A 144,179-nucleotide genomic window follows, 5' to 3' on the forward strand; every position below is an offset into this window, starting at 1 on the left:
TGTTATCTATGGATGTTAGAATTCTGGATGCTTTTATTTTCTTTTTTATATATTTTTATATTCCATGTTTTCCATAATATTCATATAATCATTTTATAATAAAAATATTACCTTTAAAATAAGTGTTTAATGAAAATACTAATTTAAAAGATCTTATAAATACTATAAACATTATAAGTATCAAATGCTTAATATATAGTATGGATAACCAAGAGGAAATTTTTGCCTAAATATTGACATGGCTATAGAAAAGATTTTAGAAGAAGTCAGCTAATCCAGAGAAAAGGGAGTAAAGGAGAGCTTAGCAAATAATTAATTTTCTTTCATAATGCTCTCAATTCAGCTTTGATATCATCTACCACAAGCCTTTGCCTTCTCCTCATATAGCATAATTATGAGGGAATAGAGGTTATTCTGCTGCACCAGAGTAAGTCAAAGCAGCCTCTTAAAATTTACCCAGAAAAATCCAGGGTGCAGCAGGGATTAGTCAAACAACTGCAGTCTTTGTTATTTGTGCACTATTCTGATGGGCACTGAGGGATGGCAAGGAGAGTCTGACCTTGACAGCAGCAACAGGCAGGCTTTAAAAGCAAGTGGCAGTGCCCTGCTGCTCCCAACTCTGGAATGCATGAAAAATCTTCATTAACCTCTTGAAATAATACCACCCTTTGGAGACACTGCTGCTTTTCTAAAACTACTTTCATTCCCCAAGTATTGCCTGCAGACACAGCACAAACTTAATGACTCTGAATCAATTCACCTTTGAAGAAAGTTCTGGTTCCGTGAGATCCCACAAATTTCCCAAGAAAAGGAGGGACACCTTATAGAAAGTTGCAGATTCTGAATCATTAAAGGTGGGCAGGATCCACTCACAGCACCTTGGATCCAGGGATTCCTCTTCTCATTTACATCTGCATTTTCCTAGCTACCATCACTAGCCAGATAGATGTGGAAGAGATGGGAGCAATACCACTGACCTCAAGGTAACTAAAAGGCCAATTGGAATTTTGAAGACCTGGAATGTTTTTCTCTTTTGAACAAACACCCATGTTAAAAGTTAGCCTTCCAACCTCAGTTTGTCTTGTCACTTCTAAAATGGGAAAAAATTGTATACCTCAAAGTGTTGGGAATTAGGAAATCAATATCTGCTCCTCCCTCACTTTCACTCCTCACAGATCTAGCCTAGCTCACAAAGTTTACCAGCCAAATGGCAAGCTTCTTTAACAGCTAATATTTAACCTCCTTTCAAAATGTCAAATAAAAACAGAGCTCTAAAGTCAAGGCTGTACTTCCTTCTTGTAGCTTCTCTTTGAAATGCAGACAGGAAGACCTGCAGTCAAGGTCACCTTGATAAATGGCATTAGGTACTGGTAAAGAAGCTGGTCCTGATGGCGAATCTGCTGAAGAGGAGCTTCTGTTCAGTCACATTCCTTACAGGGAAAGGCCCCTTTTCTCTTCTTACAGATTTGTAAGACAAGCAGAGAGTAGAGGCAGATTCTACCCGTTGCGCTGTACTTGGCTCAGTAGATTTATACTCACCAATCAGGAGACTGAGCAAAATGTGGTCAGTGAGACAAGAACTACCAAGATCTGAGATGGTCCTACAAATGACTGAGTTGGACACAAATCTTAAAGGCCTCGGCTTACTACAAAGCCCAAAGAAAACATTTTCAGCAAATGTTAGTAGAGAACATCAAGCTGGGGAGATTATAAGGGAGGCAGGATTCTCAACTCTCCTCAGTTTCTGATGGGAGATGGGCTCAGGCTGGTGACGACAGAGAGATCCTGCCAGGTTGCCAGAAGGCCTGTCACTGTGAAATCTAAATAATTGCTCTATGTAGTTGTAAAAACTAACATTGGTTAGCCAAATTGGCTGGCTCTAGCATCCAGTTCTAACTGCTCTGATCTATAACCCTATGGGTGCCATCTTGCTTTATTGTCTAGAGACATTACAATAATAGATGGGCGGTAACCTGATGGTTATGACATGACCAGTCCACGTGATGGCCCAGGTATCTCTGAAGCCTGAGAAAAGTTGAGCTTAGTAGACCTAGCTCCTTTTCTATCATTCCCATTTCACAGAAGATGAAATCAAGGCAGAGAGTGGTTATAAAATCACCCAACATCTCAGCTAGTATGTTGTAGAGACAAAAATTGAATCCCCTGACAGAATTCAAAAGTTCCTATTGACCATTGCACTGTGCTATATTGTGAAACTACTGTACATGTTTCTGAGGAAAAATACCCTGTGCAGATCAAAACAAAGAGTGATCTTGGCTCTGATTAAAAGAAAAAAAAATTCTCCTCCACTCATATTGTTACCTAAAGCTACAGACTTAGAATTAACAAGAGGCTGAGCCATCATCTTGTCCAATCTCTAGTTCAGAGCATAAATCCTTTCTATAACCACCCCCCGCCCCAACAGATCATACATTTCCTAGTACTGCCACAAATACCGCAGCTAGTAAGAGATTGTATTTATGGAGCATATACCCTATGCATGACTCTCCTTCATTTAAGATATCACATTTAGTCCCTATCAGGTAAGAACCATGGCATTCCCTTTTTCAGACTTAAAAAAAAATTAAGGCTTGAAGGGTCACACATCTTGGACTAGGAAAGTTAAGGCTGTCACCTATTAGAAAGAGGTCTGAAGGTAGAAATCGGAATGGAAGTCTTTGCCAGGGAGGGGACAGCTGTCACCTGAGCCCTGTGTTGTGGCAATTGTGCTCAGCAGGGTTGCTGCTGATATTCTCTGGACCTTCAGTTCATTCTTTGTGTGAGCTGCCTTTTCTCCTCCTTTCTTTATTTAATCTGATTGTTTTATCTTTTATTTATTTAACAGATATTTAATGAATGCCCACTGTGGGCCAGAAACTAATACAGGCACTAAGGATAGAGCAGTAAGCAAAATAGAATTCTTTTGTTCATTAAGCCTCCATTCTGTCTGAGGCAAGAGCAGAAATACATGAGAAAAACAGAGGGGCAGGGGTGTGAAGAGAAATAGAGAGAAAAAGACCGACATCTAAGTATTTCTATCCATCCATCCACGGATCGATCCAAGGATAGGTAAATAGGCACACAGGTAGAGAGAACCAGAAAAGGAGAAGGGGAGGGGAAAAGTTTTGGTGATGAGTGCTATGATGAGAAAACAAAGCAGACTAAGAGGAATTTAGAGTGATGGAGTATAAGGAGGGGTGTAGAATTCAAAATCACATGGTAAGAAAAGTCTATGCTAATAGAGTCACTAGGAAGCAGAGACTTTAAGTGGATGTTTCATGTACTTTTGGGTCCCTATATCAGGGAGAAGATGGCATCAATATATCTCATCTTAATATTCTCAGAGAAGTCTCTACATATCCCCATTCATTGATTTTGGAGTATTTTAGTAGTTTCATTACCCTAGAATTGGCAGGAGATACAAAGATGAAGAACAAAAATTAGCTGTCTTGAGTCAGGTTTTCTGGGAACCTGACTCCAAGACTGAGATGTGTGTGCAGGAAGAAGCTGCTTTCCCCTGAGCAACTTCTGGGGAGCAACGTTGTAAGAGAGTGAGCAGAGGAACATGTCAACTGGTCCAACAGGGAGTTCTGGAGTTGGGCTGGCTCTATAGAGACCAGGACAGAACTTTGAATCCCTTCCTGTATCACTCAGTTATTGCATGCAGCCTACCCCCCAGGACAGAGAGAACCTGGCTAGGCTGCTCCTTTCAGCAAAGGGCAATTGAAGGCAACGGACTCCAATAACAATAGTAGCCAACACTCCCAGCATCTGTGGAAATGAGTGAATGAATGCCTTGGCACCAGAAGGAGGTTTCGGCAGTACACCACAGCATCTACCTCACTGACTTTGCCCAGTGCTTTCCCAGTAGGGAGTGTTACATGAGGGTTAAGAACATCTTGAGTTGGAAAGCCTGGGTAAAACTTGTCTTCACCATTTAACAGTCATATGGCTGTGGGCAAGTCATCTAATTTGCCTGTGCCAACATTCCCTTGTCTATAAAATTAAGGTAATAATGGCACGCATTTTCTAGGGCTATTCTTAAGATTAGCTGAACGGGTAAATGTAAAATGCTTACAAAAGCACCTTGGAGAGCATCAAACAAATAATAGGGTATGTTTTCTCTTACTCTCTGAACATTCCCTGTACCTATTACTACTTCCATTTTAATAAACAAGTTTAGATAACTCACTAAAGGGGCCTATGTGTATTTGCCTACTCAGCATTTCTTCCCCTTTGCTGCTTTGTAATGTATGTGGTTTGTAATAGGACTGGCCCCACCCCTCAATCTCCAAATTGGGACGTGACTTGGGTCTGGCCAATCAGAGCAGTGCATCCCTGGTCACAGGTCCTGGAATCAGCATCCAACCTGAACTGTGAAATGAAGAAACTCTCTCCTAGGCTTCTAAACTTGTATGAAAGCTTGGTCTTTTTCCCTGAAAATCTTACCTATGAGGATCATGTAAAGATCCTAGAAATTCTCTTTACTAATTTTGGAGAGAGCTGGCCTAAGAAATGAAGCCAACCCAAAACAAACGATGCCTAATGTCTGTGATTGAGTTCCTGGATCCTGCCACACCTGAAACCAGTATTCTGGGTTTTGTAAGAACAGGAATTAATAAATTCCTTTTTTGAGTTGGATTTGAATTGGGATGTCTCACTGGCAACACTTAGCTAGGTCAGCAGAGCTGAGAGCAAAAACCCAAGAGAAAAATCAGGAGTCCTTTCCCTGTCCCTTTCCACTCTCCCTCAGGCTGTGTTCAGTTCAGTTCCTAACCCTGAGGAAGAGTATCCTTAGTGTCCCTTTCAAACTTCCTTCAGCCATATGATAATGTCAGTGTTTTGAAAGGAGTTAACCTGAACAGATTTCTCTCCCTAACCTACTTCTTTAAGTTCCCCAAACTTACCCACACATTACTTTGTAGTTCTTAAACTTGAACATGCATCAAGATCACCTGAAGGACTAATTAAAACACAGATCACTGATTCCCACATGCAGTGTTTCCAATTCAGATGGTCTGTGTCAGGGCATGAGAACTTAATTTCTAACAAGCTCCCAGGGCATTACTTGTGAGGCAGGATAGTAAGAAGCTAGGAAAATTCCTGGGCACATGGAAATGGGGAAATTGAGACAAGATAATTAAACAAGGCCAAACAATTTGAACAACTTACAGACAGCTAGTAAATTGCAAGACTTTGTCATCCCTAACCAAGGACACTTGAGAACAAATGGTTTATACCTCTCCTCCCTAACTGGAGAATAAATAGCTTAAATCACCCCGGTCACAGACATAGAAAACAGAGACCCAATTAATGCCCTTCATGCCAGCCAAACCTAAGGACAGATGAAATCAGAGGAACAAATAACAAAAACCTGACTACAGCCAGACAAACCCAAAATAAAAGTAAAGCTGTGAAGCTGACTGGAGAATGATCCCAAACTCCCCCAGATGCTCATTTTGATCAATCAATATACTGAAGGACACACCTGGAAAACTAATGAATATTCTGTTAAGACACGCCCCGCCTCCTCCCTTAGGACTCCTACATACAGAAGAGAGATAAAAATCTTCAAGACAAAGGATGCCAGTGCAGGCATGCTCTAGAGCACACCCATGCCTGTTCTCAGGCATGAACTTTTCACTTCCCTTCTCCTAAACTCTTAGGGTCCCCAGCAGACTTGCAACCAGGAGAGAAGCAGGGAGCTGCAGCTCAATCAGCTTCCCTGCCCCCCATGCTGTCTCCAAGGCCCCCTTTTCTTCTGACTTCCCTGCCTAACAGCCGACCTCTGCCTTGGCTCCCTTCTGTCCTATAACGTTTCTGGGGAGCCAAAGCAGAGCACCGCCTAGGCCACAGGTGGCAAACACAAGGCCCGCCACCTTATTTTATCCAGCCCAGCACCTTGTCTCTACCCAGCAGCAGTGTGGAACCCCTTGCCCCTAGTTAAGGAGTACTTACTTACATTTATTTGTACAGTCCTAAAACTATATCCGTCCTTTGAAGGCAACTGCGAGGCTGAGGTGGCCCCCAGTGAAAATGAGTCTGACACCCCCGGCTAGGCTCTCCCCTGTTGCTTCTTCTACCCTAAGTCCTTCCTTTGTTTCACTGTCCCCAACCTTAATAAATGCTCCCCCATGGTCACTTGGACTCATGTTGTGAAATCTTTCCTGCATGAAGTCAAGAACCCACAAACTACAGGCCGGCCTGAGGCAAACCCATTCCAGGTCTGGTCAGCAACACTTGGATGCTGCTGGTCCTTGGCCCAATGTAAGAAACAACTGCATTACTTGACCAGAGCTTCTTTATCCCACACTGAAGTAAAGAAATCAATAAACTCAAACCCATTTTTCATCTTTATAAAGATTATCTCCCACATGACCCCAATGTGTATTTGATGACTCACAGCTGCCTGCCTGTTTGACACATATTGAGACAGAAAGCCAGCTGGATGCTTGTTGTGAAAAGCTTGGTTGCCATGGGATTGTATGAGCTGTCACCCTGAGAAGCCCAGGCTAGGCTCTTCACTACTTTAGGAATCAAGCCAGCAATTCTATAGGGGCAGGGAGAGAGAGGTGAGATTTTGATTTTAAAGAAAATTCTTGAATTAAAATCCTTTCCCAAACATTATCATGTTACTACATGAAAAACAATAATGACTTTGCAAATGCTTTTCAAAAATCATTAAACATACAAAATACTATTCTGCTTTTAACATACATGATTGTCTGCCAATGTGAAAGCCAGAGGCCACAGGTTCCCTTCCTTTGGGAACTGGGGACATTGTGCAAAGTCGATTTTCTCAGTTTCTCTATTTACAGGCCAGTTGCTAACTTCAAGATAGCTCTCATAACCGATATTTGTTAGTACCCTATTCCTCCATCTTTATCTTCTAGATCTTCCCCACTAAATCCAGAAAATCATTGCTCCTCTTGCTTCCTCTGTTTCAATTCTTAGAAAAGAAATGGCCAAATTTGCTAAATAAACACTAGTATAGGTCTATTCAATCAGAAGGAAGCTACCCATTTTGATCGACTTAGATACAAGGATTAGTGCCACCAGCATCTCAGATTCTTGGAGTCCTGCAAGCATGACAAAAGTCTTTTTCTTCTTCATGTTTGTCTAACACTGCATCTACTCAAACGTCTTAATGATAACTAAAAGTATATTTCTGTAGAACTTTTAATCATCTTTATAATTTTAATACTTTTAACAGTATTCTTTTTACTCATTTAAATTATGAATTCTATTATTTAATTACATCATGGGTTTAAGAAATTTTGGAAGGTTTATCTGAAAACCTATTTATGATTTATAATTTTGTAAATAAAGGACATGCATTTTTGCCTTAAAAAGGTCTACAAGCCAATTCATTTCTTGCTCAAGGACCAACTACATCCCTATTCTCCCTTCAGCCTGTAACGTGTATTTAACAACAGAGGCCCTTCAACTTGGTCAACTCATAGACTGCCAAGATGAACTGTGTGGTTATTTACTTTACGAAAAGATTTTTTTGCTTTTCAAAAGAATCAACCATAGTTTCATTTAACTAGTTACTTGTGAAAGCATATTTTGACTCACACACATTTTCATGCACACAGCTGTCGCTAAAAGTAAATGTAAAAATGAAATAGAAATGAAGTATCATCACTCTTATTTTGGGCCTGTAGATATTGCCTCATTAGATCAACTCCCATTTCCTAACAGAAAGTCTCAAAACATGAGCCTTGCCGTGTGAATGTGAGACTGAGCATTAACACACATTGCTACAATGAGTAACCAGGGGACATCGGGAGCTACAGATGCTTGGTGATGTCTTATACATAGGGTTATCAAGAGTAAGAATTAAAATGTCTAAACAGCAAGCTATTTGTTTCCAACCATCTCCTCTGTAGCTCATCCTCAGAGGCAATAGTTCTGTCTCAGGACACTCTATACCAGTAGAAAACTATTTTAAAATCAGGATCCATGCCTGCCCCATTTCTCAGCTAGGCTTCCTGATTCTTATCCTAATTCAGGATATGAAGATGGGGACTATAAATGGACTTTTAACATTCTCTCTATTGTATGCCTTAAATGCTCTTATCTTTTGATATGTCCTAACTACCCTTTATAAACATAATCCAGCCTTACTTCTAGAAAATGACCAGGTTGGTATTTGTCTCTTAAAGGTGTGTGTTCCCATGCTCAGGCAGCCTGTCTCTGTGGAAATAAGTGAGGAATTTCATAACTCACTCACTATCTGGGAAGACTGCTGGCCATATATATCATCCTCATCCAGGTGCCACTGTGTCTGAAAATGTGCCTGAAATTGCACCCTCAGTGCTGGATTGAATGTGTGTTTATCTGTGTAGGTGTGTGCTAGGCTAGTGGTATGAAGATGACCAATTTGGTCACCATCTTCAAGGTACTCAGTGTCTGTTCTTTCTCTGTAACCCTGAAGGGTTTTTTTTTTTTTTTAGATTTTATTTATTTTTTTTAGAGAGAGGGAGATAGAGAGGGAAAGTAGCATCAAAATCAAACTGGCTACCTCTCCATTTGCAGGACACCACTCCACCCACTGGGCCACACCAGTCAGGGCCTCAATAGCCCTGTTACTATGCAACTGTTCATGGTGTAGTTTACAGCACAGCATGCTACAACTTTATCAGCTCTTTCCTCCTGACGTCTTTGGGGAAGGCAAGTTTTAAAGAACACAATTTTCACAAACCTCTGGTAATAAATATAATGACCCACAGCCGCCAGTGCGAGAACACCACCCTGATCACATTTAAGACAATTTGCTAACCAAGAGCTTTCCCTCACCATTATTTCAAAGAAACGCTAGATGGCACCAGAAAACTGCCGCATGAGAGTAACCGAAGAGGCATCCTTGGCACATGGCTCCTTTCTCATCAAATCAGCATTTCACAGATAGAGACTCAAATTTGCCCTCATACTTACCATATTCTCAGAAAAGAGCAAAAGAAACAAAAATAAACTGACATTCTAACAAAAGAAGCACCTACCATTATCATTCTCAACTGCCTGATTTAATGCAGGGAACCACCAATGTGGCTTTGAGGCAACTTCTTGATTTTCTAAATGATTTCTCATTTCCTTCTACACTAGAGTCAGAATTTCATCTAGCTTCCCTGAGAGGAGTGTGTGAGAACCAAACATCGTAATGGATTGCAAAACCATTTGTAAATTGCAATGAGTTATTCATTAATTACCATTAGCACACATTTTCCCCTGAGATCAGACCTTGTCCTCAGGCAACACAGACTGAGGAGAGCAAAGCAGTGTCTCTGCGGAAGGCAGGAGGTGCTCTGCCCAGGAATGCAGTGTTTCCACTGAGCTCAGCCAACACGCTCTCAATGGCATACAGTGAAGGAACAGAAGTGTTATTCAGTTTCTGGACACCAGGGATTTGCTCTCCATGCTCTCTGGTTCAGTTATCACCCCTGACTTAATTCCAGTCTCAGGCAGAAGCCCTGGCACACTCACTCCCAGTCCCCTCAGCAAACTACAAGTGAAACTGAAGGCTAAGCAAAATGGTGAAATGAAGAGTCTTGAAAGACCCACTCTTCTTCCATATCCCAATTTTAATTTTTCCTCCCTGGATAATCCTATGCTATCACTTTTATGCAGGCTGCCCCAGTCACATAGGAAAATGAGTGGGAAAAGGAATAAATGGCTTAATGTGTTACTCATTCCAGAAACATCTATATTTTAAATGAGAATGGTAACAAAAGGATAGCAATTCATCCAAACAAATAAATCTCTAATGGTTAAAAATGTGAGGCACTGTGGGAGAGAGACTTTTTTACCAACTCTTTGTACCAGAAAAGTCATCTCTCTTAGCTTTTAATAGAAGGCCAGCCACATTTTCCTCCTCTTTTCTTCTTGTCTGTGCAAATGACCATGTTCTGAAATGTAGCTACTATTCTCTTTCTTTTGCTCTATGCCCCTCACCAACCACACCGGTAAATTTAAAGGATCTTTCTATCGGACCCTAAATTCAGTGTTGAGGTTATCTTCCCTCCACCCACCCCCAACCCTTACACACATACTCAACAGAAATCAAACTAGCCACCATATAAGCACCAGAACTTAGCAATAATACTTTAAATCTTTGTACAAGTTTACAATAAGCAAGTGTTTCCACCTAACAGGTAAAAGGAGGAAAATGAGATACAGTAACTTGCCTGTGGTCACAAGGTTAACTGGCAGAGGGACTCAGACCTAAAGGTAGAACCCTGACTCCTGGCAGCCCAGAAAGCTATGGAAGAGGAGCCTGAGGAACAGAATGATACTGCACCACACTCACACCTCCAAGCCCACAGGCTTCCTGTGGGACCAAAGGCGGATCATGCGGATCATATCTACAGCCAGCACTGGTGACTTCGCTATTATTAGAGGGAGAGAGCAAAGATAGAAGTACGGTTAGCACCTGACTCAGCACCTTACCACAGTTATAACTCTCTGAGTCCCTTAAGTGTTTAAGACAATTGCTACCCTGAGCTGAAGAAGACCCAGAGTACCATTCCCATATCCAGATTCAACCTGGGAGCTTGATTACCTTGGGAAACTGTGAGCTAGGACAGAAAAGAAGAGTTGTATAAAGAAACTGGGGCAGTAAAACCATGTTCTTGATTCCAGATTTTTCAATTCTCCCTGAGGACGGTCAGTGTGGAAAGTGTTCTCTAGGCTGTTGTAAAAGAGGGGAACCCCCACAAACTTTCTGCATTTTTCCTAAAACCCCGGAGTTTGACTTCACGGTACACTCACCAACACCGTTTCCTCCCTGACTGTTCCTACTGGGGCTTCCTCTTTGGTTAACTGCAGAGCTGCACTGCCCCTCCTTTGCGAGAGCCAGCATCCTCCCTCACTGGGGAGATCCCAAGGCCTGGGAAGAGACTCCCCTCCAAAAAATTAGGAGCAAACCATCCAAAACACTTTTCAGTCCTGAGTGTTTCAACACGGAGAACAAGGCAGATGGGGATTGAGAAGAATCCAAGAGAACTGTTGAAAAGAGCCACCCATCTTCTGAGGCGGCATCCCTGTCAGGGGCCCCTCTAGGAACTCTTCGATATCCACAGGAAATGCTTCCATCTGAGAGCTGGGAAAGTGGCCATGGCTCCCCAGGCACATCCTGCCTGTGCTACCCTCTGTGATCTATCTCCTACTGAGAGGTGAAGGCACAGAAGGCATCCAAGGGCAGAAACAAAGGAGGCCGGAAGCTCAGTAGATTATCTTCTCACCCTTGTCAGTGCAAGGGTGAGACTGTGGGTGCTGCCACCCTGGGACTTAGCAACAACTGTGGTTGAGTGGATTCTTGGCAGAACCTAGTGGGCCTCGCACACCTTCGCTTCCGAAGGCCCATTGGATATCAGATATATGTATTTGTGTATATGTGTATACATATATTTTTACAGCTGAACCTCAGACAAGAAGGGTTTGAACTGCCTGGGTCCACTTATATGGTGGTGTTTTTTCAATAAACACCATCTACCCTTCCTGTCCCCAGGTTTTGCCTCCTCAGATTCAATCAACATGGAATCAAAAACAGTATTTTCAAATTCCCAACTGCAGATTCCCAACTGTGGATTAAAAGTACTGTTTCCCATTCCAAGTTGGTTGTATTCATTGATACAAAGGACCAGCTGTAAAGACATCAGAAGTTATACGTGATTTTTGACCTCGAAGAGTCAGAGCCCCTAACTCCTGAAATTATTCAAGTCCCATGGTAAATGTTTCTGTGCATATTATGTGCATATATACATATATATGTGTATACATATATACATATATACATATACAGTCCTTCATGAGTGTGGCTAAATGGGGCTACAAAGGAAAAATTTATATTCTACACTTACATAAAATGTTCTACCTTTATCAAAAACTTTTGCATCTATTACTATATTGTTTCATTCCTAAGATATGAGGTAGATTGGGCAGATACTATTATTAGTCCTATTTGACAAATGAGAAATTAAACTTCCAATACATTGTGCTGGTTTGAATCAAGAGTAGACTCCAGGTTTGATGACATATCCGTATCACCCTGCACCTAACAGATATTTCTTAATAACTGTGAAATGTATATGGTGTGCAGTTTGGGATATAAACTTTCAATGGTTTATAAATGTAAGAATTATTTCTGCTGACCTCCCAGGTTGCCTTTTGTCTCTATAATTAAAATCAAAGTAGAAATGAGCAAAAATTATTTTGATGCTACTTATCTTAAGATAGCTATTTGATCTATTATTCTCTCTCTCTCTCTCTCTCTCTCTCTCTCTCTCTCTCTCTTTAATTGTTGGTTATTCTCAATCCTACCTGCATATTAGGAATCAACTATCTTTTTAAAAATATCAATGTCTGGTCTTCACTCTGATCAACCAAAGGGACTGTCTTGGAATGGACAGGAAAAAGTAATTTTTTAAAAGCTCTCTGTAGGACTTTAACATGCAACCATGGGCTTGGTATGGAAATACACAATGTTATCCAATGTACCACCTGATGCCAAATAATTTTGCACATTTTGTGTGTGCACATACTCATTTCTTTTTTTTTATTTTAATCATTGTTCAAATACAGTTTTCTCCTTTTTACTCCCAATCCAGTCCCCCCCACCCCTCCCCATTCCTTCCCATTACCACCCTCCCCTTAGATACTCAGTTTTTTAACCCAAATGTCCCTAAGCTTACCAGCTTAGGCATCATTATTCAGGCATCATGTTTTTCACTAATGTTCAAATGAAATGACTCAAGCTACCATCTAAAGTATGGTGAGAAATCCAACTACTTCCCAATATTTTTGAGGAGTCCAGGAAGCATGCTCTCCTGGTTCATCTCACTCCAAATTCCTACTGTTGCTGGCTTCTCAGCCCTACTCACCATATCACTTTTTGCAGATGCTCACCTGTTTCTTCATCCCAACTTCTCACCTTTGGCCATTACCTTCCCACCTCCTTTCAATACCCAAAGCAATTCTATCACCACTACTTCAGGGAACAAACTTTTACTAAAAGCTTAGGTTTAATATAGGAAGACTGCAGCTCTGAAGAAAAACTTATCATTGGGTATTAAGCATCGTTGTTCTGGCAGTTTCTCAGTCCTCCATAGAAGATTCCTGCTAGCTGTTTTTATTTTTTTCCTTAGTCCTCAACAATTTCCTATGTTGCTGTATCCTACTACATTTTTCTACCATCCCCCCTTCTCACATTGTGCCAAGAGTCCTCACTACCTTTCCACCAACATACAACCCAAGAAAACTCACATTCCCTCAACTTTATCACACAAAGCAATTTAGCAGTTTACACCCCATCTTCTCCTCTAAATCATTCCAAGAGGCATAACTTTTATTTTTTATGAAAATTGCTCATTTATGATTTTCCTAAATAAAATATCATTCTTAGGATCTACGGGAAGTTTTGAAGATACTGGTTTTCTTTGACTTGGTACAGAGTGAGTTTGTAGAACATGATGTCTTTCTTTAACACCTTACTTATATGTATATTTATTTATGTATTAATATATGTATATATACATTTGTATATTGGCATGTATGTGTGCACATATGTATATTAATGTAAGTATATACACACACTCCTGGGGAAGCTGTGAAGTGCCAGACACTTAACTGGGTACTTTTATCATAACAAGCATTTGAGACAGAAGGTGAAAGAATTCTTTGGGCAACATGCCTTCCAGACGTTGCATTCATCCTCAAAGTGCAGAATCTTTCTCATCAGTTTTTGGTGGAAAAAGGAAGACAGCCTTCTACTCATGACCTACAGGGTGTTACTGAACAAACCTGTCAATTTTGGACTGTATATATTAGTATTCATTACACTGTTTGGTAGAGCACACAACCAAATCAAATGGTTTCAGGAACAGGGTATTTGCCATGAGGGATGATCTAAAATTTTGGAGCTGCAAGAGAACTCAAGAAGTCATCTAATTCACCTTTCATTAATTTTCATTGATTTTTCATCAATTAAATTTCATTGATTTGCATATATCTTTTTTAAATTAAATGTGTTGGGGATGACATTAATAACACTATATAGGTTTCAAGTATAGATTTCTATAACACATGACCTGCATATTTCATTGTGTGCCCACTACCCAAAGTCAAATCATCTTCTGTCATCATATTCTGGCTCCCTTTACCCTTTATTACCCTCACCACCAACCCTCTTCCCTCTGGTTGCCACCCTGCTGTTGTCTGTGTCTATGAGTTTCAGTTTTATATCACACATATGAGTGAAATCATATGGTTCTTAGCTTTTTCTGACTGACTTACTTCACTTAGCAAAGTGATTCACCTCTTCATGAAACTGATAAACCCAGGTCCAAGGGATCAATATTACTTGTAGGATGATCTTGGCTTCCTAATGGCACAACTGAGGCTACTTGGTCTCCTGGCTCCTTGTCGAAAGAACTTTTGTAAACACACAACCTATCATAAAATGTACCCTTAATTAACCTTTATTTTCCCTATTAGAAGAAACCTTAAGGTGTGAAATGGACTATATTTCAATAACAAGATCATGATGGAGAAGGAATAGGTTTCCTGACAAATGTACCATTTCCTCTCTGGCTACATTACCCACTTCTCTCTTTCTTTTCAATAGCACACCCATCCACCCAACTCCACCATCACCCAGCATTGTCACTTTGCCCAAAGACAGAGCATCTCTTCATTCAACTGCCCATGAAAAATGCCTAGACAAAGGCAATGTTTCAATCTACCTCATAATGAATTAACAACAACATTCAGAGTTCTGAATAAAATAGATCCTTAATTCCATTGACTTAAGAGATTTTATCCCAGTGTATTTTAAAAACTTCATTTATAACTTCTATATCCGCTACTTGCTCTGCTAAAGAGGTGAAATTCATGCCAACTTTGCCTTTTAACTATGAAATTGAAGAAGTCCCAGAATTTTGCTAAAATCAGGCAACCCTCAAAGGAAGTCTATCTCAACTACAAAAAACAAACAAACAAACAAACAAAAAACATGGGCTTTCCAAGATGGGTCATAGTGAACAGAAAAGTGAATTGAGTGGAAGTCAGGAGGTCTACACATAAGGCCAGCTCTTCCACTGACTGATATAAGACACACCCCCTGGGCATCACTTTCCTTACCTGACATTGAGAACTTTGGACTTTGGACTAATAATCCCTAAGGGTCCTCCATCCACAAGTTTCTTTGATTCCATGTAATCACCTTCTGTGATATCCTGTGACTTAGATTGGGTCATCCAGAGGATAGACTTGCTTTAATGGGCAAACTTGGCAAAGCATCTTAAGAAAGCAAAAGTTGCTAGGAAAGATTAATGTTGAAAGAAATAAGGTCACCCTACTTGGAATTTTCCCAAGAACATGCTTGCCTTGGAAGAAAAGCCTCAGAAGCCCAGTGGCCATGGCTCTTTATTGAGGTTGTGGTGTTATTTTTTCCCCACAGCCCAATGTTTCCTTGCCCAGCACAACAGAGGCCTCTCCTGATGCCGGCTCAGAGGTCACTCACCTCCTCCAACACCCCACAATCCGTTCTCTTTGGAACTTTCTTTATAAATGCTTAACTACAGGTGACCCCTGCTTACCTTAAATTGAATGTAGTAGACGTGACTCTTCCTGGAACAGAGTCAGAAAAATAAAGGAATAAAGAAAAACAAAGGAAGGTCAGCTCTCTTATGCTTTTCTCTTTCTCCCTTTCATCACAAAACTTAAGCATACCAAATACTATGGACTGAATGTTTGTGTCTCCCCAAAATTTACATGTTGAAGCCCTGATCCCCAATGTGGTATTATTTAGAGAGATAATTAGGTTTAGGTGAGGTGCTGAGGGTAAGACTCTCATGATGGAATTAATGCCTTTATAAAAAAGACAAGAGATCTCTCAAAGAAGAGGTCATATGAGATGACAGTAACCTACAAAGAGAAGAAGCCTCAGAACAAAGCCTTGCCAGCACCTTGATCTTGAACTTCCTGGCCTCTACAACAGTGAGGAATATAAATTTTTATTTTTTGAGCCATCCAGCCTACAGTGTTTTGCTATGGCAGCCCAAGTTGACTAATACACCAAAACTCAGAACTCACAGTCCTTCAGTTAAGTTTTTACTAAGGCCTTAGGTGAGTGATATAGTGCATGGGATGTCTTGTAGCATGAGTTTAATCAACAATGCAAAGCAAGTCAACAATCCCAAGGGTCTTTGGTTACTGAGTAGAGTTTTCCAAATAAACAGACCTCTGAAGCCTCCTCATTCCTCGCTCCAAATTCCAACATGGAGATTTCTCCACAGACCGCAGGGCAGGCCTGAGCTCCTCTGACTGAGCTGACCATTTGGCTTTGCTCCTGTGATCTGCAGCACAGTCTACCACTGAGATACATGTCATAAAGGACCTTGCATGTTTTTGTTTTTTAAATTTGCTTCTCTTTGAAGATCAATTTTAAGCACCTTATGTACAGAGACCCTTTTGTCATTTGTTTTCAGCCTCCACAAAGCCTGGTACAATACTCAGCATATAATAGGGAATTAATATGTATTTGATTTATTGGTCAAATAAAAAGCAACCATTCTGTGGTTAGATGAGCAACAATTTATTACAGCTCCCAGCTGTGTTAAGGAAAGGTGGGCCATCTTTTATGAACAGGATAAAGAGCTATGGTCTCACTCAGCATTACACCCAATAACAATAATCGCTCCTATCTGTTTAGCACTGTGTACCATACCCTCAAAAAATTACTCCTGTAGGTTTCTTCCCATGGATCTGGCCAGCATGATCCTCAGATGGAAGCCTCTCAGCATGGGTAGAATCAAAAAGCCCACCTCACCAAATATCACCTACCTCTCTTCAATCCTCTCAAACATGATGTGTTTGAGACCACAAACCTAGCAAAATTTCAATGGTTAAAGTGAAAAGATGCTGTTTTAAAAGTTCTATTTACTCCCAGGTGGAGTCATAAGGAAGAATCTCTATATATGACTTAGACAAACAAAATAATTTTTTTAACTTTATTTATTTATTTTTTAGAGACACGGGAAAGTAGGGAGAAAGAAAGGGAGAGAAGCATCAGTGCTAACGAGAAATATCAAGTGGTTGTCCTCTGTACACTCCCTGACTGAGACAGAACCTGAAACCCAGGCCTGTGGCTCAGTTGGGAATTGAATGGGTGACACTTTGGTTTGCAGGACAACACCCAATCAACTGAGCCATGCGAGCCATGGCAAAGAAAATAATTTTAAAAAGCAGACATAATCAAGTTTCTCCTATTTAAAACTCCCCTTGAGTGAGGACTGGTTCCTGGGGTGTGACCCTACACACAAGTTAGAGTGAAAGGCTTTTGAGAATAGGTAAATAGATTTACCTATTTCTTTTATGAACACTAGAAACAGACAGTCTTTATGTGAAAAATAAGTCATAAAAGGGTAACATCTCAGCTTTAGCCAGAGGGGCATAAGCAAAAAAGAAAACAGGTTGTCAAATTTCTGTCCAGAGCTACAAACAAATCTTTTTTTAATTGAACAAATAGTACATATTACTTCAATAGAACAACAGAGCAGTTCACACTTAGTAAATATAAGAATTGTTTTATGAAACTTTTGAAATTTATATATAAAACTATACTAGGTCTCCTTGTTACATGTGTTTCTTACTATAGCAATAGACAGAAGAGTTGGAAAGTTTTGCCCTGGCCATAGCAAGGGTGCTAGTGGAGTAGTACCTCCTCCTCTTCTGGTATCAGCACAGTGAAAGAATAGCATTGTTTGTTTCCTGACAGCAGCAACCAGACAGGGTGGCATAAGCCCTGGATTCTGGCTTTTGAGTCATGGCTGCATCATTTCTGAGTCGATGGTCCTAGGGCAAGTTCCTTAACCTCTCAGAGTCTTGGTTTCTTCATTACTCTATAGGGTTACTACCTACTTCATCCAGGAATCCTGAGGACTAAGAACACAGTCATGTCCAAAAGAAGTCACAGAATCGAAATGAGGTGAGTGTAAAATTTACTCAACTTTTCAGAAACACATATCTCAAAGAATATCTGAAACAGAAGAAGGACTGTTATTTCTCTTGGCTGGCAGAGTACAGGCCTAAGAAAAATGCTTTGTTAGGTAAATGGTTTTCACACATTCAGGGTCTCTGAAAAACACTGGCTTCGGATTTTAAGACATAAAAAGCAACTTCTGTATCACCTTCACCTTACTCCTCATTCTGTGTCATCAGAGAGTTTCCACAGCATTCAGAAAGGACTCTCAATAAATATTAATTAAGAAAAAAGAAAACCATGAAAAATCTTATCCTTATCCTTTTCTGGTTTTCCCATTTAACTCTAAAATGTCAGAGGCCTTTGTGTTTCATATGTTCCTGTGGACACCCACCCAGTGAGGACTGGCCCCTAATCCTGACTCTGTCAGGGTTAAACTTTTCTACCTATGAAAGAGCAACACTCCCAAATTCCAGTACCCCGAGGGAAGGTGAGTACACCTGAGTTAGGTGGCACCCTGATGTGTCACCTACCCTGGTAGAGTTTGTGCAGGGACATTCCCACTCTGAATATCCTAGTTCCTCCTCAGCTACAAGTCTTGCTTTGTCTTTCTCTTTCTCCATATCAGTTCTTTCCTGAAACTTTCCCCATGTTTCTTGTAAGAATATTTCTGTTTTTGTGTTACCTGCCAGCTTGTTTATACCTTTCCTGATGCATGTAGCAATTACTTGACAAGATGCTCATCCTCCCCATAGATGGTGAGCACCTGAGAGCATGTACACATCTGTCCCTCACTGACCTTCATCTGTTACAAGATACCTGGCCCATCACGAACATTCAACATAGGTTCTTGAATTGTCTTGATCAGAGCACTCCTTAGGACTTTAGTTGTTCATTTGTGCCTAAAACCAAGTCCCAAGGACTTCCTTATTTGCTATAATATCAAATGAGAATATTTCAATAGACAAGAAAGAAACAGAGGAGAAAGGAAGTTAGAGAGAAGACTGAAAAGCTTTCTCTGAACCAGTCAGAACAGTACATCTGCCCACATGCGCACCCACCTGCTTGCCTAGAGTTGCACCACCTGGTCACGGTTGGCTGGGGGACTGGTTTTACCTGAAAAGCAGCTAACTCACCCTGGAGCTTTAGAAAGCTTTCTGGGTCTCTCATGAGAATGACACTGCATTGCAATTTAAAATCCTTTTTACCATAATCTCAAAACATTTTCTACCTAAAGAATTTATCTTTATTGAATCATAGGTTCAGTTGCCTCCCACCCATAATTCCTGCTGCCTAGGTCTTTGGAGGCAGGCTGAGCTGAGACCCTGGAGAAGGAGAGGTTGTTCTGCACAGACACAATGGCTCACATAGCTGTCTCTACACATCCACCCTTCCTCTGGTCCCTCACAGGCTGGACCAGTGGCTGCTACTGTCACCAGTTTAACGCACAATTCCCCAGGAAGCACTGCTGAGAGCCCTTCTGCAATGGCTGGAACAACATTTCTGATGTGTTCCCACAGCCATCACAATGACAAGGCTCCTGTCAATTCTTTTTCTCCAACGAAGTTTGGAGAATGCTCTTTCTGAGGCCTGCCTGAGTCACAGATGGACACAGGGCTTTGGGCTGCCTGCCCCCTTAAGTACTCACCACGAGGATGCCTCAGGCATTTGCATACACATACAGTGAATCCTTCTGCCAGACTCTTTACAAAAGCAAAAGAGAGGCCTTAGTCCCTTTGGAACTGACAATGGCTGGAACCATTAGAACATGTTCCACTAACATGAACGCAATGAGAGAAGATTGGACAGAAAGACCAGTTTCCCTGACAGTGATTCTAGTTTTAGTGGTTTTTTGAACAGGCTCTGTAGCCAAGGTATTTGTTGGATGCTTCTGAACTCTACCCAGTGCTCTGTACGTCTCAGCATCAGGAGGAACTAAGCCTATAAACTGGTTATAGACCATTACAGAGACCCCACCCTCACTGGAGCAACTAAAAACTGTGTGGGATTGTCATTCCTATTCAGGTTCTCCTCATTCAATATATCTGGAAAATTACACAGTACATCTCAGACTCCCACATACATGTCCTCAAAAACAAAGGCATGGGGATATGCTTATTCACCCATCCTAGTGTGTAGCCTGCTATGTCCCCAGCTGCTTAAATAGAAGCCCAGAAGTCATTCTGGCTGCTTCACTTCCCCTGTAACCCATACCCATACCTAAATGGCTTCCTCTCCCCTTGCCTCTATCCTGCCACAGCTGATTGTATTAGGTTCACTGATGTCTCATTGCTTCTCCCTGAGCCCCTTTCCACAAAGCTGTCAGAGTGATCTTTCTAACATTCAGGTCTGATCTTATTGCTCCCTTCCTCAAAATTTTTCCACAGTGCCCTACTCATCTCAGAGATAAAAACTGACTCCAGGTGGCTTTCAGATTTAGTCCTTCACTCCCTGTCCTTTGTATGCTATCTTCTCCCTGGATGCAGCGATCCTATATGGCTTTGGGCTCAGCAAACCATCCAAGCTCCTGCATGCCTCCAAAGGTGTTCCTTTCTCTAGAATGCATCTATATCCTGGTTTGCTCTCAGTTTTCAAGACCACCAAATATTCAATTGACTTGTCTAATTTCATTGTGATTCCCATGCCCAAACCAGGACACATGTTAGTCTATCCTTGGCTATGTCCTCTGTCTTGAATAAGACAAGATCAGTAGAAGTTTGAGCAGTTTATTTTCCCCACTTCACCATCCCTAAGCAAGAAAACCTTCAGGAGTGTCCCACAGGATGGGATCTGATAGTGAAGATGACCAAGTAGCAGTAAAAACAAAGAGGTAGACAGGAACTGGGTTTTCAGTAACTTGGAGTGATTGAGTCTAGCCTGTCTGGAGCCTACTCTGTATCTAGACTTTTCAGTTTTATCAGCCAAAACATGCCTTGTATTGTTTAAATCTGTTTGAATCAGGTTTTCCATCTCTTGCTACAGAGAACCTTATCTGATGCAGCTGAAATTAATAGTGTTCTCTCTGAAAGTAGCAGCTTTGCTTAGAATAAATGATATAATAGTTTTAAAAAACAAAAGGGTTCAGTAAATGCAACACTGAATAGAATCAAGAAGCTTGAATTCTAAATGAAAATTTGCCTGTAACTTGTTGGGACACTAGTTTCTCATGCTTTATTTTTCTGTCTATGCATTAAATCTATTTCTACCAACTCCTTTCCTAATTCATAGCACAGTTGATAATAATAAAGATGTACTCTGTTTGCGCTGCTATAACAAAATACCGTAGACTGAGTGGCATATAAACAAACACATTAATCTCTCACAGTTCTAGAGACTAGACTTCTAAGGTGAAGGTGCCAGAACAATCGTGTCTTGGTGAGAGCCCTCTCCCAGGTTTCAGAGTGCTGACTTCTCCCTGTGTCTTCTCCTGGGGGAAGTGGAAATCAAGCTGTCCAGGGTCACTTTTATAAGGGTACTGACTTTAGTCATGAGGGCAGAGCTCTCAAAGGCCCCACTCCTAATACCAACACCTTGGGCATTAGGTTTCCAACGTATGAAATTCAACACATGAATTCAGACCACGACAAGAGAAGAGTTCTGCTCTTCCTTCATAATGCATTCAGTTCGTTTTTTAAAAAAATGTATTGAGCACTCACTGTGTGCTTGACAGTGAGTGTCATTTACATAGAAAAAACCTGAGACAACTTCTAGGCTAGAGTTTGGAAAACTATAGCTCACAGACCAAGTCTGGCCCCTTCCCCACTTTTGTAAATAAAGTTTTATTGAAATACAGCTGCACATATTTGTTTACATACTGTCTGTGGCTGTTCTCACAGTACCACAACAGAGCTGAGTAGTTGCCACAAAGACCACATGGCCTGCAAAGCCTAAAATATTTACTATCTGGCACTTTATAGAAAAAGTGTGCCACCCTCTGCTCTAGGCTATTCACCACATCTGAAAGTTCTGGTTGCAATAAACCTCTCTTCCCCAAAAAGCTGTGGTAAAGTATACTTCACCAACTTTTGTGGAATACAGCCCCAAATATCAAATTATACTCTCAAAAATAAGAAAGAAAAAATAATTTTAAACATACGCTAAATTTAATACATTTTGTGTTTCCAGAATTAACTGGTACCAAAAATGAGATGCAGGCCCTGTGAATCATCCTTAGGATCCTCCTTGGGAGATGGGAAAAATCCACATCAGCAAACTCAATGAAAACCCAAGTGCAGACAATATGATTCATTAACAAAGAAGAAAGGTTTATTTTTTGTCTCCTCCATTCTTTCCCCAGGTGCACTTTACTTCTCAGAACACTGATCTGATTTTAAGAAACTATATACTACAACTTGAAGAGAAAAATAAACATAGACTCATTTCTAAATATTAATGCAAAGCTGAAAACTAAAAATTAGGTCCCTGGTGTAATTTTTTCTACATTGGTTTCTGGTGACTCATATTTCCATTATGCAACTCGAGGCTTTCTCTAAGCTCTTTTTAGGTACTAGAGGAACTAACACCATACTCACTCATGTTACTGTACAGTGGAAGAGAAGTGGCACAGACTGCTAAATCTGACAGATACTAATGGGAATTTGTTTTACCATTTAAAATGTACACAATATAGAACATATTTGTCATCTCTAAACCATGATTTCTTCAACAGGATGCTGAATGCTAACTCCTATTTTCTAATTGTTAGAGACTATTGAATAAGGTCACATGTGAAAGCATCTCGCACTGTTGCAGGCACAGAGCATTCTTTCCTTCTCCCTTCATCCTTCTATACCTGAGAAGATGACAAGTACACTCTAGTCTGAACAAGAGAATCACTACCTCCTACAATTTTTAGTCTTTCCTACATTAAAGGAAAGACAAAAGTTGAGAGATACAAAGAGATTTAATTGTGTTCTGGAGCTTTCTCCTCCCCCTTACCTCAACTCCCAACCCCAAGATTAAAGAGGAGACTAGGTTTCTATTGTACATGAACAGAACCCTGCAGGCATCAATCAGTAGTAACCACTAATGGAAACTTGGCCACTAGTATCCTCTCTGAGGCTGTCTGACACATTTGGATCTAATTGGCAGTCTGCTTTAGAGCAGCCAAAAACTACAGTGTCATACACATTCCAGATCAAAGCGAAGGCAAACTTGCCTGTGGCCCTGGGACTTTGTCAAAATCAAATGGGCAGATCTGTGGGATTTGTTTAGAAACAGGTAAATGCTCACATGCTTATTTAAAGAAAACCTGTAGAAGACACTGATTTAGCTAGTTTGGACCCAAAACATGAAGGACCAAGAAAGAGCATTCAGGAGAACTAGCAGCCTGGGTGGTCAGAAGAGACCAGCTTATTTTTATCCTGCCTCCAAATTTGATGGAAATTAATTCATATTCTCTTCTGGGCTTTGATATAATGAGTAACATAGGTTTTTCAATAGGAAATAGGCCCCAGCCCTAAGCTCATAAATGTCAACTATACCTAAAAACACTCTTAAACCCATTATTTGTGGGAGAAACAAAATTTTTCCTTTTAATAAAAAACTACAGAAAGAATGCTTGTTTCTAATTCTAACACCATCCACCAGAATTTAAATGATAAATGTTCCATTGAATACTGTTCATCTTTTTAGTGTCATAGGCCCCTGAAAATTATGAAAACCTCTTTCCACAAAAATGCACATGACAAAACTTGGCATAAAATTTCAGTGTTGACAACTTTCCTGAGGACCTCCTAGGGAATCGCTTGGGCTTTATATTTCCTAGGTTAAAGGTTCCTGAATTGAATCTATTAAATGGAAGGACAAATCCTTTACTAAGTAATGGTTTACTTCTTTAGGTCTGTCATCATGTACATCTAATGTATATCAGTCACAGCTAGTTGCCCATCCTACAAGGACCTCCAGCTCACCAGTCCAAGATTATTAACACCTTCCAGTCAAAGTCATCTAATATCTTCCAACCCTCTGAACCCCTTGGAATATCTGCTATACAGAACTAAAGCTCCTAATTCATCTTTATATGAAATGATAAGATAATGGAAAGCATTCAGATATGGGATGTATTCATTCACCCCATACCTGTGAAAGACTATTTCAAGGCAGTAGGGGTACCAAATGAACTAGACAGCTATGGTATCTACCTTTACAGAGCTTATACCCAGGTTCAAAACTTGGTCTATATTTACCATATTAAGTTATCTGAACTCTGTAAGACTTAGTTCTTTTATTTATAATAATTATTATTTATATCTTGTAAGTAGTAGCAAATACTGTTTTAAATGGTAATGCTAAAGTACCTAGTACATAGTGGACATTCAATATTATCAATTTTAATTTTTATCATCACTCCTATGGGAAAAAAGATTATGTGGCAAGTATTAATTCTTTAGATTGCCTATCACTGCTGAAAGTTCTTTCAATGTCCCTACTGTCCCTGGATTCATATATATTACCAGAGAATTCCACAAGTATTGGAAAGAATGCTAAAGAGAAAGTTTAAACCAATTCTACAGTTCTGGACCCTCCCCTGCCAGCCTTCATTGGGTTACTGTTTCTAGAATGTGCTTTCATTATTACCATTGATCATTGATGAATTGCTCCTTGGTTATAATGGTTCTTTCAGCATAAACACCACTCTGTTTCTTCTCTAAAACTGTCATGTTTCCCCTTCTAAGACATCAATAGCTTAGCACCTGCATTTGTTAAAGAAAATCCCTTTAACTGAGTTGTAAACTGCAGATTCTCCACTTCCATCTCTCTACCATTAATATAACTAGAAGTATGGACATCAAAGATCAGAGCAGAAATAAATGAAATATAGACTAACAAAACAAGAGAAAAGATGATAAAATTAAGAGCTACTTTTTAAAAAACATAAACACACTGGGCAAACTTTTAGCTACACTTATCAGGAAACAAAGAAAGAGAACACTAACAAATAAAATTAGAAATGAAAGTGGAAACACTATAATTAATAGCACACAAATACAAAGAATCATGAAAGACAATTATAATTACACACCAAAAAATGGACAACCTAGAAGAAATGCATACATTTCTAGAAACATATATCTACTAGGACTGAGTCATGAAGAAGTACAAAATCTGAATAGATCAATAATAAGAAAGGAGATTGAGTCAGTAATCAAAAACCTTCCAAAAAACAGGAGTCCAGATCAAATGACTTCACTGGTGAATGCTACCAAACATTTAAAGAAGAATTAATATCAATCCTTCTCAAACTCTCCCAAAAAAAAATCAGAGAATAGGGAAAACTTCCAAACTCATTTTATGTGACCAGTGTTCCCTAGATACCAACAACAAACAAGGACAGTATAAGAAAAAAACTTACAGTCCAATATGACTAATGAACGTAGATGTAAAAATCCTTAACAATATTTTAGTAAATTGAATACAGCAATACATTAAAAAGATCATACACTATGATCTAATGAGATTTATTCCAAGGATGCAAGGATAGTTCAACATCCATAAATCAATCAATGTTCTACACCATGTTAACAAAATGAAGGACAAAAATTGTATGATCAATCATCTTGACAGACACAGAGAAAGCATTTGACAAAATCCAACATGCATTCGTGATAACAAAAATCTCTCAACCAAGTGGGTAAGAAGAGAAGATACCTCAACATAATAAAGACCATATATGACACACCCACAGCTGGCATTATAGTCAATGGTTAAAAACTGAAAGCTCTTCCTCTAAGATCAGAAATAAGACAACATATGACTGGGAGTCCTAACCAGAGCAATTAGGCAAGAAAAAGAAATAAAAGGCATCCAAACTGGAAAGAAAAGAGTAAAACTGTCTCTATTTGCAAATGTCATATTATTTATTTAAAAAAAAAAAACCTTACGAATTCCAACAAAAACACTGAGAACTAGTCGACATATTCTGTAAAGTTGCATGATACAAAATCAACATACAGAAATTGGTTGTGTTTTAGACTAACAATAAAATATCTAAAAAAAATAAAACAATCCCATTAACAATATCATAAAAAACAGAATAAATACCTAAGAATCAATTTAACCAAGGAGGTGAAAGATCCGTACACTGAAATCTGTAAGACAAATTGAAAAAGAAAAATAAATGGAAAGATATTCCATGTCCACAGATTGTAAAAATTAATGTTGTTAAAATACCCAAAGCAACGTACAAATCCATGTAATCCCTATTAAAATTCTAATGGTGCTTTAAATAGAGATAAAGAAAAAAATCTAAAATTTGTATGGGACCACAAAAGTCTCCAGAAAAGAAAAAACAATCTTGAGAAAGAAAAACAAAGGTGGAGAAATTACACTTTGTGATCATATTATACATAGCTATAATAATGAAAATAGTATATTGGCATAAAAACAGACACATAGATCAATGGAACAGAATAGCAAGCCCAGGAATAAATCCATGTACAATATACACTTTAAAATTTTATAATTTTATTCATCAATTATACCTGTATAAAGCTGAAAATAAATAAACACATACATACATAAAATTTGTACCCTTCAGAGAAAATACTCATTTTTGGAATATCTCCTAATTTTCTTTCCACAAAAAAATTGCTCAGGAAATTCCAAAAAGTAGAAATTGACCCCCAATGCAAAAACAAACAAACCTAGAAATAAGTTATATTTTTAAAAAACAAAATACAACTGAAAATTTAAGCCTATCTAAACACAGTCATTTAGTGAAGGTAAAAAAACAATACGGTGGTTATTTTGTAGAAAAACTAACATTGACAACACTATTTATCAAAGTTCTTTGGATGCTATCAAAGTTATATTGAAAAGTGAGTTTTAAATGCTCTTACAATTAAAACAGAGAATAAAAATCAGTGAAGCACTCAACCCAAGTAAAAAAGGAAAATTTTAAAGATAATAAGCAAAGCAGAATGAAAAATTAATATTTTTAAATTAATGAATTAGAAAATGAAATAAGATTAGTAAATCCAAGAGATTATTGTTTTAAAAGACTAAGAAAACAGACAAATATCTGGCTATTAAGAATCAACTGAAGGACTTGCAGCCCAGATGGAGACATAGGTAGACAGACTGTGCCTCCTCGCACAACCAAAAAAGGACAATTTAAAAACAAAAAAACAACCAGTACCGACAGAAAATTGAACTGTATGTAAGTCCAACAACCAACGAGTTAAAGTAGACACATTCATCCAGACCAGTAAGGGGGTGGGGGGAGTTGGGGAGCCTGGACAGAGAGGGCTCATGGCAGGGAAGCTGGTGACCCGGCTGGCAACCCAGGCTCACAGGGTGGCAGCTGGCAGACAAAGTGAGGCGACAGATTGTGGAAGGGCATGGAGCGTTGAGTCCCACATTTGCACACAGGTAAACCAGGCAAAACTGGGGAAAGAGACAGACTTTGAAACCCAGGGTCCCAGTGTGGGGAAATAAAGCCTCAAAACACCCACTGAAAATACCTGTGGGGGTTGAGGTACCGCAAGAAAACTCCCAGCCTCACAGGAGAGTTTGTTGGAGAGACCCACAGGGTCCCAGCATGTCCACAAGCCCACCCACATGGAAATCAGCACCATAAGGGTCCAATTTGCTTGTGGGAGCAGGGGAAGTGACTGAAATCCAGCAGAGAGCAGAGCAAGTGCCATTGTTCCTTGAGGACTGTTCCCCACAGACAGCATCACAACCCAGAGACTGGGTTGCCCCGCCTTGGTGAACACCTAAGGCTCCATCCCTTACTACATAACAGGCATGACCAGACCCCCACCCCCAAAAAATGGCTCAAACAGAAGAACAAATCAAAGCCCCAAAGCCAATACTTTTAAGCAACCAAGAGATATCTAACCTATCAAATGCATAGTTCAAAACACTGGTGATCAGGATGCTCACAGAATTGGTTGAGTATGCTCACAAATTAGATGAAAAAATGAAGGATATGCTAAGTGAAATAAAGGAAAATGTACAGGGAACCAACAATGAGGGGAAGAAAACCAGGACTCAAATCAACAGTGTGGACCAAAAGGAAGAAAGAAAAGTTCAACCAAAACAGAATGAAGAAACAAGAATTCAAAAAATTGAGGAGAGGCTTAGGAACCTCCAGGACATCTTTAAACATTCCAACATCTGAATTATAGGGGTACCAGAAGGAGAAGAGGAAGAGCAACAAGTGGAAAAGTTATTTGAACAAATAATAAAGGAGAAATTCTCCAATCTACCAAAGAAAATAGACTTCCAGGAAGATCAGGGAGCTCAGAAAGTCTCAAAGAAGTTGGACCCAAGGAGGAACACACCAAGGCACATCATAATTACATTACCCAAGATTAAAGAGAAGGAGAAAATCTTAAAAGCAGCAAGACAAAATGATAGAGTTAGCTACAAAGGAGTTCCCATCAGACTGTCAGCTGCTTTCTCAAAAGAGACCTTACAGGCAAGAAGGGGCTGGAAAGAAGTATTCCAAGTCATGAAAGACAAGGACCTACATCCCAGATTGCTCTATCCAGCAAAGTACTTCCCAGATAAGGTCAAGTTAAAAGAGTTCATCATCACCAACCCATTATTATATGAAATGTTAAAGGGACTTATCTAGGAAAAAGAAGATTAAAAACATGTACAGTAAAATGACAGCAAACTCACAATAATTAACAACCATGCCTAAAACAAAAACAAAGAAAACAACTAGAACAGGAACAGAACCATAGAAATGGAGATCACATGGAGGGTTATCAACAGGGGAGTGGGAGGAGGAGAGAGGGGGAAAGGTATGGAGAATAAGTAGCATAGATTGTAGGTAGAAAATAGACAGGGGAGGGCAAGAATAGTAGGGGAAATGTAGAAGCCAAGAACTTATGACACATGGACATGAACTAAAGCGGGGGGATGTGGGTGGGAGTGGGTGTGCAGGGTGGAGTTAAGTGAAGTGGGGAAAATGAGACAACTGTAATAGCATAATCAATAAAATATATATATTTTTTTTTAAAAGAATCAACTGAAGACCATGGCCAGGTGGATTAGTTAGTTGGACTATCATTCTATACGCCAAAATATTGCAGGTCTGATCTCCAGTTGGGGTGCCTATTAGAGGCCACTGATCAATATTTCTCTTTCTCTCCCTCTCTCCCTCCCCTATCTTTCTAAAATCAATAAACATATCCTCAGGGTAGATTTTAATAAAAGGAACAACTGAGGAAAAATCAGATAAAAGCATCCTTCTGAGAATCAGAGATCATTTTTAATTATAAAAGACTTCTCTATATGACTCAATTATTCACCCTCTCAGTACAACGAAGGCATCAATAGAATCAATAGAGAAATATTTGCATATGCCAATATCTATGGGAGAACTTAGGAAACTCTCCAAACTTTTCTCCAAGTTTCACTTTTCCTTCCTGAGTATCAATTGATTAGTGTGCAAAAGCTATGGGGGTGCTGAGCTGTCCTTCCACTATTTGTTAGAGGGATGGGCCTTCTTGGTTTCTGATCATTACATGTAGCAATTCCTTTTTTTCTTCTAAAGTAATGGGCATTGATTAATGAAAGGCCGAATTGCCCAGAATTCAGTATTCAGACTCGTCCCTGCTCTCTGCGTTCAGCTGTATTAAGCAGGCCTTCTACAGCTACTGTGCCAGACTTACTGAGAGCAAATGGTTTCCGTGGGCAAAGGGCAAAAGAAAATTCTAATGAGAATAGGCTAATCATCAATTATAACATAGAATCACTGAGTTAAGTAGTATCACTACAATCTTTACTTCTTCATATACAAAAGAGAAGTATAATTTACTTACTCATATGCAAAACGGAAGTATGTAACATAGGATTACATCAGTTTATCTTATTAGCAAACAGAATGGCAGCTAAGTAAGGGGAAAGACACACCTTGTTTCACTTTCAAAGGGATTTTCTTTCCAAAGTAAATGAAAACAACATGGTCAATTAACTTCCTCAAAGCACTTTCAGAACTCAGCTTCATTTCCAGTCTTTGTTAAGTTGGTTATGTACTTCAGTGCTCCTGGCTCTCCCCCAGAAAAGAAGTTAGTTGGATTGAAAGCATTTTTATAAACACTAATGAATTCATTAATATAAGACACTCTCCTGTGCCCTCTACTTTCATAAAAATTAACTAACATTATAAAACCAGGTAGAAATACATCCCCCACACAGTTTTTCTGCATTCAATCTGGCTCTTTTAACATGGCCTATGAGTAATTTTGTTTATTCTCTGCTTTGTTCCAGAAATGATTCAAAGGTAAGACCTATGAGTAAGCCTCACAGTAACAAAACATTTTCTAACCTGGTTCTGGGTAAAAACTAATAGCAACTGTAGAGTAATATGTTTAAATAAGAAAATAATTGTATAATGGAATACTTTTTAGGAAGCACTTATTCTGTAGGTGACATAACTACCAAAAGCCTTGTAATTTACATACATGAGGTATGTAGTTTTTCATTTGCTCCCCGCCCCCCACCCCCACTACTGCCACCACCTTTCTCTGCAGATGCTACTCTAGACCAGGCCTTCATTAAAAATGCACTAGTCCCCTAACTGGTCATGCTACTTCCAGCTTTCTCCCTTCCAATGCAATCAACATGCTGTGGTCAGATTAAACTCCCAAAACGTACCTTTGTACATATGTCCTCTCAAGCTCAGAACCCTTAAATGGCTCCCTACCAGCTCCTGAGCCTGGCAGTCATGGGTCTCTCTTTCCTTTACCTTTTCTGGTTCTTCTATGCCCTGCAAATCCTTCATTTCAGCTTAACTAAGCTATTCATCAACCCACAAGCCACCTTGATCTCATCATGTCCCCCTCTGTAATGCCTTTGTTCCCTTCTTTGTAATTACAAACATAACTGTGTTTCAAAGCCCTGATTTGGTACCATCTCTTCAAATCCCTAACCAAAAAGTTCCAGCCTTATCTATCCCCATCTACATCCCACTGGGGAAGCATTTATCAAACATGACATGGTATCATTACAGTAGAATGAGAAGCCAGAGGGGAAATAAAGGCAGGGCCCTTACCATCACAATCTAACAAAGAACTTAATACAGGAGACTAAAAGCAAAGGAAGATGTGTCTCACCCATTGACCAAATAGTTCTGAGCCTGGCTCTATAAGGCTGCCAGGCATTCCAAACAACAAGATAATGAAGGAGACAGTGGGGGGGGGGGGCCTTGAAAGTCTGTGTGTATCATCTCCACTAGTTGGGAAAAGGAAAACCTTGGGACTGTGTATTTGTCCCAAGGCCCGAAAGGGAGGTGGGGAAGGGACTACAGTACCCAGAAAAAAAGCCCATAAAGCAACTTTGGTTAATTGCCTGCCCCCATCACATATGCAAAATGAACAAATAGACTCTGGAGCAAGATAAGGATTCGAGCTAACAGACCCCCACCCATACCTACATTGCACAGTCATGTCTCCCTGGGAAAGCTGGCAACCACCTTTACCCATCAATCAATATGTAACTCCCTCACCCCCATACCACTAATTATGTAAGTCCTCAGAGCAAAGGACTCTCTTTCTTGGCTAGTGGGCCTTTCTTACCACACTGGGGTGGGGCCCCTGGTCACTCAGCCCTGGCCACCCCGGCTCTAGCCACCCTTGCTTTTGCTCTCCCATTAGAACTTAGCACTAAGGACTTCTGACCAAGATGGAGGCATCAGTAAACACACTGTACCTCCTTGCACAACCAAAAGAAGGACAACAACAAATTTAAAAACAAAACAACCAGAAGTGACAGAAAATCAAACTGTATGGAAGTCTGACAACTAAGGAGTTAAAGAAGAAACAGTCATGCAGACTGGTAGGAGGAGCAGAGACTGACAGCCAGGGTGGAGAGGACTCGAGGCAAGGCAGTGGCTGGAGGACCAGGCAGTCCCACATTCAAGTGTAGACAAACTGGGAGGAACAACTGGGGAACCAGACAGACCACACAACCCAGAGTTCCGGTGTGGGGAAATAAAGCCTCAAACTTCTCATTGAAAACATCTGTGGGGGTTGGGGCAGCAATGGGAGAAACTCCCAGCCTCAGAGGAGAGTTCATTGGAGAGATCCACAGGGTCCTAAAATGTACACAAGCATACCCACCAGGGAATCAGCACCAAAAGGGCCCAAAATGACTGTGGGTAGCAGGGGAAGTGACTGAAAATCAGCAGAGAGCTGAGCAAGCAGCACTGTTCCCTCTCCGACCCCTCCTCCACATACAGCATCACAACACAGCAACATGCATTGTACTACCCTGGTGAACACCTAAGGCTCTGCCCCTTACAATGTAACAGGCTTGAGGAGACCACCCCTGCCAAAAAAAAAAAAAATAGCCCAAATGAAAGAACAGATCAAAGCTCCAGAAAAAATACAACTAAGCAATGAAGAGATAGCCAACCTATCAAATGCATAGTTCAAAACACTGGTGATCAGGATGCTCACAGAATTGGTTGAGTATGCTCACAAATTAGTTGAAAAAATGAAGGCTATGCTAAGTGAAATAAAGGAAAATGTACAGGGAACCAACAATGAGGGGAAGAAAACCAGGACTCAAATCAACAGTGTGGACCAAAAGGAAGAAAGAAAAGTTCAACCAAAACAGAATGAAGAAACAAGAATTCAAAAAATTGAGGAGAGGCTTAGGAACCTCCAGGACATCTTTAAATGTTCCAACATCTGAACTATAGGGCAACCAGAAGGAGAAGAGGACGAGCAACAAGTGGAAAAGTTATTTGAACAAATAATAAAGGAAAACTTCCCCAATCTGCCAAAGAAAATAGACTTCCAGGAAGATCAGGGAGCTCAGAGAGTCTCAAAGAAGTTGGACCCAAAGAGGAACACACCAAGGTACATTATAGTTATATTACCCAAGATTAAAGAGGAGAAAATCTTAAAAGCAGCAAGACAAAATGAGAGAGTTACCTACAAAGGAGTTCCCATCAGACTGTCAGCTGATTTCTCAAAAGAGACCTTACAGGCAAGAAGGGGCTGGAAAGAAGTATTCCAAGTCATGAAAGGCAAGGACCTACATCCAAGATTGCTCTATCCAGCAAAGCTTTCATTTAGAATGAAAGGGCAGATAAAGTACTTCCCAGGTAAGGTCAAGTTAAAAGAGTTCATTATCACTAACCCCTTATATGAAATGTTAAAGGAACTTATCTAAGAAAAAGAAGATAAAAATATGAACAGTAAAATGACAACAAACTCATAGTTATTAACAACTGAACCCAAAACAAAAACCAAAACTAAGCAAACAACTAGAACAGGAACAGAATCACAGAAATGGAGATAACATGGAGGGTTATCAGTGGGCAAGTGGGTGGGGAGAGAGGGGGAAAAGGTACAGAGAATAAGTAGCATGAATGGTAAGTAGAAGATAGATAGGGGGAGATTAAGAATAGTATGGGAAATGTAGAAGCCAAAGAACTTATATATATATAGTTCATATTTATATATTTAGTTCATATATATATATGAACTAAAGGGGGGGAATGTGGGTGGGAGGGATTGTGCATGACAGAGGGAAGTGAAGGGGGGGAAATGGGACAATTGTAATAGGGTAATAAAATATTTTTTTTAAAAAAAGAACTTAGCACTAATAAACATTGCTTGCACGCTATTAGGCTCGCTGATCTGTAATTCTTTACTATGTCAGCAATAAGAACCAGGGTTTCTCTTGTTACCAGAGAAACACGATTATGGCTAGTTATCTTTCCAGACCTCAGTGTCTTTTCTTCTAAACCCCATTAAGCCACTTTAGGCAACTCATTGCTGCTCGTTTGTTTATATGAAGAGGGCACTGAACACATGCTTGGTATTGAGAATTGTAACCTAGTAGACCCGCCTTCTTCAGCGTGTTCAGCTACAAGTGCATGCCTCTCAAACAGGTGCAGGAGCACCCCAGGGATGCACTATGGGTACTAGAGGAAACAAGATGAAGATGAAGCTTCTTTAAGATGGAGCTTCTTTAGGATGTTAATTTTCCTTATGTAATTTACAATGTTATCTTTAAAGCAAAATCAATATAATATAGAGATTAAAATTTTTAGATAAATTTTAAAGACAAAATTGGAAAATAAAACAGGAGAGATCAAGTCAGTTTCTAGTCCTCAGCAGTTTACTTCCAGCAATGCCTCCAAGCCATCTTCTCCTCCTTCCCAGGTGAATCTGTGTTCCTACACCAGTTGAGGGCACTTATGTGGAAACATTTGTAGAAATGCTGTGAACGGGTAATAGGGAAATACAATCATTTCCTTTTTTCATCATTTCCATTTTAAGATGCAATCAATATACATTTTTGTTTTTATTAAAATGGGTAATAGAAATTAAGCCCAAAGATATTTTTCAAGTCTTTGTTTTACTTCCTTGGTTATGATTTGTGATGTCAGACAGAAATACTAAAAATGTGTTTTAGTATGACCACTCAAAACTAAATGTTTCTTTCCTCAAATGTTAAAAGCCCTAAGTAGAAACATTTTGTCACAAGTGGGAGCATTATCTGTATGAACAGCTTATTGTGGGCTTCAAATAATACATGGTAACCATATGTACCATCTTTTAACACATATACATAGTTGAATCACCTTAACTATTCCTTAACTTTATTTCAGAGAGAAAAAATAATAACAAGTAACTGAATGTTAAAAAGTCTCCTTAGACTGACATACTCAGAGTAATCCACTGTGTGGCTGAAACAAACATGGATACAAAGATTCTGATGTTTTTAATCTAAGTACTGGAGAAAACATGTCCCTGGAAATTCCCTCAGCAACTTTTGTTGTAAATCTTTTTCAGCTACCAAGAACTGTAAACAAACCATGGAGTTCAACTATTGTTCATTGAATTTGTTTATTTTAAATAAACTGCTAATATATTTCACATGCTTCTGGAATTATCCATAATTTAGCAAATGGAAGCTTCTTCTGGCAATTACCAATTGCTTGCCTAATAAGAATTTCCCTTGTGCTAACTACTCTTGTATATTGGAGTGCATTGTGGGAGCTGGTGATCTTTCCCAACTCACACAAAAGGTTAGATTTGAATTGGAACAAGAAAACATTCACTTCCAATTTTCTAGATGAGAAAACTGAAACAAAGATAAATTGTCCGAAGCCACAGGGGACCATCACACAACCTTGACTTTTGGTGCAGGTCCCTTATAACAGGAAGAAACTGGTTCACTCCAGTCCATTGCTTTATTAGTCTGACTTGGGTGGAAACACCATCCTGTACTTGAAACCAGCTCTTAAAAGGAGCTGCCCTTCTGGAATCCAATATGAGATTCAATCCACGCCCAAATCTTCTGAAAGTTTGTTCAAAAAAATAAGATCAGCACTTCATAAGGTATAGAATTGTCTAATCTCTATGTTGTACACCTGAAAGTAATATAATGTTATACATTAACTGTAATTGAAAATAAGATTTTTTAAATACTAGAAACAATTAAATGAAAAAATCTGACATCAGGTTTTCTTCTAAGTCCACTTGGGAAAATTTGTCTCATGTAAAGACCAAGTGGCCCTCCCAAGGATGCCAGCCAGAAGCAGGGTTGCTTCCAACACATTGGCCATGCCAGGCTCAACTGAAACTTTGGATCAAAGCTTCCCTTGTAGGAAGCTCAATATTGCTCTTCGTTCTTCTCTGAATTTGTAATGATACTATCACAAATACTACATGATACTACATGATACTATCACATCTGCAAACTGTCTTCACAGGGCAAGGAAACAGAACAGCAAAAAGTTAAATTTCCTGTTGAAAATGACAATCATAAACATGTTCCCATTCGCCACTTTAAGTTTAAAATAATAGAAGTCAGAGAGATGTGGCAGAACAGGAAGTCAGAGATCTGAAGCATGAGAAAGACTCTATGTGGCTTGCAGATGAAGGGGCCCACATGGAAAGTGGGAGAAGGAACCAAATTTTTCCCACAACCAGTGAACTTGGACGACAGCCCTGAGTCCCAAATGAGAATACACCTGGCCAACAACTTGATCTTTAGTCCAGTGAGACCCTGAGCAGCAAGACCAGCCACGAAGAGAGCCATGAGAGCTGGGAATAAGAAGCTACCCTGCCTGGGAAGTCAGGAGGGGCTTCCTAGGAGGGGTTTGCTGGAAGAAATGGGAAAGGCTCTTAGGCCAAGGGAGATATTAAGAACAAAGATAAAAGTGGGCCAAACTTCTGGTGTACAGAAGCTGAGGTTAATAAATGTGTTCTCTTAAGCCACTTCAGAAGAAAGTTAAAATAATGCTCATGCAACATGTAGGTTCAAATTCTAGCTTTGCCATTACCCCATTGTGTGACCTTGTGCCACATCGCCTGGCCCCGGAATCTCATCTCCCGCCTGTAAATTGGGGGAGGGGCACATGAACAGCTATACTTCTAGAGTAATTTTAAAAGCAAAATGAAATAGGAACATACTTTGCACACACCATATGACATCATGTAAATGCAAGTTTTTGTAATGAACCTCTGCCTTCCCAAATATCATTGTGTTGATATGAATTCTGCATTTTTCTCTCCATATACGCTCCATTTTAATTGAGCATAAAATTAGCTAAATATTTATTTGTGAAATACTGCTTTGTGCAAAAGCAAGACAAAGACATTTTTTAATCTAAAAAGACAATATATTTACTGAGATTATTCCTCTCTCAACACACTTCTACAAGTTTGCAATCTGTAGCCCCTCTTCTCCTTTGGGATCAGTGTCTGGCTGAAAACTCGTCACTCACACTCACAGCCATGGCATGCCCAGCACAATGCCCTACTGTGCTGCATGCTCCCTCTCCTCCACCTCCTAACAAACACCACTTAGAAGTACTATGACATCCATGATCTCATACGCTCCTTCTAAGCCAGAACTAAGACAGATGAAATGATGCTGTATGATAGATGGCTGGCCCTGGACCACATCACAAGAGCAAAGTCAGGCCCGGAACTGAAGTCATCTTATTGCAAGCTGATGTCTGCCCATGCCCTCCACCTCCCTGCCCCCTCACACATGCCTGGATGAGCAGAGAGCAGGGCGAACAGAGGATGCTGCCTGCTTGTTCTGTGCCCCAGGTGACACCAGATATGCCAACCCTCTTCCAACACACTATTCATGTACCCTTGTGGCGCCCAAGTCCTGGGGCCAGGCTTGAATTTGGGGCACATCATGCAAGGTGGCATGTGGATTTCTGGATTTGTTTGCTTTTAGTTAAACAAACTGGCTTAGATTTAGAAAATAAGTCCAGGCTGATCAATAATCAGAAGTCTCATAACTCACCTCAAGAAAACCCCCATGTTTATCTTAGGCAAATATGCTCAAAAGCATTATGTTAACCAACCATCCACTCCTCAAAAAAGAAAATATACCCTTTGAATCATGCCTGGTCATTAAGAAACTACAAAATAAAATGGCTAACATTAGACTTAATTTCCTTCTCATCAAAAGCCTACATTCTAGTTTTAACACAAAAAAGGGAATTGGGAAATATAAAAGCAGAAAATGGAACTCAAAGTACAACATATACATATGTATATGTATATATATAATGAAAATTCAGAATGAATTTCATACATACCATATACATGAAATTATGTATTTCTTATACATGTAAGAAATTTATTCTGTAAGTTCATTATTTAGAGCCTCATTTCTTGCTGTTGAAAACTGTCACTTGGTTGATTTATTTAGTGATAGGACAGAAATATACACCAGAGTTCAAGCTGGTAACATTAATAGGAAAGGACTTGGATCTGCATTAACCACTGCTTTGAGTTTGGACAATAAACATTAAAAGGAACCTGTGAGAATGTACTTTGTACTTGTGTGGGAGAAGCAAACATTTTGGCATTTGAAGTAAGTATGAGTCTAGTTCCAATATTAGATACTATTAGTTAATGAATCACCATCTCCTGCCCTTCTCTGGCTGAGTCCCAGGGACTGACTGGGTTGGATCTCAGGAGCGGCCATCTGCCCTAGGCACACTGTCAGATATACCAAAACAGAGTCAAAGTGATTATTCAAAATAATAAATTATTCTCTTACACATACTTCCACTGGTGCAAATAACTGAGAGGGAAGTACATTCTCACAGATATGGGAGTGAAGGCAGCCTCAGAATCACTGAAGAATGTAAGAGCATTCAAGTACTCTCAAGCAGTCTGGCATTCCTTTTCTGGCTGCCATTCATAGTGTGGCCCTTGGCAAGACATCAACACAAAACCATTGCTTTCTCTATGAAAAGGATCTGTTCAATTTATCTCATACAACTGTTCTCAAAGTTCTTTAAAAAGCACATATAAAAATGTATTAAAAACATTGTAATTGCTATTAAATTATACGAAGACAATTTTTTTCCTCATAATACAGAGCTGTATACTATCTTTGGGGGTTAAAAAAACCTAGATTTATTATCTAACAAATGGAAATAATTGAATTACAGAAAACCCTAATTATAATTCCCCAAATTCACTAGATTCATAATTTACATTGCAATAAGTCTTGCTGGTCAGGCATTGACTAAAATCACTGCTGTATAACATAATTCATTCAATAATTCTTTGTGAATGCAAATTTAAGTTTAGCAAACAATAAGCACACTAAAAATGAAATGATATTGACATTCTAGATGATTAAGCAGATTAAGAAACCATAATGTTTCTAAATGTTTCTAAAATGTTTTAAAATGATGTTACTGATTTCCTCAAAACTGAAGGATTAGAAAATAAAATTTCAATTTATAAGTCAGTTATAAACTTTTGTACTCAGGTATAGTAGCATATAATATTCAACAAAAAGGCATCAACATCAGTATATGAATGTGAGCTTTCGGTTTTGCAGAAACACAAGTTCTAGTTGTTAACCAACCTCTGGCACTCAACTTTAGAGAAGTCCAGGCTTGAATACTAATCAAATGGAAATGAGCTTAAAGTAACATTTCCTTTTTTAAAAAAATCATAACAAGGAAACACATTCCTCTAATAAACTTTTGGGAGGTAAGAACTGACCTGAGAAAGCATACAGCCCAACCCTTGTTTGACAGAACTAATGACTTTGATGCCTGGCGCCATTTTTTATTGGAATGATCAAAGGCCTAAGTTATTGGTTGTTTCTCTAGCCAATGGTCAATGCTTGTGCACTGACAGCGTGGAGTATCATACATACAACGAGAAAGACTTCCGCAAGTGATGGCATTACACTCGCTCCCATTTCTTTGAAGACACAAGGTAGCAAAAATTACTTCCATAAATGGTACTGCAGATTTGGGTACTTGATATTCATTTTGAGCCTAGCATTTAATAGTGACTTGGTTGGCTCTTAGATGATAAAATTGAACATGTCTAAAAACATGCAGCACACCAACAGTTAACACACTTAATTTCCTGCTCCACATTTATTGGGGCTAAGAGATGAAAACAGCTATTTTTTCTCTCAAATAATTGAAAAAATATGACATCCAATTGCTTAAATACATAACAAAACTTTCTGGATCATGAATCAACATACAACACAATAGCCTGCAGCTATAAGTTGAGACCACTTTATAAAACATCACTCATCTAAGGCTTCTGAAATTGTCTCTGTAGCTGCACATATGTAAATGACCTATACACATAAAGGCATCCATTCATGAACAGAAAGCCTTTCAGAAGCACTTTGGGGAAGGCTAAAGTAATACATACAAACTTAGACTCTGAATAAGTTTTAAGAGACAAATTTGGGGTTCCAAGAAACAGTGCTTTACATTCAAATAAGCATTTAGATTTTTCAGACTTGGATAGGTAACATTTTTGTGATGCAGGCTACAAGAAAATTCACACTGTGAATTATTCATTTTTCAAAGACCTCCTTCAAAAGAGAGATTTCAAGTCCAGAGCAAACATCTATGGCATGAACAAACAGGATGCCTAAGATTCTAAAATTTGCTCCCATGTGACTTTCCTCCTCACCTCACTACCCAAGAGAAAAATTCCTAGAAGGGGCAAGGGCTAGGTGTTATGCCATTACATCCAGCAGTGTTTCTGCATGGTAAGTTACTACATCCAGATCACAATTTCAGTGAAGGACTTTTAAATTCCCATTCCAAATGGACTATACTATACCACTCCAAACACAAAAAGGTTTTGCCAAAATATCCAAACATTACCATGTAGACCCAGATTTCTTCCTAGTATAGAGTGAGAATCACTAGGGAAGAATAAACCTGACAGAGGGAAGAGACAAGGTTAAACCCTTTCACTGGACAATTAATTATCCAAAATGATATCAGTCCATTATCAAAGTTGTCAGCTTTCTCCTGTATAAGCAAATCGTCGTGATCGGCTTACATCTCAACCCTTGATGCATCAGAGATACACTTGGGTTTCACCTCCCAGTCCATCCCGTTGATTCTGACAATCTTACACCCACCAATTCATTTAGCTACTTAAGGGAGAAGTCACCATTTTCTGGGTACTTTTCAAAATTTAAAAAATACTGTTATTTTAAATATGCTGGACAAACAACCCCTACTGGTTATCCCCCACAAAATAAAAGGAGCCAATTCCTCTACAACAAAATCTCTGTGAGAAGGCAGGTCCCTTTCATTTATTTTTCCAGGGAAATAACACAGATGTTTTCTTGCACTTTAAGTCCAAACTCAGGAGCGCCACCTTTAATAACACAGCCTTTAGGTAACTGGAAACCAGTCTCTCTTATAAGATTCTTTGCGGAACCAAGGTTGAAGAGTTTGCTAATTGAGTAGTAGATTGCAACTACTAACATTCTTGATACAAAAATTCAGTTCAGTTGAGTTCCCGTGATCCCCTGAGCAGTTACAAATGCCTTTAACTCTGATGAGGCAGTGTAAGACAAGGCAAATTATTCAAATACATATACCCTTATATTTATACTAATATGAAATACATTGATAAAGAGTATTGATTTTTTTTTCTGTTTTGAGTTTCAAAGGAAAATAAAGATACAATGTTGAGAAATTTCTAATAAACAATTAAAAATGTTTTAGTTGGCTGCCATCAAAAGTTTTCCCAGAGTTCTCATCGATGTTCTGTACAAACTGTAAATAAAAATATACATGACCAAAAGTAATATATATATATATAGTAATATATATATATATGTATGTATATGTGAATTAAAGTTCCTTAAATATACATATCCCCACTTAGGATACATTCCATTACATAGGCAAAGCATTATTCTTTAATAATAGGTCCAGGATAGCAGCAATTTAGTAATCTAGTTATCCAGTTACCTCAGAATGTATCATAGTTCCTGACAGTTCCTTACTCGGTATCCCTGGCTTCAAGGAGAGCTCTCCATTAACGCTTAGTCCAGCTCTCAGGAGGCACCAGGCCACACTGCTAATGGCAATTATATCATCTTGTCACTGGAGGAAAAGTCATTGTCTTTTCAAAACCCGTTTATTCAAAATCTGACTAATGGTATAGTGGGAAAACCAAGTCACAATGAGGTTATACAAATCCAAACTACTAAATATATATAAAGCTTTTACATTTTATTTCTGAATATTTTTGTTGTTTTATCAGTGTCTTGTACATACAAAATTCAGATTGCCATAACAGATACTAAACTCTGCTGAGAAGACAGCTGCTCTGAATTGTGTTTGAAAACACATAAATAATGTGATTATCAATCAGTCTTTTTACCAACTGAGATGACAGTATTAAATATCATTTTAAACGAGTCATGGTGATGAGTCTATACTTGGGTAAGTTAAGAACTTGTAACCAAAAATTTACATATATAATATGCAAAAAAATCTGTAGGTTGATTTATAATAAACAATATTAGTCACAGAAGGATACAGACTGGCTTTTACATAAACATTTATTTTGTGTGTTGTACTACTGTGTGCAATAATACACACTATGATTTTGCATTCATATCCAGGCATGCCCAATGGACAGAAAATCTAGGTAGGCAGAAAGTTATATGGGCTCTAGATGCACCTAAGGGCTTGGTGTGTACCTTTTAGGTCTGATTCTACATCCATTGGGTGTATGAACATAGAGCTAAGAAAGGTCCCTGATATCTATGACGAAGGTTTTGAACCTCTGCCACTGCACCCAAATCCTTCATGTAAAACAAGTGTGTAGACAGCAGCTACTGGCTATAAGAGAAGGGTTTACCACCTTTAAAAAGTTACACTTGCTGAGACACAGACTAAACTAGACCATATTGTTTTATATGTCGAAACCCTTTTAGTGGGAAGGGACAACTTCCTCTGCACAGAAGTTTCTCCTGCTTGAAGCTGAGATCACACAAGCAGAAACCCATTGTGCTTCTGCCAAGTCACTGTGGGGACGCTGGGAAAGCACACCCAGTAGCTGGCAAGGGCAGAGCCACCACATCGAGTCCTAAGATAAGCAGCCTGCTTTATCACTCTTACGAAAATTTTCCCCGAAACAGTCTTATCCATGGGTTTTCCCCCACGTTTCCCATGGTAGTCAAACAATACAGAACACACTCGAGCTTCTCAATGATCATGTATATTGCCAACCATGACAACACCTTTATTATATTGAACGTTCACTCAGGCTCCTTGAATCTGGCTGGAAGTCGAGCAGTCCAGTGGGATCCTTCAGATGACAGAATGATGATGTGTTAGTTCCTTCCCAGGAACCTGAAGTTTCTGACATGCTCCACAGACACAACCTGGACTGCGGAACCCGACTGTCTTTACACAGGAACACACACACCAGTGCTTGGCCTTTCCTGATGCCACAGGAGGGTAGGCCAGTTCAAAGTCTGGACACAGAGGCACTTCCAAAATTTGGCAAGAAAAAGGAGGCGAGTTCACTAAGTGGGGCTTTATCACTGTGTTGTCTTGTATGTATAAGACATGTGTGGCACACGGACACAAGTAGAGACAGAGATCTTTAGGTTGTGGATGGGTCATGCTTTTTCTTCTTGCCCCGGCAGGACTTGCAGACACAACAGATTATACACGGGGAAGCCAGAAGCAGCAAAGGTGAAGTCACCAAGGCAATGATGCCCAACCCCACAAGAATCCCAACCACCTAGAAATTCAGAAGAAAAAAAACTATATTAGCAATTAAACCTCCCTATTTGTATACTACACCAACAGCTATGGACTGAATGCTTGTGCCCCACCCCCACAAAAATTTCATCTTGAAACCCTAATTCCCAATATGGTTATGTGGAACCCTCATGAAGGGATGGCTGCCCTCATAAGCAGAGACACCAGCGAGCTTGCTGCCTCTCTTTACTCTCTGCCACGTGAGACTCAATGAGAAGATGGCCATCTGTAAACCAAGTCCAGTCCCAGAACCAGCCCTGCTGGCAGCCTGATCTTGAACTTCTAGTCTCCAGAATCATGAGAAATAAATTTCTGTTGTTTAAGCCACCCAGTCTATGGTAATTTGGTATAGCAGCCTGAACTGACTAAGGCACCATTTCAGGCACATAAAATAGTCACAATTATGGGACCTTTTATCCAGCAATGGTCTGAACTGAATAAATCAGGGCAATACCAAAGACTAAATCAAAGGTGAGAACAAACCAAACCCTAACTCAGGTTCTGGCACGAGCTCAGTATAATCATGAAATGTTGGTGTTGGCTCTCTCTCTACCTGAGTTTCCTCAACAGTCTCATAAGGACGTTAATAATAATTACTAGGCTATTAACACTAACTCCTTCAAAAGGAACATGGCCCTTAACAAATATGAAACACTATTAAAAATAAACCAGGTCTCCCTTTGAACCTGTCACATAAACACATGATGGCATGTACAGAGGGATCTAAGCCCCAGCAGGGGCTTATCAGGTTTTAGAGCACTGCCTTTCATAGCAAACATGCTGTAAAGGGCTTTAGGGAAGTCATTCCACCTTTTTTTTTTTCAGAAGGAAAGAGCATTTGCACTCATTCTGCAAGTCACTCTTAATTGGTTGGCTGCTCTGGTGCCCTGCCCCTCCACTTATCCTCAAGAGCTCATCAATTAACTCCAGGCAATTGCTCCATTACCTTTTCCCAGCCCTGCCCCAGAACCCCCAGCACCTCCCAGGCTGGAATGGGTAAGCAGGAATAGAGTGGAGAGGATGAACAGGTGAGCTTTTTAAGCCATTGTATATCTGGTTTATCTCATTCTCCTTTTAAGGTCAGGGTACCTGTGTTCGGTTCCATATCACTGAGGCTCTTGAATGGCCAAGCTTATTCCTACATGGTCCTTTGTCATAATGTCTGAGGAAAATGTCACTCTGAAAAAAAAAGAGAAAAGTTTTTATAAACATTCTGAGTTGAGAAATGGATATTAACCACATCAGATCACCTTACTGGAAGCAAAGGCTCTGTCTGATGATATTAATAACAGCCTCTAGGAACTCCAAGCCCATGATCTTTAGACTGTATCTCAGTAGTTTTATATATCACCAAGTAAAAACAGATCCTAATCAATGGAACTCTTGACTGAGTCTAAAAGATATTAATGGCCTGACCAATTATCTTCAAGGTATGGTATGGAATGAGAGGACGCTGAGTGAGGCAACTAGAAGGTGGCTGTAGTAAACAAGGCTAGAACATGCCAGAGGCTGAGAAGGAGAAGAGGAAAATACACTCATGAGATATTAAGAACATAACTAACCAGGTGGGTAAATAAGGAGAAATTGCAGATTAGAGGAAAGTCCCTGTATAGAAGGTAATTGCTTTGTTGAGAGAATCAACAGCAGAGAGATGGATTTTGTTGGAAGGTGATGACCACAGTTTGGACAAGCTGAATTTGAGAAATACTTAAGACATCCAAGCAGTACTGTTCAAAAGGTAGCTGGTTAAATATATGTGGATTTGTGGGGGAAAGGGCTTGGCCATCAGTGTACATGGGGTAGAAGAAACCACAGAAGTAAATGAGATCCTAGGGAGCATATGACCTGAGAGGCAAACAACTGTTGAACACAGATATAAGAATAGGTTAAGGAAGAGTCTGGAAAAGAAACTGAGAAGTGGCCAGAAATATAGAAGGGAAACCTGAAGAGATGGAATCAGAGGTGGTCAAGATTTCTTGAGAATCTAGGTAAGATGAGAACTTAAGTGTCCCCTGGATTTTACCCAAAAGAAATCACTTGAAGCCTTGGAAGAATACAGTCAGGGTGTGACCAAGTGGCAATCTGGACACATGACTGAAGGTAAGTTAAGTGTCAACAGCTACAGGTGATTATGTTTTACTGAGGCTTGGCTGCTGACGGGAGGAGAGAAATGTAAGGGGAAGATGTAGGCTTGAGGAAAGGGTCCCTCATTTTTAAATGGGTCACAGCTGAATGCATGGGTCAGTTAGAGACTGGAGAGCCGAGGGCAGAAGGTGAAGTCAGAGGAGAGAGAAAAGATAACTGAAGGGTACAAGTCACCGACGTTCCCAAGGCAGAAGGTTAAGAACACCTCATTCTCCCACAGTGGTAGCTTGCAAGACTGGAACTATCTCAGCTGTTTTTAGATCTGATTTATATGTATTTGAGTGGAGGAATTTTTTTCACATTCTCTTGATGTTAAAATTTAACCAGCATTAATAACATGGTAAAATAGAAGAGCGAGTGTGTTCAAAGATCAACAGACTGTAACTTTGGAAAACTATCTCAAAAGCCAGCATAATTAAGGGCTTTGTGAGTTGATCTTTTTTAAACAATAAAGATATTTTTAATTAAGTAACCCACTATTTATCTTTCTCTCACTGCAGTTTTCTTTGATTTTAGCCTCTTTTCTCTTCATTAGCTACCAGAATGTGCTTTCATGAAGGCTCAGCAGTTGCAGAAGACAGAAAACTCATCTGGGATTTTCCTGCTGTAACTGACACATTCTTCTGATTAATAATACTTGTATGATGCTTTTCTGTTAGGTAGTTTCCTTTATGCTTCACAGATCCCCCGAGACTGGGCTGCTATTATTCCTCTTTTAAGATGCAGTCATTGTGCCTGCTCACCTGGTGAGAAGGGGAAGAGCCAGGAGTCAAGTGCTCCTCCACCCCACCAAGGTGCCCCCAGACCTTCTCAGAGTCACTGGGCTGATCTGACCAGCTAATGTGGCAAATGCCATATGCTATCTTTCCTGAAGCCATAGGAAAGCTTCCTGAAGCTGTGATTTGTGTGGAGCATTGTCTAGACAAACACCACTCAAAGTGTGGTCCTCACTTCATCAGCTTCACTAGGAGTGGTTTAGAATGCAGGTTCCCAGGTCCCACTGCACACCTCTGATATGGGGTATTGGATCCATGCTTTAACATGCCTTGCATATGTTTCCAATATTCACTACGATTTTAGAACCACTACTTCAGAAAATTTACTTTAGAATGGCATCTCTCAAACAGTGTTCCACAGAAAACTAGTGTCCTGGGAACCAGTGGTGTTTCTGGATGCCTCTGGCAAGGTCAAGTGAGTTTGGGAAAAGCTTCGTGTTGAAGGTGTAGAATGCATGTTAGTGTGTCAGTGGAACCTGTTTATTTGATTTAGTGAGGCCCGAACACCTTAGATTATGGAGATCTTTTTGGCTAGGGAAGTTGACAAAGTTTCCAGGGGATACTGTTCTAGGCTGAAGTGACCTTAGGACAACTCAAGCATATCCTTCATTCTCTGTAAGAACCTGGAATGAGTGTAACTCTCTGTGGTAGTGTTAGTTCTGAACCGTTAAAAGTTCAAGTCTGCCATGAAGCTCTGGTAGAGCTTCGAGGTGACACCAACAAGTACAATCAAGTAGGTGCCAACCGAGCTGAAATGCACATTATATGGAATAAATGCTTTTAATTACAGAATTATAACAGGCATTCCTGTGCCTTCTTAAATGAGACTGGCTTCAGGATAGCACTACAATACCTTACATAGCACTTGATAAGTGTTAAGGAAACATATGGATATCACTTACATATTCATGGATTTTCAGTCACTTTGTGACCTTTTTTACCTTCTCATTTGGGACTTTTTCCCCTTTCTATCTGAAATGATTATAAAATAGATTTTTGTGGGAATTTTAAAAACTCTATCAAAATGTTCTGGGGACGTGATAAAGCCCCGTCCACAAAGGTATGCACAAAAGCACACACAACACCACACGTTTCATCGACTTCAGTGCTGCTATTAAGTGAATCAACTCCTGCTTGTCTCATGATTATGACTGATCTTTTTTAAAGTTGGTACACAGGTGGCAAAGTGTTACTTTTTAAAATACATAAAGGGCAGTAAGCTAATTGTAGGTATCTGTTAAGTAGAACAATCAGAGGTGAAGAATTAGGATTCTATCTTTTGTGTGTTCTCATGTGTATTCTCATGTGTATTCAGCTCCCCGCTGTGGGTTTTGTGCTTGAGTGCTTTTTCTTTACAAATGCTCTCTTTACCACTCTGAAGTCTGCTGACTGTACCTCTGGAACACACTTATAATACTCTGCACATTATGGAAAAAGGCAAATTTTATAAGTTTGTGTGCTGCTAACTGTAGACATTTATTGCCCTACAAGTTACCTATCTTTGTAAACACCTGTGGTCCATCATCTCTTACTAACTGTGGTAACAGGGAGGGAGACAGCCAGAAAAGACACTTGTTTGTACTATTTTAGCCAATCTGTGATGTAAAACCCATACTGTTGCCTTGTTATAACCCAATCTCCTATTAAGTGGAAAAATTATCTGTCTTGAATTTCATCCTAGCAGGTGGAGTTCAGCTAAACGCCTTCTGCTTTTTCTTTGAATTCTAACTGTAACATGGCCCCACAGCATCAGCCCAAGGAGTGGTGAGGTGCCAAGGTACGAAGGGCTCCTTAGTTTTTCCATTATTACTAATCTAAGAGCCTTTTACTTACATGTGTACTGTATTTGTTTACAGACTGTAGGTAATAATATTTAAAAACTGGGTTTAATAAACACTTAATCACCCCCCCCCCAAAAAAAACAAGAATACCTTATCCTCTGAAACAGCAGATCTGAGATTCAAGTCGGAAACACACTCAACACACAAAATCACTCTGTTTGGTGTCTACCTCGGGCCTGGCTTTTGGACAATCACCTTCTCCTAGACCCATGCTCCAAAAATTTCCTATAAACGAGGATCAATACCATTATCCTACATAGAACACTTGTCTATGGAAAAACATTACCAAAAGGCCAATGCCCCAGCTAAAACCAAAAAAAATGAGGTCTCAGAAAATAAAAACCAGAAAAAGATGCTGTGTATCCAGCCACCTAACATGTGTACCATTTCATCTCAAGTCCAAGAACAATACAAGTGACAGAACAGTGTGTTCTTTGCAACTCCACACCACAAACACATGCCAGCCAGGAGATGGAGGGATCTGGCACACATGTTTATCCCTTACACTCCTGCTGCCTACAGAGAACCTCTGGGTTCAGCCTGCTTGTGGATCTGAGCCCAATTATTATTCTGGTTAAACCTGGAAGAAAACGGAAAACGATTTCTTCCATTTGTAAAGCATGAGGGATGTATAATCTGTCAAATCTTCATCTAGAATGTTACTCATTTAGAATTATGAGAGGTCTCAACTATCAAACATAATTGTAGTTCAAGGATTATAATAGAATTTTTTAAAAGAATGAAAATATTTCTTCCAACCTGAGCTAAGCTTCTAGAGTCTAAAATGTCAATCTTCTTCTCAATTTATACCTTTTCTTGAAACACTGACATAAAACTGATTAAGATTCTTACTTACAGATGTCAGCCTAGACAACTTACCGAATTTCGGTTAAAAATCAGGCCCATGGTGGCCAGCACACACACCATGTTAAATGCACACTCACCCCCCAACTGTGTGTGATACTCAAGCACTACAAGAGTTGCTTATTGAATTGAAGCAAACTGAGCGATTAAAATGGGAAGCTGAGAAAAGAATGGCCACCCATGTCTGAGGGCTTACACTCATACAGACATATTTCATAGGCCCAAGCTGCCAAAATAGGGAATATCTATAAACAACTTAGGCTACCTCAAACTTTAAAACACTGTAATTGAAAACAGCAGAATGAATACTCAATAATCCTTCACACCACTTTTTAACTCTGAGGTTACCATTACTAGTCTCAGCACAGGGCTGACTATAACTACACTGGAATTTGAGAAGACATGCTTCAGGAATGGTTAGGAAAAAGGACAAGGAGACCAGACCTTTTTATCTAGAAGAGAACCCTGACAAAGCAGGAGCAATACCTGTGTCATGCCAATGAATGAGCTTGTTATTTGAGAGACATTACTGCACTTGTTTGAATGGCTTTTTTCTTTAAATTCAAAAAGAGGAAAACAACCTAATTGTGGTAGGCAGGATAATCACTCTCCTAAGGATGTGCATGGTTTTTCCCCAGAACTTGTGATGATGTTACAAGTGTGATTAAATTAAGACTTTGAGGTAGGGGAGATTCTCCTGTATTTCCCTGATGGGCCCAATCTAATCTCAGAGAAGCCTTCCCAGCTGCGGTCAGAGGGAATGGCTCTGGAAGCTATGTCTGTGAAAGAAGGGTCAGAGAGGTGTGCTGCTGCTGCCTCTGAAGACTGAGGAAGGGGCCACAAGCCAAGGAATGCAGGCAGCTGCAAGAAGCTGGAAAAGGCCAAGAAATGGATTGTCCCCTAGAGTCTCCAGAAAAAAAAAATGCAGCCCTACAGACACCTTGATTTTAATCCAATGAGATCCACATTAGACGTCTAATGTACAGAGCTAAAGAAATAAGATTGTGTCATTTTAAGCCAAAAGTTTGTGGTCATTTGTTACAATAGCAATATAAAACTAATACACCAACAGTCCTTTACATAATAGAATGAGACAATGTCCCCAAAGCAGGAAATGTCCCTAAAACAAACACTTGCCTTTAAAGCTAAGGTGACACACCTAAGGTAATCAAACAGAAGTTTTACAGATATCTAAAGCAACAGGCTCAGGAAGTCTCGTTAAGAAAAATAAATTCTTTGGCAGGACAAAAACAGCTCAATATTTTGAAAGGAAAGCCTGTAGGACACTGGCTGGTGCACAGGTACAGAACGGAGGAGAAAAACGACTCAAGAAAGCGACCTCCACATACAACTTACGTCCAGGTTCTGCAGACAGTACCAGCAAAACGTGTGTTTGCAGTTCTTGCACATCATCTGAGCACAGCCTTCATTGCGTTCAATATAAACCCGGCAAACTGGACACTGCTTAATGGGGGCATCTGCATCCGTCCCAAAGAGGGCCCTAGAAACAAATGGATGAGAAATGTTATGGTGAGCATGGAGAATGCTGCCTGATTTTTTTTAAAAAGCTAAAACCACAAGGGTGTACACTAACCAGAGCTGTGGTAAGAGTGGGCTGGATATAATTAATAGTTAAATCATGTTCTTCTAGACTCAATTTTCTGGTCATCAGTGGAATTCCTAGGGCTCCTGATGGGTAGGTTGTAAACTCTTTGTTATCTGTGCTTAATTTACCCCCCACCCCTGGGAAAAGGGCAGGGAAACAGGAGAGACAGACATTATTAGTTACTCAGATTACTCAAAACAAAACAGAAGACCTTAATTTACTTATCTTTGACTTTGAGTGAATTATATAATTATATTTTCCACAGCTGGCTGAATTCATTGTTTTGCCAAAGTAGTATTTCATTCCCTGAACACACACTGTCTGAATAAAACGTCTGTTACATAGCAGAAAAACTAGCTCAGGATCTAATGGGGCATGGACAACCCATCTAATGATCTGTCCAAATAAACAAATGGAGGCGGCTGGGGGGACTCAATAATCAATACTTTAAAGTAAATGCCCAAAGTCATTGAAAAGACTTCAAACAGATGGGTAGGCCAATAAAAAGTCACAGGCTAGAAGGACAGAAAATAAGGGGTGGGGTGAGAAGGAAGGCTAGATGAGCCACAGCACTGGGTTGGACTCCAGCTATTCATTAAAACCACACCCAGCACGGAGACATCAGCTTCACAGAGATGTACAAACTGTGATAGAGTTGGGTACTTCCCAGTAACCTTATATAGATAGCAGTGGGACAGTTACTACTTTAATTAGCTCCCCTCTTTTTCTCAAACAGAGAAACATCCCTTAGGGCCTGAGTGACTTGATGAGATCACAGGGATGCCAAGTGACAATGTCAGAACTCAGTCCTTCTCCCTCTGGGATCTTTACATTGTCCTGTGATGCCCGGGGACCTCCCCACAGTGGCAGTGAAAATGTAGGAGGTACTGGTAAAAGGGCACAGGCCTGCCACATGCATTGGATCTGTTTTCCCTCTTGATTTGTCTGGTCTTAGATTTAAACACAGTATCATAGCCAGGTAGCATTACTACTCCTGAGAATGGTTCTCCACACTCTGAGGGCACTGGGTGACTAAGCCAACCGGACTACAATACTGGTATTTCTGTTCTTGCTGATGCAGAACAGCCATAGCCTCAAGCAAAGCAAGCGATCAAACAGAAAGATCTCTCACTCTGGGTCCTGCTGCTGCCATAAAAACTCTCCCTACTGAAAAGCACAGATTTAATTGCTTTTCATCATAATAAAATCTCAACTTGGCACCATCTTTTCAAAGCATAAAGTATTGAGCGATAAGCTGTTTTCCTCTAGTACCTATGAATTTAGTACTGTACTACACTGAAAGGCTGTTGTTTCTACTGCTGCATTCTCTCCGATATGACTGGCACACCTCTTGAGCTGGCAATTTAGTTACTGCACACTTGGCAAGCATAAAGAACAAGGTATGTCAATAGCCAGCGGGTATGGCACCCAAGCAAATCACTGTGGACAAGCTATGACTTCCAGCTGAGAACCAATGGACCATGTGACTCTCTAAAGAGAAACCAAAACTCATACAAACTCTAATTTCAGCAGTATCTGAAAGACTCTCCAGGGAAAATAACTAAAATCCCCCTAGAGATGCTTTTTGGCTTATTCTTTGTTAGCAAAGTACTGCAGGAAAATAATGAATCGCTAAATTCCATCACAAAATAATTCCTTCCCCAAGCAACATATTTCATTTTTCTGAGGAAAAATATGAATAATCCCAAACCCCACATTTTCCTTCTTACCCATGTTCTGTTGGCAAGATGATGGGCTGACTGTCTCTGCAGGAGCCCTCGGGATGCCAAGCATCCTTGCAACATGAGCAGAACTTCAGGTGGCAGGAAGGGCACTCCACCAGCACAGGCTGTCCCGGGTCACCTGCTGCAACAGGGCACACTGTCTGACAGTCAGCGACAGGACACCATGTTCGGTGGGGGTCCAGGTGAACTTCTAAAGTGCAAAGAAAGAAAATGTGATGGTCTATCTGTCTTTCATTCGAACTTGAGGCTTTCTCCTCTTCATTTAGTCTCTTGTGCAAGCTAATATTTATGGAAATTTAGTACAATCAAGGGCGGTGATTTCTTCACAGTGAATCCAAACGTACAAGGTCACTCAGCCTTGCCATGTTTCCCAGAGGAGGTACTAACAGAATAGGCCATATTGCCCCTATAAACAGATAAGCAGTGTTCTCATTAACCAAAATTTGCTACTCTTCTGGAATATTTCTTTCTTTTAAGCACTGGAAATATGTAAAAATCTCAAGTCCTTTCTATAATTACTTTGGGTACTATGTTGGAGGAAACTGGACATGAAGTATCTACCAAAGCGAAAGAAAAAAAAATCATAAAAGATTTCATCCTCCAGGCACTGAGACTAGGTAGTGAGGTTTCCTCTGCTATTTAGAGAGAACTTATTTTTAAAAACAAGGAAGAATCAAATAATTTAGGGGCCAAACAGTGTCTGGTATGGCTTAGCCAGAAAGTTAGAGTAGCTGTTAATTTGAATTTTGTGCTGCCCTACCAATATGGCACTTAGAGACAATTTGCAAGACAGCCACATACTGTAAAACAAAAGGTAGGAACTTTCACAGGCCGTAAAATGTCAGTTTTGTCCGATATCTCACTGGCTAGATCCATGTGGTGTGAAGGAACGAAGATAGGATTGGGGGTGGGTGGCTGTCTCTCTATTCAAAGCTTTACAGATCTTGTTCAGTTTTCCATTTTCTATACAATAACAGACCTCATGTTCTTGTCATGTAATATGACCTTCAAGGAACATATCACATGAAAAATTATGTTATTTAAGGGGTAAAACAGCTCTTTTTCCTCTGAAGTAATGTACAGGGTGGGGCAAAAGTAGGTTTATAGTTGTGAATACATGAAACACAGAGTTTATTCTTGTATTATATTTATTAATTATTATATTAGTTGCTATACAAACAACCGTAAACCTACTTTCGCTCCACCCTATATTGTGCAAATTTCGAACTGATAAGGTTCTAGTTTTAAATCTCCTAAGGTCTGTGATTCTTCAAAATTTCCACTCAGGAAACAAAGAAACCCAAAGGGTGGTGCAGAAAAGGAAATGAAAGTATTAAGTGTGAGCTTAGCTTTAAAGGTAATAATTCCTCAAATTCAGCATCAGGGGACAAAGTCTGAAATGTTCCAGTCAACAATGTCTCCATATTGTTTCACCTAGAAAATGCAACATTTGGATCTACGATTATAGGTTTTTATTAAAAAAAAAAAGCATCCTTAAACATCATTTCTTCTTTAATTCTGGGGGACAGGAACTGGAAAATGATGGGCCAAATATAATAAAAAAAGGGAACCTGATGATTCATAGATCCTCAGGCCCTAAAAGAGATGGACCATCGAAGATCCCTCAAACTTTGGGACAGGCTGGTGGGACAGTCATGGGGATAGTGACACACACGTTCCAAAGTCTTACCTTGCATTTCCAAAGCATTTATGTTTTCATCCAAACTCTTATGACTGTTTCAACTACTAAGCCCAAAGAAATGAAGGCTGGTATATAACTTAGGGCTAAGGACTCCCAGGTCAAATATCTACTTATTATCCATTCTGAATAACAGGTCTTTCAAAGTCTGATGATAAAGGTAAGTCTGTAGGTTAGAACTATGAGTAAGCAGCCAACCCACACATGGTTGTGATGTGAAAACTTTCCCACTTTTGTCCATATAATGCAGAGAGAGAGAGAGAGAGAGAGATTTACATATGTAATAAAGCAGTCCAATTTTACCAGGAGCTAAATGAGCAGAGGGAAAGTCATGGGAGTTTATTTGGGAACAGCAGTCAATAGCCCAATCACAGATTATGATGATAAAGCCTAAGTGTGATGAGAGGCCGTTGAACGGAAGGGTCATGGTATGATTCTCATTTTTTGATCACTACTCTGGCTGTTGTAGGAAGAATAGATGGTAACGGCACAAAGTAGCAGCAGAGAGGTCCACTGGGGGCTACTGTAGAACCAACCTGAGGTGCTACATTGGATTATATGTTAGAAGTGGAAGTACTGAAAATCTGGAGCATATTTGGAAGGCAAAATTGTCGAGATTTTCCAGTGGAAATGCAGCTGGATAGAGTCATCCCAGTTGACAAACACTGACTAGAAATATACCTGGAACATAGTAAACGTCATTGAATAAATGAAAGGAGCTACATAATAGAAGAGTGAAAATTTGTATCTGTAGATAAATTCCTTTGGTAATAAAAGATAATGGAAGCATTAGCACTAAGGTTCCATATTGTTATGCCCTTTACTCAGATTATTTCCCGAGAACAGAAACAACTACCCAGAGAGATTTTTTTTTTAGAGCATCTTGGAGTTTCCTGGAGAAGAGCTTTCCCCAATAGAACAAGAATCCAGACATACGAGTTGGGCCAGGTCACACAGAAAAGGCATTTGTCCTTCGGATTACCCTTCAGCTCCGACCCTAGAGGAGTTATAAGTCAATAGAAGCTAAGAGTTGTTCTATTTTTTTAAATTATTATAATTCCAATATGCCACTAATAGCACAATTTTGCTTTACATACCCCAGGTAATAGTGTTCCACAAAAGAGGCCACAGGCCAGGTTAGTAGAAAAGGAAAAAATGCTGCAAGGGCATCAGACATTAGCAGCCCTGGCAGCTAACAAGACCTCGCAGAACACAAGCCAAAAGGGAACAGAAGGCTGGAGCAGGTGGCGGCCAGATCACCGAGCACGTGCAAGAACTGTCTTCTCCCCACTCTCACCTCCATGCTGACAATCTGAGAGGAGGCTGAGGGGACGGAGAGTCCCACTGGACTCTCCGTCCAGTGGGACTCTCCGGGGGACTCACTAATGGGGGATTTTCAAAACACTTCTTATGACTATCATGGTGAATTCAATTCTACCTCCTGGCAGTTTTGGCCTAGCAAACAAAATGCACACTTATCCAAAACATTTAAGATCTAGTTTCTTTCCCCTTCAAATTTATTTTCCAAAGTTGGGGGGAAAATGAACTAACGCATATTCAACTCATTTCTTCTGCATTGGCAATGACAAAAGCTTCATGCTGCTTTGAGATGGGGAAAGGTTCACAAATCTAGAAAAAGGGGAACCAGGAGTCAGTGTAAACCAGCCCCCAACTAACAGTGCCCAAAACATTTTAAGATGAACATGATTTAAAAGCGATTAGTTGTAGCAAACTTACATCAGAGCTAGACAAATTCAGAGGCTTGCACTGGAACGCACTTACAGAAATGAGAATTGATTATTGAAGTAAAGCCCAGTGACTATTTGATTGTAAGACTCTGCTTGTTCATGTAATATTTGCAACACAAAAAATGCTATTTAAATTATCTTTTACTTCTGTAATCTGAAAATTATTGGGAAGTAGAAACATGCTAAAAAAATAAAACTCCCATGAGACCTAAAGACCGTATTTGACACCAATGAGCATTTGCGATTTTAAAAAACTGAATTCCAGGACCCTTGTTTTTCCCACCTGGAACTATCAGCATCACTTACGCTGGGCTTGCTTCTTATTCTGTAGTATATTCTCTCACCTCACATGAGTGGTTTCCTGCCATCCTCTACCCTTGTGAGGCTGTGCCCAAAATGACATTGCATGAGTTTTTATTATTGTATTCTTATTATTGCACCCAAACTAATTTAATTACCAGCTGAAATAAATCAAACTGTTTTAACTTTTATAACTCATTGCATTTTTAATTATGCCAAAGTTAATTTGTTTTCTGATATCTCAAAGAACTATGGTCTTCTGAAGGTAGTTAAAATACAATTAAATTAAGCTGATCAGAATTAACATCTGCTAGAGGAAATACACTCAAACAGAGGTGGCCATCAGCAGAGGGACTGCTATCAAGACAGATGAAGAGAACAACAGAATTTCAAACTTGGAAACAACCTTTTAGCTTAGCTAGTCTAATGCTCATATATTAGTACCCGCACAAATTAGAAGTTTGCACAATGGAGTTATGTTGGGATCAGGCCTTTATTACCCCTAGAAAACCATTCTCTATGTCAAACTATAATCATGCTACTAAATGGAGTTTTATTTCCACTATCACCATGGGCACATTTCCTTTTCAAAGCAGCAACTTTGAATACTTCCTATCACCAAGTCATGGTCTCCTTGGGGGTAGTCAGAGAAAGTGGATGCGCTCCTATAGTAAAAGTATTTATACTGCGGGAAGAAAACGGATGTGATAAGCTGCTGTAAAGGAATTAGTACTGATTATCACGTTTCTATACAACTCTAGAATATAGAACAAGTATGGAAACATGCTGACAAAGATCTGGGCTAAGTTGAAAAGAAAACAGAAGTCATATTGTGCTATACACTCAGTCCAAGGTATGAGCTCAATTCTGGAAGATGCTTTCTTAGTTTAGTTCAGAAAATGGGAAAAAATAAAATTTAGTGGTCATGACAATTACTAACAACAGCCATAACAATAATGGCAGCGATAATTTACTGAATGTACACTGTGGCCGATACACAAATATTTACCCATCCTCCACAACAGCCCTATGATAACCATCCAATTTTATCCCCTTTCACAGGTGAAGAAATGAAAATACACACAGGAAGCGGCGAACACTTGACATTGTGCCTCTTATTTGAGTCCCCTTTAGAAGTTTCATCCCACGGGCTAATAAACGTCCTTTCCCGCAGAAATTTTAGTTTTTCAAAGGAAAACGGAAACATCTAAAGGGCACTGTTTTAGACTTAAAACTGACCACCAAGAAAGAACTGGATGGTGGAGGAAGCATGAAGCTGAGAAGAAAGTGTTATCATCCGAAAGCATAGAATAGCTTAGGAAGGAAACCACAAAACACCAGAAAAGCAGGCTCAAAAAAGAAAACACACATGTGCACACACACAATAAGAACAGGCTTATGATCAGCACCTATGAGAAGGAAGATGGCTAATGAGAGACGGGAGATGTTAAAAAAAAATACCTGCACTACTGATAAGGTCATTAAGAATACCTATACAGGCAGATCTGGTGAGACAAAACCTTACTGATTGGACACAAAAGATAGGGTGGGAGTGTTTGACCAAAGACAAATGAAAGAGTGAGATGAAACTCAAAGAGCCATATCATAAATGTTAAGACTTAAAATGAAAGTAGACTTGTGAAAAATATTGAGAACAAAAGGGCTTTCAAAGAAAGATGAAACCAGCATGTGGAACTGCACTCCACCCCTAGTGCATGGCAGATACCCACTACATAAAAAGGAGATGTTGAATGCATAAGTGAACATGGTAGGATTAGCAAATGACAGCAGAAGAAATTCCTATTTTACTTTCCTTCTTTATGAAGACGAACACTATGGCACTTAAAACATTTGTGTGTGTTTCTAACCACTATAGGATGATACAACTAGCCAGAAACAGACACGTTACCCTACCAAAGAACTGAAGCAAATTGCCGTTAAAGTAAGTACAATAGGGTTGCCAAAAAAGAAAAAACAATTAAGGACCCGAGACTGAAAATCTTAACCCAATTTTTAAAAAAATTATTTTGAAAAAGTAGATTCTAGAAACAAGAATAAAAAAATTCTAGCATTAGTCATCAGGCACATGCTTTGAGAACCAGCAGAAAGAACAGCAGTAATCACTAACACATGACAGATCCCCTTTTCTTTGTGAATATTGGGAGACTGTCTCAGAAAGAGTAAGCCACACACACAGCAGTAGCTAATGAAAGACACAGATGGATGAAAAGTGCATTCATAGAATAACCAATCAATTCCAAATGATGTTTCTCTGTTTTGTATAAACAGGGATGATTTGGGCCCATTCCTGTTCCATAGATTTTTGTCCTCACAAAGACTCGGATGAAAACAAGGACATAAAGGGCAAGCTACTCACATATGTAACCTAAAGCAGAGGATGATTTAAAAAACACTAGATGACAAACTAAAAACTGAGAAGAGAACTTGATAGTCAGTAAGAATCAGACAAAACTAACAATAATTTTTTAATATATTTTATTGATTATGCTATTACAATTGTCCCATTTCCCCCCTTCATTCCCCTCTACCCTATACATACTCTCCCACCCACATTCCCCCCTTAGTTCATGTCCATGTGTCATAAGTTCTTTAGCTTCTACATTTCCCATAATATTTCCTGCCCTCCCCTGTCTATTTCCTACCTACTGTCTATTCTACTTATTCTCTGTACCTTTCCCCCTCTCTCCTCCTCCCACTTCCCTGTTGATAACCCTCCATGTGATCTTCATTTCTGTGATTCTGTTCCTGTTCTAGTTGTTTGCTTAGTTTGTTTTTGTTTTTGTTTTAGGTGTGGTTGTTAATAATTGTGAGTTTGCTGTCATTTTACTATACATGTTTTTTTTATCTTCTTTTTCTTAGTTAAGTTCCTTAACATCTCTTGCTGCTTCTAGGATTCTCTCTTTCATTTCCACCTTGGCTAATGTAATTATGATGTGTCTTGGTGTATTCTTCCTTGGGTCCAACTCCTTTGGGACTCTCTGATCTTCCTGGACTTTCTAGAAGTCTATCTCCTTAGCCAGAATGGGGAAGTTCTCCTTTATTATTTGTTCAAATAACTTTTCCACTTGTTGTTCTTCCTCTTCTCCTTCTGGTACCCCTATAATTCAGATGTTGGAACATTTAAAGATATCCTGGAAGTTCCTAAGCCTCTCCTCATTTTTTTGAATTCTTATTTCTTCATTCTTTTCCTATTGTATGTTGTTTTCTTCCTTCTGGCCCACTCCATTGATGTGAGCCCCAGCTTTCATTCCATCACTATTGGTTCCGTGTGCATTTTTCTTCATTTCACTTATTGTAGCCTTCATTTTTTCATCTAATTTGCAACCAAAATCAACCAATTCTGGGAGCATCCTGATCACCAGTGCTTTGAACTGTGCATCTCATAGGTTGGCTATCTCTTAGTCACTTAAAAGTGTTGGTTCTGGGGCTTTCATTTGTTCTTCTGTTTGAGCCATCTTTTTTCCCCCCCTTTGGTCTGATCAAGCCTGTTACATATAAGGGTCAGAGCCTTAGTTGTTCACCAGGGCGGGGCAACCCAGTAGCTGGGTTGTGACACTGTCTGTGGGGGAGGGGTCTGGGAGGGAACAATGGCACTTGCTCCACTCTCCACCGGACCTCAGTCCCTTCCACTGCTTCCCCCAAGCAAACTGGGCCCCTCTGGTGCCAATTCCCATGTGCGTGGGCTTGTGGGGTTCCGCCAGCTGCCGCTTGTGCTCTCAGGGTCTGCCCGCTATGGTCTTGTGAGCCCTGGATGCCTTAGGTACCGGGTCCCAATGCTCTCTGGGCCGCAACCCACGCCCAGCTGCCCGACTCCACCCCTCCTACTGGTCTAGATGAGCGTGTCTATTTTAACTTCTTGGTTGTCCGACTTCCATATAGTTCAATTTTCTGTCAGTTCTGGTTGTTATTCTATTTCTAAACTGTTGTTGTCCCTATCTTGGTTGTGCGAGGAGGCACAGTGTGTCTACCTATGCCTCCATCTTGGCCAGAAGTCAAAAATAACAATAATTTTTATAATGAAGATACAAGGAAGCCACTGAACTGATTCTGCATTTCATCAGAGCAATGACTGTCTCTACAGTTCTATCTCAGAGCCTAGCCAATGAGTTTCACTTTCTGCCACTTAGTCATTTAACCCATTCAACACAATATTGGTATTTATTGCACACGAAGATCCTCTTCAAAATGGTTTCACATAAAATGTTTTCATGGCACAGACCTCCAAGTCACCTAGCTAGTAAGTCTGAAGTTTGAGGTGAATATGAAGTCTACTATGTAACAATGAGGTGTACAATGTAAAGTACCCCAATCAAGTAAATCCCATTATATAATGCTGTATTAACATAAATTTATCCTTACTTGAAATGTCTATTTTCTAATGTAATTATTTATAATAGATGATGATAAGGAATTACATGATTACAAATTTCCTTTCAAAATCACCTAAGATCAAAATGTCTCTGGGTCTCAGATTCCCTTTTTATAAAATGAGTGAGATAAACCGAATGGTCAAAGGATTTAACATACATACTTACATATTTAACATACTTCCATACTTAAAATAATTAAAATGTCTAGTTAAACTTATAATTAAATCACAAGAGCTTTACAGTTTGACAGTTCCTCTAAAACTAAACACAGAATTAACACATGGCCCAGAAATTCCACTCATAGCTATATACTCGAAGGAACTGAAAGAAAGGATTCAAGCTGATGCTTGCACCCCAATGTTCATTGCGGCATTATTCACAATAGCCAACACGCATAAACAACCCAAGTGTCCATCAAGAATGAATAGGTAAACAAAATGTGTATGTTGGTACAATGCAATGTTATTCAGCCACAAAACAAAATGAAGTTCTAACATATGCTACAACATGAATGAACTTTCAAAACACTATACTGAGTGAAATAAGCCAACCTAAAATAAGTGAAATAGTAAATTTTACATTACACATATTTTACCCTAATAAAAATTTATATAATTTAAAATTTTTTGATAGGTGAGGAAAATTAGACAATGTGATCCTAGACAAGTTTCAACCCCTCCAATTTTAGTTACTGTATCTATAAAAAAGGAATAATAAAATCAATTGTCAGTTCATGGGAACCTACTGTAGAGCATCTGCACAGACCCTGTGAAAAAAATAAATTCTATGTATGAGCAAGACTATGTGATCACCTTACAATACATAAAAGCAGAGATATGCAAGACTACCTATAAAGGACAGTCTGGATCCAAAACCTGCTCAGCTTGACTGTAACAGATCAAATACATTATTATATCTAATGAAGAAATAAGCCAATCACAGGTAGGGATGAACACTACAAGAACATTAAAAAGTTCCAGTCACAAAGCAAATTGTAAGAGTCTTGGCCAGTGATTTTTCACGTGTGCCTCACCGATGGCAAGGCTATTCCTACTGTAAAGATGGATGTGGCACTGAATGCATATTACTAAGTGAAAGAAGCCAATCAGAGAAGGCTACATAGTATATCTATAATGGTGTACACGTGTCATTATAAATTTTCTCAAACCCATAGAATGTACAACACCAAAAAACAAAATCAAAAAATGGATGTGGTCAATTAGCTTCTAGCGTTCTAATCCCACTAACAGAAAGACATGTGATATATATATTGTAATATATATTTACATGTATATATATTATATATTGTAATATATATTTCAATGTGAGCGTATTTCCTGTTATGATTACCTCATCTCAGAAAAAAGGGAATAGCAGATCACCGAGTATATTTTATTGAGAAAGATGCTACTCTGAAGTTATTAGTATTTTATTAACAACAACTGACACAGGAAGTACCCACAGGAAGTACTTTACAAGTATTAATTCACCTAACCCTCATCCCAACCCCATGGTGCAGGGGCTATCATTATCCCTATTTTACAGATGAGGAAAATGAGGTGCAGAAATTAAGGAACTTGCCCAGTGTCATATGGCTAGTAAGTGGTCAAGCCTGCATTCCCACCCAGGCTCTTAGCCACTGCTCTTTTAATTAAACTGAAACTTTAATATTTATCCATGAGAATCACCTACAGAAAGCTTTAATTCTTGGTACTATTAGAATTTGTGTAATTACAAAAAGGCATTTTAGCTAATAAGTATGTCCCTAAAATGTAAAGAATGAGGAATAAGGCCTAAGAGAAGGAGCAGCAGAGTGGGTGTGGAAGAAGTCGGTGGACGTGGGAGAAGAGAGGTGTGTATGGGCAAAGGAATACTGTAGACAGGCTGAACTCTGGTTACTAAGGAGGACTGGTGAGTTTATAGGTCTCACCATTTAAGAAGAAGCCTGAAAGTCTAACTCCTTTGACACTTTCCTTTCAAAAGGTCCAAAATCATGGTACTTGCTACCAACCACATCCGTCCACAGGTGAATACTTAAAATGTCCCTGTTCTAATAGTCATTTATTTTTATAGTGGGGGACATTGTCATAAAGTGGGAGGATGGTAGGACAGGTGTTTGCCCCAGTATCTATCATCTTTGGCTGTGACATCCAATAAACCTTTACCTGATGTTACAACGCTTGATCTGATCAGCCCACGTAGACGATTAGGGTGGGCCAATATAAACTACCCATCATTAATTTCTCTAGTTAGCTCAGAATCCACAGGGCAAAATTCATCAAGCTATATTTTTATCATGAAACCTAAAATTCACCTGACTTCAGTGCTTCTGATTCTATGTTCAACAACATTCTACTTCCTAGCCTCCTATTTGCAACTTCGAGGAATCTACTACAAGAATTTTTTCATAAATTCCACCTTAATCTACCAATATTATAAATTCAGTTAAGTGATCCACCTGTGAGAGATGACTCTGCCTTTGGCTTGCTGGAAAAAATAAGCCTGTGGGACTAAGCCTGACCTTGGTCCTTGGTAGTGAAAGCCGTGCTGTGACTCCCCTGCAGGTGAGTACTCCCACTCTCAGCCCCTCATGCACTGCATGGTTCTCTTTCTTTTTTCAAGTAAGAATTATACGTCAGAGTGTTGCAAAAATTAAATGAAATACAGGTAATTGTGTTTACTAAACTTACTGGCACATGATAGATAAATGTCCATCCCCCCCATCCACCCCTGCTCATCTGTAGCCTTTATTAATCCAGATTAAAAAGTCAGCAATCAGAAAATTGCATGTTCACACCACGTTAGTTTATTTTATACACTCAACGAGACTGTACCAGTCCTAAAAGGCCAAGGGGAAATAACTTTTTTTCTCCGGTTCTCAGATACAAAGAAACAGACCATTTAGTTCAAGAACATGTTAGGGTGTGACAGGCGGAAAGGCTCCTAAAAAAGATCTATGAGAAGCCAAAAGAAGTTAAAAATATAATTCCTACAGACCAAAAGGCAGGATAACTAGAAAAGCTATATAAATTACCAGCTATATAAATTACCCCAAATCCAAAGTCAGAAAGAAAATTAGTCCAAAACATTGTAAATCTCATTCAAATGATACACTCAGCAATCACTATAATTATAAAGGTAGAACCAAAAAAACAAATAGTAAATATTATATTACAAGCAGTAAAAATATTTGGGCTGATTAATGTTTTATGAGTGATCTCCATGAGTACAAAAATTCAGAGTAAAACCCATTCTGAGGATCACTTTTCTTTGTAATAGTATTATTATTATGAAACTATCCAACTTTTGCAGAACCTCTCTCACATGAGCCAAGTTAAAAATACAAAACAACCACTATAAGGAGAGTTCTATTTCCTGCTAGTCTGTATTTTTTCTGAGTGAGGCTGAGAACATTGAAATTGTGTGTTGCAATTACAGTTTTCCCCTTTCTGAGCACCCTTGTGGCTTTGTTGACAGCCCACAGCTGCCTTAATCTTGCATGCAGGTCAGTGGAAAGATGACACATGTAAAACCACATTCAGCACTGGGATAAAAAGGAGAGTGCATACATACCTCGCTCGAATTTTAACCGCTGATAAAGCTGAAACTGATCCACAGGTACCAAACAGGCAATCTGAAACCAGACACATTATAAAGATGAGATTTCAGTCACGATGAGGTCCGAGACACCAGCCTTTTATGATCTCTCCTTGTTTGGCTTACTTCACCTTTTCTACACGAGCTGTTTGCAAACCTCTTCGTCTGCACTGTTCATGCAGTAACACAAGCACAACACCCAGCTCATCCCCCATCGTCTGCCACAGCTAGGAGTCGTTCAAGGTGCAATGACAGAACACACTGATCACCTTCCACTCTTTGATAAGCAGCGACTAAAACCAGACAATGAAATTTTTGAACTTCACAAATTATCTGTGGGCATATATATGAAAGATGCTTTTTCTCTCTCTTGATTCATTTGAGAAATTTTTAAAAGATTATAGTTCTAGCTTTAGAACCCTTACATACTAAGGTCAGGTAGATGGATAATGCCTCCAAATTATGAAAACTTCATTAGTTACTTAGGGAATGGCACCTTCTAAGCAAAGTAAAAATCATTATCTTCTGACAAAAATCACTTCAAGGGGCCCTTGGTTACCATGCGTTACCATCCACCTACTGAGAGAAAAGAAATGCCTCAACTATTTCTGGTGGCTAGACTCCCATTTCCACTAAGGGTGGCAATGTGAACCCAAGGTTCATAAACAACAATTCACACCGAACCAAATGACATTTCAGATTAATCATTTTTTAAGCTGCATTTCAAAGTCAGATGCAGGCAAATCTCACTGCTCTTAAGCTGGCATTCTAAACAATAATAATGTCCATTGATTAAATGGACATTGTTTGAAAGATTTACAACTAGGAAAAATCAAACAATTTGATATTAGGCTTCCAGACATTCAGCAAGTTGACACAGGACACACCTTGGGAATTTTGACTCATAAAACATTGTATTTTTTGGTATAAAATATATCTAGGTGGAAGTTCATGCAACTAAGGGAAAGAAGTGTGCTTTGAGAAAACTGGAATAAAAAACTAAGGCAGCTAAAATTGTACTTAATAAATATAATACATTTTAAAAGGCATTCAAAATCTAATCCTTCCCCTCACAAAAAAAAAATTACTTTGCAGATGAAGTAAGTTAGTTAAATATATAAAGAACCACAAAACAGGCAAGTTCTATCTATTTTGAGTGAAGTGTAATAACACATAAATTTAATTTAATTATAACCTTTCTCTCTAACTGGGGGGGGAAATGCTGCATTTTCATCTGGTACCTTATATAAAACCTCCTTAACGATCACTATAAGAATTATGGTTAATTTTATATTATGTGTATTTTATCATAATTTTTAAAAAGTTGGCTAGATGTTTATTCTACTGAGAGCCAGTTTTGTTTCATCTGTTACACTACCTGGACATCTTTCCTTGGAAATGCCCTTGGAGACAGAAGGTGCAAGCAAGTGGAAGTATGGGAAGCATTAAGGAATCAGAGTTCAGGTCCTGACTAGTCACTGATTCATTTCGGGTAGAAGATAAACAATTAATACTGCTTCAACTTTTGGGTCAAGGTGACTTGGGAGAAAATATCATCTGGGCCAAACAGACCTTAGTGATGCTCTACAAATTAATTTTTAACACCTGCTCCCTCCAAAAAAAAAAAAGCAGCTATCTGAAGTTTTTTCACTTTATGGGACAGTTCTGTACCCTTCTTACACCATCTAAAATTGTTTCTGGACAGATGAAGACTTTCTTCAAACCCCTCAAAATCAACCCCTAAAAATTCTGATGTTTTTCAATGACAAGCAATTTATATAACAGCTAAATCAAATACAGTTTATACAAGACAAAGCAAGCCTTGGCTAGTGTGGCTCAGTGGATTGAGCACTGGCCTGTGAACCAAAAGGTCGCCAGTTCGATTCAGGGCACATGCCTGGGTTGCAGGCCAGGTCCCTGGTCGGGCGCATGCGAGAGGCAACCAGTCAATGCTTCTCTCACACATCCATGTTTCTCTCTCTTTCTTCCTCCCCTACCCTCTCTCTAAAAAACAGATTAAATCTTTTTTTAAAAAAGACAAAGCAAACAGGAGATAAACAGACACACATGAAATGCTAACGTGAGCAATGACAGAGATCAATGCAGTAAAAAGTCAACATAACAGGTGGATGTTTAATGTTCAATTTTCATCAGAGGACATATTACTGCCAACAGGAAGGTCAGAGGTCTCTTAATATTTTTTGCCTTTCTCTCTACTTTGAATCCCCTATTTATTATTTTTGGGTGAAAGATTTATATAGAATTAAGCCTTAATAAGGTAAATCAATTTTTCTATGAAATCTGTAATCACAAAATGTTAGGTCTACCACTTCACACCCTGTTTGATACTTCTGGAATAAAGATAAGCCCCTAAACACACAGTTCTCTTCCCCACCCCTGCCACTTAGACCTGCATCCTCTCCAGAGACTTGTTGGCAGCCTACTCATGGGTGAGGCACTGGCTGGACGCCTGGGGACACAAATGAGCAAGGGGACACAGAAGCTGCCCTCCAAGAACTAAAATTCCTGGGGAGGTAATAAATAGCCATAAGTTAAAAAAAAGGTCCACTTTTTCATCTTATCATTTGTTGGATTTCACAGATTACAGATAGTTTTCTGAAATGTTGCTATCGAAAGCTGAACTAGATTTTAAAAAAAAGATAAACCAAAGTGTTACATTCCCATTCCACTGCCACTTGGAACTAAGTCGCTATTGCTCCAGGTCTTTCACAATTATAAAGCTGAAATGACGGCTTCAGGATGACTATCCAAGGCCCAATCAGGCCACAGGTTAAAGGGCTGGTCCTTAAAAAAAATGGCAAGGAATCAGAAGGGCCTCTAACATTCACTGTGAAATGAAAATCCTAGAGAATAAGAGATTATATATGAGGTGTCCTATGATATATAATTATCGTCTTCCTGCCAACAGAGAAATTCCAAATCATTCAAAATCATACCAGAACGTTCCTTTTTAACTTTTTATTTTGAAATTTGAGACTCACAAAAAGCTGCAACAATTATATGGAGTTCCTAAATGCCTTTCTCCCAACTTCTCCTAATGTTAACATCTTATACAACCACAGTTAATTATTAAAATAATGAAATTTTAATTAATAAAAAATAATTAGGCAAACTGCAGGCCTTATTCAAATTTCACAAAAATGATCCACAAGGACATTCATAAAATGTCCTTCTTTTCACCCCAGATCCAGTTTGGGGGACATCACCTAGCATTCAGTCTCTTTTGTCTCCTTAGCCTTCTCTAACCTGGGGCAGTTCCTCATTCTGTGTTTGCCTTTCATGACCTTGACATGTTTAAAGAGTCCAGTCCAGTTATTTCGTACATGCTCTCCAATTTGGGTCTGTCTGATGTTTTCTCATGATTATGTTGAGATTGTGCATTTTTTGGCAAGGACATCACAGAAGTAAAATTGGGCCATCAGGAGGTAAATGATGACAACCTCTCATTACTGGTTAACTTCTAACTTGGTTAAGGTAGTATCTGCCAGGTTGCTCCACCCTTTGTAATCTCATAGGGAGATATGTGAGAATTCTGCAGATATCCTGTTTCTAATCATACCTTTGCCCACTAATGTTTGTATCTACTGAAAATTCTTGCCCATTATAATTACTGTGCCATTTGCTTAATGATGATTTTCTATATCCATCTCTATTTGTTCATAGAATTCTACTGTAAGGAAAGGCTGTCTTTCCTTTCCCATTTACTCACTCACTTCTTTATTTCGGTTGATGTGGACTACTGGCATTTATTGTACTTCCTGGGTTCCAATCCATTACTGACCAAATCCGTCTTCAAGCAGGAGAAACAAACATATTTAAGTATCCTCTCTATTATCAAGATACCACTTCCCTCAGATCAACTATGAAAAAATCTTGAACTTAGTTATATCTTGCTACTTTTTCTTTGAAATTTGTGCTAATCTACCTGTTAAACAAAAATTTCTATCTCCTCCCATCCAAGCATGAAAGACCACATTTCAGCATTCCAGAAATTCTTTCCAAAAAGAAAAAAAGAGAATTTGAAGAGAAAATAAATTTAGTTTCATTTTAATAAAATAACAGCAATAATATCAGAACAATAACCATAAAAATTTACTAACTCCCTACAATTACATTTCTTCTGGCAAAAATGAACCTAGGAAAGGGGTGGGGGCTGGGTGGAGGTGGCCAAGGAAGGGAAAAATTGGGGACATCTATAATAGTGTCACCAATGAAAATGAAGTTAAAAAATAAACTTGGGGCCCTGGCCAGTGTGCCTCAGTTAGTTGCAGCATCACCCCATGGACGAAAAGGTCAGTTTCAATTCCTGGTCAGGGCACATGCCTGGGCTGTGGGTTCAACCCCTGGTTGGGGCACATGTGAAAAGGCAACCAGTCCATGTTTCTCCCTCACACTGATGTTTCTCTCTCTCTCTCTCTTCCTCTTTCTCTTTCTCTCTCCTCAGTTTCCCTCTCTATAAAAAGAAAAAAAAAGCAATAAAAAATGTCCTCTGGTAAGGATAAAAATAAATGAACCTGGGGATACTTATTAAACACCCAGTTAATACTCTGCTGAATATCTCCACTTTTCATTCAACTCTTCTTATAGTGGAGCATAACCAGGGAAGTTAGAACACGAGATCTGTCCAGAAAGTATCCAGCTATGTATATGTACTATGAAAAAGAGACGTTTATTGAAGAAGATACAAGAAACACTGTACATAGGACAGTGACACCTTCGTCCCCTTCAAAGTAGGCACCTTGGGACCTCACACAGTTCTCTCAATCACCATCAGCCACCATGTCATATTTTCCTGAATCTCATCAACGGTCTGAAATCTCTTCCCTTTCAAAGGTAATTTTAGTTTTGGAAAAAGCCAGAAATCACAGGGCACCAATCCTAGGCTGTAGGGTGTCTGAGTTACCTGGGGATTTAATGTTTTGCCAAAAAACTCTGCACAAGACATGATGCATAAGTGGGCATGTTGTCATGATGAAGCTCCCAATCACCAGATGCCCATAGCTGCAGCCTTCCGAATCATCTGAATAGTTTCCAAGGAGGAACATTTAAGCTTCACGCAAAATCCGATGCAGATTCATGGCTCTCCTTGCTCAGTCATTTTGAATGCAACAGCCATCCGGTACACATGCTCACTCAACAGCATCTACCGCCTCCACTGACTAGTACAGTGAAGTTGTCACTGTTCGAGCATGCACATTCCAGTCCACCCTGGTTGGCTGCCAGGCTACATGGATGTCACTCAAGCCTTTCTCATTATATTAACAGTGGCTGGACTTTTTCTGGACAAACCTTGTATATCTGTGAGTACAGGTGTTTTAAGTGTTATACATAACAGAAAATTGGATACATTCATAAGTGAGAAGAACCAAAAAGTGAGGCATACCCTGTTTACCATTGTTAACTATGGTGGTAATATATGAGTAAGCCTCACCACCTACAATGAACGTAGCTCAGCCCTGGCTAGCATGGCTCAGTTGGCTGGAGCATTGTCCCATAACTAAAAGGTTCCAGGTTTGATTCCTAGTCAGGGCACATACCTAGGCTGTAGGTTGATCCCCAGTCTGGGTGTGTATGGGAGGCAACTAATTGATGGTACTCTCTCACATCAATGTTTCTCTCTCTTCCTTCCTCTCTCTCTAAAAGCAATGAAAACTGTCCTCAGGTGAAGAGAAAAACAAAACCTAGCCCTGCAAAACCCAAAGAAATAAAGGAGGCAGACAGTGGAGCCTTCTTGCTATGGAAGCATTGATGCTGAAAGAGGTATATGTTCCCATAAGAAATACTGATAAATACAACATATATTTCCTTTTTATTAGGAAAATGAAATGATTAAAACAGAAGCTAGGGACTGACCTCATGTAAGTACTGCCCCTCAGGTCTGGAAAGCCAAGACAGAAGGGAGAGGGGGAGCCCAGACTTTACTTAGGTCTGCCCCTTTAAATCATACCTCTGTTACAGTTGCTTTTAAAAATTAATAAAAAACCAGGCTGGTAATGAAATACAACAGATCACTATATGTGGAGATGGAATGGCCTCTAGTAGATGGTTACAGCATGTCAAGGTTTTGGCAGATCTTGAGAGGTGCTATGACTTGCAAAAATGCTGGCAAGAGAAACAGTACTAGTCTTATGGATAAGTGCCTTATCACAATACTACAGAAACTAAGAATGTTTCCCATCTCAGCATAGAAAATAAGAACTGTATTTCCCAACTGAAAAAGGAAAATGGCACATTTATCCATTCACCTGAGTATAATAAACCAAACTCATGTCCTTACCTACATACTACACCTCAAATCCAGGCTGAATAAACAAGAGAACTTCATTGTCTGAGAGCCAGATGGCTGGGCCACTGGAAAAGTGAAGGGTGGCGGAGACGTGGATTCCAGAGCCAGCAATCTTTTCACAGTTCCCTGCAGAAGGCTGCATTTGCTGTTCTTTTTCCACCCCTTCTGCAGGGGCGTCAGTGCGGCTTCCCACACCTTCGCCTGCCTGCCTTTCCTCCCTCAGCTCAGCCAGGACAAAGGGGACATGCCTGTGTGCACACCCATGTGACACGTCCAGCCCACTGCTGCTTAGTCTTCTTACATTTGCCTTTAGTTAAAGCAGCTTAGAAACATTATTCTCCACTTATATGCAGTTTTTAAACAGATTTTTTAAAAATGTTCTAGAACAAAATTCAGCTAAGAACTTTGAAAATATCTATTAACTCTGGAATAGAAGAGTCATTTATTCTTTCCACTTCAAAGTTTCACTCTTCCCCAGCCAGCATATGTTGCAGCCAAAGGTTATCACTATAGACAGACTCAACCCCTTCCCATTTAGATCCTGAAACCATAGTAACAGGAATATGACCACTTCCCTGTACATCCTCCTCTTTCCTCTGCCCCAGCTTTGCACTGTGATAATGGGAAGAAAGAGTGGTAAGATATGGCAAGTGGAGGCAGTGCTAATGGGTGACTTAGGGGGAACCACTTGGATATCTGTAATTCCAGCAGCCTTTATTTACCAAAGCCACCCTCAGTGTACACGCAAGATGAGTAAAAACTTGGTGTATTTTGCAAATGCAGCTTCAAATTCCCTAGTCCTACACCCCCATCCCCTAGTATCCCCTCTCCTAGTCTTCCACAGTGCCCCATCCTAAATCCCTTCCTATAGAATTCTGGAGCCCCATTCTCAGCAAGACCAGCTGCACCCATCCTTCCTCTGGTGCATGCTGTGGCACTAGCAGTAAAAGGCAAGCTGGTCACTTCCGTGCCCCAGGGCTTGAAAGGTCGATTAGTGGGTGAGACGCTGATCCTTACGTTCCACGGTTCAGTTTCTGAGGCCATATCATGGTTGGTACTACTCAAATGAGTCAAATGCTCAGCACTCAAGTTTACGTGATCCAGGCCAATGGTTCAGGCTCTCCCAGCAAGTGATGATACGCTCCTTTCCTAACACTGTAAGGGAACTGCTTAAAGCAGTCATCGCCTTTTTAACAAGGCTACTAACTCCAAGCAAAGGCCTTGACTGAAGTAATGCTATCAGAACAAACCATCTGTGTCCTGCCTTTCATAATTGCATGTTGGGCAAGATCCCTGGATCAAGTATATCAGAAAAACCCCACAGAGCCACAGCGGAAAGTACCAGATGACACAAGGGAGGAAAGCGTTACGTTTCCCTGGCTCCAGCGGAGCACCTCCAGAGGCACAAGTCCTCCAGAGGCACTTCCTGCAGCTTCCATGATACTGAAGGGGAAGCTGCCTTTTCTACTGTTTCCTACATGAGCAAATAGTACTGCAACTGGGTAGCATATGCTTTGCTGAGGAAGCTATTCCTGGTCAAGGAGGCAGAGCCACAGCTGAGCCAATCTGGAAACATTAAGAAGGCAGGCAAGACTTAAAGCCTGCAGAAGGCAGAGCACAATCAATGGTGTAAACTAGACCCACACAAGGAAGCATTCACAGGAAAGAGTTTAAACTCCTTGTGTCCTTTGAAGATGAAGAAAGGTTATACGTACAAGCATTTTATAAGACAATAAATGATAAAGAACCATATATTATAAGGAAACAGCAGCAGGACAAAGGGAACTTAATTCTTAACCAAAAATATTTTTAATAAGCAAAGTACAGTTAAGTATTACCTGTATAATTCAACACTTTTTAAAGGCATAAAAGTAGTCATGGAGATAGAATCCAGTCAAGTATAATGTGGATAAGCCCCACTGTGATATATTCAATAATACTTCGATCAAGAGCTCCATATTACAATAACAACTGTATAGGAGGAAAGCTTGATGTAGAGCAAGTCAGAAAAGAAGGTGATATATCCCAAGTTCACGTGTGTGTGTGGTATTTGCTTTGAAAGGAATAGTCCTATGTGAACTAAAGAAGCTATTGATATCTCCATCATAATCTTCTATCCACTTCTCAATTCAAAATGAGACACAATCACCACCACCACAATCACATAGTTTTTTACTCTGAAAAAATATTGCGGCAAGTTGGTCAAGAACACGATTATTGTACATTCCTGCCCATCTTCAGTCAGGCGCTCAGCAAGACCAATAAGAACAGAAATAACACCCTGGAGTACTTCTTACTCATCTAATGGGAAACAGACTTTGGAGAATTTAATAAATACCATGTTTTTGTTCCTTTTTTTTCAAATATCCTTTTGTAATTTTTAAGAGTCACCATGGGTTTGTTTGGTTGTAACACAGCCTACAAGTAAACTTGTTTTTAGAGTAAAACTGCATAAATGGAATCAGAACTAGGAAAGCATGAATGAGAATGGGTACAGTGGGGGAAGGGGAAGGACTACAAAGCAGAGGACAACCACAGGGAACATGAAAAGAAAATGTCTATACTAAGGAAAACAGGAAAGTTAACAAGCTCTGTTCTAGAGAACAGTGAGACCAACGATGGCCTTCACTCACCTGTCTGAACACATCAGCCCTAACATTCGACATCCAGAGTGTCAAAGGCTAACGGTGACTGCTCATATAAAACAGTCCAGGACAACACTATGCAACCGAACTTTTTGCTGTGATGGAAATGCTCTATTCTGCGCTGTCCAGGCTGGGAGTCACAAGTCACGTGTGGCTACTGAGCTTTTGGAATGTGACTAGTGCAACCAAAGGAATGGATTTTTTATTCTATTTAATTTTAATTAATTTAATTGTAAATAGCCATGTGAACCTAGTGGCTACTGGATCAGGTAGCACAGGTGTAGAACACAGAGTTGTGATTAATTTCAAAGGCTTGTTTTTAAAGCTTCACCAAACCATACATTTATGTTTAATAGATTTTGCATCCATGAATTAAGTAAGATTTCATAGGAGACACAGCTCTTGCCGCAGACTCCATGTAATGCTCTTCACTTTTCTAATCAGTTCAATGTCTCTGCTGGATCAGAAGCCACCATGGGGACAGACAGCACCAGGCCTGCCTCATTCGCCTCTGTGCCCTGGTGTGAACCAGAGCCCGGCACGGTGTGCATGCTTAATCAACACTTGTTCCCTAATCAAGCATCAGAAGTCAAAAAGGAAGCATCTTTCTTGGAAGGATTTTGCAGAGAAACATGCTCCTCAATACCTGAATCTCCTTTTAAAAACTATTTCTGGGCTGCACAGCTCAATAGCATTCTTGGTGACTCACCTGACCTTTCCCCACTTTAATTTCCTCCTGCCCATTACCCACACAAAAGCAAGCAATATCTCTCACTTTACATATTGAATATTATGATTTTATTTAAAAATCAATTATTTCATGTTTTTCCTGATATGAGTCACTTCTAAATTATTATGTATTCCTTTGATTCTTCCCTAAAAAACCTGGAAGCTCACTTGTACCACTTAGCTGATATTCCATAAGCTGAACACAGGACATCCAGAGGCACATTGATTAGAAGTGGTCTATTAACATCTTTTTGCCTGCTTTGCTTAAAGCAAAAAATTATATGTAAGAGTATATATATTTGTAAACAAAGCATGTATATACCCACACATGTACATATATACACTCATACACAATCCACACATATATACATATATATCTACACACACATGTTCACTATTCAGCTTCTAATGATCAAGTCCTTTATCACGCATTCTATCCAAGTACCTAGTTTCACTCTTAGAGCCATATAACTATGATAGTCAGAAAAACTGCATTAGATTTCTAGCTCTTACTACTTTTTAAAATATGCCCTTTGGGGCAAATTACTTAACTCCTCTGGGCCTCAGTTTTACACATTTGTTGAAAGGATTAAATAATATACCGGCTATGAAAGCACCAGGAGAGCATCTGATGTACAGCAGGTATGCTGTGTTTGCTGAATAAATAAATTATTTCAGCTGTTTCTTAGGACCTCTTTGAGACACCAACTCCATATCAATGGACAAGACTTATAGTGAGAAGGCTCTGAAGATCAGAAGCAGATAGGAGGGTAAGCTACTGTTCAGAGATTGAAGAAACAAAGGAAAGAGATATATCACAGTCTTAAGAAGATGGTGGAAGAACTTACTGAAAAGAGACATTTCTTTTTTTTTTTTTTTAAAGATTTTATTTATTTTATTTTTAGGGAGGGAGATAGAGAGAAAGAGAGAGAAACATCAATGTGCGGTTGCTGGGGGTTATGGCCTGCAACCCAGGAATGTACCCTGGCTGGGAATCGAACCTGGGACACTTTGGTTCCCAGCCCGCGCTCAATCCACTGAGCTACGCCAGCCAGGGCTAAAAGAGACATTTCTGATGCCCAATAAAGATCAAATGAAAGGCCTTTCTCTGCTCTTTGGAAATGGTTTGACTCAGACTACTTTGTAGACCCAAATGCTAGTTTGTGGTCTGTATATATATAGCTGTGGCTAATCTGTTGTCTATTAATCTCTAAAGTAAGAAAGATCACAAGACCACTCACAATTCAGGCTACAAACCTCACATTTTGTAAATTTGATTCCCACACCTTTGCCTATCCATTCTAGAGCTTCTTCAGCTCTCAGATAGTATTTATAAATAGAACTGAGGTAAAAAGCAGCTTTGTTTATGTAAAGAATCCAAAGGTGTTGTAGCAATGAAGTAGTCCTTTAAAAAGTTAACATCTGCCCTAGCTGGCATAGCTCAGTGGATTGAGTGTGGACTGCAAACCAAAGGGTCACTGGTTCGATTCCCAGTCAGGGCACACACCTGGGTTATATGCCAGGTCCCCAGTGGGAGCCACGTGAGAGGCAACCACACATTGATGTTTCTCTCCCTCTCTGTCTCTCTCACTTCCCTTCTCTCTAAAAATAAATAAATAAAATCTTAAAAAATGTTAACATCTGTCTTTTGTTTCTAGACTCCCTGTTCGGGAAGTACACAGTGAAGATCCTAAGCAATGTATCGAGAGAAAAGGGGAAGATCACAGCATTCATCCGTACCTCAGCTTCCTGGAGGGTCCCGTGGTTTCGGCACACCATGTCAGGGCAAGTGATGGGAGACCCACATCCGTCTCGGATTGCCAGCTGCATGTACTGTTTCAGGCACTAGAAGTTAAGAAAAAAAAAAGACAATTACCCACTGCATTACAGTAGCACAAAGGTTACAAAACCAGCACTGCCTCTTCTTCCTTACTTGGCAGTCCTGGGGCTCCTGTACTCAGGAAACTTAAGTTATCATGAGTGTGAATACTAAGAGCCATCACTTTGGGAAGAATGCAGAGACAGGCAATTTTGTATGACTGTATCCTAGGAATATTGAGTTTATTCAAGGCAACAAGTCAAATTTCTGTACTCTCACATTTTATCCACCATAGGTTTGGAAAAGAAGAAACATTCTTTTGTATGAATGGCCAAAGCCTTCTTTCTACTTTTTTTAAAAAACTTGTGTGAATTGCAAGTTTAATTTTTATGTAGTGGTCCTCTCTCTCAAAGTTTGCCCAGAAGTAGAACTCAGACCCTAGTGCTGAGCCAGCCAAACAGAAACAACATGGAAGTGAGGCACAGACTTATCCAGGAACACCCTTAAAAGCAAATACACCTGGCAGAGACAATGTCAAAAACAATCAGGGAGAATGAGACTTTTCCAAAACCATGGGCCTTGGTGAATGCTATGATAAGGAGGTTTGAATAGAACCTGAGTAAAGTAGAAACTCATAGAGAGAAAGAGAAGATAAGATAAGATAAGAGAAAGAATACCCAGGATAGCCCTGACCAGTGTGGCTCAGTTGGTTGGGCATCATTCTGCAAAGCGAAAGGATGCCAGTTTGATCCCCAGCGAGGGCACACGCCTGGGGTTTGGTCCTTAGTCAGGGTGTGTACAAGAGATAACTGATCGATTTTCCTCTCACATCAAAGTTTCTCTCCTTTCTTTTTCTCCCTCCCTTCCCCTTTCTATAAAAAAATAAACAATTTTTTTAAAGGACAAACTTGATCTACTCATTGCCTGCTGCACCTGAATCTTGGGCAGTGAGTGGAGATGTGAGTCAGACTTAGAAGGTAGAAGAGGAACTGGTACCATTACAGAAATCTCTAATTCCTACCTCCTCCCTCCCAACCCCTTGCACATGCCCACAGGAAATTGAAGGCCATAGTTTCAGAAGATAAAGCTCTTAAGAAATCTGTAAGTTGGCTTCTCAATTTCTCCTGATTTGCTCATAATTGGTCAGTTCTTTTCTATATACATGATGGAAAAAAATCAAGCTTAATGTTTCAGGAAGACACCCCAAAAATACATAAGCTAGTCAATGAATTAATGACTCTTACAGAGTGATCATTATTTATAACAGGGTTTGAACCATTCAAATTTACACAGTTAGGTATCAACCTGCTACATGAAAAACATTGCTGCTACCCCAACCTTTTATAAAAGCTGAACCACCAAATAAACTTTATGGTGAGAATACTGATGATGTAACTGTAAAATCTATTCCTTTTATTGACCATCTTTATTTATTTTCTCTATCTGAAAATAAAACTGATATCAAAATTGTATTTCAGAAAAAATAATCCTGTATTTATCCAATTGAAATTACTGTCACAATGTACTAATGAATCAATGACTAGGCAAAGAAACCATTTAAACCAGATTTGCATATCTTCAACTACTGAACAATTCCATTCTCCAAGGAGTCAAGTTTTTTCTATGATGCTCATAGAAGAGGAAACTAGAAAATAACCTAAATATCCAAAATAAAAGAACACATAAGTAAATTATGCTAAATTTATGCAACGGAAAGCTAAAGAATCATGAAAAATATTTTCAAATGATGTTTAAAGACATGGAAAAGTGCTCATGACTTGGTGTGAATTGGAGAACAAAAGATGATTTAGTATGAACTGAAGAATAAAAGAAACTGGAGCAGGGGACTTCTTAAGTCACTCTTCCCTTACAACTGACTACAATTTAGACACTATATTTTAACTTTTACTTTCTTTTTCCAGAGAAGTGTGAACAGTCATTCTTGCTAGGAGTCCCTGTGCCAGAGACAGTCTCCAGTACCAGGAAGAGTGGTGGGTGGAAGAGAGCAGCAGCAAGGAAATATGAGGGAGAATTTCAATGGGCCTCGAACCTTGGGAAAAACAGCAGAGGTGGCTCACAAAGGAAGTGCCGTGGCAAGGGACAAACGAATAAATTATGTGAAGGCCTGTCCACCCCCTCTGCCCCTAAGGACATCTTGGCCTTCCACCTGCCACACAGATGCCAGTGTCACTGCCTTGACCTCTCCAGCTGCCACCTGAAAGTTAAGTAGAAAGGCTGAAAATGTATGGCCTCTAGGCTCAAGGGGAAAGTATCTGAAGACGTGAACGTCAAATCCTAATAGCTGGGCTCTAGCCCCAGCACCACTGTGTCAGGTGACAAAGGGAAAATTACTTAACCTATGACTAAGACGTGCTTCCCCTGGTCTTTAAAATGGGGACGGTAATACCTGTTATGGTTATTTCACAGGGTTTAAAACACCCACACACAAGCACAAGCCTAAAATTATATATATGGAAGCCTTTTAAAAATTTGCAAATTATAGAATATTTGGTCATATTTCTACTCTACTTTACCTGTCTTAGACTTTCTATGAAAAATGTAGAGGGGAAATGTTACCCTTTGACCTTCTCAGGTTATCCTTTCTCTACTCCCTGCAGGGGACCAGTGAAGCCACTGAGAAGCTCCACAGACAGAACAGACAACTGTAAGAGAACAACATCCCACACACCTACTGTCACGCCTATCCTTAGAACTGTTTGGGTCTGTACATAAAGCTTAGCATTAAATAGGAACTAAAAAGTCTGTGTGAACCTTTATAGGTGAAAAACAAAAATTCATTTCCACTTATGGTGCAAATTTGTAAAGCTGAATCTAAGCTTTCCCAAGGGATTATAATGAATGTTCTATTTGCTAATGTCATGTTCTTAAGTACACTGCAACCACAATACATAAACCCAATGCAATGTTAAGCTTCCCACAAGTACTCTCCTAGCCACAGCACTGCATGACCCATGACTCTAGGACAGAAGTTAGAGCTGCAAGCACCAACAACAGGGTGTAATTATATACATCTTCTATACCCTTTTGTCTTAAATTCCAAGAAACACTGGTTCAAGAAAGAGATTTGTAGTGCAAGTTGCTAAGTAATGCTCTAGCACAGGCATCGACACTCCCTCCCCAGGGGCCTGCATTTCCATTCAAAGGCAAAGAAGGAAAACAACTGACTCTGGTTATTGCTTCTTATTAAATTTTCAAGTACCTTAGGTTCATTATATGTCTTCTATTAGCTTGCACTGAAAATTTAATCTCTAGCTCTCCCTCTCTTCTTCAAAACCTCTGGCTAAAGCACAAGAAAACCTGAAAACATTCACATGAAGCCCTGTGCATGTTATACGAACTGAACATAAACAAATGGTTAACAGTTCTGGAAGAAACTGGTGTTGAGCTTGTAAATAAAGACAGAGGAACACAGAAAAAGAAAAACAATCATCATTTAGTCACACTGAAACAGTTACATTCCAATAAGCAACGGCATTAAACAAATGTCTAAATATGCAATTTTCATAACCACTAACAAATTCTAAGGGGAATGTTTCAAATACAACATTTCAAATATCCTGACGACCAAAGAAAGAAACAACTTTTCTTTTGGATAGTCAACATCTCAATTAGTTTGGTAGAACATAATGTTTTTTAGGCCATGAAGCATCACGTATAATAAGGATTGTTCCTCAAAACCATTCTGTGAGCCCTCAAGGATTCACATGGGATCTAGCCAAGGATTCAATCATCAAACACCTGCTGAACCAGATGACTTGTATGGTCTTTTCCAGTCCTGAGATTCTATGAATTATGTACTATTGAACCTTCCCTGAAAGAGGTTTCTCCTAGACCCCTTTGAGGCATGTTAATTTTCCAGTGTACCAAAGGGCATTCTTCATAGGTGTTCTCATCTATTCATTGGACAGGGCAAAAAGAGCTGCATCATTTAGACAAAGCTCCTAATAGATACACCCAAGAATAATGTACATGTGTATACATATATATTTATAATAAAGTTGCATTCAAGTTGCATCACTATATTATACCTCTCTTAAAATTTTTCTCTAAAAGCATTACAATGAATAGCCAAGGGAACTTCATTCTAATAATGAAGACTGAAGTACAAGCTCTGAAGTTTTCCTTGGCATCTTGGGCAAGTCATTAATATCTCCAGCAATAGCACTCTTAATAATAAAATGAAACAACACCACCTGCCAAGCCTATTTTCTCGGAAACAGAGAGTCCCTCATGAGGGTGAATACATGAAAATACAATGAAAAGTGAAAAGAAGTATGCAAATGTAAAGTGTAATTATAGACTAAAATAGGTTTCTGAAGTATAGGTAGGCATGCAGAAATGAAAGTCCCCTGACAGATATGACCCCCCAGAAATAGTCTCATGATGGCGGGGAGTGGGGGAGAGGGGGGGAAGGGAAGAGGAGACTATGTGTTGTTGGGAGGAAGGAGGTAATGTGTGCCATTAGCTGAAAGTTTAAATGGATGCTCAGGCTCTTGGATGCTTCTGGATGCAGATGCTGGGGTTCTGAGGTCTAAGAAATACTGGCAGACCACCCGGACTGAAGATGAGTTGGTGAACTACTGACCTTGGGTTTCTCATTCCTAACACAGTCATAGATGGAAAGGAAGGTGACAAGCGGGGAAGTACCTTGAGTTTAAAAGTTTGCTTTTTATTTTCCTGGCACAGTGCTATACACTAAAATGGATATTTAATAAAATGTAGACTAACACTTCTCTGCCTCAGTACACAATTACATCATAATGTCTCAAGAGTGTTCTAAATAACATCTTATATTTAGGCCAATATTCTGTTTATTCCAGTTCAGACTATGACCTCCATACATGATCCAAGAATAAAGCCTTCTTCGCTGAATGCTGTTGAGTTAAATTATTAATAAACTCATGATGGAACATCTCTCACAATTCAAAAGCCTTTTAACACACCTAAAGCATCCTGGTTTGTAAATATACAATGGTTTTAAAAATTCAAATAAATCGGTAATCTGTAGCTAGGCAGTAAATTGTTTCCTGGTATAGTATGGTACTGAACTTTTTATTATAAAACCCCTTTCCAAAACCTTGGCTTTTCACAAATATGGTATTACTAGTGATGGGCATCACCTTCATACACTTTTGCCGACCACACAGGACATTGGAGGACTGACAGGAAAACCTGGCACCAGATGATGAAAAGGAAGCCCCCAGTCAAACAAGCCATAAGGCCAGTTCAAAAGAGACCTTAGTTTTACAGTCCTCATCCTTAAGCATCTCTTATTCAGAAAGCCTTCCTTGTCTTGTCCCACACCCAGCACAATGCCCAGCTCATCTGTCCTCATAGCATTTCGGTGGCCAGCTAGACAGTATTTTTCAAACTAGGTGCAAACACATATTCTTGGGAGCCCAGGAGTTCCCCAAGGCAAGGTTTTTATCCATTTTATTTAATATTTGATAAGTATATTCTGAACCATTTCAAGGAAAACCCCATTTCTCCTCAATGTCAATACTCGCACTTGTGTTTATGGTGCAGTCCAGCTCTACCAGAAAAGAAAGTGGTCACTGTCACAGGCAGATGAAAAGCTAGGCAAGTATGTGGACCCAAAGAATGCTGTACAAGTCAAGATTTTCAGTGATTCCAACTCAGAAAAGTGGCCAGATCATTAAATTAGCACTTGTTCACTAGAACACACCAAACTCTGAACCTAACTGTGAAAAGTGATTTAGTGGAAACTACACCTCATCCATCACATTAGTGTTAACTTACAGGTTGTTGGTCTATGTTAGTTACCATGCAGCTTATACATTTATTCTGATGCTCTCGTTTAAGAGACAGAAGTCTAAATGTGCTTGTACCTTGTATCATGTTTAAATGAGGCTACAATAAAAGTAGTTTTAAAACAGTTCAGTGCTGGGGTTCCGATTGTTTTCCCACTCAAAAGGAAACTCAATAAACCCACCAAAAGGAGAACCTTGTGATTTTCAGTGGCAGTGCAACTGGTTGTGTGACATTTTCCCTTGGAGACTGATCAGAATATCAGACTATCCAAAAAGAATTTTATAAACGATACAACCATATACACCTTCTCCAGTTCTCCAGAAGACTTGGCTCTTCCTCCCTACTTTCTAACATTTCCATGAACAACCAAGGTGACACCAGATGTTAACAATTAAGTATTCATACCTGTCATCAGTGCAGTGCTTATCACCCTGCACTGCAGGGGACTGTGAACTAGGCTGTCTCCCCAGTAGCTCAGGAGTTCCTACAGGGTCTGGATATTATCTTATTCATCTTCCTATCACAGGACACACGGTGGATCCTGACTTCTGTGGGCCCTGGAAGCACGAACCTACCACTTACCAGCTTTGCAGAAAAAGTCCTTCAGCTCCAATCGCTGAAACATGTAAACCCACTCCACCTGCAGCCTTCCTCTGTCCCCTCCTTTGACACATAGGAGCCAGCTCTGCCTTTCAGGGCCAACTCCACCATTATCCAGTTCCCATTTTCTCCTGCTTTCCAAGATATTCACTTAATTATCTATTTTCTTTCTTATGTCTTGACATTTTCCCTGTCTACTGAGTCCTTCTTTGGAAGTTATAACATGTCCAAAACAATTCTAATTAAAGAACAGTAATAAAAACAGCCAAGAAAAACAGTCCTCCCTTACACTCCTTCCTGGCTAGATACTGACTTTTCATTCCTCTCCTCTTCATCGTCAAAGATTTAAGAGTTGTCTGCCCTCACTGCATCACCAACATTGTCACGGCTCTGCCCCTACAACTGAACTGTAGTGGCTCTCCAAAGCTGCCAGTGACCTCCATGTCACTGAATCAAACACACATTTTCTTCCTTCCTGACCTCTCACCCACACTTAACCATACCCACTTTCTTAAAAACTTCCCTTCTCTTGCCTTCAGAATTCTACACTTCTCTGGTTTTCATTCTATTCTTCCCCTCTGGCCATTCCTTCTCAACCTCTTTCATCTTCCTCTACCCAGTGAATGCTGAAGTTGCAGGATAGAATCCAAACTCTCTTCTGTTTTTGCACTTTTTGGTCACCTCATTAACTAGACATAATCACTTCCCTACTCTGCTCTGTAATGCAGAGAATGTATTTCCCAGATTTCAGTGGGAGGCATAAATAGAACCAATTACCCAGTTGTTTAGCAAATAAATAATAAATCCATCATCCTTGAGGATTCTTTTCCTCAAACTCCACAACCAAAACATGTTCCCAAATCTAGTCACTTCTCACCACTCCCAATGCAAATCAAATCATCACCACCTATTTCAAAGACCTCTGCAATAGCTTCCTCACTGATCTTAGCTTCTATTCCACACAGTAGCTAGGGTACTGTTTATATGCATCTTTTATTTATTGATTTTAGAGAGAGAGGAGGAAATAGACAGAAGGGAGGGAAAGAGAAAAAGACAGAGGGAGAGAGAGGGAGAGAAATATTGGTTTGTTATTCCACTTATCTGAGCATTCATTGGTTGATTCTTTTATGTGCCCTGACCAGGGATTAAACCTGCAAGTTTGGTGTACTAGACAACACTCTAACCAACTGAGCTACCCAGCCAGGGCAATATATACATCTTTTAAAAATATAAATCATACCTTATTCCCCTGCTCAAAACTTCCAATGAATGTACATCTTATTTAGATTGCCTCTCCAACTCCTTACCATGGCTCACGACGCCCTAAACTTTCTAACTAGTAGCTACTGCTGTGAGTTCATTTCCACTATGTTCTCCCTTACTCTGGGAATGTGAGCTTTCTCACTATTTCTTCAACAGGTCAAACTGAGATAGGCCTTCCCTGACTAAACAGGGCAGCCCTCCTTGCCCTATCAGCCTCCTTACCTGGTTTTATTTTTCTTCATAGCACTTATGACTATCTAATATTACTTGTGTATTGCCTGTTGCCCCACTAGAACTTCAGCAGAAGGACAGGGCCCTTGCCTTGTTCTTTGATTGATCCCAGACAACCATGTGGGTTCTACAAAACGTGTTACTGCATGGCTTAATAAACCTCTAAGTCCTATCAATCCATTTCCTAAACACAGATTAGAACTGTTCATCTCCATCTCTTCTGCCATGATCCTAGGCCACCTGCCTTTACCTCTAACCTGGGCTTCTGCCTTAGCCCATTCACTAGTCTTCCTGTATCTATTTTTGCCTATTTCTAATTAATTCTCCATACTGCACGCAAAACAAAATTTTTAACAATCTACGCTGAATGACTTCTTTCACCTGTGTAAAACTCTTCCATGATTGTAAGCACTCCTTATTTCTCCTTTGTAGTGCTTACTATAGTTAGGATTCAAAAATGGGGTGTATATAATTATGTGCTCCCCAAAATCTCACCGTCTGATCATTCCCCCAGTCAATGTCACCAGAAATTTCAGCCTTTAAATTGCTTTAATCAGCACCTTGTCATTAGAATGATCCCATCATCATTCTGAGCCAGTTGGTCAGAAGCACAGGTAACAACCTGGGCTTGTGGCTGACATTGATAGGGGGCAGGGAGCAGATCTTGTAAGACTGAACCTTTAACTTGTGGGATCTAATGCTACCTCCAGGTAGATACTGTCAGGATTGAGTTGAATTCTTGGATACCTTACTGGTGTCCAAGAATTGTTTGGTGGTATTGAGACAGAATAGTGAGAAGCTAGAAAAATTCCTTGGCAAGTGGAACAGACAGACTGAGACAGGTAGCCAAACGACTGGCCAAACAATTTACAACCAGGTGCAGATGGCCACCAGGGTGGAAGAGGGTGGAAAGCCCAGCAAGGCCCCAAGTGCCTGGCAGGGGGGCAGAACAAGGACCTCACCCCCAGGGTAACCTCTCCTCCCTGGAGATAACATCTAGGCCTCAGTTATATTGGGTTGGTAAAAAAAATCCATTTAGTGCTTTTCCATTAAATAAAAGATACTTTTTTATTTTCACTAATAACTTTATTGATTTGGATATTTTGAGTATGCTGGCTATCTCCCACTATTGGATTCTAGTGGGTAGAGGCCAGGGGTGCTGCTAAACATCTTCCAGTGCATAAGACAATCCCACAACAAAGAATTATTTGGACAAAATGTCAATAGTACCAAGAAACTTCACAAACCATTTTTAACACATTCAGTTAGTCACAGTACCTTCTCCACACACTGCCCAAATCTTTTGTGTTTCAGTTGCATTTATAACTTTCTCAAAATAATTAAACATAATATACCAAAAGTGTATATTTTCTTCCATCTTCAATATTAAAATGGCCACACAAAAATTCACCAAATTTGATTTTTTTAAATGCATGCTGATATGACAACTATCACAATGCAATACAACAAAATTGTTTCAAATGAAGTTAAAGACAACTAAGCACTACTAAAGCCATTTTAAGGTGGGGAAAAAAAATGTTTTAGTCAACTCAACACTTCAGCTCCAGGCCCAGAAAAGCTGCAAAACCATGTGGGCAATGCCAGAACCAACTGCAATGACTAAAGACACCCTGCCTGATACTGGGTGGTGCGGGGAGCAGAAGAGACAGGCCCTGAGGCAGCGCAGCAGCACTGCATTGCCCAGGTGACAACCTAGTGCTGTACATGAGGACAGATTCCCTACTCCTAAGCAGAGATGCAGCAGGAGGAAGTCATTGAGTGGAGCATGCACAAGGCTAGCAAAATGTCTGGATAAGGGAAAAGCCCTCCTACCCGCTTCCAGTTCCTGATTTAAAGGGAAACCATAGGACACAGAGGCATGTGTACATAAAGGTTAACATGGCAGTGGGGGGGGGGGGGGGGGGGAAAGACCTGCCAGTCTAACCTCAGAAAAGGATGGAATTGGCTGGGGGGCTGAACCCTTCTGAAGTGCACAGAAGCCTAAGCCAGGAGATTTAAAGGGAGAAGCATGGCTTCTTCTTCTTCCCCTTGCTTGCCTGTTAGGAACCAGACTGCTTGCAGACCAGCAAGCCTTAGTGGCCCAGCTGCAGGCCCCAGGCCCTTGGCACAGGAAGTGGCAGCAATGGTGGCATTGCGGCATGGGCTGTGCACTCATATCACCAGAAGAACCCTGAAGTAGGAATAAGCTAAACTGCTTGGATGATTATGTAGTGGTCAGCTGCAGTTTCCCAAAGGATGGTAGTTTTAAATGGGAGAAGGAACTCTGGGATCAGTCTTGGATTTGTCTGGGAGAGGGTGGTGGTGTTTTCCCTCTGGTTGTTCTGGAGGGGATGGGCTCTGAGGAAAATGCCTGACTTTCTTACAAAATCATGTAGCTTTTTGAATAAATGAACTCTTCTTTTTCACCAAACCTCTGCCTCCAGGGTTTGCCTATTGGCAGCAGGCAGCAGAACTCCATTTCTGTTCAGTAACATGCCCTGTCAGCGACCAATCAAGAGCGACCATGACCCTAAAAGAGCATCCCTGTAAAAACTGAATATTCTACTGAAACTCTCCCCTGAGACCTCCCCTAAGACTCCCACCTGCAAGAAAGAGATAAAAGCCTCAAGACAAAGGACCCAGCATGCACTCTCCCTCTGGGGAGCAGCCCATCCCATTCCCTTCTCCTTCTTTCCCCACAGGCATGGGTCTTCCAAACACTAAGTCAATGGGCAGATGAAGCTTGTTCCAGGCTAATCCCTTGAACCTGTCCCCGAAGTCCCCTCCTCTCTGACTTCCAATGAGCTAAGGCTACCCAAGCTGGGCTCTCCTATTGCTTCTTCTATGTGACACCCTTCCTTGTTTCATTGTCCCCACAGCACTTAACATTTTACTAGAGAATTCACAGTGAGTATTAAAACTATACCATTCAAAGGACAGAAGAATAGATGGATTAAACCAAGGTCTAATTGAGACATGGCCTTTGCTTGCTTTCTCACTACTTCACTATTTCCATGATATCAGAACTAAAGCATGACAAAATACTGGAACCTTTACAGCTTGAAAATGTTACATTTTTCCTTCTAAAGGTTGTCAACACCATAAACTGTAAAGTTTTTCAAAGATCAGACACCATTCCACATTAAAACAATCTGTATTTACCCCATTACCTAGGGAAAGTAGATATTACGGCTATAAAATGTTGTTTTCCAGTCACAGTAAAGACCTGTGTGGTTTAGAGACACCCATTCAGTAATTGCCCTCTGCACACAAGAACCCTTGAAAACAACTGCCAGACTGAGGGCCTCTTGTGAACACCAGTAACTTCCACTAGCATCATGCGTGTAGGGGTAGGAGAACACCAGTCTTTGAACCTAGACTTCAGTTCCTACACTTGAATATACAGTGCACTGGGAGCTTCCACGTGTGGAAAGCATATCTCTTAATCTCTCAGCCCCTGGTTTTATCGGTAACTTGCCAGAAGTCACATAGTTGAAAGTTCATAGCACACTGCTCAATCTCTTCAGTCTGAGGTATGGCCACCAGTGTATTCAGATGATATATTCTCGGGTCTTTGAAAAACACCTTGGAATTTTTAACCAGTTCTTCTTTACATCTTCTTTGAATTGACTAAACTTGTATGTAACTAAAAACCAGTTGTTAGTTTGCATTGTACAAGCTATTGTCAAGTTTGAGAAACTATAGGTAGGATCATAAAAACCTAGGATGAGGCTCAGCCATTGTTCATGCTAACATATAAAATGTAAGGAACACATACTATATATTAGGAAATACATTATGTATTTTCACAGAGGTTGTTCTTATTTCATCCAAACAATCCTATAATGCAGGAATTAAGAGGGTCTTGCGCAAGTAACTTAATTTTGCATTGGTTTCTTTATCTGTAAGCTAGAGGGTAAGAGTAAAAGGAAAAAAAGCAGTATTCTTGCATAATATATATTACATGATAGGTTTTCAAATTCTCTTACTTGCCCTTCCTTAATTTTTTAAAATAAATGAACTAAGGGTCAAAGAAATTCAACTCTACATTCATGTGGCTAATAATTCACAAACACTTTTCAGTAGAGTACAACTGAAAGGGCCTCCTTATTGGGGATGGGAAATGATTCAAAACCATTGAGGCTTTTAGTTAACACAGAGCTGTTTATTTCCATGGAAATTAGGCACTGACTGTGTTTAACCTGTTTCCAAGAGGGGCTGTGCACAGTGGAATCCACAACATAACCAATCCTTGATGAAATTACTTATTCAAACAACAGAATTTTAGAATTTTCTAGTTAGCTCACAACATTTTTGGCTTCCATTTACCTAAGTTTTCTAGAAGTTCCTTTTCCTACTACTTGTCATTGAACATAAACTTTGTGACAACACATCTCACATAGCCTTAAGACCACCAGTCTGAGCACTATGCTTTCATTCATTCACTCTCCTATGTGTAATACACTTTTCTAGATGGGGCCCACTTTTCTAACTTATAGTACTATGAACACCAACATGTAAAATCAGCTTAAACTGTAGTGACACTGGACACAGCATATATTGAGTTAAAGAGTCATAAGATCAGTTTGTTTTGCTGCAATTTGTTTCCTCCTTAAAAGAGGAAGCATGGATTAAACAATGAGATATGTCCTATTCATATATCAGATTGGAGAAGATGAAAAAATTGCAAATACCCAAAGTGTCAAAGAACGGAGCTTTCCCAAACCATCGGTGAGAATGCTAAATGGCACAACAGTGTGGGAAGGCGATCTGGCAACACACGCTGATTTAAAATGCACATGCCTTCTGATTAGGCAATTCTACTTGTAGAAATTTATCCTACAGAGGTGTATTTTCACATTTATGCAAGTACAAACATTTTCATTTATAATAGTAAAAACTAGAAACAACCTTAAAGTCCACTTATTAGGAGTAGTTAAATAACTGTTAATACAGCCTTACCATAGAACACTACACAACCCTTAAAAAAGGAAGGCAGGGGAGGTAGGTCTGTATATGCTCACATAGCAACATGTCCACAATACACTAAGTCTGTAGAATTAGAGTTAAAAAATAGTATCTATACATAAAGATCTCACTTCTCTATTACATGTTGTATGTGATAACATGTCCACCCACACATTTATATGTTTATACACAGACAGAGTCTGGAAGAGGGTTTGGATGACCCATTTATATCATCAATACTTTGGAGATTTTTGTTTTGTTTTATGTTGTTTTAAAACCATCATGTATTACATTTATAATTAATAATTAGTCTTTAAAAAGAAGAGAGCAAGGAAAAAAAGGGATAGGAGAGAAGAAAACAAGTGAGGTTTCCCTATATTTCTCATTAAATTCTCTACCCCTATTAGCATACATGAAACTGGTCATCAAGAACTTTGCTCTGAGCTAAAGTGTCAATCTAGGACTGAAGCCATTCTGGGTTTGCAGTTAAAGGGAAGAGAGGATTAAGCCACATAGCCTTTCTTTCTGACTCTCCTACTGGGGACCTTCATTTACCTATTGGCTTCCTTTTTTTCTGCAAAAAGATAAACAGAGGAACTAAAACCCTCTGCATCCCACCCTTAAATTACCACAAACTTTGCAGAAGTAGCTGAGGTTAACTAGAGTAGGCAGCTATACGGTTCCAGTACGGCTATCCCTGATTGTCCCAAGCACTCTTGGAAACTGGCAATTAAGTAAATGATTTTCTTAGGATGGCTGAATAGGCCTCAAAACATGAATGCACAAATCCAAAAAATTGTTACATTAAGTCAATGAGTACTTACTGTATATCTACTAAGTGATCCTTAAAATAGGATATTCTTTAAAGACTGATTTGGGTCATCATATGAATAAAAGGAGTAAATGCACTTAGAACAATACCTCCCACTGAATAAGTGCTTGCTGCTATTATTATGACAACAATTATGATTAGTGATGCCTAACTGCTTTCCTCGGTTTTGCCCTCTACGTGGGAAAAAAATAAAGGCAATTTAGGTCAACAGCTAGAATATATGGCGATACAGGTATCTGTATAAAATACATTTAATTAGATTTTATATGCTAGATGCTTTCAGAAAGAGATGATAATTTTACACAACGTTAGCCAATGCCACCAGGGAAAGAACAATGTTTGAGTTGTTCACCAATAAATCCTCCCCCCATTAGTATTCTGCCTGTCCAAATAAATATTTGGTGAATGATTGCTGGTCTGCCTTGACCCGGAAATGAGGCATCATTAGGAATTGAGCAGGTAGAATAAAAAGGAAAGAAAAGAAGAGCATTATAGAAAGGAAAGACATGGAGGTATTAGATACATCATGCGTGAGGTAGCAGGAGATGATCTGGATAGACATTGCGTGACAGACAGTTCGTAGAGGAACTTGAATGTCAGCACTAAGGAATATGATTCAAACAGGAACACATGAATCCTTAATAATAGTAGTGGCATTTTGACAGAAATATTTTAAGAAATCTGACATCAGCATCTAAATGGAAAGGAGGAGAAATTGTAGACATGAAAATAATTTAAATATTCCAGACCTCAAAATTGCAGTCTACCATAACAAGTACAGCTCATGTCGATGAGGGTGCTGTTCTCGGCACTCTCACCACCCCCGTTCCTTCATCCTACTCCAGCTTTGCCCACTTTCAGACCATTCTCCACCCTATGCCAGAGCCATTCTTCTACCCACTCCCAAATAAAGCCTTCCAGTGGCTCTGTAATGCCATTTAACATGGCATACAGACCCTCCATCTAGTTTCTGCTTGCCTCTCCAGCCTCACGCCCATGCACACCCATACTTCCAACATGTTCCAGGGATGCCCTTTAGTTCAGTTCCTCGGTAGGCCACCCTTCCTTGGTTCTGTGCCTTCACGTGTGACTGCCCTTCCTCCCTGTCGCACTCTTACTATCCACAGTCCCACCAGTGCCACCATCAAGCAATCTCCTATTCATCATTTGGTCTCAGTCCCTCGGAAAATCTTCCCTGACCTCAGCAAGTCTAGTCTAGGTGGATTCCCATATGTTCCCCTAGCACCCAGCGCTTCCTCCATCAGAGGGTCTTCTTTCCACATGAGAGCCGGCCTGGCTATGCGTTATACACACAGTCAGCACAGTGGCTGGTACATCACAGTTACAAATGGAAGAGCTGAATCAGGACCAACACAGAAATAGACTTAGAGGAAATTGAAATGAAAGTGCAACTTCAAAAGAATAAACAGCTAAACCCTGGTGATTCAGGGGATATAAGGGAAGGTTCTCTCATTGTGTGCCACCTTTTGCCTGCTTTCCAGTTATGGTTTGCATGTTTGGCCAGTCCATCACATTCTAATAAATGATTTCAAGAAATGAATTGAAAGCAAGGTATGCTTCAAAAAAAAAGTTTTCACAGTACACAAACACAGATTACCAACATACCATCTTTTTATAACCTTCTTTGAGAAAAATATTTAAATTAAATCTTGTTCCTTATAATAGTACCACACCCCTTAGCCTGATAGCAAATGCTTTTCTAAGAGAATACGAAAAAGCTTGAAATACTTGTTCAACCTCTGATCAAAGTCAAGAATGTTGTGCAAATAAAGCTTGTTCCAAAAGAATTGTGTCAACAGAGGGGCAAAGAGTGGAGGAATAAAGTTCCACTTATTAATATTCCCACATTGGATGGAGCATTGTTAGAGAATTTTCAATAGTCATCTTTTCCTCACCCTCTAACAGAAAGATGATCTTAATTCAAACAATACAGAGCTAATAGGTAGAAAAAAATTAGATTTCAACCAATTTTGTTCTAGAGAACAGAACTAGTATTAATAGGTAGGACTGACATGGAAATGTTTCAAATGAATGTAGAAGAAAAGATAGTTTAGAATTAGAGTTTCCAGTAGTCGAACAGCCAGTGTTATGTTATGTCCCAGTTCTTGAAGTTTTCAAGCGAAACCTAGATGGTTACAACCAGCAGCGTGACACATGCTAGCTGTATTCCAGGCACTAAGTGCTTTATCTAGATTACCTACTGCTATCTTCTCTGTATGTGCATTGATTTATTATTATCCTTATATTACATAAAAGAAAATGAAGACTGAGACTACCCAAGGACATAAACAGCTACCACCTGCTGGTTCAATCCACTACCATCTCTGGCCTGCATTCACCATGTTCCTCTTGGTTTACTCCCTATGCAACAGCCAGGCTGATTGTGATAGTTAATTTTAGATGTCAACTTGAGCAGGGCATGGGGTGCCCAGATACTTGGTTTCATGTTATTTCTAGTTGTGTCTATAAGGGTGTTTCCAGATGAGATTAGCAAGTAAGACACACTTCATCTACCCCATGTGGGTGGGCCTCATCCAACCAGTTGAGGATATGAATAGAACAAAATGGCAAGGAAAGGAGATTCCACTCTCTGCCTGAGTATAAGAGCTGGGACACCAGTCTTCTCCTACCTTTAGATGGGAACTTACATCAGTGGTTCTCCTCATCCTCAGGCCTTAGGACTCAGACTAGAACTACCCCACTGGTTCTCCTGAGTCTCCCTCTTGCAGACAACAGATTGTGAGACTTCACCTCTGCAGTTCTGTAAGCCAATTCCTTTACATATGTATGCATGTATCTCATATTGGCAATACACATCCTATTGGATTTCTTTCTCTGGAGAACCCTTACTATATGGTGATCTGCTTAAAACAATGTTAGGTCATGTCACTCTGTGGTTCAAAACTCTCCAACGGCTTCTGTTCTCACATCAAACTAAAGCCCGAATCCTTACCATAGCCTGCAAGGCCCTACATGCCAACGCCACTGCCTCTCTGACTCCATCTGCTACTGCTCCCCCAGGTCACACACACACCCCCACATACACACTCACTCACACTAGCTTCCTTGCTCTGAACACACTAAGCACATCCCCAGCATAGGACCAAGACACTGCTCGCCTCTGCCTAAAACTCTCTTCTCCAGATATCCATACAGCTATTCCCCATGTCTTTCAGGTAGCTGCTAAAAAAATATCTGATCAGTGAGGCTTCCCTAATCATCCAACATATAGTGGAAATCCCCTCTCCTATAGCACTCCCTATCTCCCCCAGTCTGGCTTTGTTTTTCCTCAAAGCACATATCATCTGACTTCTGTATTTACTTGTTAATCTCTGTGCCTTGCAATAAAATTTTAGCTATTTGAAAACCAGGACTTGATCCAGTTATTCACCACTGTATCTTAACCATCAGAGCTACACATGGCATGATAAATATATGTTGAATAAATGCAGCCCAGGCAACCAGATTTGAGACCCATTCTCTTAAATGCCAAACCATACTGGCATCCAGGAAAAGGCCTCCTTTCATTAGAAGGGTGGCGGGGGGTGGGGGACTAGAAGAGCTAAGGTTCCTTCCAATTCTAGGACTATGATGCTATGACAAAATCATTTGGCCTGAAGAGTATGGTTTTCTTTTGCTGCTCTTTTCCTCTTACCACATTTTACCATTTTCCTTGAATAAGTGGTGAGCATTAGGCATGAATGAGATCATAGGTCCAGGAAGCCAGCTCCTCCTTGAGTCATCTCTAACCCATTTCTCATGCTGTTATAATTTGCTCCTGTTTCTCAGATGCTATCTGACCTGCAGCAGCTCAATCACCAATGGAAAAATATAGTGTCAAAATCTGTATTTTAAACAAGTGACTTGACTAATAAATACAAAGCCATCATAGCATTCTATTAAAACTCTTTTAGCAAGTGTGATCCATGAGTATAATGAAGTCATTTACAAATAAACCAAGAGAAAGACAAATTCACTGACTCAATGTTGATAACCCAAGGAAAGCAAGTATATTTTAGTGCCAGACGCCAACAGAGTAAGAAAGGCAGGATTTACTTATGTCCATTTAACAGGACTAGAAGACATGGGAATGAAGAGAAAATTTTAAAGCTTTGGGACAGCAGAAGAGACAAAAACTTGTTCTGTGACATTGCTGTAATAAAATGCCTCATTATTTCTTGCAGTTACAGAGAGTTATCAATTTAAAAAAACACAGTGATAACCAGACCAAACATATCAAGCCAACAAGCAATTATATTATGATATACTTACTGAGACTAAAAAACTCTTAAATAAATGGTAGCTTGAGACACTCTTCCATCCAAATCTTTTAGATCCAATCAGAAATGTGCTGATCTATTCACTTTCAAAGTTGTACTTGTGCTTTCTTTAAGTCCTGCTTCAAGATCTTCATTTGGAACACCTAACCATTAGTCTCTCTTTAGACAAATCTAACAGAAATTTCTTTCTATCCTAACCACTTAGACAGACTATTTCAAGAGTAGTGAGTTTGAAATCACCTATATAACTTCCTTTTTATAAAAGGTTAATGAGGAAGCCAGACAAGATTTTTATAGGATTTTCTCTTTCTAAAATGTTTTTGAAAAACAGAACAGTTCAGTATCCTGACAGAACTTAGGGAAGAAAAGAAGAGCAAAGCCATTTACTAGGGCCTTGGCACTGAGCTAGTTGCTTTTCTGGAAGTCTTCTTTGATGCCTCATATAACACTTTGAGACAGGTATCATCATCCCTTATCTCCCTTCATCCTACAGGTGAAAAAACAAAGGTTCAGAAAAGCCAAAGATTTTACCTAAAGTAGCACACCATTAAATGACCAAGCCTGAACTTGAACCTGGGTCTTCCTAGCTTTGTATCTGCACTCTCAATCATCATGCTACACTGGGAAAGAAGATGGAGGTGGCAGTAGAAAACTGGCATTTCCTCCTCGTAATACAGATATCAGAATCCAGAAATGAACCACTGCAGACTCTTTGTTTCATTTGAAAGTTACCAACCACGTGGGTGCACAAGTGTGTACATTGAGACACACCAATATATACATACATGCACACACACACACACACACAGAGCTAATCTTCCCAAACTGAAATGTCTCCCAGGCCATACGTGGGCTTTTCTTAAAGGTCACCCAACAGGCCCCAAGGAAAAGAAGGGCTTGGTCTGAAATGTTTTATATTTCCTCTCACTTTTTTAAACATTGGAAAATCCATTTGGCTCAGAGAAATGAATAGCAAAAGGAGTTCTAACTACTTTGAGCCAACAAAACGTAATGGAAAAAGGCAAGAATATGGCTGGACTTTATTTTCTTTTTGCTCAACACATCCCGTCTTAATCTGAAAGGTAAACAGGCCATGCCCAACATACCGACTCTTTTCAGGTGAAATTATCTAGGTTATAAAAACAAGCAACAACTGTGTTTTCTTTATTCTTTAGTTCACGGCTGACAGAAATAGCTTCCAAAATAAATCAAAGAGGCAAATATTGCTCACAAGGGAGCAAACCCACAAATTGACCCTCCTCTGATAACTGGCTTTTGTGAATTTTTCTTCTTTCACTTAATTATACTTGTGTGGTATTATCTCAAAAAAAGTGTGCTGCAGAAACCAGAAGAGGAAAATTTGAGTTTGCATATCTGGATTATTTAAATAGGAGAGAGAGAGACTGTTTGCATATCATTAGTTAGTAGACCAACATTCCTGAGAAATTACAAAAACCATCAATTACAAAAACAAGTAATTTTGCAACACCTCTTTCCATAACTCCCAAATATTAACTTCTCTGGCTCCATAATACACCTAATGACTTATAACTTCAGTCATGCTAGTGAGAGCGACACCCATTTTTGCCATGTAAATTCAGCTCGCCTTTCTTTATACTACACTTTCTTCTGCATATTAAAGCCAAGCAGTTTAACAAAAATCATCTTCATAATTAGAATGTGGTAAGTTTCCTTTAAAAATAAACTCAATATATTGATGGATTATTTAAAGTGATGTTCATCACATTCTTTTCTCTAGATGTCACTTAAGTCAAGAATTAACTACATGGAATAATTTAAAGCAGCATTCTTCAGAGCTCTAGTTGTAGGCAAGTTAACAGGTATTCCACTAAAAAAAGAAGGTTGTATGATCAAATGTAAATGCTTTGGAAGAAATTAAACAGGGTCCCCTTGCTTTCCTCTTAGCCACAATATTTCACAGAGCCTCTAACATGCAAATATGCATTGGGTCCCCCTAAGAGAGAAAGGGAACACACCACTTTCCAAGATAATTTGCATGTGGAACACTCTGTTCAAGGAGTATCTGTTTCTCAGAGCGGCAGGTCCATGGACCACACAGGTCAGGGGATGTCTACTGAAAGGCCAGGTCTCCCTAAAGATAGGGAATGAGCTGGCTGATATCCAGTGTTCAAGTCAAACACTCCACATCTGTCTACTCGGCACTCCCAGAGTACACTGATCTTGGAAACAAAAAGGCTTTAACCTCACAACAAACGTTCAGGGATATATCTTAGGGAAAACAGGATTAGGACAGAATGTATACAAAGCTTGATTAGATCTATGAAAATATGTACGTATAGCACCATATCTAGCAGGAAGACCATTACATTTGGACATTTGCCTAATGAAGGGGAGAAAGGGACTTAAGTGGCAAAACCATTTAAAATATTTGGTCTTTCCTAGCCAATAATTGAGAGAGATCATCCAATTACATTTAATGTTGAAATTAGTAGTATATGACATAAGTTAAAAGGTCACAGATTTCTTTTCAGCCTTGAAAACATATTAGATCTCTTTAATATGAGTGCAAATTAATATCTGTGAAGATTAGATACATTTTTCAATCAGTTTTTTAAAGAAGAAATAAAAGCTCTGACAATAAAAAGAGTAACATTTCAGGTGAGTTTGGTATCAATTGCAGATTTACAGACACTGATGTAATCAGACACATGCAATTTACTATTTTGGCCAGTCATAGGAAATGGGGTATCAGGAAGCCAAGCAAGGTTAATGTTTATAGGTACAAAAAGTTCCAATGTTTATAGGTACAAAAAGTCCCAAAGTTGGAGGGTTACCAAAAATACCGTGCCATTTGACTTTCTGCTTTTGAGCACTCCCCAACAATAAGGAAGTATGAACCTAGATGACAGAATGATCTAATTGTACTAACTCCTACCTCTACACTGCTGAAGGAGATATGAGAAGCAGTTGTTCTGTCTTTAATTGGGAACTGAATCTACTGAAACAATATGTCAGTGTCAGCTCCTTGGGAATATGAAATACAACCCAAGCTTTTGTGCTCTACTCAACACTGACATACCAGCTTGAATTCTGTGCTATTACATCTCACAATGAAAACTGAATTCCATACCCTGCTTTTTGTCCAGTAACACTAGGACAAAAATTTCCATCCTGCTTTTAACCAAATGTTGCTTCTGATTCATTTGTTTCAAGGACCAGCAAGGGTCTGAAACATGTGTGAAAAAGTCAGAGAAATACTCACTCTCTAAGCACAGCATTCAGAAACAAAGCAAGACCAAAGAAAACTAAAGCTGCCCTGAGATGACAAAGCTATAGCCTCACTTCCTATAAAGCAACACACACTGACAAGATGAGCAGAACCAGCAGGAACCTCACGTAGCAAGAGTCCTTCACCCTGCTTGAACTGTCATGTCCCCTTGCCCCACACTCCTCACCTCCTACTAGACCTTTTTTCTAAGCCCTTATCACCTAATATTATAATTTCCTATTCATTATGTCTACTGTTTATTGTATAACTTGCTTTGGTAACAGCAAGGATATCTACTGGATTTTGTTTCTTTAACTGATAGATCCTGGGGCCTAGAACAGTTCCTGGCATACAGATGCTGCTCACTAGAGTGCTGCCGAGTGAATGAACAGACAATGCTATTCTCTGACATCTTTGGATCCTAGAGTTCAAAACACATGAAAAGGATTTCAGTCCCTTTCCTTTTTACCTAAAAGTCATGCTGAGGCTTCTCCCTACCCAAATTCTCCCTCACAAAAACATTTTTAAAGAAAATTGGTATGAATTAGCTTAAAAAGGTACTACATTGATTAAATAAACAAGGAAATTTTATTTTACCTTAATTTGTCTGTTAAAAAAAGAATGCTTAGTAAAGCTTGGTAATAAACATGCCTCTTTATAAATGATTATACTTCCTAAATGATTCCTTTCTCATTAGTCCCCATGATTTAACCACCGATCACTGTAACTAAACTGTTCAATTTCCTTCACACAGTCAGGGCATTAAACTGTCATTTGTCCAGTGATTACTGTACTGTCTGTATAATAAATATTAACAGTCTGCCCATACAAGGCCTACCAAAGCAAAGATAAATGGTAAATACTGAATCTAGGCATCAGACCCTCCCCTCTACCATTCTGAGATGCCAGCACTCTTCCTGTCCGACTCTTCGCCAACCTACCCTTAGTTTTAAAGTGCTGTTGATTCAAATAGACTCGTTTACAGGAGAGAGACAGGGACATAAATGAAGGAAGGATCATCTGTTTCTGGGCCCATGAACACAGGCCCAGAGTAGCTGTATCTTACTAGTTTTTTCATTTTTCATGAAAATTTTGTAAAATTTGTTATTTTAAATTTCTCAGTCAAAAAAGAAAGAAAGTAAGAAACCTGTTGAGGCCAAATGTGGTCTATGGGCATCAGTTTGCGATCTCTTGTTAAAGCCTCAGCTCGGAGATCACTGCCACCCAGAGGCCCCTCCCACCTCCCCAGCCCCAAGTGGGTGGATGCTCCTGGGGGAAGCCATAGCAGCCACCCCTGACTTCACCACACTCTAGTGGTGCTCCTTCAATGTGTCCATCTTCCCTGTGGAAAGTACCTGATCCATTTTTATATTCCCAACATTCAGCACTGTGCCTGGCACACAGTAGAAGCTCAAAAAATGTTTGAATAAATGAAAAATTGAGTAAGATCACCTGGGCTCAAACTTCTGTAGTTACTTTGAACTTGTCGGTCTGTTTACTACCTTTATACCCTAACCAACCAATCTTCAGGGAAATGTGCAATGAAGGTCACCAGCATTGATATCAAGTGTCAAACTGAAAGAGACAAGCCCACATCTGGAGAGTTACAGCATTTCTCTATTAAGAGGAGTAAGCGGCCTTCAGCAAATTGTGAAAATTGGAAAAAAGAAAAGGAGATACAATAACGTTAAACAGTGGTATACCATGTGCCTTGTAGGAGCTGAACAAGTATATAAAAGAAAACTCAGTAAATTACTACCTGATTTCTCCATCATTCAAAATACTCCATGAACTTCTTACTGATGAGAGTTAACTAATACATGTTAAAAATGTCTCTATTTAGTTTCTTAGCTAGAACTTTAACAACAGAAAAACTGTGCTTACCCATCAAATAATTAAATCTCACACACGAATTTCACTCTTCCTAAAAACCAGTATATAGAGAATTTACCATTTAAGATACTATTCAGAAACAGACCCAAATGTGGAATTCCTCTCCACAGTAGTGTATACAACTGTACACACTACTCTCCAAAGTAGGATCACATTGTAGCAAATTCAGCTTCTCAGTAATGGATCAGAAATGGATCCTATGCCTTCACAGCTCTTCCCTTTGTATTTTCTCATGATGAAAACATCAGGGAAAACTTACAGCTGTGCAAAAGATGCACCGGCATTCCTGGAGTGTGGTCATCTTGTCCAAAGACTGTTCACACAGGCAGAGTTTGCAAGTAACAAGAGGAGCCAGAGCCAGGTCTCCAGGCGTTGGGTTTTCAGCAGTCATGGTGAGATAATGCAGCCTACCAACTGAGCCCATCAGCCTGCTCAGCCGCTTTAGTCTCCTTAACCCCTGCAGAAAGGTGCAAAGCAGAAAATACTATAGTCATTGATACAACGATTGTTTAACCAACACAGTTGGATACCAACAGAGAAAACCTCACCCTCTATGATCTCTAAGTGTACAGCGAATACATTTCTGAAAACCATGGGCAAGGTGTTCCTAAAACTGAAGGTGACCTCACTGCCCTGACTCAAGTCACATAAACTATGGGAATAGAGTAATCACTATGAGTAAACACTCCATTTAGGAGTCATGCCACTACAATCAATTCAATAGATTCAAAAATAATTAAAAATAGGATGTCACCCAAAATGCTAAACAAAGAACTAACATATGATTCAGCAATTCTACTTCTAGATGTGTACCCCCCAAAAAATACTGAAAAGGGGACTCAAACAGATATTTGCACACCAATGTTCACAGTGGCATTTTTCACACTACTTAGAAGGTGTTAACAATCCAAATATTCATCAATAGATGAATGGATAAACCAAATATGCTATAAATATAAAATGGAATATTATTCAGTCTTAAAAAGGACTGAAATTCTGATATATGCTACAACATGGATGAACCTTGAAGACATGCTAAGTGAAATAAGCCAGAGACAAAAGGGCAAATGGTATATGATTCCATTTATATGAAGTATCTAGAGCAGTCAAATCCACGGAGACAGAAATTAGGAAGGTGGTTACCAAGAGCTGGAGGAAAAGAAAACAAAGTTATTATTTAACGAGTACAGAGTTTCTGTTTAGGATGCTAAAAAGTTCTGGAAATAGACAGTGTGATGGTTGTAGGACATTGTAAATACAATTAAACACTTCAAATGTTTGAAATAACTTACACATATCTTACTCCAATAAAAAAATTTCAATAGGGTGTTAGTATTGTGTTCCTTCATGTACAATATTTCCTTTATTATTTTGCAACCATAAGAATTATCTTCTTCATTTTATAGAGGAGTTGAGGTCCTATGATGTTAAGCAACCTGCCACAGTTCTCCGAGTTTGTACAAGGCAGAGCAAAACTCAAACCTCCATCTTGTGGGGCCAAGCCAAGTACCTGGCCCATTACACCAGAGCTGGCTCACACGTGAATATTATGTGGTGGGATGGAGCAGGGAGAGAGAGAAGTAGGAAGGGGGGGGGGGCAGGGAGAGAGAGAGAGAGAGAGAGAGAGAGAGAGAGAGAGAGAGAGAGAACCGTGAAGTCCATGACCACAGCTATCGTAAGTTCACTGAAACTTTGCAAAAATAAAATGTGTCTCCACACATAGCATAACTATAGGAAAAAATATTTTTACACTGAAAAGTAAAAATTATAACTAAAGTCCTCCACTAGATTGTTTTTATCCAGAATATCTTTAAAAGAGACATTGATCTTTTAAAAGACATTAATACCTGTAAAAATAAGCTTCCTGCACATTCACTGTTTACTAGTATATTACACCAAGAAAATTCATGTTCTGATTAAATAAAAGCAAAATCCTGAAGTTCTTACTATTTTAAAAAGAGTATGGCAAATTCTAATAATTTTTTCCATAGAATAATTGTAAATACCCTTTCTCCCTATAAGAACCAGACTTTTTCTTCCCAATTTTGGGGCAAAAGAAATGGCATGTTCAGCATCTGCTACATGGTCCCCAGTTGCTTAAGTCTCAATAATAGGTAAAAAAAAAAAAAGTATTAAAGCAATGGAGGGAAAAACCAAATTAAATGAGTTGGAAAGAAAAAATCTATGATATGTAACTGCACTGACTTTCTTAATGTCATACCAGAAATAGTCAATAGTTAGTAACTCTAGTAATGTACAGTTATTCAGGGTTTTTCACCTACTCCATGAGTGGTAGTAGAAGATTTGATTAAAAATAGGATGCTAACCAATGATTGATTTGCAATATGATACCTCTTGGGAAAGAGCCAATAAGGTTCAAGACACAGTGTTCTTATTTTATTAACTATGAATAGGTTATCAGTCAAGAGCAAATTAAATTCAAATCAAACTGTATATCAAATTCAGGATTTTGACGTTAAAAAAAAAATCTCTTCAGAGTAAGTTAGGGATAAAAATGAATTATTTTACCTCTCCCCTCTTCCCAGTTTATGCTTAGAAAACTATCACCCATTTGTTTCTCAAGACTCCCCAAAGCACACCGAGGCTCATCAATCTTCCCCAACCGCTGTCTTCTCATCTCTGTTTTCCTTACACTGCTCACACAACATATTCTGAGTTATCTTCCCCCCTAAAAAAGATAAATCCCAAGTCAAACAACATGAAGCAATGTAGCCTGTAAATGCTTCCTGAGTGGTGAAGATGGGAAATGACACAGGCCAGAACCAGGCCTCCCCACAAATGCCAATTACACTTCTGAGCCCATCTGAGGAAAGCTGCAGCGAATAGATAAGCCATGCTGTTTCAACCTAATAAGAGACCTAGGTGCTCTTCAAGAAAGTCAATTATTTCTCAGTCTCAACCTACAGTATTTTTTAGGAGACATTAAACAAGCCAAATTTTTAATGCTCTCAAAAACCATAGACATAATTTAATACCTTTTAGAAAGTATACCTTAGAAATAGTCTTCTTTGGAAGGCAGAACTAGAAATTGTTTTAATCAAGGCCATCTGAAACATAATCTTGTCCCTTAGCATATACTTAAAATTTTACTCCTTAGTTTGTGACATATAGCCTACAGTATGAAATCAAAGTTAAAAAATTTTAATATATCCATCATCTCCAAGTTTCCTTCTGCCCTCTTTATCATTTTATGTACATTATTAGAACACTGAATGTAAGATCTACCCTCTTAGAAAACTTTTAAGTATATAATATAGCATTCTTTTTTTTAAGATTTTATTTATTTAATTTTAGAGACAGGAAGGGAGGGAGAAAGAAAAGGAGAGAAACATCAATGTGCAAGAGGAACACAGACTGGTTGCTTGTTGAACACCCCAAACCAGGGACCCAGTCCACAACCCAGTCAGGGGAGCCAGGACTGGGAATCAAATCAACAACACCCCCCCCCACCCCACCCCCAGCTTATAGTCCGACACTCAACCCACAGAGCCACAGAGCCAGGGTTACGATACAGTATTCTTAACTATAGGCATTACGTTGTTCCACAGGTGTATACTTATCTCTAAACTCAAGTTGTGTGCATTAAATACATGTAGCTTTTTGTCTGCCAATGACACCTCAATAAAATGGTTTTAAATATATATAAATTTTGAAAATTTATTTATATAAAAATATTTCATGACAAAACTTTTTATAAAGCAGAGATCTGTTTTGCTTAAAAAAAATGCCAAGCATTCCAATCAGGGCAATTACTTATGACTCAGTGAGAGAGGGGAAAGAAGGCACATATTTCATCTCTTTGAGATATGTAACAATCCAAAATAATGCTTCAAAAAGGAATGATTTATTTTTCTGTGTACAATAACACCAATTCCCTAAAGGGATGGCTTTCAAATGTTTTTAAAGCAATGGAATTTTATGAAAACAAACTCTCCAGTAAACCACTGCTTTCTAAAAGATGAAGTAGAGGAGTGCCCAGAGTTGAAGCAACTCTGGGAGGCCCAGGCCAGGTGCTGCTGACCTTCCCCTCAGCAGCCTCCCAGGCCCCGTCACAGAAGCTGAAGGCTTCACCAGGCCCAGTTTGAAGACCAGCGCTTTGGTTCTCACTCTGTGTAAAATCAACAGTGAGCATTTTAAAAATGAATGACACATGGTGGGCATTTCATGAAAAAAGAATATAAAATAAGAAATCCTGGAACAAATTTAATGGACACATGGACAAAAACTAGGGGGAGGGTGGTAATGGGAGGGAAGTGGGGAAGGTTGGGTGGGTGGGCTGGAATGGGAGTAAAAGGAAGAAAACTGTACTTGAACAATGATTAAAATTTAAAAAAAAATTTTTTTAAAAGAAATCCTTTCACCATTGATACATTAGAAATTAAGCTCTTCAAGCAATAATCAAGAGAATCCTGATGTTCACTAATGAATTCCCCTGCACTGGAGATATCAGAATGGCTGGCTCCATGGTGTCCTCGTTTTCTTCATTTATGTCTTGTTAAAATTCCCAGTCTCCACAACCAGCAACTACCAAGAGTAGAAACTCACCCCCAACCCAAACTACTAGTAAATGGCGCAATTCAGAGGGGGTGTGCACAGAAGACTGGCAACTCACTCACAGCTCCTCCTGACCCTTTCACGAGACCACATGTTCAGAGGTACACTGACGAGTCACTCCTCCCCTCCAGTTTGCAAGAAAAGTCTTCCTCCCACAAAGCCCATAACTCATTCTCACTCAACTTGTTTTGCTTCATACTTCACATTTTACCCACAATAAGAAAGTCACTGCAATGTTCTACTCTACTGCTTGATTTAAACCAGTGACAATTATAATTACTTTACCATTATTACAAATGTGATACTTCTTACTGGGTGTGAGGAACCCAATGAGAAAATAATTTTTGCAAGAGAATGACAGGAAGGAAGGGAGGGAGGGAGGAATAAGGAAGAAAGCAAGGAAGGGAGAGAGGAAGGGAGGAAGGAAGGAAAGAAAGAAAGACAGCTGCCTTCAGATTTAAACTTTCTAAAGTAGGTGGTAGGACTGGGGTGGGTTGGTGAGGGGCAGACTTCACCCAAATTGTAAAAGCGTCACCTGCTTAACTATAACTAATCACCTAATAGGACAGAATGGCTGGGCCGTGCAAGGAAGAAAAAACACTCTAAAGTATCTGATTTTCAATTACCAGAAAAGGGAAATCAGCAGTTCCACCTATTCTGAGCATCTCTTGCTCTAAAGTGTTCATTACACACTTTTACATCAATACTTGCATATGAGATGCAAGTATTATATGATGGAAAAAAACAGGAAAGCCACTTTTCCCCCTCACGTATTTTCATTAGAATTTTCAAAGAAAGGAATACTTCAGAAGTGGTGTCGGAAGCACAGGATATATAAGGAATTTTCCTGAAAAAGCAATCTGCTCCAAAAACAGAGGGTGGGAGAGCCAACATTCAAAGTACTTTTAACTAATGTATTTATCCCCATTTCACTACCTAAAATCACAGTAGTTATTCCATTCCACAAAAAGATAATGTGGTTGCAAAGGATAATATTTTATTAGGATACTTATGTAGTTATTTAGGAATTTTTATACCCTTCTGCAAAAATGTTAAAACTTAGTAAATTGATAAAGCACCATTAAAGAGACTAAGAGAAATAGAAAGCTACCAAAAATGAACCAACCAGATATTACTGATGTAACAGAATATTAATGTATGTAAAAATCCAGTTGGTCTGTAGTGAGGTCTCAGTTCCAAGCTACACCATGAAATTCTAAGAGAATTACTCAAGAACAAGGGACACAACAGAAGAGCAGGTATACAAATACTCTCAAAATGTTTGCATGCCCATGCAAGACACTAAGTCATCCCTGTGAGGTAACTGAAAAAAAGATTTGAATACAGGATGACTACAAGGGGGAATGACCTTTTCAGGAAGGGTAGGTGGTGGGAAGGTACAGTCTTGCATAATGAGAGATTCTCATGAAGCCAATATTCTAGTAGAGCAGAAAGAAACAGTGATTCTGAGACCTTGTTAGGAAAGCTCTCCAATACCAACAAAGAATGACATGCCAGGCAACCAGCTTCCACTCAACACAATCTGAAATTAGCTTGTATTGATATTGGCACTCTGCCTAACGCAATGATTTATTTAGCTGCTGGTTTATGTTCTTCATAGAAGCTATTAATGGCTCTAATACCGACTGAGTCTAGTAGAGTATGGACATTCTTTAGCCATTTGCTGAAGTTCTACCCTAAATTTAGTCTGGAATGGAGGCAGACCAGCTGGCTGGTAGAGTAGCAAGGGCCATGGGTAGTACAGGTGATAAGTGTGGCAAGGACTTATGGCAGACCTCCATGTTGGCCAGTGTTGTGGTTCTATTCCTGGCTTACACCTTTGACCCACTCTCTGGTCACTCAGGGACTGGATGATCCAGTGTACATCCAATAATATCAGAAAAACAGTTCTGCCCTGAGAGAGCAAGAACAAATCAGGACATACCCTCTCTATAGTAATTATAGAAATGCAATTACTCGATTATATTTTATATCTATTTAATTATTTTTAAAAAGAACAATGCTCAAGGCCAATGAGTAAATATATGGCATCACACGTAGGGCACTTGGTCATTATTTGAAAAAAAAATAAAATAGATTGGAAACTATTCTTTAGAATAAATAAACCCAATAACTGCTTGATTTTTAGACATGATAGAAATAAACCTTCACCTGTGTGACGCTGCAACGTTGTTGGAAAACTGTGGACCACTAAGCCTCGGGTCTAAAAGGGAAATTCCATTCTCTTCCCCACTATTTCAAATCGTCATTTAAAGGAAATCAAGAAATGAAAAAAAAAATCTTTAATTCCTTAGTTTTAACATCTTTGTCTCATCAGTTTCCAGGATGGCAATAATATTATAACTTTGTAATCTGAAGACCACTATCTTTTAAACTGATATGCTAATATATCTCTATTAACTTGTCTGTGGGTGAAAAGGACAAGCACTCCATTAGGATAGGCATCTTAAATATTAGCAGGCGCTGTGTCCCAGACAGTCTCTTTACTATTTGAAATTAGGATATGAATAAAATCTGTTATGACCATTTTAATAAGATCTGATTTTTTTCCAGCTATATTGAGATATAACTGATACAGAACATTGTGTAAGTTGAAGGTGTGCAACATAATGACTTACTATAAATATTTTGTGAAACAATTACCATAATAAAGTTAGTTAATAATTCATCACCACACATAGTTACAATTTTTTATGGTGAGAATAAAAAGATCCAATTTTTATATTTTTCCTTCAAAATATGCAGGTGAAATATATGGAAAGAGATACAAGATCATGGTCCACAAAGATCATGACATTGTGGCAAACTAATTCTCAACCCTGTAAGGCACAGAGCACCTGGGATATCAAATTTTAACACTGGCAAAACGCTGATCCTTTTTCTAAAAAGCACATTTCTTTACTTCTTGCCTTCTTTTCATATTCTCATTACTACCACAGGGTAAAGCCCAAGAGAAGGAAATCCATTCTGACCTTTCCTAACAATAAAAAAAAAAACATCAAAGAAGGCAGGAGTGAGAATAATAACAGGTCAATGATATTTTTGGCATTGTAATTTTACATTCATCATAGTAGTTCCCTCCTTGACATCAACATGTGCCCTGCCCACCCCTTTTCAATCAGCAGCTCCCTTGTATCCCACAATTATTCATACAGCCCTGCTGAATAATCTTCTTTCCCCTGCCTGGCATAACAACAAAGCGCAGAAGCAGGAAGGAATGCCACTCAAAGGCATGTCAGACAATGATGTAATTAACAAATCAAGGAGAAGTGTTATTTCAGAAAAGCTCACAGGAAGAGAAGGGCTGATTTCTTGGGTCATGACTTACCAGCAAACTGCAGTCACTAAAGTACAAATAGCTAAATCAATGTTTTTTCTCCAAATGAGTAAAAGCACATGTAAATACTGCCCTCTCTTATGAAAGGTAAAAGTTTTGTATAGCAATTTTAATTAGAAACAAATTTAAAACCAGTTTGGGAGAGGAATCTCCTCCATCACACACTAAGCAAAGTGCAGAGTATTCATTTTTGTATGTTTTTGCCAAATCACTTTCTTAAAAAACCAATATGCAGAAAACAAAGTCAACACACAAAGAACTGTATTGCATAGATGTTAGGTGCTGGGGGTGTAGAGGTGATTAAATCCAGCACCTACTTATAAAGAGTAAGCTAGCTGAGAAGACTGTCAACAAGTAGTTTCATGTAATCACACACAGGACAATTTGTGGGTTTACAGCTTCAGCCACAAGTCCAGTGTGTATGATCACAAGAGAGAAATGAGATGTCCTGTGCTATCCTTCCAAACAGACAAAGAACCAGTTGACTAAAGGTGTAGGACTCAAATTTATGACTGCAGAGGAATTAGAAACCAAAGAGACAAGGCTTTCCAAGCATGCTCTTCCGTAGCTACTACCAGCCATGTGATCAGAAGTATCTCGAGCTATGAATATGAGATGTGCATTTCACTTAGGTTGTTGTGTTTTCAATTCAAGGAAGGGATCTAATCATAGATGAGAATTTCCTCATTCCATGTTGCAAAAGCATCGATCACTTTTATTCTCTTTAATGTATTGTTCTCCATTTTAAAATAACTACTACAGTATGAAGCATTGGGGTTGCAATTACTCATTGACCAAGTAAATAAAAATGCCAAAGTTAATAAAAATAAAATATTAGTACAAGACCTCCCACTATGCCTAAAGTGAAAAAACAAATTAAAATTAAAATAATTAATAAATGGGCTTAGATGTTATGACTCTTCAGGTGATAGACATCTGAGAAGCCATGGTTGAGATGACAAACATCAAAGTATTTTTCATGCTCAGGTAAAACAACACGAATTGAGAACTACCACTCTACCATTAGCTTGGAAGTTCAAAGTCACTTCCAAGCTAGTGAATTCCATGAAGACAGAGGTCACAGCTTATACTTCATATGCTAAGCACCTAGCGTTCATACACCTGGCAAACAGTAGGCATTCAATATTACAGTAGATAAGTTTTCCGAACGTGCATGGGAAAAAGAAAATATTAAAGGCCTGGTTCTCATCTGTATTTACTTTCAGCAATTCAAACCCTGGTAATTTACTGCAGCTAAGGAACTTCTATAAATTAAGGTGGGCATCGCCGAAAAAAAGTCACAGCACTTGGGGGCAGTGGCTGCAGACACCTACTCCACACAGCCCCAAGTGGAAAAGGTGACTTGTGGGGTAGCTTGGCCCTTTGCCATATTCAAAATAATTAGTTGCACAAAGTAAGTTTAGTCCCAAAAACTGTTTGGACTTTGTTCCTCTATCAACATCTAGGTTCAGCATGATTCCTGACCTCTACCTCAAACTGGCAATTTCAAACACTTTTCCAAACCAGGGGCAAAACACAAGCCAGAGTTAGTTTTAAAACACCACAGAGAAATGATTCTCATGTCCTTATAAATGTTTCTAAATATCTAAAATATTGAAAGTACTTTTCAAAAAGAAAAACTGAAATATACTTTCTCAGATAAAATGTATTCATATTATTGAAGAGAAAGATAGTTTCTAGGAAGCTAAATAGATAAAATAAACTTTTTTCTTTCTAAATAGAGCATAACTTCTCTCTGTTGTACAGTTTGGCTGAGAAAACTTGGTTCATAATCTGGGAGACCCAAAAACTAATTATTATTTAAAAAAAAAAAAAGACATGTCTTAAACTGACCTAGTTTGGAAGCCTGAATGCCTTTAAATTGCCAATGAACTGAAACCATTCATGAGAATGGGGTTTTTGAATGCTGAGAACGTTCTTGGGGCTCAGCACAAAGATATTTGGCATTGATGACTGTAAATATTTGTAAAATTCTGGGTTTAGACAGTGTGTGACCACATTCAAACCTCACTTCCAGCACAGTAGTGTAGAAGCAAGTTATCTAGGGTCATTGGTTTGGGGGTGGGGAGAGATTGGTTGGTTTGAGTTTTTTGTTTGTTTGTTTTAAATAAAAAGCCAAGCAACCCAGTTCTGCAACTAAACATCTTTTTAACATTCTCTACACGTTTTACACGTTTACAGTTTCAATTAGTCAGAGGCTACTTTTGAAACAGGTTTTTATTTCCCTTCCTATTTTTCCCAGTTACGCCCACTACAAAGGATAAAAATGCCACACACAGGTATGTAAGAGTAAGGCATGAATTGGGAGAAAATGAAGCCTTGGATTTCCTAATACCATTCTCTCCAAGTGGCTTTGTAGATTTGCTGTGGCTATTGTTCTATTCCTCCCCGCCTCTTCTCCTCAAATAGTTCCAGAAGTACTTCAAGGACTATTACCCATGAAAATGACTAGGGTTGGGAAGGGTGGACGGAGTAAAAAAAAAAAAAAAAAGAAAAGAAAAGAAAAGAAAGGGGGAACCAGCATAGGAATCAAATGAAAAGGACCAGGGCTCAAGAGGCTCATCTCAGTGAAAGCTGCAGCTGATACTTTAATTAGCCAACAACTCAGTGAAGACTGGCTGGGTTCCTTCTGCCTCTTACCCACACCCTGAAAACTGAGTCATTGCAAAGTTCATTTTTTGCTTCTGCTTAGACACCCCCAAACTGCTGCATCAGAAATGTTAGATACATTTTTTAATTCATACAAACATCCAGAAATCTATGTTCAAACAAACATCCAGAAATCTCAAGGTAGTCAATAGAAGAAGACAGATAGTCCCATTAGGAGCCCCAGCTAATGTTTTGATAAGATATGTGTGTGGCAGAAAGAAGAACATGAGAGACTGTAGTGGAACCTTGAATACAGAGAACATTTTCCCAGAAAGGGGGATTTATATCTGAGAAATCTGAATAAGAGAAGTATATGCATCAGGAGTAGACTTATAGCAGAGTCACTGAAACTACAAGAAAAGCAAAAGGTACCCTGGAAGGGGCAAGCAAAAATACCTTTTCTCTGCTGAAATAGCAGAAATCAGTTTCATTTTAACTTAAATTTGATTAGAGCAGTATAAGATCACAGTTTCACTGTTTTATCAGCAATTACTTGACAAAATAATCAGCATAACATATGGCCAAGATCCCATGGATAATATAACATCTTGTTCATATGTACATGTGTCAACATACTGCTATGCATTTCCAAGTAACAGCAGGTAAACACCTGAGGTTATGCCAACTTTTGGTCTCCCCTTAAGACATTGGGAGGTTTGATCTAACCTTGAATTTTTCAACACATTCTGTAGAGACTGTTTTAGCAGAAATTAAACTAGTTTCTTTTACCTTTATGAAGACATCTATTTTTAAAAGTTAACAGGTGTTTAAGGCATTCGGAATGATTTCAATTCTGTATGGTTGAAGCACTCACTAGACACAGAACATAGAGCTAAAAACCATGGTATCACAGTTTCCTGTCTGTTTTTCTTAGTCCAAAACCATTCCCGTCTAGCAATGCCTGCAGCTTTTATTTATTTTTTTAACTTTATTTTTATTGCCTGCAGTTTTTTAAAAGCTTACTAAACCTACCTGCCTGGAGAGCTATGTTACTCCGGCTGCTGGGCTTCTCAGCAACCTTCAGCACGCTCACCGGGGAGGAGGAGCTGTTTCATTCTCTTCCACCGTCCTCCGAGCTCTGCAGCTGACAGCTCTGCACTCTGCAGGTCTGTACCAGGACTCGGGCTCTTAGACCTATTGGCCCGGAGGAGGAGGACCTACAACCAACCACCTCCTGCCTCGGGAGCCTCCGTGGTGCCCGGGAACCTCGCAGCGCGTGCGGCGCGTCTCGCCAGCAGCAGCGCCGGCAGCGGCGCGTTTATTTACACAGGAAGCGCAGGCGCGGCACTTCCTACTTCCCATGTGAGTCGCACTTCAACCGCAGGTGATGGTCTTTTAACCCTGTCCGAACCGGCCTCCAGAGCCCCGGGGTAATCCAATCTTCCAGCGCTGGCTCCACTACGCAGTACCCCTCTCTCGTCCTTCTGGGACAGCTGCTGCAGAAATGCAGAGCGGGGTGTCTAGCGGCAGCCCCGTGCGCCCTCTGTCCTGCCGGGGCAGGGGCATGCCGCCTCTTGGCTTTCAGAGCTTGCTGCTTCTCTGCACTGTGTCCTGCCAGAGGACCTCTGTCTCCCTCCTTCCCGGCTCTTTAAATTTTTTTTCTTCTACCTCCAACAACCCCGACCTACCTTCCCACCTTGCTAGACAACTGTTTTTAGAAACACGTCCCATGCATATCTCATCAAAACACCATCTATCTAGTTATTAGAATATTATTGACTATATTCGCTGTGCTGTACTTTACATCCGCATGACTATTCTGTAACTACCAATCTGTACTTAATCCCTTCACCTTTTTAACCCATCTCCCCAAACCCCTGCCCATATGGCAACTGTATTCTCTGCATCTATAGATTAAATTGTTAGTCGATATGTATTTATTGCCATTTTATTTTTCTTTTTATATTTCCTCCTCCTCCTTCAAGAAAACCCTCTAACATTTCATGTAATACTGGTTTGGTGGTGATGAACTATGTATGATGTCAGATAGGTATGAGATTTATCAATATGATCACTTAGTAAGTTATATAATGTTTAATCATGGTGGTGCACACCTGGACCTATTGCAATATGATATTGTATGTCAACTGTAACTGAAAAATAAAAAATTATTTAAATTAAAAAAAAACACCTTGTACCTGATTTGTCCTTTTGTGTCCAATGATAAAATGAAAATTCAGGCAAATCAAGACCATCTTAGTTTACCTCATAAAATACAGGCATGCCTTTATGAAACAATGATTTTGCTTTAAATGCTTTGTCAACAAATTGTGTGGGGAACAATTAGTAACCTAATAGGTTGTACTCTCAATTAAAGAAAATGTAACAAAGTAATCCAGAAACTGTGGGAGACTATGGCATGCCTTCCTCTCTCCAAAACCTTAGACAATTTGTGTAATGTCTAAAAAGAATATATACCTACTTGCTCCCCCAGTGTCAAAAAATCACAGTCCCAAATCTGTTGCAATTTACAAATGTCTTTACTCTGATACAAGAATCTTTCTGTGCTCACTCTGCAACCTTACTGTACTTTTGCAACTGCACACAGGAATGTGCTTCCTAAAAGGGAGAGACTAGCAAACCCTTAGTGAAAAGGATCTGAGTGTGCCAGGGAAGGAAGAGCACACAGCAAAGTGCTTCTCGGCTCTCCATGTTGAAGAAAACCTTCAGATCAAAGTTGGGTGCTGAAGAGTATAGTGTATCTATGTGTGTGGTGGTGGGACAGGCAGGAGGACCAGCCCACTAGTCAGGGAGGAAGGAAAAGGACAAGGGAAACAAGACACTCAGAAAATTCACCGTGGGGACTCAAAGTAATAGAATCAGAGGATATTTGAATTTGAGAAGGTCTCCTAGCTAGGTTAACTCTAAGCACTTAATTTTTAAAGTGAGGAAGCTGACATCCAGGGGGTTTTAAGTGTTTGGCTTCAATCAGATAAGGAGCAGAGCTGGAATCAAACCTTAACCTGTCTCAGATGCAAAAAGTACATATCAATGAAACCACCCCATGGATGTCTAACTTCAAATTTAGCAGTAGCTTAGGTTCTAAGATAATCAACCTCAAGGTATTTTCTGGTGTAGTAACTGCCGTTGCTGGATAGGAATCAAGATGCATGAAGCACCTTGTGGGAGGTGAATGTATTCATTAATGCTGATGCAAAGTTTGGCACCTTAAACCAAAGTTCGACTGAATCCACTTTTTAAATTATCATGCAATTGAGTAATAATCTCTTATCAATGGGGTAAGGGGAGATACGACTGCCAATAGGAATGAAAACATGGGTTAGGCGATTATCAGTCTGCCTGTTGTTATAACTGGCAGAGAGGAAGGAAAATATATTGTATAATTTTAAAATATCAGCATTATTTTCAACCATGCAAGTTTATAAAAATTGCATTCAAATTTTAGTTGAACTGAATAAACATGTAGAACACTTCAGGATTACATGAACAATTGTTTCCGATCTGCCTAATGAGTCCACTGAGTCCATTCATTCATTCCCACAGGCGATTATTGATCTCCTCCCAGAAAAGCACTGGATACTTGGAAGACAAAGCTGGATGTGGTCCCTGTCCTCTGAGAGCTCTCAGTCCAGGGAAGGAGTCAGACAAGCAAACCTATTATCAGGGTATTCTGAGGAGTAACATGATAGACTTACATGTGACATGTCATGGGAGCAAAGGGCAACATAATTTAATTTAAGGGAAGGGGCTGATCAAGGAATCCAGGAACGCATCCCTGGAAAAGTGACTTAAACCTGAGTCCTCAAGTGGCCAATTGGGGAAGGTGGAAAGAGGCAGCAGCCAATGCAAAGGCCTAGAGATGTGAGATTTCAGGCGATACTTTTTATAATTCAGACAGAGTGTATGCATTCAGAATAAAAGAATGAGAGCCTGAACTAACAGTAGTGACAAGTGACATGAAATAGAAGGAAACAAATGGAGAGAGATTTCAAAAACAGATATTATTAAGACCGGAAAGATCTGATTGTATGTGGGGGATAAGGGACAGAGGAGAGCCCAAGCTGTACCACTGAGACTGGGAATAAAGGAGGGGCAGTTGTAAGGAAAATCATGATTAATTCATTTTAGTTCTGCAGAATCTGAGGTGCCTCCAGGACATACTGGAAGACTTGTCTAGTAGGCCAGCAACACAGAGAGATCTGGGGTAGAGAGTCTTCTAGGAATTACCATCATTTAGGTTGTGGCCGAGGATGAGATAACCAAGAGCTGAAATCATCCACAAAAGTTGGCATGCTGTTGAGAGAATCAAAAGCTTTGAACCCACACAAACTCTATCACCCATTCATTATTACGTAAGTTCAAACAAGTTTTTAACATACTCAAAACTCAGTTTTCTCATCTATAAGATAAAAGTGATGATATGCCTCTCATAGGTTGCCGTGAGGTTAAAGGAGATGACACTATCTGATCCGTGGGGTGGCTGGAGCTGTGCAGTACACAACCTGCTTGGCTGCCCAGCACGGGCCAGTCCTGCTACACAATAAGAACTGAGTCAATGTGTGTCATCTAAGAAGGGAGGAAAAGGGGACGTGGAAAAAAAGGGATCATCAAAGAGGACCAAAGGAACACCAGTATTTAAAGGGCAAATTAAAGAGAAGCCCTAGAATAAGTCTAAGAAAGAACTGCTTCTTTTAGACTGGAAAAGTGCTTGTAAATTTTGATATCTCAGACTGAGAAGTAGAATCTAGCCACTATAATCTACAAAAGTGGTTTTTATCTTTCTCAGCAATAATGGGCATAATATTACAAATTACAGAGATTATAGCCCATGTTGACCATCATAATAAAGAATTATTTCCTAATCAGAATTACAGACTTACCTTAAGAAAAGGAAAACCACATGTTGACATGAATGGTAAGTAGTCCAAACCATAGTATTGTATTAATGTGTAAGACATCTATAGTTATATTTAAAAAATAAATAAATCCAAAGCAGAGTTAACATTTTCCCTGTATATGAGGCAAAACTATATACAAACATATATACTAGATTACTAGATATTTATGTGTAAGACTCTTATATAGTAATATATGCCATAGTATATAATAGATAATATCAATAGATAATAGATACATACTGTAAAATGCACTGTAGTCCTACAAAAGGGGAGAATCAACATGTGGAATTTCTTCTTTGGAAAAGTGTTCTCTTTAATATGAAGAAAATTCAAGATTCATTCTTCTGCTGTTGAAATTAACCTTCTAATCTACCTTAATATGTAAGTTATGTAACTTAGATGTGACATCTTAGTTATATTCTGTGTTAAAACATCAAGTTGTTTTAATGATTTTTTCAGTTTCAAGAAATCAGATGACAGAACACAAATGTTGGGAAACCGGCTTCTGCAATAGGTACAGTTCTTTCTCCACAGGAAAAAATTTAAGGCAAAGGTCATGGTATTCTGCCACTGTCTATGTGGTCACCTCTCATTTCCAAACAGCTACAATTTCATTTGCATTTTTCTGTTGCATCCAATGGTGCTCAACTTATATATTCAAGTCAACCTTTATCAAGAATATTGAGTATAAAACTAAGAGTAAGACCCAATACAAGATGAAATTAAGAATATTACAAAACAATGTGATATAAACTATGCCAGAGATATACTCATGTGGGGATGGAAGTCAAACTACATGGAAAGTCAAAATTTAACTCAGAAATGATCATCTAGTTACCTCAGACTTAAAAACAAAAGTTTTCAAAATGCTGGGGACACGTCACTCGGTTCTATTTCATACATAGCAGAGCATAGCAACCTCTCACAGAGCAAGTCAAAACCAACTGGGCCCCAGCGACAAAAACCTGACCAGAGTATAGCCATGGGCTGCAGAAGACTTCTCAGTCAACATGGAGCACATATGTGATTAGTGGCGTCATAGGTTATAATGGAGCTGAACTGAAAGCAACAAATGAACAAACAAGACAAAAAAATAAATAAATAAAAATGCATAGACACAGACAACAGCAGGGTGGTTAGCAAGGAATGGCGGGGGCGGGGGGGTGAGGGAGGCAGTAAAGCAGGGGTGTCAAACTCATTTTCACCAGGGGCCACATCAGCCTCTCGGTTGCCTTCAAGGGGCCGAAATAATTTTAGGATTGTATAAATGTAACTACTCCTTAACTGTTAAGGAGTTGAAATTACTAAGTAAAGGGTAAAGGAGGTCAAATATATGATGACAAGAAGAACTAACTTTGGGTGGTAAAGACACAACACAATACACAGATGATGTATTATAGTATCATACACTTGAAACATTTAATTTTATTAACTAATGTCACCCCAATAAATTTAATTTAAAAAGACACATCTGTTAAATGGTATATTAGGAAAAACTAAAATGTAAGTAATATGTATTTTAAATGACTTTTATTTTAACCAGTGAAAAATAAGTATAAAAGAAAATTTAAATAATCAATAATCTATAGTACATGTTCTTTTAAAAAATAATGGAGCTGAAAATTCCTATGCCTTGTAACATCACAGCCATCACAACATCACAGCGCATGCAGTTCTCATTTGTTTGTGGTGATGCCAGTGTAAACAAACCTACTGTGCTGCCAGTTGTATAAAAGCACAGTGCATGCAATCATGTACAGAACATCCTTCTTGATAATAATACACAACTGTGTTACTATATTTACTAAACTACACTTTATTATTTTAGAATGCACTCTTTCCACTTATAAAAAAATGTTTGCTGCAAAACTATGCCATGTTATGCTGGCAGCAGCCACAAACGTTTCGCATTTGCCCCATCTCTTGATTGCAACATTTTCTCTTGTGCTTGATTTAATCTTATGCTGTTTTTTATAGTAACACACAATACAGGCTTGTAGCCTAAAACAATAGGTGTATAGTAGTCTATACCATCTACGTTTAAGTGCATTCTATGATGCCGGCACAATGGCAAAATCACCTGAAGAGGCATTTCTCAGAATGGATGCCACCATTAAGGCGCGCATGACTGTAACCTCAAACTGCCACTGCCTTTACACTACATGAGAACCCACCACGACCCAAGATGGAGAACTGAACAAGAAAGCAAGAGTCCAAAGGGTTCAATTGTTCAAGACTCTTAACATCCCACATGTAATACCACTAGCAAGCTGAGGTCATGAGCCCAATGAGAAAACGTGTTTCAGCACTCTCGTTCACCAACTAACTCTAGAAAAAAATGACTCATTAGCCTTGAAATAAGATTCTCCACTAGAAATTCAGATGAAATAGTCTTGAGAATCTTACATTTGCAAAGTGTGCATTAATTTCTACTAATATTACCATCTCCTCCAAATTCCTGTATATAAGATAATCAATGAGAAAAAAAATCCCCAATGTTCCCATAAATTGTCATCCAAGACAATGCACTTGGTATACAGCAGGGGTTCTCAACCTCCCCCGACCCCTGCCCAAGTCACCAAGGATACTTGAGGGAAACTCACCTGAATTCCACTTCCTATCCCATCCCCCTTCCCACCCCCCACCCCCATTCTGGGCAAAAGTAGTCCTTGGTGCCAGAAAGGTTGGGGACTCCTGGTGTACAGAACATAAGAGCTCAGTTTGTGCATATATATCCTACATGATAAAAAGGGCTTGACTTAAAAGTCAAAATTTTCTTGGCTTAAATCATGAGGAACTTCATTCTTCAAATTAAGATTCTACTCTACAGGGACCAAATTACTCAAAGATGGGAATTTCATAGATGTTAATTTTCCAACAAGACTTTCTTTTAAAGGGACCTTAAAAACTTTTCTCTGTAACATAGGTGTCTGAATCCCTTCTTTTCCTGCTTTCCCCCTTTCACCTTTCTTGTCCTTCTTCCTGCAAAACAGTGAATCATAAAATCCCCAGAAATCAGAAGCCAGATAGAATCAGCAAATACTATCATCTGCAACAGATCAAAGAAACCAAAATTACAGGCATCAAACCCAGGGCTAAATGAATGCTGGATGGAGAAAGCAGGTGCCTAGAAAGGGAGGGATCCTATTCCATATTCCACAACAGGAAAAAAAAAAGAAAGAAACCTACACTGGGAAAGTCTGTTTCCCTTTCATATCTACCATTTTTCATCTGAAATCCTCCATATTCTCCTAAGAATGTCTTAAAAGGGTTGGTTCAGTATAGCTCCCTAGAGCCCATGCCACAGCATAGCCCTCACAAGGGGCAACACAGAGACTCTACCAGGTATTAACAGTTGTAGCAAAAACCATAGACTCTGCTCAACAATGCTTGCATTGCCAAGAAAATGGTAGAGAGATCTTTCTCAAAAATCAGTGCTCCTTAGGTGGACCCTTCTCATTCCCCTTGGCCCCTGGAGAGGAATCATAATTGATTAACTATATGAAGATCAGTTTATATTAAATATATGAAGATCAGTTTTGATAAGCCATAATTGCAGTCATGTGACATGTCTTTGCAAAGTAAAATATCTTTTTCCAAGGGACTCACAGTAACTTTTAAACTCATACTATGCCTGGCCCACATAAATATATTTATCTCATGGAAGTCACTGTGTCACTAGCTGCAAGTAATAAAGGATGTCATAAGGCCAGCACTGAAGCAAATGTTTCTACCCACAGTCATCTCTTTTCAGATACATAGGTTTTCCTTCCTCTTCTAATTCAGCTCTTCCTTCCTCAACTTCGGCACTCGTTTTGTATGTATATCTCCCTCAGTGGCCTGTGAGAAGAGCATCATAATACTTTTTTTCACCTTTTGCTCACATCAGCCCATCATTCACCCATATACCAAAGTTAACAGCCTGTGGTATCTTCTAAGCATCTTTCTCTGTGTTCACTGCATCGTAATGGGGTATGCTCACACACACACACCATTGATCTTAGTTCTGTGAATTGCCATGTTCTTTGTCTATTGCGCTTTAGTGTTGCTGATATTTTTCCTATTTATAATAACTCTTTACAGATACGAACATTTGGCTGTAATACATTTTACCAACACTTTTCCACACATAGCTGATGTCTACTGATCTATTTTATGTTACTATTTCCATAAAATAGTTTTTGATTACATGTTATGATATTTCTTCCTTTCCATATATTACCCTCTGGAGTTTCCAGTTTTAAGAAGATTTCCAAAGCTTCAGATTGTATGTGTGTGCTTTCCTAGATATTCTTGTGAGATGTTCATTGTTTTGCACTAAATCCAACTTACCAGTGTGCTTTCCTACAATAGCCATACTACTAAGACAGGGAGTCAGAGCAGCCCTACCTCATACATAGAAACAAACACAAGGAGGCTGCCCAAACAAGGAAACAAAGAAACATGGGCCAAATGAAAGAACAGAACAAAACTCCAGAAAAGAACTGAACAAAATGGAGATAAGCAATCTATCAGATGCAGAGGTCAAAATACTGGTTATTAGGATGCTCAAGTAACTCGCTGGATACTTCAACAGCATAAAAAAGACCCAGGCAGAAATAAGGGTCATACTAAATGAAGTAAAGAAAAATTTACAGGGTATCAACAGTGGAGTGTATGAGGCCAAAAATTGAATCAATGACTTGGAACATAAGGAAGAAAAAAACATTCAATCAGAATAGCAAGAAGAATAAAATTTCAAAAAAATGAGGCTAGGCTAAGGAGTCTCTGGGACACCCTCAAACATTCCAACGTTTGAATCATAGGGGGACCAGAAGGAGAAGAGAAAGAGCAGGAAATGGAAAACTTATTTTTTAAAAATGTTGAAAAAAAACTTCCCTAATTTGGTAAAGGAAATAGAGATATAAGATCAGAAAGCAAAGAGAGTCCCAAACAAGATTGACCCAAAGAGGACCACACCAAGACACATCAGAATTAAAACGCCAAAGGTTAAAGATAAAGAGAGAATCTTAAAAGCAGCAAGAGAAAAGGAGACAGTTACCTGCAAAGGAGTTCCCATAAGACTCTCAACTGATTCTCAGAAAAAACTTTGCAGACGAGAAGTATTCAAAGTGATGAAAAGCACCTGAAACCTAGATGACTCTGCCCAGCAAAGCTATCATTTAGAATGGAAGGGAAGATAAAGGGCTTCCCAGGTAAGGTAAAGCTACAGGAGTTCATCATCACCAAGACATTATTACATGAAATGTTAAAGAGAGGCTTATCTAAGAAAAAGAAGAAGATCAAAACTATGAACAGTAAAACGGGAATAAACTATCAACAACCGAAATTAAAGAAAAAAAAAACCTAAGCAAACAACCAGAACAGGAACAGAAGCATAGATATGAGATCATTTGGAGGGTTACCAGCTGGGAGGGGAAAAGGAGAAAATGGGGGGGAAGGTGAGGGATTAAGAAGTACAAATTGGTAGGTACGGAACAGACAGGGCATGTTACCAACAGTATAGGAAATAAAGTAGCCAAAGAACTTATATGCATGACCCACAGACATAAACTAAGAAGGAAAGATTGCCAGAGGTATAGGAGGGTACTAGGAGGAGAGGAACAAGGAGGAAAAATTGGACCAACTATACTGGCTCGATTAATAAAATATATTTAAAAAAACTCAAAACATTTCCAAAATCTGACTGATAATGGAGTACGAAAAGAGAAAATACATACTGTATGCTGAAAACTTTTCTTTATTCAATACTGGCTTCATCACAAAAATGTTGTAGTTCAGGTTCTTAGTGTATGTAGAATATAAAATCTGACAGTTATTTCTATTTCTATCAGTTTGTTTGAAAGAAATCAATCATTTTTAATGGTTGCCTGGGACTGGGTGTGAAAATGGGGATTGACTGCAAAGTGGCAACAGATAACTTTTGGGTGTGATAGAAGTCTTCTGAAACTGAATGGTAATGATGGTTGTACACAGGATAAATTTACTAAAAGTTGTTCAACTTAACACTTAAAATGTGTGAAATATCTGGTATATAACATTTACCTCACAAAGACATTTAAATTTTTTTATGATACACTTTAAAATAAATTTAAAATAAAATTCACAATTTAAAATAATTACATTTCAGTAGAAGGACTGTTATAAAAGATATACTTTGGTTCTATAAATTATAAAAAAAAATTAAACCATTCAGGAAAAATATTCAGTTATATTGCTATTTAAATAATATGGTAATATTTTTATAAAATCAGCATACTCTGTGAAAATTTCTCTTCTGCTAATGGAGCCAACAGATTGACAATAATTATTTCACTTTCCTTATATATATAAGAAAATTGAAAATGGGTGAAGTAGTTTTAAGGAGTCATTTGATCTAAATGAAAAGTCATGCTTCACAGAATGAAATGTAATGACTTCTGCAGCTGCATGTGTTAAACTGTAGCCTTTGTGCAAAAGGCTATTCTTTAAATAATTAAAATTATTTTAAGTATTCTTAAAATAATTAAAAACTGTTTAAGAAGATACTGCTGCTGCTTCAGTAGATATATGAGTTACATATTCATCACCATCTTTCTTAAACAGAAATTCTGTGCTTGATTTTTCATTAAATTTTGTACTTCTTTACCTCATTTTCTGCCAAAGGAGATTATTCCAAAATAAATGTTAAAGTTAATAAACAATAAAATAAAGAGCTATAGATTACACTATACAAAAATGACAAAGCCACTACACCAAGAGCATTCAGACTTTCCACACTAGTAACTGACCTTGCCAACAGTCAGCCTGGTGGTCTCATGCTTGTCACAGGCCACAGAGGGGCCATGACCCCAGTAGAAACAGAATTAGCAGCAGCAAGTACTTCCACCACCAAGACTGGAATGAGTTAGTTAGCCTTGGCCACAAATGGAGGAACTTATGTCATTTTACCAGCAAGTGCTTTGCATGCTGTTCTTTAAAGAGAGTTGTACGTAAACTTGCATTTGAAGAGAACTGGGGAAAAAATACAAGGTCATACTTGTCATCTTTCATCTTAAAGAATGTGTTAATGGTGCATGCTTTTCAGAGCATGCTATTAGAGAAAACCATAGTAAAATCTGAAATTACAAGATGGAGGACTATTATTCTTTCTTATTTTAGTGAGTTTAAAAATACAAAAAAAAAGTCCAGAACCAATGTCAAACAGGCACAAACAAAGACTTCCACAGTAACTGATCTGTTTGCATTTTTTACATGAGTGAATATTGACTATTCACATAAAACTGTCCCCTTCTTCCATATTTCCAAATTTGTTTCTATAGAGTTTTGGCCTTCATCTCCATGTATAATTCTTATAATTCTTTCCAACTCTCCCATTTTTGTGGTTGTGTCTGTTTTCTCATTCCTAATCTTGTATATTTTTACTTTTTTCAGTTTAGTATTTAGTCTTTCCACTTGTTTTTCTATTCCACTAATTCCAACTTTTAATTTTATCATATGCTTTTTTTTTGAGGGGCCAGGGGTTTTGCTGGTCTTTTCTTCATAAATAAAAAAAATGATCACTGTTATAAATTTTTCTCTGAGTAAAGGGTTGGGTATATGCTATACCCTAAAGATTTGGGTATAAAGCAAACCTTATTGCTTTCTGAAGAACCAATCATTGCTCTTTGATTTGCTCTTTGGTCACTAGTTTTTCTTGGACAGTATTTCTCTTAATTTCCAAGTAGTTGTTTTTTGTTCATGTCTTTAATACTGACTTCTAATTTAATTGGATTATGATTAGGGAGTATAATCTAAAGAAGATCTAGTTTTTAAGTTTTTAATTTATTTTATTGTATTTTTCCCATTATCATTTATTCCTCCTACATTCTTTTCCACCTCCACCAACCTCAATTTTTTTTAATTCTCACCCAAGGATATATTTTTAATTGATTTTAGAGAGAGAGGAAGGCACACAGAAAGAAAGAAAGAGAAAAAGAGAGAAACATTGATATGAGAGAGAAATATTGATCACTGACTTCCATACACACCCCAACCAAACATCTAACTCACAATGTAGGTATGCGCCCTGACCAGGGATTGAACCTACAACCTCTTGATGTAGGGGACAATGCTCCAGTCAACTGAGCCACCTGGCCAGGGCTACTTTTTATATTTGTTATAGTTCTGTTTTGGTTTTGGCCAACTAGGTCAGTAATTATATTATTTCTAGTAACTGGGGTTTGGAAAATTGCACATCTCCAATGAAATGTTCCCTGAAAGATGTCTTGGTGATGTGACCAGGTAACCTGCGGTGCTCACCTAAAGGCTAAGTCAGTACCAATTGTTCGAGTTTCAGTGTTCCCACTGCAAAATGCATTCTGACCTGTGAATCTGGAACCGTGATACCTCTAAGTACAAAATAAGGCAATCAATTATTATTAACATCCAGGTGACTGTATCATACATAGTGGAATTTAATCAAAACAATCCAAAGGCATGCAATACTCCTAAATGTTCCCCAACAAACACCCAGTTTAAGTTTTCATTTTCCAATCTGGCATCTCAGTTCCTGTTTGGCATTAGTAGGTATCAGGCAAACCTACTACCACCTACCAATCCAGGAGAAAAGCACTTGCTTTGCGTGTCTAGAGTACCTCAGTATAATAACTGAATCTGTGAGTTGAAAGGGGCTAGAACTATTTTAAATGCAAATAACTGCTAAAATATTTGGTCCCGCCAAGGCTTTGAAGATTCTGTACTCAAATCAAATCAGCTTTGTACCCTAAGACTCATACAATGAGAGGAAATCTTTCAAAAAATCACAAAGGAAACGCCAAACTCTTATAAAATAATTAGCAGATATTTAATTAGGATACATGAGGAGCCCTAGCAGATGTGGATCAGTCGGTTGGAGCATAGTCCCATACACTAAATGGTTGGGAGATCGATTTCCGGTCAGGGCACATACCTCTGTTGTAGGTTCCCCCTTTTCGGGATGCATATGGGAAGCAACCAATCAATGTTTCTCTCACATCGATGTTTCTGTCTCCTTTCCTCTCTTTCTAAAATCAATAAACACATATATTTTTTAAAACTTTGGTGAGGGAATCAAGAGATCCCATTTTTTTCAGATTTTATTTATTTATTTTTAGAGAGGGAAGGGAGGGAGATAGAGAGAGAGAGAGAAACATCAATGTGCGGTTGCTGGGGGCCGTGGCCTGCAACCCAGGCATGTACCCTGACTGGGAATCGAACCTGCGATGCTTTGGTTCGCAGCCCGAGCTCAATCCACTGAGCTACGCCAGCCAGAAAACACATATTTTTTAAAGATACATGTGGAAACAGGGTGTTGTTATCTTAAGGTTTTGACTGAAAGTTCAGAGAGAGCAGAAGCTTCCTTGGTTCTGGTGAGTTTGAGGAAGAATCAGATTATATTCTTGAGCACCTACTGTGTGCCAGGCATAGTACTTAGTACTAAGCATTTTGCATACATTTTCTCTTTTAATCTTTACAAACAGACATTACAGAAAAGAATTCAAGTTTATCTAATTAAAAACTTTTTATTAGTATCACATTTTTAAATGGCTAGCAACTAATATACCACAAAAGGCTCATTAAAACATAGATTCAGGTATAAAGTTGTCTCAAAATAATAAATTAAGACTAAGATTTTTACCTCTAAGTCAGGAATAAGCCACTAAAACTTCTAAGATTTCAGTTTGTGATTGCAGCAAACTTTATATTTTAAACACAGACCAATATGCCCATCCATTTACTTTGAAGGAACTGTTAATAAAAAATTAATGAAATGATAACTCACCTAATCAAATGACCTGATCTCATAAGATCTAATCCTACCTGGCATTATACAATTGATCAGGGCATCACAGAGGTTATTCTGGCTACTAACCTAATTGGCTTTTTTTAATTGGCACAAAAATTCAAAGTAACATATAACTTGCCAACCTTTTTTAGATTCATCTTCTCCCCTTTTCACTTTATATCTAACTCCCCAGTCCACTAAACTATTTCAGGCACCCAAATTTCTCATTCACAAATTATTCTTGCCCTCTATATGCCTGGGGCCATTCTTCCCCACTCTTTTCACCTAACAGATAACTGGCTCATTCTCCAAACTGTCACTCAAAATATATCTTTTCTGGGACACCCTCCCTACTTTCTTCCTCTGCTGCATGTTTAAATAGCCCCCTCTGGTCTTCCTCCCTTAGTACAATGCTCTTACCCTATTACAGCACTCATTCCTTCATTTGATGAACATTTATTAAGCTCATGTTACCTACCAAGTTCTTTATTCAATGCTGGGAATACAAAGATAAATAAAACATAAGACTCCAAGTGGTACCGAAAAAGACAAACATGTAAATAGTCAGAGCAGTGCTGACCCCGATCCAGTATGGTAGCTTCCTGTGCCCAGCCCTGCAGGATGGGGAGGGTGTGACGGGTAGAAGTGTATGAGGCCATCGGGACAGAGGCTGGGCAGAAGGAAGTATGTGAGCAAAGGATAACAGGTAAGTTTTGTTCATGGCAGAAAAAATTTTATACCCAAGGCATTCTATTATTTCAGAAACAAAGAATTTAAAAGTACTCATTTACAAACTTGTTCAAGTTACAATAAAAGCAAAAGATAATCATAGAACGTTAATCCTAACTTACTCTCAATTGTCAGTAATATCCAGTGCTTTCTTAAACCCATTGAGGATCATTACTGATACATCAATACTTTCAGATTTTATCTTTAGATTTAGACATTTTATAAGTGCTCTGACAAGCATTAGTGAATAAAGATAAATAGCTCAGTCCTGTGAGACCTGAGAAATGGGGTGAGGAGGAAAGACTCCCTTATCTCCCCAGGTAACGGTGAGAACAAATCAAGACAAAAAATAAAAGCTGGGGTGCAAGGCTTCTAGGCCACTCTGTGGGGACTAGGGGGCCCTTTCAAGCCCCCATCTTCCTTTCCTATGACCGAATACACACACACAGCCTGAAGCTCTCTTCCTCAGCAGGTACGCGGAAAATCGCAAATCCAGATTGTATCCTCTTTGACCAACACTGACAAAACTGTTCAGAGTGACCAATGTTATTGTTTACATGACATTACTTAAATTCTGGGAAAATAATTCCAATCTTTTAAGCCAGCGATTTTTACACATAACCCCACGGGACACTGCACACCATAGATGTTGCAGTCCCTGCCTACAACTACAAAAACTGGAGATGAGAGGCGGATACCATTCTCCTCAAAAAAATGCTGTCACCTCCGAGGGCCGGCTGCCCAGCTCTGCTGACTCTTTTCGTTCAACGGTCAGATTGTTCAAGCTGTATCTTTGATAGCATACCAGTTTATGCCTCTTACCAGAAGGCATAATGACTTCACAGTCAATGTCCCCAGTGAGCAAGTCGGAGACATTGTGAGTCACAGAGTGCCCTGAATTATGCTATGTTTCATTTTATCCCTTATTCAAATACCAAACAGAAGATGAAATGAGAAAGGCGTGAATATTCCTGCCACTATTCTGTAAGAACTGAATAAAAGGTATTGAGCCCAACACTCTAGGTTTACAATAAATAAATCTGTAAGTGAATTACTCTTTACTCATTATAAGTTGTTTTGTTATAGAGGAAGGATACTTCTAACCTCTAAAAACTAATCAAAACCTATATTACTATAGCAATGCCTCCTCATCTGGGTGCTTTCACAAACATCATCTCACTGAATACTCATAACGACTTTTTTTCTTTTTCTTTTTTTAATTTTTTTATTGTTGTTCAAGTACAGTTGTCTCTGTAATTTACCCCCACCCCACGCCTCCCCACCTCCCACCCTCAATCCTGTCCCCTTTGGCTTGGTTCATGTGTCCTTTATACTTGTTCCTTCACAACCCATAACAACTTTTCAGTTGAAGTTTTATCATTCTGTTTTTACAGATGAAAAACCTGAGCACTAAGGAATGACACATCTTTCTTGAGGTCAAGTAGGCAGTTACTCCCACAGCTTGGGCTAGAACCTAATAACCAAGTCAAGTGACTTTCTGCTAGAGCACCCATGCCTCCCAAAATAAAGTTATAGGTGAAATCAGGCTCTCCTTGTTTTCATATCAGAACTTTTTCTTGGAAGGAGGGCAAAAATAGAAGGTTGATGCAAAAGTTTTAATTCTATTTTTAAACATCTACTTGGGGCAAAAGGCCAGCTGTTATGGCAAAACATATTAGACACTATTCTTATCTTAGCAAAAGCCCAATCTTGACCAAGAAGAAAAATATAAAATATACATGGGGAAGAGAGTCCAACCAGCCTGAGTACATTAGTTCTCAGCACTGGCCTTCTCCAAGAAGGAAGGAGTAAGTTTCCTGAAGAGTAAACAGTCAAAAAGAATGACTCAAAGACTATTTTAGCACAAGATCTTCTTTCAACCTTTTTGTCCATCTGTTTGCTGAGAATGCAAAGAATTCTGGGTACAAGTCAGAAAAGGGGACGAAATCATCCACTGAAGCGACATACGCAGGGACTGTGATTATATTACATAGCCACTCAATTAGAGGCCAGTAAACACCTTCCCATTTACCTGGCCCCTGGCAGGGCTGCTGTGCAGTCACGATACCTCACCCCTGGGAGGTGAGTTCAGGGATTCAGCTAAACAAGTGGAAATTCCTGTAAAGTTCCTTATTCATTTACAGCAAGCTGGTCTAGAGGAAAGAACAAGTCAAATAATTTGCATGCAAGAGAAAAGCAGTTAATGTTTTAAACGAAGGCATTGACTAATGACAATAGGCATTTACTAAACGTTGCAGCCAGTGAACCTCCCAACTCCTCCTCCCCAGACTCCCCTACCTTCCCTATGGGATTCACTAAGGATGTCCAAACTCTTTGCTCTCTCCACTCTACCCTGCCCTTCCTTTTGTGCCATCTAGTACCTCTGCATCTTTCAATCCCTAGAGCCCACACCCATCCTTCGCCAGCACACTATTCTCCCTACCTCCTTCAGAGTGAAAGAATATGGAGCTTTCAGAGTATCAAACTTTAGAGAAGTTCAGTGGGATTAGTATTCAAGAAGCTAATGAATTAGGGCTTTAGACACAAAAGAGTCCAGACCCCAGTGGTAAGAGCAAGAAAACTTCACGATTGTAATTGCCATGTCAGCTATGTTGCAGACCAAATGCTCATTTGCAGTTTGTCTAGAAACCTAAACTAGTAAATATAATATTGTTTCCAAAGTAAAATGAGTTCCAAATTCTAAACAACTTACCTGCAAACAAACTTTTGGATCACTTAATCCTGTAAATTTGGGCCAACTACAAAAAAAATGTAACAACATTTGTCCTGAAGTTTCCTTTTCTTTACAGCCCCAGAGGAAAATAGAAAGTGTACACATACGTAACCTGGGGCTGAGATAGGACCTTCTTCCTTAGGAGCCATGACAACATACTGGCCAAGCCTGTGTTAGTCTTGTTTTCTCTTCAAAGAGCTATAAGCATGGATCAAACCTGGAAGGAAAATCCCCATGTAACATCTCCATGTAACAATTAGAATACCCAGAATGGGCAGTAGTCAAACCAGGTGAGTAAGAAAAGACAAGAGTCAGACATCCTGTCAGAAAAGCACAGTGCCTCCAAATCCCAGACAATGTAATTCTGCCTCCTTAGCTAAAATTGGTTGGACTCAGAATGGATGTTTGTCTGAAACAGAGCCAGTCAGATTTTCTACCAGGAACCTGGAATTGGGATTTAGGGACAGCTAATATCTGTGCTTGGTTGAAGCTGTGCAGCAGCCATATTCAACCATCTATGTGAGCAGAAGGAAAAAGTCAGAGAGAACAACAGAGCAGTGTGCAAGAGAAACAGTGAAATAAGAGTCAGAGAAAGAGAATGGTTTAACAGTTCTGAATTATAGTTCCTTCTGGAAGACACATACATTCCTATCTTTGAGCTCCTAAAGATACTTCTCCTTATAACAAATTTTTGTTAAAAGTAGTTCAAATTGTTACAGGGTGCAGCCAAGAGGGGGGCCCCAAATAGGCATTTGAAATGGGGTCCAGAACTTAAGGTGTCCAGGAGATTTTAAGATGTCTCCATCCCCCACCCCAGGGTGTGGGTTGGGGGAAGGGACAAATGGAGCAGGGCCATTGAGAGCTGTTTTGCATAGCAACAGCCTTGCAGCTAACCTCTGGGTTGGTCATTTAGCATATCTATGGCCTTTGGCTGGTTGCATGGATATGTTAAGTAGCCGTGATCAGCTCTAAGCCAGGGGAACAGAAGTAACTTCTCCACCCAGACTGGGGAGGGCAGGTCCCCTGAGTTATAGCGCCTGCGTGGGAGCTCAGAGAAGATTGGCTCCAGGACATGGGGCCACGCCTGCCCAGACTCATGATGGCAGCCCAGTAAAGCTAGAAGAACAAGAGTTCTGGCATGTGAAGCCGAGTGTGGGAGGAGTCGGAAATGGGGCTGCAGAGGAAGATTGGCCGCGAGGATTTAAAACCCAGATTTGGCGGCCATTGAGGAAAGAACCACGCAGACTCGATGGAGTAGAGAGCCATGTACAGCCATTGAGGAGGAGAACCAGGCTGCTTTAAGAAGAAGAGCCATGTGCAGCCCAGAGGAGGAGAGCTACGCACAGCCCTGAGAGAAGGAGAACCGTGCTGCTTTAGGAAGGAGAGCCACGCGCAGCCCTGAGGAGAGAAACCACGCGGCCTTGACGGAGTGGAGACTCCTGCAGCCCTGAGAGAGAGAGGACCACAAGCCTGGCAGAGTGGGGACCCCCACAGCTTTAGAAGGGGGAACCACCACCTGGTTTTAGCAGAGATCCCGGTGACTAAGCGGAGGGTGCCGGGAACCCCAGTCAAGATGGAGTTCTAACTGGGAAGAACCAGAGGACTGCCTGAGCCATGGACTTCTATTTCCTTTCCTGAGATACGGTACTCTGGACTGGGCAAAGGGGGAAGGAAGGAAGGACTGTGTCTGTTTGTGGGTGTTTTAAGGGACTTTGGGATTTTGGTAAAGACATTAAGTCACTACTTTAAGTTAGTATAACATTAAATAAACATTTCCTTTCCTTTTCATGAATCTCTGGCATTGAGAGACGTCTTTCCCCTGGCGGCGGACATAACGGACCCGGGGCCTTCTTTCAATAATAGTATATCATCCCAGGCCCCCCTTGTTTGTTCTGTAACAAAATCACTGTCAGTTATTTGAAATCAGAAACATCTTGATTGAAGCATATTAGTGTAAAGTAAGCCAGCACCATACTACAAACAGACCATAGACTTTTGAATCTCCCAACGCTGGGCCCCAGTCTTGGCTCCACTGAATAGAAGTCTCATGCACAGAGCTAAGTGTCCCAGTCTCTCCGAGCCTTGGTCCCCTACCTTATAAAATGCAGACAATAACTGCTATGTATAATTGTTCTGAAAATCAGAAAAATATAGAAAGAGCCTCTGGTACATAGTCATCACACATTCAGTGACAAGTTCTAGGAGAGCTCATTGCAGCCCTCATCGTGGTGGCTGCAGTGATATCACCATGGACACCACAACAGGAGTGTTGTATACAAAAGACAGAACTTATGAATACAGAATACTTGTCTTAAATTCCATACCTTACAAAATAATTCAACCCAAGTTTCTTTACTGAGATACTCTAGTATATGCAAAATATGGATTGATTTTAAAATACTTTCTAATGTAGCATCTGCCACAGCTTACATTAAAGTCCTGGAGAAACCCCAGTAGCAACTCTAACCAGAGGATTGTTTCCTTCTCCACCAGTTTACACATTAGGACAATGGTTCTAATCCTTGTTGAAATCACAGACCCTTTTGGGAATATGATAAAAGTATGAGCTCTCACATCATAAGATTCACATATATACATAAATACAAAATTTTGCACATTTTCCTGTATGTGTGATGCAGCTGAATCTCATTCATGAATCCCCAAGAATTGGACAGTCCAATAACCTTCTTTATTTGGAAGTTCTTCAAATAAGTCTATGTGTCAGAACGTACCCCTAGGTAAGATTCACAGACAAGAGACAACCTGCATGAAGCTTCCCAGCCCCAGGCTAATATTCTTACTGAAATGCAGTACAGTAGGTATGCACTTGTCCAGGAGGGGGGCTTGCATATCTCCTATACTAAAATATAAACGAGACAGAATGTGTGTCTTTTATTTCTAGGATTATGTTACATATGGTAAATATTCAATAAATGATAAACAAATAAGCATGCAATATTTTATAAATACAAATTATGATTTATGCTTGTCTTCCACTCAGGAAATAGAAAATTCAAGATAGTATGCAGGCAATAAAAGGATTTTAAGCCATTTCAGAACATCCCCAAATAAAATTTCTGTAACAACCTTATCAGGGCTGAAGGAAGTCTCTGCTCAGTGAATCCCAAAGAATTAAAATGTTCAGCAGTGGATCTCTAGACAATGCACAACTTCGGTCTTCTTGGATTCTCTTCTACTCGAACACATTTCTAAAATATATTCCACCATACACGCAAACATGTGAGCACACACGTATACATTAAAAATAAGTGTCAGATTTTCATGGAATTGTCTTATACCATAATTAGCCAAAATATATTCATTTGTTGCTTCATTATATATGTTAAGAGTAGTGATAAGAAGAAGGATTAGAGTACAGAAACACTTTGAGGCACATACAAGGAATGCCCTCAATAAAATTTTGAAAAAATAGTTAACAAAGACACAAAACTGAAACAAGTTAAAGATAGATACAGGGCTAACTCTAGTCTTACCTCTATATGATTACTACCATAATTCATTCATAGGAAATTGGAATGTCACCTTCCTACTCAAACACAGCTTTTTGTTTATTCATTGAACAAAAATATTAGATAAATCTTTATTACGTGCCAGGCACGGTGCTAGACCCCAGGGATACAAAGGTGAACAAGAAAGTTAGGGTGCCTGACATCACAAAAATTATCTTTCCTTTCTAGCAGGGAAGACAGTTTTTTTAAGCACCAATAATTGTGTGCTAAGAGGTACACAGGTGCTATGAAAACACTTAGCTGGAGCCCAAACTTAGTCTAATCCAGAGCAATGATTTACAAGTGTGGTCCCCACACCAGTGGCATCAGTGTCACCCTGTGGGTTCAATGAGCCCTGCAGGTGATTCTGATTCACAGCCCATCCCGGCACTGTTTAACTGGGTCACTGACACTTTAAAATGTCCCTAGATGACTCTACTGTGGAATCAAGGACTGGTAACTACTGATCCACAGGGTGAGGAAAGTTGTATATTTCTAGTGCATATTATTTAAAAATCTATAATTTGAGTGGCAAAAGCAAGTAGTGTTGGATTATGAACAAAGCATAAAATAGGCATCCATAGTTCATACTGATATAAATAAATGATGGAGAATTTACCAATCTCACATACAGAGTTCCAAATAGCTTATATAGATACTCCAGCCTCAAGCATAACCCTCCAATTCTCAATTGTGTCTAATACATAGTGACTTCCTTCTAAAGAGTACTTTAGGGAAAGGGGGAGAACAGGGTAACTTTACAGTGGAGAAACCTGACAAACACTCCTCAGCCACATAATCAAGGCTAACGTCAACAGTGTCAAGTCACACTGACAGTATGGTCCCCTGATATGATGCTTTACTTCCATGCTTGTCCTCCTGAAAACCTATCACCCCAGCCTAATCATGAGAAAAACAGCAGACCAATTCCAGTTGAAGGTCAGTCTCAAAATACCTGACCTGTATTTCTCAAAACTGTCAGGTCATCAAAAACAAGAAAAGCCTGAGCAACTTAGCCAAGAGGAGCCTAAGGAGGGATGACAACTGAACACAATGTGGTATTGTAGATGGAATCCTAGGAAATAAAAAGGACATTAAGTAAAAACTAAGGAAATCTGAACCAAGTATGGGCTTTGGCTCACTTAAAAATTATTATAATAATCTATATAATTTGCATTATAGAAATCATACATCTAAACAAATGTACCCTAAATAATTTCATTGAGCAAGGCTCCTTCTCTTAAACATTGCAGAGACTCTCAAAAACTGCTACAGTCCTAGCTGGTGCTAAGCAGCTGAAGGAAGCATGTTCACACAGCTGAAAAGGAGAGGCGTTCATTGTAGTGCATGTGCTGGGATGGAAATGAACCCCATACAGTTATCTGAGGCAACCTGTAGCAGACATCAGTGCTGGAGTTTAAAGGCAGTACACAACAAAAAAGACCATCTGAAGAAGGCCAACTGGCCACCCATTCAGTGACATTCCCTTAGTGAATTCACCTCTGCTTGGGGTCAGCTCTCAGCCTTACAGTTTCAGGAACCTTTTAATCAGTATCTTGAAGTTAATCAAAATCATGGATGCTGACTCATACTAAGCATCAGTAAGTATGATACAGAGAAACAGAATGTCACATTGTCAGGCAAACCCAATGCACTGGGCTTGGTGGGATGAGGCCTGAGAATCTGCATTTTAACAAGCACTCAGGTGATGCCAATCCTGCTGGTCCATGGACCACACTTTACAGAGCAAGGGTCTAGACAAGCTACTTGAGCTGAATATGAGTGAAATCATAAGAGAGGTTGACCACCTGTTGAATGCCACCAGGCTTTGATCACCTGAAGCATCCATCGCACACTACCACTCAGTGGTTGCATTATCCTTGGCAGTTCACCCCTTCCCCTGGACGGGCTCCCATGGGTACTGCCAACATGCAGCTCCAGGGGCCCTTCTTATCATGTTTCCATGCTTATCTTCTCCCACCTCCAGCAGGAGTGCAGATTCTTTATATACACACAAAAAAAGTTTTCAATTAGTTTATGAGCTGGTTTTGCAGCCCAAGAAGTCATTCCCTCCAAGAGGACCTGATAAATCTCTGCACTACCTAGTACGTACAAACATCCTAGATTAGCCCTCTGTACACATTGTTATTTTCTCTTAGCATTCACGGAAAGGAGGAAACACTGCACTTACACTGTTGCCACAGTAGAGAGGATTTGCATTCCTCAGCTCTCTGTGGAGCCCCAGCAGAGCCCCAGACACACGTCAGGCACTGGGGATACAGTGGTGATCAAAAGCAGGTGAGATGCCAGCCCTGACACAAACTGGCCATTTGAGAAAAGCAGCATGCTTTCTGTCTTAAGAACGGCTACGTACACATTTTACTCTTATAAACGTTAATTTTCTCCATTTGGTCACTTGCACCTTTTTCAGACTCTCAGTTAAACAGTTTGAGAATACAGGCACCCTGGGCTGAACATCAACCTGCTCAACCAGTTAACTTAGTTCCCACGTGGCCATGCAAAAACCCAAAATAACTCCCAGAAAATTCTTCCAGGTCAAATCAAACCATATTAAAAATTACACCACCATCTAGAAACCCTATACCTATCAAAGGAGAGTAATGAATTTGCATACGGTACATGAATAAGCATGTTTCTAACAGACTGGTTTAGCAGGAAAGGAAATCATGATTTTGTTTCATTCATTCAGCCCCTTTCACACATGCCTACTAAGGGAAAACACCGTTCAGCAAGTTGTTCTTAAAGTCTAGCATGCAGAAGAATCATCTGGAAAGTCTGTTTAGAATGCAGATTCCAGGGTTTCACTCCCCCAACCCATATCCCAACCCCTACTACCTGAGTGGGATTCAGCAGGCTGGGGCTGGTGTTTATTAATCTGCATTTTAACACAGACCCCAACTGATTCTTAGAAATACTAACAATTCTGATTCCATTTTAGTGGATTTTAACTTTGACTCACATTACATTTCTGTGAGAAACATTAAAACAAAAAAAAAACAAAAAAAAACACAGCCCTGACTGGTGTGGCTCAGTGAGTTGTGCAGCATCCTGCAAACTGAAAGTTCTCCAGTTCGATTCCCTGTCAGGGCACATGCCTGGGTTGCAGGCCAGGTCCCCAGTTGTGGGAGTGCAAGAGAGAACCAATCAGTGTTTCTCCTTCACACTAATGTTTTTCTCCCTCTCTTTCTCCCTCCTTTTCCCTCTCTAAAAATAAAAAATAAAATCTATAAAAAAAGAAAAAGAATCCTCATGCCTGTACACAAAAACCTAAAAACAATCCAATCAGAACATCCAATGCATGAGACCCAGGCATCAGTATTTTTTCAAGCTTCCTGGGTGATGGAGTGTTCAGTGTTGCCAGGTGGTACTATTTGCCTGGGTTGCTAGCCATCAGATTCTAAGCCCCTCCCTGATTCTGATTCAGTAGGTCTACCCAAGGCAAGGCCTTCGAGTTTGCATCTGTAACAACTGCCCAGGTGATTCTTACAATGGAGTTTAAGGAAGGTGTCTGTCTTACTTAACTGAGTCAGAAACTCCTATCCCCAGCAAAGCTACTTCAATGGGCATTTTGACCCCTGTGTTGGAACCCCATTCCAGGCATTCAGCTCCAATCTGACCTGGGTTTTCTCAAAGGGAGAGAGAGGGAACTCGCCTTACTTTTTAGGCTGTATGGCAATGCAAGCCCACTGCTGTGTACCACAACAACCTCTGTAGCCCCACTTCTATTACTAATATAAGAGGATGTTTCTCCTACTTTCTAAGCACTATGTACCAGGCACACGGTCTCACCAGTACCTAATATACTAACTTAATCTTCACAACAATGTTATGAATAGAAACTGATAATGCTAGCTCTATCAATGAGGAAACTGAGGCAAAGAGATTAAGCAAATTGCCTGTTACCCAAATTCATCTAGATGGTGAATTTGAACCCTAACAGTGGGACCAAGATCCACTCTTTTACCCATACCACTATAATGGTTCTCACCAAACAAGCATAGAAGAACCTGCCTACACATTGCTTGCTGCCAGGAAAATACCAGAAAGGATCAAGGAAGCTAACCTTTATTGTATTCCTACCATGTGTGCCAAGTGCTAAGCTAAGGGCTTTATGTACATGATTTCATCTAATCCAAGAGTCAAATATAATTCAAATTCTGATGGACACACTATACTGCCTTATTCAGTGATGGAAAGAGTTAACAGTTATAGAGCGTTGGGGGAAAATAATAAAATAAAGTAAATCAGCCAAAGAAACTTTCCATGTAGATCTGGCAGGCTGGATACTGAAGAGCCCATTGTGGGGATGTGTGCTGGGGAGACAGGAGGCTGAGCGGAGAGTGACTGGGGCTGACTGTGGAAGCATTCTTGAAGGAGGGGGCACCATTGGAATCTTCAACTCAGAAAGAGGCCTGGGATTCCTGAGGTCTCAGGAAGGAACGGGAGTTTCACTCAGGCATGGCTGCTTCTCGGGGCAAATCTTAACATGTCAGGACAAATGGCAGAGGTCTACCCACTCTGAGGGGTACGTGATGTGACACTACCTTTAAAGACAAGCCAGCTCTCCCACTTCCACAGAGAAACAGAAGAGCCATTCCTTTTGTACTGCCTTAGGCTTCTCCCTGAACAGTGGTGGTGGGAGTGAGGGGTATCATGGGGGTGGGGGCAGTGGGGTGCAAATCCAATGTTCCTCACTGCAAGTACCTTAAGCATTTGGAAAGTGGCCAGGAGAGCCTGCCTGCGTGTTTAGAGAAAACAATGGTGAGTGGCTGCTAAGTGCCACCTTTCCCCCATCTCTGTTTTGAGATACTAAGCACACTGCCAGTCCCAAGCTCCCGAGAAGAGCCACAAGGAAATGTGCCTCACTTACAGGATTCCAGAAGCCCATTGCTATTTGCTAGGTCACAGGGCGCATTAAGCCTTAACAATATGGAAACTCCACACTGACCAGCTGAGGAAAGACTCTAAAGGAAACCAGGAGCTTGGATGCACGGACAGTTTCAGAGAAGTTGAAAGGGAGGTCTGGGTTTGCTGGCAAAGAACCTGCCTCAACAGCACAAGCATTCAGGATTGACAGCTCTGATCCTAGAATATGAGCTATTCGGTCTTTCCATGTGGGCTACAGGCTGCTCTACGCCCAAAGGCGTCAACTGTAATGAAAATGCAGGCAAAATTATGCAAATGAATCCCAATCTTACTGAAGCAGGAGTGGGAAAGCTGGGAGCTGTGAGAGATCCCATACAAGACCAAGGACAAGTGAGTTAGGTATGTGAAAGGAGCAGGGTTACAGGGGTGAGGAGAGTAGATTAGGAGGCAAAGTGTAATGCAGACTAAAAGAAGGGCCAGTGAGCACAAGGAAATGCATGCAATGATTTTCATGGAAGGCAATAAATAATAACAAGTAAATATTTTAAATCATTCTATACTTCCCTTTTTTAATTGAGCTCCTACAATGATTTATCAACAAATTTGACAAAGCAAGCATTGCAAAAAGAAAAAAGAGCCTGACTAAAACTGAATGAAGAGTTTACTATTTCCAAAACCTTCAACTATGTGTTTTATTCCCCCTGGGCCTGTGAGGCTGAGTAGACCATATATATCAGCAAACCAGAATTAATGGTTCAAGGTTTTTTACTTCCTCCATCCAAGAAATAATAGCTGAGAGCATTTATAATTCAACATTGTTTCAAGGCAGACTGCGCTCACATTTCCCACTTTTAATGCATTCCATTTAAAATCCATACCTATTATTTTCTCTTTGTACATTAAAAAGCCATAATCTCCTTTATGTGCTAGACCGATAATGACTTTCCTGATGGCACACAATGCAATACCTGCTTGCAACCCACTGAACCTCGAAAGCAAGCAGCAACACTACTAAATGTTTAGCATGTTCTCAGGCATACCAAATAAAAAACAAGCCTATTGTTTCTAAGAATTATTTGATGTACGTCCACAATCAACAAACCTTGAAAAAAATGCTTTTGAAAACATCTATTATTGGATTAAGGAAACCAACCTTTCCCCATATCCCTATGAGAGCAAACAGCACTCGGTACTTGACAGATCTCTTTGTCTGTGTCTCTCACTTAGCAGTAACCCTCCCAGGGCAGGGACTTTGTCTAGTTTTTCACCCACTGTGCCTAATATGCTGCCTAGAACATAACAAATACTTAATAAACATTGGTTAGAAGAATGAAGGTTGCCTAAGGTTAAAAACAAACCTGCACATTTATGAAATATCCTTGGCTAAAACCATAAAACGCAAAAGAATTGTATTTGACTAGGCTCTCAAGCAAACACCACAAGCATTGCTATATTACATTCACCTGGCACTTGTACAGCTTGATTGAAAGGAACATACATAAAAGAGTTTAATGACATTCATGTAGAAAACCATGGAACATGGCATTAGAATTCTGTCTGAGCATCACTGTGCCTTCACATACTAACTGTGGTTACCTAGGAAATTTCTTGACCTTTCAAGATTCGTTTTCCTCATCTGTATATAATGGGATCACCATAAAAGCTTCCTATGCAAACTAAATATGGTGATAATATCTAACATTTATTGCATAATCATAATTTGCTAGAAATTGTATTAAATTCTTTATATGTATATAATATTTTATACTTATGTATTACATAAAAATATAATCTCATTTAATCCCCACAACAACCCTATGATTATTCTCTCCATTCTTCAGATGAAGAAATGAAGGTATGTAGACATTTAGCTACTTGGCTAAAGTACCAAAGCACTTGCTACTTTGGTAGCAAGTAGCAAAACCAAGACTGAAAAGCAGGTAGTCTGCCTCCAAAGCTGGTGCCCCCAATCTCGATGCTATATTTGCATCTATGGGCCTAGATTTTCTCTAGGAATAGAAAAAAGTGATAATATTCTTGCCTTCCAGGAAAATTAGGTGTCTGGGGTACAGAAGAGACAGTTTTAACTTAATATACCCTTAAGTGTCCCTTGAACTTTATAAATGCATTCCCTACTCAAAAAAATATATATATACTGGAAAAAAAACTTCTTGAAAACAAAATTGCTATGACTTGACAAAATCAGCAACAATATTACCCTTTATGCAAAGAGTTGGGGAGGGTATCATTTCCACTATTTAGCACTAAACGCATCATAAAATTGTATTATCACACAAAGGCCCACACTTACAGGTGCCTGTTTAACACATGCTAAAATTTCTAATACAATCATTGTATTAATTCTTCCCTCCACTTATAAAGGTTTCATTTGACTGTGCCAGGAGTGTGTCCACCTCAGGACCTTTGTACTTGCTGTTTCCCCTGCCGGGAGCCTTCCTCCCCCATTCATCTAGAGGCCCCCACCTCACCTGCCTCCTTCAGGTCTCTGCTTAAATGTCACCTTCTCACACTCTAAAAACCTGCCATCCTTCCCCATCTAATGACATGCTAGCTTGTTACTTATTTACTTGCTGTGTGACCTGTCTACTTGTGTTAGCTACATGTGGGCCAGAATGTTCTTCTCTTCAGTTTCCTGCTATTTCTCCAGCCTCTAGAAGAGTGCGCCCTCATTTAATTGTTGAATGAATGATCTGACCATGGCCTATGATAATCCTCCTAAACTGACATTTTGAAATTCTTAATTTAATATATTTTGTATTTATTTCACAAGGCCTTCTTTAGGAAAGAATGCAGATTGATCTATATAGTATTTTAAGGAAGAAAGAAAATCCATTTGTCAAACTGTCACAGTAAGTATAAGTCAGCCTTTATAAATTCATTTTTGGGGGCTCCTGTACTGAAAATGTTTTAAATGGCAAAAAGCAGGTGTCATTTGACCTGAGCTGGTGAAGTAGAAAGACCATGGAAGTTGAATTCAGACTATAGGTTTCCATGTCAACACGCTCAGCAAGTTATTTAACCTTAATACACCTCAGTTTCATAATCTATAAAAAGTTGATAATTACAACATGCTTAACTTTATAAACATGTTGTGAGACTTACATTGGTTTAAGTATGAGTGACGCATTGGTAAACTGTTCAAATGTAATTATATGCTAACTAAGCATAAACCCTTGAAAGGAATAATATAAATGTTTCTGTCAAAATTACTACCAAAATATCTAGTAAAAATCCAGTGAAATTTAAAGAATAGAAGAGAAAGTCAAATTTGATAGAAAGTGTAAACTTAAAAGGTCACTTAAGAAATTAATGCCAATTTACTTGAGCTTTTCATTTTTAAGTTTTCTGAAGCAAATTTGTAACAAACCAACAGAAAATAATGTGGTTTGCCTGCCAGGAGGCACAGTTTAAGAACTTCCAGAGGGAAATGTTTTTTGTTTTTGTGTTTTTCTAAATATATTGTATTGATTATGCTATTATAGTTGTCCCATTTCCCCCCTTCATTTCCCTCCACCCAGCCAACCCCCTCCCACCCACATTCTCCCCCTTTAGTTCAAGTCCATGTATCATAAGTTCTTTAGCTTCTACATTTCCCATACTATTCTTGCCCTCCCCCTGTCTATTTTCTACCTACCATCTATGCTACTTATTCTCCATACCTTTTCCCCCTCTCTCCTCCTCCCACTCCCCTGTTGCTATCCCTCCATGTGATATCCATTTCTGTGGTTCTGTTCCTGTTCTGTTTGCTTAGTTTGCTTTTGTTTTAGGTGTGGTTGTTCATAACTGTGAGTTTGATGTCTTTTTTTACTGTTCATATTTTTTATCTTCTTTATCTTAGATAAGTCCCTTTAACATTCCATATAGTAAGGGCTTGGTGATGATGAACTCCTTTAACTTGACCTTATCTGAGAAGGTCAAGTTAACTTGACTTTATCTGCCCTTCCATTCTAAATGAAAGCTTTGCTGGATAGAGCAATCCTGGATGTAGGTCCTTGCCTTTCATGACTTGGAATACTTCTTTCCAGCCCCTTCTTGCCTGCAAAGTCTCTTCTAAGAAAGCAGCTGACCGTCTGATGGGAAATCCTTTGCAGGTGACTGTCCCCTTATCTCTTGCTGCTTCTAGAATTCTCTCCTTCATTTTTACCTTGGGTAATATAATCATGATGTGCCTTGGTGTGTTCCTCCATGGGTCCAACCTCTTTGGGACTCTCTGAGCTTCCTGGACTTCCTGAAAGTCTATTTCCTCTGCCAGATTGGGGAAGTTCTCCTTTATTATTTGTTCAAATAACTTTTCCACTTGTTGCTTTTCCTTTTCTCCTTCTGGTACCCCTATAATTCAGATGTCAGAACATTTAAAGATGTCCTGGAGGTTCCTAAGCCTCTCCTCATTGTTTTGAATTCTTGTTTCTTCATTCTTTTCTGTTTGGTTGTTTCTTCCTTCTGGTCCACTCCATTGATTTGAAACCCAGTTTTCTTTCCATCACTATTGGTTCTGTGTGCATTTTTCTTCATTTCACTTATTGTAGCCTTCATTTTTTCATCTAATTTGTGAGCATACTCAACCAATTCTGTGAGCATCCTGATCACCAGTGCTTTGAACTATGCATCTGATAGATTGGCTATCTCTCGGTCACATAAAAGTATTGGCTGTGGGGCTTTGATTTGTTCTGTTTGAGCCATTTTGTGTGTGTGGGGGGGAGGGGTCATGCCTGTTAACGGATTGAGGGGCAGAGCCTTAGGTGTTCACCAGGGCGGGGCAACCCAGTCACTGGGTTGTGACGCTGTATGTGGGGGCGGAGTCAGAGAGGGAACAATGGCGCTTGCTCCGCTCTCTCTATGACTTCTGTCCCCTCTGCCGCTTCCCACAAGCAGATTGGGCCCTTCTGGTGCTGGCTCCCAGGTGGGTGGGCTTGTGTACATTCTAGGACTCTGTGGGTCTCCCCAATGAACTCTCCTGTGAGGCCTATTCTCCCTGCACCTCAACCTTCACAGGTGTTTTGAACCCGTGCTCTTAGGCTTTATCTCCTGGCACTGTTACCCTGGGTTGCACAGTCTGTGTCGCTGCCCATTTTCACCTGGTTTATCTGCATGCGAATGTGTGACTACGGACAGCCAGCTGCCTTGCGCACCTCACTGGGCCCACTCCTTGTCTCCCACACCCAGGGTCTGCCACTGGGGTCCATCAGCTGCCCCTGCACATCTGGGGTCCGCCAACTGCCACCTGTGCCCTGCGTGCCCACATCTGCCAGCCACCGCTTTTTCCTGCCTGGACCCCTCAACCCCTCGAACCCCTCTCCATAAGCCTCCGACTCCGCCCCTCTTACCGGTCTGGATGAATTGTTGTCAGACTTCCGTACAGTTCATTTCTTTCTGTTCTGGTTGTTTTTTGTTTCTAAATTTTTGTTGTCCTTAGTTTTGGTTGTGCGAGGAGGCACAGTGTGTCTACCTACGCCTCCATCTTGGCCAGAAGTCCAGAAGTTTTTAACACAGCACATTCTGTGCTTATCAGAGCAAATCGCAATGCTGAGAAACCACCCAGAAAAACTCAACTGAAATAAGCATTTATTTAACTTTACACAAGCAGTAGTGACTTGCTGGTTGGTAAGAGGGGGGTGGGAATGAGTGCAGAATCAAAATTCTCTTGCTGCCTTTTCTTCCCATTTATAAAAGTTTAAGTGACAATCTTCTAAAGGCCAGTAAACCTTCATTTACAGGGTCTGGAGTGACTAACAGGTGTTTAGCAGTCATTCAAGCCTTATGATTTGCATTACAAATCAGGGCATGTGGGGACAGAGCAGGTCTGGGGCTTGGTTGAACTCCCTCATTTCATAAAGAAGCTTACACAGAGGCAAATTAAATGTTTTTCCCAGCTCTCATATTCATTCATTAAAAATAGACACCAGAATCTAAGTGCTTCATTTAATGTGGAAATTACTTTCTTAAGGAAAAAATAACTTTCCTCCTTGGACCAAAGAAATTAAATATATTGGATTAATAAATAGCCCAGACCAGTGTCCCAGGGTCTTTTTATCAAAGGCCTCTAAAGCTCCTTAATATTTCAACTGGGTTTTTTCAAATAAGGGAAAGTGATAGCTTTTTTCTTCCTCTCCAATTGAAAATCCTGAGACTTATCATTTTAACATATATTCAAGCTATAATTTTGTGCCTCTCTTGGGGTAGTCACTAGACCCGTATATATAACTGGAAGGGACTCATCCAAAATATTTTCTTACCATTATTATAACCATACACAAAGTCACCCCCACATTCAGTAGGCAAACTTTGGCCCTCTTTCGGAGAGATGCTCTTGCCTACATATGAGCTCATCATCCCTTTAACCTTCAAATTACTCAGTGATCAGCATTACAACTACTGTAAGGGACGCCAATAAATTCAAAGGGAGATGATTTAAGAATAATAAAACAACTACATGAAGCAAATAATAAAACTGCCATCCACATTAATAATTTCCAAATGTCTGGGTACCATTTCCAATAAAAAAAGTTTTCCTATTAACTCTAAGAAAAACCAGTGCTTCACATCAGATATCGAGGCAGAAACTGACACATAAGAATGAGGCTTCAGAGAAGCCGAAAATGGCCCTAAACATCACAATTACACCTGTCAATTCATGGAGCTCAAGGTGTGCTACGCTGTACTGCTATCTGTTATTCCACTGAATCCAAATAACTCACCAACTGGAAGTATCATCCCCATTTTCGAGATGAGAAAACAAACCTTCATAGAAGTTAGTTATTTGCTTAAGATTGCCCAGCTAATAGACTAAAGAGCCAGGATTTATATCTGAATGCTGAGAGTCTAATGTGAAGCCAGAATTCCCTCTCCAAAAATACCACACATAACTTCCCCCCCCAGCCTGAAATTCAAACCATTATTTGCTCTCTTTAAATGTCTTCAGGAAGTGTCTTTGTTTTATCTGAGGCAGTGACGTACTCTTTGGCTAATGCATTCACTCTGATGAGCATATTTGATTAACAATTACTGTCATCTAACAGAAAGTAGACTCTGTGAGAAGAGACCAAAGGACAGGGAGGTTTTGTCTGTGCCAAACAAAGCAAAGAAAATTAAAGGATGGTGGAGGGGGAGGGTGGGGAGGGTAGGGGTACACTGGCTGGGCTCTGACAGTGTGATGGTGATATCCAGATGGCAAGTCACCCCATCATTGGTATCTTTTTCATTTTGTGAACTAATAAAATGAATTACAGAGAAGTTCAGCCCAAACCGTTTTATTAAAAGAACTCTTCTGAAAATACATTTGGGAAACCTCACAAATGAATATATCTAGGCCTGTGGATATGAAAACATTAAAAGAACTTGCTGCCACTCCTAAAGAACAGTAGGGGCATTCAGAAATTCCTGGTTGATTTGTGGTAGGCAGTTAGACGTGAGCAGAGCAAGGACTACAAGACAGGTGCAGAAGGTGACCAGGGTGGAAAGCTCCAGGAATGTAACAAAGGGGAAAACTGGAAAAACAAGGGCTTCACCTCCAGGGTAACCTTTTTCTCCCCTAGCATATCACTGGTCATGAAGTTTGGAGCCCCTGATCTTTCATATCAGTGGTCATGAGGTTCAGACCCTGACCTTTCTTCCCCTGGCATGTCACTAGTCATTTGGTAGGCCCCCTTGGAGGAGGAACAAGGGGTCTAAGAGTGGCCTCATTCAACCCCCATGCAGACCCTTGCACAACTGCTCCCTTAAGTATAAACCCCTAGGGATAATATCTAAGCCTCAGTTGTCTTTCAGCTCCAGGCTCAGAAAAGCAGGAAAACCAGACCAGAAATGCCATAGCTGACATCAGGACAAGCTGCACTGACTAATGACCCCCTGCCCTGGTGCTGATCAGTCAGTGGAGACCACGACCCTGAAAGGATACACCTGGAAAGCTGATAAATATTTGATATCAAAATCCTTCCCTGGAGCCTCCTTTAAAATCCCTGCCCTTAAAAGCCTTTAGGACAGAGGGTCCGAAAGCTGTCCCTCTCAGGGGCATGCAGGCACCTTTCCTGTCCCCCATCTTCTACCCAGGCATGTTACCTTTACCTTTCTCATAAGCTTTTAGGGCCCTTCTTTTGCCTCTGTAACATGTTTTCTGACCCCATTTCTTGACTCACTTCTACTTCTGTGACTTTGTAAATAAACTTTCTCTTATTGCCCTGGCTAGTGTGGCTCAGTGGATTGAACACTGGCCTGTGAACCAAAGGGTTGCTGGTTCAATTCCCAGTCAGGGCACATGCCTGGATTGTGGGCCAGGTCCCCAGTAGGGAGCGTGTGAAAGGCAACCACATATTGATGTTTCTCTCCCTCTCTTTCTCCCTCCCTTCTCTTCTCTGGAAATAAATAAAATCTTTTTTAAAAGAAGGAGCAATGGCAAATCAGTTGTAAACATGCTGAAAAAAAAACAGATTACTTGTATGTTCTAAAAAAAAATATTTTAAGTATCCCTGTTTTCCAAAGATTCTAATTACACACAAGTTTTTCAGGAACAGGTTGTCATATGATAGCTATATATGCTTATTTGACTAAGTGTGGAATATAAGGAAAGTTATTGGAGATGATAAAGTTTACATGGGAAATTATTACGGAAGCAATGACATACTTAGCCAATTGTACCTGGAGTAAATCATCTAACACCCGGAGTAAATCATTCTCTCTATGACAAAACTATTTTTAGTTATAATTGTA

The 144,179-nt window shown here is 39.5% G+C and overlaps 1 protein-coding gene and 2 long non-coding RNA genes across 4 annotated transcripts; 1 reads left to right on the plus strand and 2 right to left on the minus strand.

Moving 5' to 3' along the window:
* Window positions 1-39,319: 39,319 nt before the first annotated feature.
* Window positions 39,320-110,291, minus strand: RNF144B (ring finger protein 144B). 2 transcript variants are annotated; one of them, XM_036026455.1, is made up of 9 exons: window positions 109,926-110,291; window positions 100,880-101,039; window positions 98,610-98,807; window positions 75,141-75,245; window positions 63,696-63,756; window positions 51,970-52,174; window positions 49,990-50,134; window positions 44,097-44,186; window positions 39,320-42,987 (listed from the first exon to the last, which is right to left on the minus strand). In XM_036026455.1, exons 3-9 carry the CDS (start codon window positions 98,772-98,774, stop codon window positions 42,847-42,849), a joined length of 912 nt encoding a protein of 303 aa, XP_035882348.1. In that variant the 5' UTR covers window positions 98,775-98,807; window positions 100,880-101,039; window positions 109,926-110,291; the 3' UTR covers window positions 39,320-42,846. The 2 variants fall into 2 exon arrangements, with proteins under 2 accessions (XP_035882348.1, XP_028368899.1); XM_028513098.2 differs by lacking the exon at window positions 100,880-101,039.
* On the minus strand, window positions 53,467-57,054 carry LOC118500709. Its single transcript, XR_004903286.1, has 2 exons — window positions 55,067-57,054; window positions 53,467-55,032 (listed from the first exon to the last, which is right to left on the minus strand). It is a non-coding gene; the product is annotated as an uncharacterized LOC118500709 (long non-coding RNA).
* Window positions 69,720-93,130, plus strand: LOC118500710. Its single transcript, XR_004903287.1, has 3 exons — window positions 69,720-69,730; window positions 80,841-80,852; window positions 93,049-93,130. It is a non-coding gene; the product is annotated as an uncharacterized LOC118500710 (long non-coding RNA).
* Window positions 110,292-144,179: the final 33,888 nt, after the last annotated feature.

Source organism: Phyllostomus discolor, chromosome 5 (assembly GCF_004126475.2).
Source record: "Phyllostomus discolor isolate MPI-MPIP mPhyDis1 chromosome 5, mPhyDis1.pri.v3, whole genome shotgun sequence".
Classification (NCBI taxonomy): domain Eukaryota; kingdom Metazoa; phylum Chordata; class Mammalia; order Chiroptera; family Phyllostomidae; genus Phyllostomus; species Phyllostomus discolor.

What these genes read in the sequence shown, in the direction of transcription:
- RNF144B (XM_028513098.2), bottom strand. Translation starts at nt 98,774, where the DNA reads ATGGGCTCAGTTGGTAGGCTGCATTATCTCACCATGACTGCTGAAAAC. An exon ending in GGTGCATCTTTTGCACAGCT is followed by an intron (nt 75,246 to 98,609) that starts GTAAGTTTTCCC and finishes CTTAACTTCTAG; the next exon opens with TGCCTGAAACAGTACATGCA. An exon ending in GGACCCTCCAGGAAGCTGAG is followed by an intron (nt 63,757 to 75,140) that starts GTACGGATGAAT and finishes GTCTGGTTTCAG; the next exon opens with ATTGCCTGTTTGGTACCTGT.